A 144,179-nucleotide genomic window follows, 5' to 3' on the forward strand; every position below is an offset into this window, starting at 1 on the left:
TTGCAGGCCCATCACCTAAAGACCCAGAAAAAGCTTTTAATCCAAGGCATTTTTAGAAGGGTATGATTACATCACATATCTTCATAAGGTGCACAATTACCAGGGCGTCAATCACAAAGAAACACAAAGAACCAAACTTCCTGGGCTGTTAGAGACATCCCCCTCCACCGTCCTGGGGCTGCTGGGGTGTGGGGTGCTGGGGTGGGTGCCGGAGGTGGGGCACCTCTCTGGGACCTCGCCATGGTGGGGAGCACCAATCCCAGAAGCTGTCCCAGTGCCAGGCTGCATCCCCAGTGCTAACAAGGCTGGCAGTGATGGAAAGCCCCAAAGACCCCTTATGCCTCCCCATGCTGCAGCCAGCACGCTACCTGTCAAGAGGATGATGCGGAGCGAGCCTGAGCCTGGAGGAAGCATTAGTGGGCTGCAAGATGCCTTGGAAAAAGCAGCACTTCCAGTGTTGTAGGGGAGTGGCCATGCATCACTGCAGCAAGATGGTGAACAGGGAACACGCAAAAAAGTCAGAAAAAATGGCAGAAAGCTTGGGAAGAAAAATCTGAGGGTAAATGCTATTTTGTTCAAGGATGAGAAAGACTTTGTGAGGTGCAGAGTACTCAGCTGAATAGAAATTCACCCCAAAGGCACAGGAAAACCTATTGCAGCTGGATGGCTGACCCAGGATCCCTGAACGAGCTCCCCAGGATGGGATGAGGGCTGCAGTGGCATGGTGGCTTCTGTCCTGTCCTGGCTGCCCTCATGGACATCATCCCATGCCAAGCTGCTGGCTACACTCACACCACAGCCAGAAGGGACTGCGTGGTTTAAATCCAAGGTCTTTACTACGCTGATTCTATTAAAGAAAAAAAAATTACATAGCACCTCTGGCACGTCTGTGGGAAGAGGAAACGCCAGCTGGAGGGAAGAAGAAAGGAAAACCTTTGGGTTTGAATTATTGCTTGACTGTTTCGCTCAAGGAGGGACAGCCATGATCACCTGCCGCAACTGAAGCCTGCTGCAGCCTGGGGGCATATCGGTAGGACTTGCACCCACAGGCAGAGTTTCAGTGCAAGGCCACCATTTCCAAGCAGGATCCTTCGTCCTCACAAACTTGACTTACGGAGAAAACTCAGATTGGTGGAAACCCATAGATGCTGGAAGACCAACTCACTTTGGCGTCTGACATGCATTAACAGCACTTTCCCCTTGGCTCTTGGCTTCAGTCCTCTCCCGCTTTAAGCACTGATGGATGCTGAGCAGTAGCTGCAGCAGCAGAGGGGCGAGAGAGCTCAAACTGTTTCTTTCCAGGGCTGCTTCAACAGTATGGAGGACCCACCTCCCGCTGCATCCCACAAGGGACCATTCAATTGATTGCAAAAAGAGCTGAGTGTACTCAGCACCTTGGTGGATGAGGACTAAGGTGGGTGATAGGGATGGCAGAAGTAGCTGTTTGGGAAGCAATTTAATTAATAAAAAGGTAAGAAACAAAAAGGTCAAGTCTCGCCTCTGCTGTGCTGTATTTAATCTGCACGTGTACACAAGACTTCAGGCTCCCATTTTTGTGGTTTGTTTTTTTTTTTTTTTTTTATCTAGCTCATTTCCCCAAACATGGTAACATTTTTTAACTTTAGTGGATGACATTTTGTAATATGTTTAAGGATCTGTAATATTTTATGCTTGTAGCCTTTTTTGCAATTGTTGTTCCAATATGGCACTGATGCTTGTATTAAAGTTTAATATGATTAGAAAGCTCAATTGTATAACCAAGGGGTTATACTCTTTATCTGTTCAAATCTGATTAAAAAGCTTCTCTTCAGTAGCTTTCCACAATCGCTTTATAGCAAAACCTGGGAGCAAAGCCACCAGCACTTTGGTTTGTCCCAGATTAAAAGAAATACCAAATGGGTTCCTTAATTGCATACCTCGTTCATTACCATACAAATCTGGGTCCAAACTGCAACCCTGGCTTATTTGGCTTTAGTGGAGCTGCTGGCTGAGAAAGGGCTTGTGCAACTGGCTGGATACCCAGGCTTGCCCTGAGGCTGGTTGAGGTTCAATACTGATCTGCTTTAAGGGCAGGGAAAAAAGCTTTTTGGGCCTGCTGCCTGGAGGTTTCACCCCCATACACTATGCTCTGGGGGTAAAGCAGAGCTGCTAGATGAACCCCTTACTGAGCAGAGACTATTTTGTGTGCTATGGATCCACAGCATTAGGCAAGCCTAGCTCTGAGACTGGAGTTAGAGAGCGCTCCTGATGTGTTCACATGAACCTTTGCAGCTGCACCTTCAAAGGTGGGGATGGCTGTTCTGCTGACTACCTCCCTGCAAAACACCAAGGCTGAGACACCATGACCGCTGTCTCCTGTGTAGCCAAAACTGGTATGCGCCACCGCAGCACGCTTGATGTGAGATGTAAAGCAGCCTGGATGACGCTGCCTCTTGGCTCTAAATCGGAGTTTCCACAGCTGGTTGCTGCAGCCAAGGCAGGGCAGGAAAGGTCTGGCAGCGGAGTTGAGGTGTTTAAGCCAGCTACTACTACTTGAGAAGGAGGGTGAAATGGGGCAGCCCCTCCTAGATGAAATATTTGCCCCTAAGTGTCGAGGAGAGGCTCTTCCCTTCCATCTCTTGTCCAACTCCTGTAATGGGAGCAACTGGCTCTCACTCCCCCTTTGGCAAAGCAAACCTGGCTTTCCCCGCCGAGGAGTGTGCTCTTTCTGCTTGGCTGTGCTTGCAGCCCACAGATTCCTCCAGCATAGTTTAACAACAAAACCAAGCCTCGAACCCAAACACATTCCTTCTCAAACAGCTTCAGGCACAGTGAATGCCATGGCCTCTGATGGGACTCTCAGGCCCCCGGTTTCTGAGTTGTCTGAAGTTTCCTGCATCACTCTGCAGAAGGGAGTTCACCACCATCGTATCAATTGCAATGCATCACCGACACGGGCATTGCACCCGTCTTGCACTGCTAATATTCGGGGGACCCATCCATCCAATATGGCAACGAACAGAAGGACAACACCAACATTTAGCCAGGATTAAGCCTTCTTACCTATATAACATTATTTGACTTGTCCCAGAAGCATAAAGTCTAAAGCCTTCTCCATCCTCTGGGCGATAAGTAATCTATGAACTGTTCTTCAGTAGCTGGACAGATTTACATCAGGTGCGATGAGGTCGCTGCAAATCATTTTCCGTCTCTCCTTTTTGTATGTGTTGGATGAGATCCACTTTTTAGGTAAGTAAGCTTGCCTAGAAGTTGTCTGAGACAACTGGGATGTCTGTGTTCACTGACCTTCCTTGGTGTTGCACCATCTTCTTGGGCTGTGTGGCATCAGACACATGGCCTTAACTCTGTGTTTGCCATCACTGCTGCCCTGCCTGGCATAGTCATTCTTTTAACTCATCAGAATCTCCTACCTTGGCTCCTTAACAAATTTTTATGATCCATTGGAAGTAAATGGTCAAGTTTCTTAACTAAAAGGAACTTCCGATATTATCTGACTCATGCTACAGCTGAGAACCAGGCTTACATTTTCATTATACCCACCCCAGATCTATTAGGGCATCTGCAAATAAATTAATTCTTAAATCTTTTGTGATCTTGAATTTACCCCTCAGTTGTTCTTGACTCTAAATAGGAAGTGTAAAGTGACAAACGAAATATCTTCAGATTTAACTTCATTGGCATGCTGTGAAGCAGAAAAAACTGTTGCACATTTTTCACTGGAGACCCCCAGGGTTGGTTGGGAAAGGTGTTCCTCCCACAAAGCTCCAGCACACAGATGTGTGTGGACCACCACCTCACTCAACAGCTCTGTGCACCTTCAGCTGCAATAAAGAATTCATTAATTTGTAAATCAGAACTGATGGTCTGGCTCTTAACTTACAAGACATACAAGAGCTAATTACCTACTGGCAGACGTGGCTGGTTTCTTCTGTGTTTCTGTACATACGCATGGTTTTGTTTTAAAGGAACTCATCTAATTGTAACACGCTAACTGCTGCAAGGAGTAAGAGTCCAGGTTCTGGGCAACTTTACTGCAAATCATTAAGAAATTGCTTTTAGACTCATTCCAGCTTTACAGATGTCTAAAGATAGAGCCTACTTGCCTGCAGGAGATGGAGATGGGAACTGATTACCAGGAGGCTCAAGTTTCAGCTGTAAAAATGATGTTTCCAGCAAGACTGTCTCCTTGCATCAAATCTCTGCTGTGAAAACATCCTCCAGCTGACTGGTACCAGCTGGCGTCGAGGGGGAAAGAGGAAACACTGTTTGTGGCTAAGTACCGTAAGGCACAGATCTTACCTCCACTTTAGAAACACTTCTCAGTGCTGGAACTACCAGTTAAACAGCTGGTATGTTACTCTGGTGGGATGAGGATGCCCTCAGACTCTTTTGGTACATTCACTAACTGTAATTTATGATAAACCACAGCAGGAAAAAAAAATAAATATCTTTAAACTGAGCCTGCATTGAGCTACCCATAGCTTTTGCAAAGAGTGAGACAATACTTTGAATTATTACAATGAGTAGAATGAACTTTTATTTTCATTCATCCTTCATTAATACCATACAATTAGATAGCAATATCTGGAGAAAAAAAAATATCGTGAAATAATTTAAACCAGAAGGCACAGAAAACCAAACCCAACTATGCAGCTACAAGAGAAAGGGGGAAAATGATTCAGGAAGGGAATTAATTCAGAAGGGTTTTATCGCTAGACATTCTGATCAAAAGCTACAGCACACAGAAACAAAACCGCACAGTTTAAGCTAACCCATGCTTTTGTTACGTATACATATAAAAGAAAAAAAAAAAAGAAATCTAAGGTTTTGGATGAAAAGTATAATTTTAAAAATAAAAAACATTAAGTCTAGTACATGTGTCAAAGTCGTCCCTAACATCTACACTAAGATGTACTTTACAAAAAAATCTGCAGTGAGAGCAAAGCATACAGTTCAACAGCATCTGGCGACAGGAGGAAACTTGATCTCGAATCATTTAAAAGTATCAAATCAGTTTGGCGTTTGCTTCAGGAAGAAAGATTCTCAGTACAGTAATATACTGTAGAGGACATTCTTCTGTATTTTAGTATTATGAAATTAAACTGATTGGATACATTACAGAGAGGAATAAAACCACTTCATTCATATGAGATTTTTACAAATTTTTTGCAAAACAGTAACTTTATTTCTTTTGAAAACAAAGCTACTGGAATTAATGACATGCGATAATATGCCCAGATATTACACCAGCTAAGTTTGAAAATAAAGTTCATGCTTCACAATTGAAATACGCTGTGATTCTCAAATACATTCTCTGGTAATTAATAATACAATACAGAGGTCATTCATAAAATCAGTTCAGGTTGGGAACCTGGTTTATAAATTAAGTTCTTTTTCAAATATGCAGAACACTGACAACACACAGGGTTAGCGCCAGGTCAGCACATTTCTTTCTGCACTCCACCCCTCTTTTCTTAAACAAAACGGGTGCTTAGCCTGCAAATACCATGGAAAGGCAAAGTCTAGAAGTTACAGGTTGGTTTGTAAAAATACTAAATACAATCCAAGATAAACAGTATTACTCTTACTGACAACTTAATAGCAGGTGCTCTCTAAAGGAAAAAAATAATCCTGAAATGCAAGAGAGATCGTTTCAGCATTTGATATCAAGGCATTTGCGCATTTGTCAGGAGGTGACAGAGTAAAAGTGAACTTTGCAGCGTACTTTGCAGTTGGACTTGAATTCAAAGAGCCTTCCTTCTAGCCTGCCCACCTGTAAACCATAACATATGGGTTCTCAATAGCTTGCTTTTTTCCTGGAACTAATTCTCTCATTTAGAAAGTACAACTCAAAGTATTGTTTCCACACATGAACAAAGAGAGCTGACAACTACAATAGAAACAGTAAAAATGACCTTTGTAAAAATGTTCATCAAAATTCTCTGACATAGCAAAACATTTGTTTTTAAAGTAAAGTCTAATACTGCAAGCCATTCACTCAAAGGTGACCTCGGGCACGTGTACTCTTGCCAGCATTGCAACAGGAATTACTTCCACTTTCTTGTCATTATAGGATATAAACTCTGTAATATATTAAAGTTTCCTAACAAAGAGTCCAATTATTGCACTTTATAAAAATTCCAGTAATATCAGGCTTTTGTCCTACTTTTCTATGAACACTGATGCCCTGCAAGAAAACTCTGGGGGACCAAGAAATTTCTGATGAGTAAGATGGATTACTTGAATCAGTCTGGAATACTGAATCAAAAATGGAAAGGCTTACGAAATGAGGAGATGTACCTTTGGAAACGGATTTTGATTCATAGCAGCAAATAGATGTGTCACTCCAGTACTGACACACATTCTCTTTGCGAGGAAGAACGGGCACATGGCTATTACGTTTATATATATCACATATAATTTGAGGACTGTGCAGAGAAACCCAAAGAACCACTAAGTTCTTCTGCTGACTCTACAAGCCTGACGGGGGAAGCTCAACGACAGCCATATCAGAGTGGGAGTTTCTCTGTGAGCTCGCATATATTTGCATTTGCGTCAGCAACAGATATAGCAAACAGAAATGGCTATTTCAGGATGGAAAGATATATACAGTAAGTCTGAGAGGCCCGTAAAAACCAGAAAATACAGCAGTTTTGGCCCTGCTTATAACCAGCTGTATCAATAGGGGAAAAAAGATAGAGGAGATTTTTGTGCCAGCTATCTAGAAAAAGACACTGCTTGAACCGAAGTGATTCACAAATCTATATGAGGCTTCCAGGCCAGCAAATCACGGTTAAAGTTACTTTGTTTCTCTGCTCCTTCAGCATGGGAACCAGTGCAGAATGGCTCATTCCAACTGTGGACAGTCCATTTACAGCAACAATCATATCACCACACCTAAAAAACACAAGAAGAAAAAAAAAACCAAATGATGACTACTGCTCTGCAGTAACTACTATACACCAACAAACAGAACTTCATTGCTGAGGTGACAGGTTTGCATCAGGTTGAAAAGCGTAGCTAAAAAACGCAAAGGGGTTCAATTCTAAGTCTGTTTTACTGCTGAAACTCATCTGGGAAATTCCCAAATCACTAGATTTCAATTCTAACACCAAGATAGTTCTGCATTAAGAGCTGACCTGTAGGAAAACATGCAAAGAGAGATTTGGAAAGATCTAAGAGACAGGAGGAGATAATGAGATAGCACGTGCATGACAGAAGCATTTCTGTTTGTTTGTGTGGATTATAACACATTTACCCCAAACACGCCTTTACCGTAGGAGGTGTAAGTAAAGATACTTATGGTTACCAACTGCATTCCAACCGAGAACCTTGTTTTCAATGGCTTACAATTTTGTCAAATGTAACCACTTGGCTTGAAATCTCCCTCAGCAGATGGTTCAACTGAGAAGCTGTAGCATCTCTGTGCTTTGAAGCAGGGAACAGAAATTTGGGAGGGTGATGTTTGCCTGCCTTGAGAAAGTTGACCTTGAAGGGTTAGGTTTCAGTTTTTACAAGCTCAAGAGAAACTTCGAAAAGCATCTAAGTTCTTCCTCCGCTGAGCACGCTCCATCTCCAGGCATCTCTTCTCTGCAACTTGAGTGTGTGTTTGGCATCCTCCAGAGCAGTGGAACATGACTCTGGAGATTCAACAGGGCTTTTCCTGAAACTGATCCTCCCAACTATCGGAGGCAAAAAGATGCTCTCCTGAGCTCTTCTGGTGTCCTCCACCAGGGCAGAGCAGCAGCAGAAGAGGCAGCATGACCCAACACCAGTCAAATGTGCATTCAAGTCCCTCTCTGCCTGAACCAAGGTACCCCATCACCCAAACCACAATGCTACAATTCACTGAGTGGGGTCTCACTCACCCAGCCCTTCTGCTGAAGTCATTTCACCTTCTATAAAATCACACTAGACAGATCGTGTAGACAGAAAACTGTCTTAACTATTGAACTGTAAAGTTATTTATTCTTTTCCTCTCTAGCCTAACAAAACATCTAGATAATATAAACAAAACAACAGCTTCAAAAAGACCTGCCCCATGATAACTCATGGTGCAGGTTCTAAGGAGCGCACCCTGGTTTACGGCCCATTTTTAAGTCCGTGTTCTCAGTGAGACGGTAGATTCAGACAGAGGGTACTGTATCACAATATTACACAAGAACATCTTTTTCATTCCTTACAAGGGAGTAAGTGTGACCACAACTAGTCTTCCACTCCTCTTAGGAATGATGCTTGAATTTCCATTGGTGGGAAGATGTCCGGCATTGTTTAACATCTTTATTGGCAATGTCGACACTTGGATCGAAGAGGGACCTTGACAGGCTTGAGATGTGGGCTTCTGCAAACTTCAGCAAGGCCAGGTGTGAGGTCCTGCACATGGGTCAGGGCGATCCCAATCACCAGTACAGGCTGAGTGGGGAATGGACTGACGGCAGCCCTGAGGAGAAAGGCTTGGGAGTGTTGGTGGACAAGAAGGTCAACATGAGCCGGCAACGTGCACTCACAGCCCAGAAAGCCAACCGCACCCTGGGCTGCATCAAAAGCAGCATGGCCAGCAGGTCGAGCGAGGGGATTCTCCCCCACTGCTCCGCTCTCATGAGACCCAGCTGGAGCGCTGTGTTCAGCTCTGGGGCCCCCAACAGAAGACAGACATGGACCTGTTGGAGTGGCTCCAGAGCAGGGCCACAAAGATGCTCAGAGGGCTGGAGCACCTCTCCTGTGAAGACAGGCTGAGAGAGTTGGGGTGGTTCAGCCTGGAGAAGAGAAGGCTCTGGGGACACCTTAGAGCAGCCTTCCAGCACCTAAAGGAGCCTACAGGAAAGCTGGAGAGGGACTTTTTGCAAGTGCATGTAGTGACAGGACAAGGGGGAATGGCTTTAAACTGAAAGAGGGCAGATTTAGGTTAGACATTAGGAAGAAATTCTTCCCTGTGAGGGCGGTGAGGCCCCGGCACAGGTTGCCCAGAGCAGCTGTGGCTGCCCCATCCCTGGCAGTGCTCAAGGCCAGGCTGGATGGGGCTGTGAGCAGCCTGGTCTGGTGGGAGGTGTCCCTGCCCATGACAGGGGGGTGGGACTAGGTGATCTTTAAGGTCCCTTCCAACCCAGACCATTCTATGATTCTAGACATTAAGTCCCCAGTCTGAAATTATTTACTTTGTGTTGAACTGGGATCTTTCATTTAATCCAAACTGTTCCATAGTTAGTAAAAAAAGATGTTATTTTGTGTTTGGCCAAGCTATTTTTTAATTTATTTGTTTAGTCATTTGTCCTGGTTTCAGCTGAGATAGAGTTAATTTTCTTCTTGGTGGCTACTGCAGGGTTGTGTTTTGGATTTAATGTGGGAACAGTGTGGTCAGGGACCTTTTAGTTTCTCAGGCCTTGCTGTCGGGAGGGCTGGAGGGGCGCAGGAAACTGGAAGGGGACACAGACAGGACAGGTGACCCGAATTAGCCAAAGGGGTATTCCATGCTATGGGACGTCATGCTTGGTATATAAACTGGGGAGGTTGGCCAGGGCTTTTGATCATTGCTCAGGGACTGGCTGGGCATCGGTCAGTGGGTGGTGAGCAGTTGTACTGTGCATCACTGGTTTTCTTCCCTCCTTTACCTTTGGATTTCATTCCTCTCCACTTCTCCCTCCTTTTCCTTATAACCGTGATTATCATTATTATTAATGTTCTTTTGGTTTTATCTCAATTGTTAAACTGTTCTTATCTCAACCCTCGAGTTTTGCATTTCTTTCCAATTCTCCTCCCCAGCCCCCTGTGTGAGGGGGGAGTGAGCGAGCAGCTCAGTGGCACTTAATTGCCGGCTGGGGTTAAACCATGACATCATTGAACTGAAAAATAAATTACCGTCAAGGCTTTAGGCATAAGTACATTTTTTTCTTAAGTTACTTTGTAAGTAAATCTACATGTAAAAATCACGCCATAAAACTTCAAGTTGCATATTCTTTACTGCCACCTTCACAAAAAGTCAGTTTATGAACAAGAGAACCTTTAATACGAATTGTAAGTCCTAGTTCTGAACTAATCCTACACAAGGCTAAGATGCATATGGATGCTAGACCTGGGGGTTGCATCCAAACATAACGTGTAAGTAAAATCATATAATCTTTAAGGTCAGAAGGGACCTCAGGAGGTTTATAGTCCCACCATCCGTTCAAAGCAAGGTCAGCTGTGAGAACTGATCAGGTCTCTTAGGGCTTTATCCAGCTGGGTCTCAGCAACTTCCAAGGGCAGAGACCACGCAACTCATGCCACTGCCTGACCGTCGTCATGGGGAAATAATTTCTGTTTATAACCAGTCTCAACCTCTTTTGTTCAGCTTGTGCCTACTGTCTCTTGTCCTCTTGCCCTGCACCACTGTGAAAAGCCCAGGCTGTGTCTCCGTGATAATCTCCTTGTAGGTACTGGAAGGGGCTGTTAGCTGTCCCTGAAGCCCTCTCCTTGCGGTGCAAGCACTCCAGCTCCCACCATCTCAGGGGCCTCTGCTGAACTTGCCTCATTTTATCAGTGTCTTTCACACCAACTAATGACTCTCAGGGCACTGGGGTTCCTTAACAGTCTTCTCCGAGATCTTTTTCATCTGCTTTCTTGCCCTTCTGTTAAAGCAGCAGCACCCATCCTCCGTACCAGAGTTTCCAGCAGGGGCTTCAGAAGGCTATATGAAAGGATAAAGCATTTTTCCCCACTTTAAAGAATTAAGTTCTAATTTTTTAGCTGTTCTCTAGGAAGACAAAAATGTTACAAACCAGATAGCTCTGTACATACACATTTCACAATGTCTCTTGGCCTAATGGAGAGTTCAACAGAGAGATGGAGACAGCAGGTGACGTCGGCACTGCAGATGGGGAGAAGCACAGGAGATGGCAGAGGTGCCAGCACAAGCACCAGCTCTGACAGACACCCTTTCCCCAGCAGAAACACCTCGCACTTCCCTGCATCACACTCATCAGGCAGGCAAAGCACTGCTGGGTTACATGATCCCCCCAGCACAAAATGCTACAGTGTATTTCCTTCAGCAACTATTTGCACCACCACACAACTATATAAAATTGTTTATTATTATTACTAGTATTTTAGCTTACTTTAATCTTCCATCAAAGTACGCAGGAGTTCCAAGAACAATCGTTTTAATGAAGAAAGGCTGGTTTGTGTGGTTCTCCTCATAGCCACCAACGATGCTGAAACCCCAGCTCCCTAAATTGCTCCGCCGCAGTACAACGTCATGGCAGCTATGGAGGCAGCTGTGGAATGGAAGCACAGGATAGCAAGAGAAAAAGCCATGTATACCACAAACAGATATTTTTATAGTAGGCACAGCACCTGCTGTCTCATCATTACCACTGTGCTAAGCGTGGAAGAGACGGGGAGGGACGGCACTTAGACTTCTGTTCCCAGAGTAATTTTGCAATATTCAAACCGATTACCAAAAAACCCTGCAATCTTGAGACAGAAAAGGATTTTAAAAGATATAATGCAGTGCTAGAATAATTACTTGAACACAGTTAACTCTGTAAACTGACAGTAATAGAACGGCATTTCAGGGATTTCACAGGTGGCAAGAATGTGGGTGGAAAATGGATACCTGATGTGTTCAGTTTGCAAGTCAAAAATGAAGTGCGTTTTACTTCCACCCCCAGTCAGTTTAGGCTTTTTCTACTTTAAGTAAAGACCTAAAAATCCATGCATCATCTTCACTACCTCTGAACTGATGCATCACCAGTAATGAAAATATAAATGATTAACCATTTTATTACACAGAATGTAAGTAATTCAGATCACACTTCACTAACTGTACTGGTAGATGTTATGTCCCCCAGGGAAAATTAATTCTTGCCAATGAAGTTGGCAATGACTGTAATAAAAAAAACCCCACACAACATAGAAATCAACTTCTGGGTAAAAAAGATGCCAAGTTCTTTACTGATGTACAATACCCATTTAAGAAATAGCAGCACAATGCATAGCATAACTTTAGGAGCCATGCATGGGCATCTGTAGTATATATGCAATAAACCACTGCTGAAGCATGGAAAGGAAGTACATTTACCAAAACTGGAAGCTGTTTATTGAGATTAGGTAACTCTTTAATACTTGAATGGAAGAGAAAGTAATTGATAGTAAAATTCAGAAATTATGTGAAATCTTTGGAGGGCCAATGCATGGTTCTGTTATCTTCAGCTGCATTCTGCTACCAATATGCCCGGTTCTTGTTGTGGCTTTATGCTTAAACTACAGACCTGAGCCTGGTAACTCTACCAGAGGGAGAGGAATTAACCTGTACGCCCTGACTGAAGTTAACAACACCATTCGCTGTAGCAGGAGCTTGTCTTGACAGTAAGCAATGCCAAAATGGCCTCATAGCTGTAATCACAAGAGAGTGAAAAACAGAAGAGTAAAAATGAAACAACTGATGTTCAGCACACTGCAGATTAGTCAAGAGGAGGGAGCCTGCTGCAAATCTTCCAAGATTTTTTTTGTGCTTGGCAGAGATGGTAATGGGTTCTTGGGAAAAAACCCAAACCCAACCAAACAGAACAACATAAGGATTTGTAACTACAGGTTCATACATGTGCAGGAGACCCATGCCAAGAGTCCTGTCAGAACCTACCAATCCAATATAGCGGAGATAGGCAGGCAGAAATAAGGGCAGATGTGCTGCAACTAATAAGGTCTCTGCTTTTGTATCTCTCTTGGACTTAGCTTGAAACAGGCAACTAATTATTTTATCGATTAATTCCGTACCTTGGAAGTCCCAACCACATGACCCACGATGGTGACCAGCTGGCATCGTACTCATTTTCACTGATGGTACTCAATTGTTCTTCATTAGCCTGGGGCTGTTCTTCTACCTGGACTTCCAGGGCTTTCAGGGCAACTACAGAAGAGGCAGCACTAGCTTTCAGCATGGCCACCGCCTCGCTGTGACTTAGGTTAGTCAAATCAATGCCGTTGATGTTCAGCAGCACATCACCTGTTCAAAGGTACAAGTGAGAACACATCAGTCTGTCAATCGTTCCTACCGAAAGCACCTCCTGCACCAAGGTTTCATTTAATCCTGTATTTTTTGGAGCTGAGACAGTCTGAACTAACAGCCTGGGAATGTGAATAGCTCCAAAGACTTACACTGTCAGTTTGAAACATTAATGTATTGAACCATTAAGCTGGATCAGTATAATTTATTTCCACATAATGCATCAAATACTGTAGCTTCTACAGTATATCACCCTCAAAATTTGAGACAGAAATTACCTAAGCACCTCACCATCTCAGCTGCAACTGCTGCTGCAGAAGACACTACATAACTGCTTCCAGTGGTGGATTTTAGATCCGCACTAACTTTAAAAGGGAAGGAAGAATGATGTAAGGAACAATACAGGCACCACAAAGTAACCAACTCTTGTAGATAAGTGAGGCTCCACGGAGTGTTTTAGGTCTTCTGCTTTTTCTAACTTGTTGCTCAGGAGAACAAAATGGAATTAAAAAATTACTGGAAAGATTGGTAGAAAAACCAGTCCATTAAAAGAAAGACTGAGCATCTCTACAAAGGTATTCTGGAAAAAGTCAAAGCCACTAAAAGATTTGCCACAATTTTTATTATATTTCAGAGTATTTTTAAGAGATCTCAGAATGAAAACAAGAATGTTATTTACTGCCCAAGCAGTGACAGTTTCCTCTTCACACAGTGTCTCACTCACCAATGAAAGCCAGAAAAAACAAAGCAAAAGTGCAAACACTCAGGTCACATTTGGAACAAGACTAATATATTAAAAACTTTTTTCCTCCCAGAGAAAGCTGAAGTTGAGGTGCAGCCTCACTTGAAATCACTTTAGTTGCTGCTGTGGCTACGTTAATGTTACACAATGAAAAAGCAATTGCGATTCCTCTAGCGAGCGTGTTTTCGTAGTAGTACAGAAAAAGAAAGCATACGCGTTGGTATGTGGGTGTAAATCTCCCTCTCTTAGAAGCATATAAGGATGCTCCCACACTGTTCTTTTTAAATTTGCAATCTGTGAATTTTCCTAAATTTCGTGCCTAAAACAATCTGTAATTCTGCGTACTCTGAATCGCAGAGATCCCACAGGCAGTCTTTGTTTCACATACGACACAATATATTTAAACCATCAAATGCTTTGCTATTATCAGGCAGGACTGATCACCCACAACCACCTAAGCCTCCTGGCTCCCTTCTGCAAAGCTGAGGAACAAGGATGGGGGCTGTAGCACCCCTGAAGACTGGCAAACCCGAGCCGTCCTAGAGAATAAGAAAGCATTCAGAGGCCAGGATCAACACTGATGTAGCTTTGGGGGTAAACTTAGCACGAGTGAGCCGTGGACTGTCATCAGACCATCTCTGCTGTTCAGACACTATACTGAGGATTTATACTATTCCTCCAACAGAGATGGGGCTCAGCCCACCAAGTTAAACACAAAAACTGCACTACAGTACAAAGCACCACACCAGACCCTCAGCTCAGGGGATTACCGTCAGCTTTAAAGAATTTAACCAGACATTTCCTGGTCTTATCTGCTTCCCCTGCTATCGTTCTCTAAACATCCCTTCCTAGAAAAGGTAGAAGTGCAATACTAAACAGTGGATTTCCATTATTGAATCGTGAGGAAAACCATCCATCAGCACTTCCCTATGCCCGTGAAAAGACTTTTTGACACCACCTGACTCCAGAGAACACAGTCATCAAAAAGCAATCAGAGGCCACCCGTGCCACCAGGGAAGCCAAGCCCCACCTCGTTTAATCCTGCCGTCTCTTGCCAAACACCCATGAGGCTGTACACTTGTCACGAAGATGGGCAGTTCGCCACTTTTGCTGCCTCTGCCTCCTGCCACTGTCATTCCCAGAGATTCATGTGGCTCTTTTTTCACAGTAATGTGCTTTTCTTGGCATGTAACACACTGGGAGAGATCCTGTTTGACAAGGATAAATAACATTGTTAAAAAAACCCAACCAAACAAAAACCCAAAACCCAAGCGCACACAATTAAATACACCCCAAAGCTATACTTTGGCACTTTAACAGAATGGTATAAAAGGACTAAGTAGTGGAAATCGGCTTTGGCTGGATTTCTTCCAGGTCAGAAGAAAAAAACCAAAAAAAGCCACTCATGTAGATTCTTAAACAGAGACAGAAAGTTTATAAAGGCCCATCTTGAAAACCTCACTCCAGTTTTTCTTAGCATCCTACACTGGAATGGGCTAAATTTTAGGGCTACACTACAAAACCGTATGGTCAAAAGACTGGACACAAATGAAAAAAGTTATCTTTTGATGTTTTGGTGAACACCAGCATTATCTCATTTGTCAGTAGAGTATGGCCCAGAACTACAAAGAAGTTCCTAAGAAATGAAAAACGTGTTTTCATGATGACAAACGAAGACCATTTAAAGCCCATATACATCATGTTGTCTTTAGCAGCTGGTATGTAGAATCTCCCAGAGCACAAAGTAATTAAGGCCAATCAAAGTATTGGCTAGTAATGGGTGCCTTGTACAGACTCCCTAATGATGACAACAAAGACCCAAACTTGAAGCGAGAAGAGATCCTATATTTCATTTTCTAACACCTGAATTATAAAGTTTGGCCTGTACCAGTTTCACTCCATCAAAAGGATCTAAATGTGAATCAAAGTACATTTTATTTGCTGAAGCCTTTCCTCTTCAGGATATTTAATGATACATTCAAACCACTGCACACGCAACTGTAGTAGCACCTTAAATTTATCAGAATACTTGCAAGGAATCCAAAATAACAGAAGAAATAAGCTGGGAGATTCTTCCAACTACAAATACTTATTTACTCTCCTGCCTTCTCTTGGAAAATGGCAACACTGCTTTCTGCGACTTCCAGTGCCCCACACTCCTCTGACTGATTGCTGCTTGCGTATACATGTTAATCACGTACGTAGCTGTAAATAAACATATCACAGCTTATAAAGACAGCTCCTTCTTAAGTCTTCAGGCTTTAGGACTAACTGGCTGGTGCCATGCAATTATATAAACATCTTTTAAGCCACAAGACTTCTAAGCCAACTGTAGGTTAATGAGAGAGAGGCAAAGATAAATAGTATGACACATGGGAAATCTCCACTTGTGGTTATGTGGGACTTCCCACTTTGGAAGAGCCCATGGATAGTATTGATACGTGAGAGAAATCAGCTCAGCCAATGCATCAACTTTGGAACTGCAATATGGACACAACCCATGCTGGCAGATGGAAAAATCAGTTCAAGTTCTCTGATACAGATGAGCTCTAATCATTGTGTTGATAATGGCCTAATATTGTGGCAAGTACAAATGGCCAATAACTGTATTCAGAAGCCTCACCTCTGTCCCTCAGGAGGAAAACAAGCTTCCTAGAGCCTCACTTGTTCTTCTCTGAAATTACACGAACTTCTAAAAGGAAACACTATCAACACATAAATCCTCCCAACAGAAGTATGATGTTAAACAGTGATGCCAACAGAGTGGAGGAGGAAAGGTGGCTTGGTTGACATGGTCAACATGACAATTATTTCACAAAATTAAACTTCTCAACAGTGAGAACTCGTATTTTTCTAACTACAAGAACACCTCAGGCACAAGCTTTATTTCTGCAGGTCTTTCAAGTAATTTGCCACGAGCTTCATGAAAACCTCTTCACTGTGCCTTCCTCGCTCTGCTTGATCATGCAGAACTCAGCAGTCTTGCGGTCAGCACTGGTGGCTCACGGAGGAGATGACACATCCCTCCAACGTGCATTTTATATACTGGATGGTGCGCACCACACTTTATGGCCTTGCTGGTTGCAGCCAGCACAGAGGCAACAAAAAAATAATGATCTTGAATGACAGCTCTCCCATGCCACAGTAATACATGAGCCACCGTCTTAAGACAAGGTCTAACAACTTACAGCCATATGAGCTCACAGCACTTGCTTCTCTCACTACAGTCAGCAAATAAAAAACCCAAACCTGTTGCATATCTTTTGTTACCACTGTAGACATGATGCGGGACTTGAGCACTTGGAAGTTGTCATGGGGTTTTTTTCGGGGGTTTTTTTTTGTTTTGTTTTTTTTTGTTTTTTTTTTTTTTTGTTTTGTTTTTGTTTTTGTTTTTTGTTTTTTTTTTTTTAAGTAGGTAAAAACCAAGGTATAACCCTTTCTTCCAGTCTTGCCTTGCTACACACTTAGACCGTCACATGAGTAAAATGGTATTGATACCTCTTAGAAGGAGAAACACCAACCTTATGTGAGTTTGGTCTGCTGTGAAACAGCTGGTGGGACTGGTGTTGGTGTGGGTTGCTGTTGTGAGTCCCAGTGTCTCGGATAATATTGACTGTCTGTGACTTCAGGGGTCTAGAGATGATCAAATTCACTCTCTCCCCACTAGCCTGTTGAATATATAAAACAAAGTAATGAAGTTGGTAGAATATTGACTATTAGCAGAGAAGGAGGAGAACTGATGATGAAATATGAAATAACACAATAGCAGAACTTGTTTTCCAGTTCCCGAGTGTGCCACAAACTGCTTAGACTGCGCAGTCCCTTACTTGCTTTTGCTGCAATTCTCCTCAGAATGGAGGGGATATTAACACTCCTCCTTCGCCTCTGATGTTAGATTTACATCAGCTGGAAATCCTTTGCCAAAAGAACTATTTCTCACTTTGTGTTATCAAGCTTCAAACATTAAAAATCACCCAATTCCATCTGCAGTCTCTGCAAACTTCTGCAACATGTAGCAATAAAAGAAAGAAATGCCCACATGATGGCTCCAGGGTCTGCAGATCTTGGTCAAAAGCTCTGAGCACCTCTGGTACTTTCCAAGGAGACTTCCAAGAAAGATTGTTATATATGAGCAGACCATCAAATTATGGATTTTGGGGAGTATCGTAAGACTTAGTTACCAGATGTTAAATAGAACATCAACTTTCTACCACCACAAAACCACACCTCAGTAGATACAAGTTACCCAGTGTAAAATTCTGACCACTTCACTGTATCCAAAAACTGGGAAACTACAATTCCCGAGATTGTTGTTATTTTCTTTTAACTGCAAGGGAAGCTCTTGAAATGATTCCTGAAACAAATATTTACTACTCATTTGCATCAGAGTTCTCTCTGTGGTGCTGAGTTAAGCAAAGATGACTGCACTAGACTGCAAGAACCTACTACTGGCCTGTTCCAGCTTTCCTAAAACCAGCCATTTTCACCAACATCCCATCAGCAAGAAGCAGCAATGTGCTACAGCTGTTTCCTTACAGACTGGGAGAAAGACATGGAGTAAAGGTTTTCCTGTGGGAACAGGGAAGGGTCACGCATCACACTGCATCAAGCTCCGGGTAATATTTGTGTCCAGAGCACAGCCAGACATTGGGAGCAGCCCTTTCTTCAACACTCAGAAAACAAGTTTTACTGTGCAGGACTCATGGAATACCTATTTTTTTCCCTTCCCAGCTCCTACCTATTGCTTATACAAAGTCTGACAAAGCACTTTGCTGTTTTAACCCCACTCAAACACCGGCAGATCAATACAAAACAAAGCCCACTTTCATAGAGCTTACTGAAAGATTACAACTATTGTACATACATAAATATAATAATAATCCTTTCTTTTTTTTCCGAGCAATAGGCTACATGGTACTGTCCTTGCTCACATGAGCAGTCTTCTAACGTTCAGGCTGTATGCCAGGGAAGACTTAATGCACTTTTCACTTCTGAGGAGGTGAAGTTCACCTGCTAGGTGTCAAAGCACACCCTGTTTTGCACTCGTATTTCCAGAACATAAATCACAGCAATTGCATCGCTGCAGGCTTTTAAGCAGTACACAAGCTGTTCTGTCTGGGACAGACTCTACCCCAGGTTTTGCAAAAGAAATAAAGCTGAACTAAGAACTCAGGTAGGGAATGCAAATTACCTGTATAACCTGAGCAGCAAGCTCAGGTGTCCCATGCTTCAAGTCATGTCCATTAATTGCAAGTACACGGTCATTGCTGCAGAGCCTGCCATCTTGAGCAGCCAACCCCCCTTCTAAAAGGTCGAGAATAAAAACTCCCGGCTCATCTGTTCTGCGTACAAGTTTAATGCCAAGCTGCTCACTGGAGTCACGTTTATGCAGTGTCACTTGAAAGCTGTCTTCCCGCAAGGAGCTGGTGGTGTCCACGTGGTTGTGTGTGCGGCTGCCGAACCGCCTCTCCCTCAGCACGGTGAGGTGCAGCACCGAGCAAGGCTGGGAAAGCACAGCTCGAGCGTGGTTGTGAGACACGTTGCTTATGTCAAAGCTATTGACCTGCAAAACACCACCAACAACAAAAATGAGAACAATATTTTCAAGTATTTAATTGTTCTTGGTTACGGAAATAAAGTCCCTTCCAAACTAAATTCAGACCTCACTTTCAAACCAGACTTGGAGCAACATATATATCTGACCCTACCAGGCTTCCTCTCTCACCCTTCGATACTCTCCTGCCAAGCCACTTTGTCTGCTCAATATACAAACCTATTTTTAAGTTGGAAAAGACCCTTAAGATCATCGAGTGCAACCATTAACCTAACACTGCCAAGTCCACCACTAAACCATGTCCCCAGGCACCACATCTACATGTCTTTTCAATCACCTCCGGGATGGTGACTCAACCACTTCCCTGGGCAGCCTGGTCCACTGCTTGATAAGCCTTTTGGTGAAGAATTTTTTTCCCAATCTCCAATCTAAACCTTCCCTGGCACAACTTGAGGCCTTTTCCCACAAAGGTGAAAACATCTCTCTAACAGTGAGCATCCTCTGTCATCATAGCCCAGGGCTTTTGCTCTCCTGGTCTCGTACACTTGTCTTCCTTAGACCTTTACATTGTTCATTCTCCAGGACAAGAACTTTGCATGTGCTTTCGGTGTCAAGCCCAGCATCACTTAAAACTATAAAAAAAGTTATAAAAAGAATACATCCAAATCTCTGAAGAAAGCTTACGTGTAACAACAACACGCAGTACTTCCACGATGTGGAAAATTAAAAAAACCCTTGAAATCCAGAATAATGAAACTGTTCATTAAGACAGTAGAAAAAGGTTGTTGTACTAGTTCTCAGTTCTTAGCATGAACTTAGAAGATTTTCCACCAATTTCAACTAGGTCAGAGTTTCAGACTTATAATCTGTATTACTCAAAAGATCAGTTGTAAATGAAAACCAGATTAAACTTTCTCTCCATATAAACAAGAACTGTGTTTGTTGTGTGGCCCACTGATACAAAGATCAGTCCTCTTCAGTCACTTCTTACACTACAAAGTTAGGATAAAAGTTGACAGTGCAATGAGATTTAGCAGAAAACATGATCACCACAAAAACCAGCACAAAAGCTGTATTTGCCTTGTTTGTAAGAAGGGGTTCAAATTTAACACTAAAACGTCATCCTTTAGCACGTACTATTGTGCCCGGATGGAGGAACCCCTGCTCCATAATTTCAGCAGACAGAAACTAACACAAAATGGACTACACTGACCTGCCTTACCTAAGCGTTTTCAGGCTCCCCATGGCAAGTAAGTAAAAATACAGACTTGCAGCTTCCCACCATCTAATAGCAATATTAACACTTTAAAAAAAAATAGGAAGAGAAGGACCCAGAAATCTATGTACAGCAGCTGCCCCATTTACATCATATGCATCTGAGTTGAGGGGCTCTGAGAGGTCAGTGCCAAACCCTTTGGCCCTGGTGGTGTTAGCACGGTGAAGGGGTAGCCATACCCTCTTGAGCCACCACCACCTCCAGCCCGATGCCCAGCATAAAGCCACTGCTCCTGGCAGCACCGCAAGCTCAGACACCAAACCACAATCGTGTCCTGGTCTGCTGCTGCTCAGAGACAGGCTGTAACCTTGAGCAGAGGGAAAAACAGGCATAGCTAGGAGAAATAACATTTAGAGCTGCCACCCGCAAAACCCACTAGGGCTCATCCGTCAGAGCCCTTAAATTAAATCTAGTTTTATTTTTAGCTGTCGCTAGCTAAGTAAATACATAAAATATGGAAGCATCCAAAGGGCACAGAAGAATATATGCAATAAAAAGCAAATCTTCTTTCTGCAAGGCAGTTCACAATTTCAGAATAAACCAGCCTTAGCGTTTCTTAGGGAAAGGGATTCTCATTAGAACATGTTTTACATGAATTACAGTCACAGTCCAGCACATTAAAGGGACAGTTTGTACAGCACTTTGAAAATGTTAGGCACCTATCTATACCTTGCAGACAACATATGCTTTTATGTAGCTGTTACTAAATGCTGTTCCCTCAGATCTTAAAAAGATAATACTTCTTGTTTGACTGGGCAAGAAATGCTGAGTTTCACCTCACAGTCCTTCCTGGCTTTCTTTTAGTACTTTAATGCTCATAAAAGCCTTTGAAGACGTTTTCAGAAAGAGCCGACCGAAGCGTGCACGCTGAGCTGCATCTAACTCTGCACTTAGCTACAGCTGGCAGAGACTGAGCCATTTTAATATTACAGCTCAGCACCTGCAAAGGTAAATTCAAAGCAATAAAGCTACTGTATCTTCCAAAAAGTTTGGCTTTTACCTCCTGTACCTCTCCCTCAGCATGGCAGAAGGACTCTCATGGATGCTCCCCTAGCATATGACAGCCTCAGTGCCAGCACACTGATAGGGAAGGCTCACTACAGCTTATAAATGCTATTTATAATCAATTTACTGCCACTTATGGCTTTGGAAACTATAATTGACACCTGCCCAAACAGCAAGAGTTTACAAAGCTTCACTGGAGCTCAAGCTCCCTATTCTGGCAATGAAGGAGAGCCTCTGAGTATTGAAATAAATTAGGCAGCATCCAACCAGTGTCTGCAACTTCTTGTTAAAAAGGCAACATCTTGGAAACCTCTGGGTTGCTTTCTTGGCCAGGCACTAAGCTAACACTCCCAAGAGAAGAAAAAGGCATGTTTCTCAAAAAGGACTTTATTTTTTGAAGTGCAAACTAATTTCATTCCATGGTTAACTACAGTATTTAAGCTACTTCTATTGGCTTGATTTCAAAAAAAGTGAAATTAAAAGGCTGACACTACTTTTGGACTGATCTTAGGTTTAGATCAAAAGCAAACATTGTTACTGAAGTAATTTTGAAGTGATGGTAATATATTTATTTCAGGTGGAATGATTAAAACCAGAAAAAAGCTGGATGACAGTCCTGTGTATGTAGAACTCAGTGCCATTCTTAAGAGTCCTATAAACAGACCCTTCCCCTAATACAAAATTAAAAATCCAAAATTAGTAGAATTTGACCTTTTTACACTGCCTGTGCATGAACACTTAAAACCGTAACAAAATTATGCACTTAATCATAACCAACTTAAAAGTTTAATTTCTGGAAAAATATTTAGAGCACCTTGCTTTGAGTTATGACAGTGAAGAAGAATATCACCCACTCTTTTACACACACTGAAAGATGCAGGTCAACTGCCTAGGCTACTGGAAGGTAATAGTGACCAGATTAAAATAACAGTTTAGATGAAGTCAGCCTTACAATCCACAACTTGCTTTTTACACAGGACAAATTATGCCAACTTGTTAGCAAGAAGTAACCTTGGGTTCCGTCGGAAAGCATGCATTAAGTTGAAATAAAGCCCAAGTTCTACAGTATTTAAAACCAGAAAAATAAACCCATATTTTAAACGTTGATAAGAGATGCTAAGAAGGGAAAATAATTCCAGGGACTGGTCCAAGCAATAATGTAAAACATGACAGCCAAAAGTGCTAGAACAACAGGCTGTACTCTGAATATTAATTTGCCTTCCAACTGATAATTGCAAAGCTAACATTTATACAACACAGTCTGACAAGGAAAACCTCCTGTCTCATTTAACAGGTGGTTCTGCAAGAAGTGAATGGAAAACAGGCAGACAGAATATATAATTAGGTTCCATACTTGAAGTATTTGGTCTCCAGCAAGAAGTCTTCCATCTCTGGCAATGATCCCATCTCGATAAACCTCTTGAATGACAATGTTGATCAAAGGCGTTTCATTGCCACCCACTATGCTAATTCCTAATTCGATATAAGGATTGGACCGATGGATTTCAATAGTAGTGATCTCTCCTTCAGGCAAGGTAGGTGGCTGTTGATTTGCTGCCATTTATTTTTAAAAAGACAGATGATTAATATCCTTTATACCTCATTCACTTTCAATAAAGCAAATCACCAAAGGACAATGTAGACAGGCCACAGGACAACAGTTTAACAACAAACTAAATAAGCACAACTGGATTAGTTCCACTACTTGTTGGAACACCTAGCTCGTTAGAAACAACTCTCTAACAACTTAGTAGCATCCATGCTTCCTGAAATGGGATCACTTGGACTGGAAAAGAATATTCTTGAACCCTTTGGATCCTGTCCTTCATAATAAATTTCATATACTTAATTTCCAATTGGGTCACTTGTGATGTCACATTTGGTGATGATGATAAAAATGTGGTTTAGGGGTTACCCTACAGCACATGACTTGGTCATGTCTCTTCATCAGCTGGTCTCACAGCTGCATTAGGAGCTGCTGTTAAGTTACTGGGTCAAGAGAAGGAGCCCATTTCTGAAGCAAACATGGAGACAACTAAAGAGGAAAAAGGGGGATGCTAAAGGATGGCAAATACAGAGGAGAAGGAAGGGGACAGGACCACCTTCCTCTGTGGTAAGGCTCAGCACTTCCTCTCTAAAATCCCAGATGCTAGAGGTGTTACTGCTCATTCGGTGCAGATGGATGCAGGAGTTACTCAGCTGCCTTTTTGCTCGAGCAGGACAGCACTCCGTGTGTGGGAAGGCTGCTGATCCAGGCATGGGGAAAGGGGGAAGAGGGGAAAAGAAATCTCATCTTAGAAATCAACTTTTGTAATTTTACAGAAATTATACTCTTTCCATTTTGCTGCGAGGCCAGTGCTACTAATAGATTAATATGAACTATTGCACCATGGCATGTTTAATGATGATACAGCAGCATGATATCTGGCACGTGCTCTGAGATATTTCTTTCCTTCCTAATTGTGACCTTATCCCAGCTGCACACTTGCACATAACTGAAACCCACTAGTATTTCTCCAGGAACTGCAAAAGAAAAGAGCAGAAGATGATGATGCACACTCATGGCTGGTAAGAGACAAGCTCTGACACATCTGATAAAAGAGACTTAAGAAGATAGGTGATGACATACTGTCTGCTACTGTGTTCTCCTCAAACGGTGGATTGTCGATGCTGGGCTCGTCTGTCCATGTGGGAAGGGCAGGCGAGGTGAAGCTCTGTTCGGCTGGCACTACTCCCTGATCTGAATCCGGAGATAAACTGCTAGGTTGCTCCATCCCACCAGAACCACTCTCGCCCTCTGCTTCTGCTTGCAGCTTGCTTGTTTTCCTTCTCTCCAGAGCAACTCTTCGATTAGAAGCCCCAGGACACCTGTGAAGACAACGTTTATACCATGCTTCAAGCCTGCAGCAATGTTTGTAGCACAAAATGCCCAAGTACTCCATCAAATGAAATCAGTCTTCTTCAAAGGCACAGCTTTAAACTAACTATAAAAAATATTAAACACTTTGGATTTTAAGCCCAAAATATGGTTTTAGTGGACAGAACCCCAAAACAATACTGCCGCCTTCTCAAAACTACTACATAGCTCTTTGTCCATAAACTAAATGGACTGTAAAACCTTCTGAATGTGGACTCACTCTGTTATTTACATTCCAGTTTCTGGAAGATCATCTTGCTGAGAAGATTAAACAGGACTGGCATAAAATTCCACAGAAGAGAAGCCCCGTTCAAAGACACATTTGGAGACCCACTGAAGCAATATCCTTTTACCTTACCTTAGTAAGCCAATAGAAGGAAGCATCATGTTTTCCTGGAGTCATTTGGGGGAGGAGAGATATGAAAATTTACCTATATTGCAGTCTAATTGTTAAAATACTGAAAACAATCACGCTTGTCTAGGAGTTCATATGAAAAGTTAAGCAGAAGTAACAGCTCTGCTCATCACCTCCCCTTGAAACAGTAGAAGGTGTTTCATCCTCCTCCTGCCTCTCCTTTTCTCTTCCTGACTTCACACAGGAGATGTAATTTGTTACTTTCCCTCTTGCAACAATGCTCCATCAGCATTTGGTGCTTTTCACTCTAAACTCATTTCTGTGAGTTCCCGTTATTCTTAATGCAGTAATTTTTTATGCTTATGTTTAAAATCCTACAACAGTTATTGCAAAAAAAGGGCTGCAATGTTGCAAATTCACAGAACGCCTTCATTTATGGTCTTACATTTATATGTAGATAATTGGATGTGGACATCAATCTTACATCTGTCTGTGTGACAGTTTTGCCAGTGTCTGATATGTCACTTCTTACAGTATTTGATGTCCTCCTTCAAGTTCCTGCTTCTGGAGCTGCTGACCACCTAAAGATGCTTGTATTGTAGCAGTGTCAGAAAAAAGGAACCATGTTCTTGAAAGGACTCCCTGTTTTGGAACTTGACAGATTGTGCTAACAAAAGAAGAAATGATTTATTGTTGCAACAGGAGAAGAAATGTGTTAACAGAGTAAAAGACGGCAGAAGTCTAACGGTGTGCTAACTTGTTAAACCAGAATGTTTTGAGAATCACAGCTCTGTTCTGACATTCTGTGAACAGGATTTGGTAATTGTATGGTTAGACTGTTTCACAGCATGAGGGATTTTGAAGAAATGTTAACAAAGTTATTCAGCTCTGAAGAATGTTGGTAAAGACATCTGTATAGCTTTTGTGACCCTCACCAGTGTTATACATACATAAGGTGATATATATATATATGTGCATGTGTGTATATCTTAATCATTATATATATATATAAAAGTAATTATATACATGTTTAGAAGAATAGCATAGGGTAACCCAAATGTGCTGTGAAATATGCATAAATACATAAATTAGAGACAGTTCACATGATGAAATGACACACGTAAGAGATCTTTTCTTGGGGCTTTCCCCAAGGCTAGTCATCTTATTCGTCACAGTTAATAAAATGCAAGCACAAAACATGAAAATTACTTGAAAGATTTTGCTTTGTGAAAAAGTTTATCTGATTGTAATGATGGAACACAACCCTACTGCTTGGTTTTGCCAAGGTACTAGTCACTACACGAAATCACTGGCATAGTGGGACTCATCAGCTAAGAAATCTGGCCAGTCTCTGTCTGTTCTGGTGGCCAGAGACAACACAGTTACAGGTGAAACTCGGCAGGAAGTTTTTTATCATTGACCACTTCACAACGTAAAACCTCAAAACAAGAATCCCGAAAGGCCAAGAAACTGAGAAATGCAATCCCTTCCATCAGAATTTCTAAAATACTTTAACTTGATGGGTTAGGCTCACACTCCCCCAAATCTTAGCACTGACAGCTGGAGAAAAAAAGACCAATCTCCAATATCACTCACTCCTGCAGCAACATGGCAAAGGGTAAATGCTCTCGTAGAAGAAACCTCTTATCTATTGGGAGCTCTGACAGATGCGCTCTCCCACACTGATCTGCAAGAGTTTAGGACAAAGCCACTCCAAGCTGCATGTCCTTGCTGTCCCTGAACTGCTCTGCTATAGGAGTTGTGATTTTTCAGCAAAAAGGTGAATGAATAGCTCAAAACTGACACTGTCAGAGGACCATGCTCCCATCCCACTGAGTTTAGCCAGTACAGTCCAGAATGAGTGGACTAATTCTGCCAACCAGATACTTCCTTAGGTATCTTCTACCAAAACACTGTGCTGTTGACTCTTACTCAGCCAGCTCACAAGGCCTGTGGATCCCAAAGGACCTGGTGTAGATGACAAAGCAGAGCTTGGATTTATTATTTTTTTTAAACTGTATCAAACCAGGATGGAACAAAAATCATCCCTGGAAGTGCCCTATTTCTGTCAAAGCCTTCCAAACCACAGTGAGGTCCTCCTCCACCCTCCTTCAGAGAGCACATTCCCCCACCCTTACCTGGCAGCTGATGAAAGACGTTGCACAAAATAAAAATAGATTTGAGGTTTATTTTGGCCAATGATATTTAATTATCATTTCAAAGGCTAATATCAAGAAATGTAAACAGCCTTCTGAGCACACCTACTCAGCTCAGTGGAATCCCTTTTGTGTAGCTTTCTACACGGCAAAAAAGGAAAAAACCTAGATTCTTCCCCAAACTAATCAGTAATTGTAACAGACTATGATTTTCAGCCTGGTATAGCGCAGCTACGTTGCCAGGAAAGTAGTTGTCTGGTGGAGACATTAATGCATGGGGTACCAGTTCCTAGGTCTTTAAACACGATATACCACCTACCAAGCAGCAAAACCCAGGACTGGTATTCAAGCACATCTACAAGGAGATTTTTCATTTCCACTTGCAATATAAAAAGATTTTATTGGCAGTGGGAATGTATCATTCACAAACAGCAAAACCATACAGCAGTCGTAACACTTAACAAGTGCCGATAAATCTCTAAAGGTGCACACCTTCACTAATACTGTTTTTGTCAAATATCTGGGATAAAGAGCATTTTGGACCAAATCTTGTAACAAGTTATGTACACAGATGGGCATCTTGGGATCAAAACAAACATTGAAGCTTGTTTTTATAGGTACAGGAATCCATTCTTATACAATAAATTGCATAAATAAGGGCTGAAATGAGACCGAAATGTGTCTTACAGGAACAGCATTTCATATCTCCCTACAAAGCCAGAATATCTTGGTTAGGAATGAGAAGAAAGGCAGGAAGATTTTTCTAGAATTTCCAGAAATTATTTCATTTCTTTCATGAATCAAGATGCTCAAGAGTAGAGATACTGAAGCAACCAGCTACAGCAACTGAGTGATATTATTTATTGGGAAACTCGCAGGGCAATTGTTCTTGGGTTGTAAAATCAGCTTCTGCTTATGTTCATTGACTCCCTTGTCTCCTCCCTTCAGCACCAGATTTTGCTGAATTCTGCATGGTGATAAAGTGTAGCTTTTACCTTCAAGTCCTCTCAATCCACATCAGACAGAGCAGGTTTTTTTGTTTGGGGTTTTTTTGTTGTTGTTTTTGTTTGAGGGTTTTTTTACAGCCAAGTCCACTGTGATTCTCATTTAAAAGCTGAGTTCTTGGAACACTAGCAGCAATCCCTCTCTGAAGATAAAAAGAGCTTTCACACAAAATTAAGATGTAGTTTACAGTGTATTCTGTGGAATAACAGTAGGGGTTCAAAAACCACATTTGCTCACTGACTACTGAAAAGAAAGATTTCATTGTAACTTATGCTGTCAGCTTCTGCCCAGTCTAGAGGTCTGATAAAAGCAAACACACCAAATAGCCTCAAACCAGTCACACTAAATTGTTTTCCAAGCAGGAGCTGAATTTCAGCAAAGACTGCAGAGAAGCAACCTAAATGCCTTTGCTATTGCTCATAAAACTTTGCCAGCAAAGTGACCTTAAGCACTAATTCTGGCAAGATTTACAGCCGCAATTCAGAGTAAAACACAGTGCTGCTTTGGAAGGTTAAGTATTTGGGTCTTGGTTTTTCTTTTGCCAGAACAAAAAAAATAAAAGGGGGGGGGGGGGGGGGGAGGGAGGGGACCACAAAAAGGAGGCAAATAAGAGTCATCTTGGTTTGGGCATCAGAGAAGACTCAAGAAAAACAAAAAAAAGAGTGGTTTTGTTGCACATTTCTTTCTCACATCCAATGATCTCAGCAGCCTACAAGAAGCCAGGTGGCTTCAGAACAGAGTAAACCACATAAAGATCCTGTACCTTTCCAGGAATGGAAAGAGTCCACAGGGCATGCAGAAACTCCGAATCTGTTGCCTATCCACTTACTAGGTGTAAGAAAAGACCTGCCAGAAGAGGGTTAAATCCTACAGATCCTCTTCACTTCTCCTGGTGCTAACAAAGAGCAGGGCAGGGATAGCGCTTGCAGCTAACATGGGACCAGGTGGGAAGAACAGGACTTGGCAGCACTACCATAAACACCAAAATAACTGGGACTGCCAAGATTTTGAATGACAAAATTCTTTGTCTATACAACTGATTTTCCGATGGATCTTGTTAATCTAAATCCATATATTAAGCATGGTGACTGACACACTGTGAATAGCTCAATACTTTCTTCAATTCCAGAAAATACAATCCTATATAAAGTGTGAACTTAATTTGACATAAAATTTGCTATAAGGTTGGCCTCAACATTAAAGCATTTGGGAAAATGAATGGCTCCATCCAAAATGGTAACTTAAACTACCACAGGAGAATATAGGAGGGAACAACTGAAGCCCAACTCGAAAGCAATACATAAAACACAATACCTAACCATCTCACTAAAAAGTTGTACAAATTTCAGAGTATGTTTTTGTACAATGGAGTTTCTTCAGGTCTGAATAATCTGTAAGAATGAACTGAATTAAAATCATACACAAACTCAATAATCCTTCTGTCAGATTTCCTTCTGATAAATACACCTTTGATATTTAGAAGTGGAATTGGCACCTACTTTACCAAACATTAAACAAATTTTCTGTACCAAGTGACTGGGAAAATTTGTACAACTCAGCATTACTCATATATTTTTGTCCTTCAAATCTAATTATGTGCATTGTGTTTAACTTTGAAAACCACAGTTCCCAAGCAAATGTGATGAATATGTTCTTTATGCAATGAGGTATCATGGAGTGAAATTAGTGACCATGAAGTAATCAAGTTTGTGTCTCATGCCTCTCATCTCCTTGCTGGAGCAGCTTGCAGTAACTCTACACTCTGAGATGCCTGGTGCATGCGATGACATTTTCTTCCAGCTTTTATGTTCAAATGGAGATGATTAAAAGAACACTGGAAAACCTGAGTGTGAATGTTTTTAGACAGTGAGAACTAACCAACTGTATTGTATTTCTTAAAAATACAAACTAGTTCATGTAAGGGCTTGTTGAGACTGGTTTATATTAATCTACGCTGAAAATTATAATAAAACTGGATTTTATATTTCTTTCCCACGTTTAATGATCAGTAGTAGAATTTTACTGGATTCACTAATCCATATAAAAACAAATCCGAATTACACAGTTGCTGCCATTGTTTATGTCAGCAATGATAATTTACAGGTGTTCAGATGTTTGCAAATAAAATTAATTGAAAACGTAAATCATCATATACTTAAAATGCGTATCGACATCCCAAGGCAACAGAAGGAATAGAAAATGAGCAGCCCTCTGCAACTGAAAGCTTTTTTGCAGCTGACAAACAAAAGCTAGTGACTCAGCTCACTTGGACTTTGTAATAACTTTGTGCATCATGTAAATGAGTATTTCATATATACCCAAAGAGAGCATAGATAAGTGTTCCATGTAGAAATAAATTACGTAGCCCTGTTGTAAACAGCCCTAATATCATTCAAAGAGATGCCAACGAAGGCAAATGCACTGAAGAGGTGAGGGATATGACAGTGGGAAACCAGAAGATGAACCAAATATGTAGCAGGTGTCTTGCTAGCATTTTGCCTTTTATTAAAATCAAACTAGTTTAACAGTATGATTATAAATAGAACAGTTAGGCTTCCTCACCACCCTCATATCATCATACATATCAAAAATTACTTGCCTGGATGAAACAAGCAAGAGCCTAAGCTAACATAGAAAACATGTGGAGGAAAAAAAAAAAAAAAAAAAAGGCTCCTCCACTCCTCCTTAGTCCCCACACCTCTCTGATGTGGACACTGAACATGTGTACATTCATGCTGTGGGTACAACAACCAACAAAACCCCAGCAACCCCAGGCTCACCACATCCTGCACGCCCAAGGTCCTCCCAGGCTATGAATCCCTGGAAGCCTTCAGGATGTAAGGAAGAAGAGGGCACGCTGGAAGTACGCGTGTAAACAAACTGCTCCCAAGGCAGGTGGCAGCTGCTCTCTTCCCTTTCTCTGCAGAGCACCTGCCTGCATGCCTACCCATACCGCACCTGACTCCCAAACAAACTCCTCCGCAATGTCACCCTTCACCTGAGGACAGTCTCCAAGAGTCTCCAGATGGACAAAGACTGAGACTTGGAAAGAAGCTCAGCGCGTAGATCCGTGCAGCTCTCAAATGAGCTTTTCCACCTGGGTGGCCAGCAGCGTTGCTGGACTGGACTGAGGGCTGGCGGAGGGGGCACACAGCTATCACTGCCCTCCTTTGGGGGAGCGGGACAGGAAAGGAAACTGCTCCCCATTCCACCACAGCCACCACTGTCCCTTCCTCTGGGCCTGGGGTTTTGAGTCCCAACGTGGAGGGGTCTTTGCCTAAAGAGCTGGCACAGATAAGACTAGCAAACCATGAAACACCCCCATGGAATGGGCAACCACTGAAGTTTATGGAGGCTGGTTTAAAAAAAATGTAAAGAAAAGGGGTGGGGGGAACAGTATCAAATTGAATGAAAGCAAAGCAGGTAAGAACAAAGCCCATGATGAAGTCATGGAAATGAAAAGATCTCATCTCAGCCACTGACCAAGGAGACCAGAAGAATTAGGACTCCGATAGGAGTCCTCTTCATGAAGAGCTGCCACACAAAATGCTTGTTTTTACAAACGTAGCTGACAAAAACACTCGCGTGTTGAACTGCATTTCCCTAGTGCCTTTTGCCTATGTACAATGGATATGCTCAATGCTTATTCTTCTGGGCTGGATGCTTTTTTGCAAGGACAATTAGATATTTTTCTGAAACTTCCCTCTGCAAAACAAACATAGGCTTCCAAATAGCATCAAGTTGTACACAGGGAATATTTTCTGGTAGCCGACGCTATTTACGTGAACTGGATCCTTTGAAGTCAGACACATTGCCTTTGAATACATTATTTCCTTCTTTTTGCAATTCTTCACCATACTCCTCTTACAATTTCATAAATCTCTAAACAGTTTAAAATTAGTTGGTATAGATATGCATAATATTTTTTAAGCCCCGACTCATTAATTCCACCGTATTTTAGATTTAACATACATAGTATGTCCAAGTTTTTGTTAATGACTCATGTAACTGAACAGCTCATGATTAAAAAAGCTCTATCTGTTTATTTACTGAAAATATTCTCCAATTTATAGAGGCAACAAAAGATGAAAAATGCACTTCTCAAAACAAGTTTAACATTTTCCATTAGAAAAGTGGCATTGCCTTACAGAGAAGAATGAAACATCTTCATATAGCAGGGTACCACACACATGGTATGGAGGCAACTCCTTTGCTGGAAGAACCAAATGCACTAGTCTGCAAAATATGAAGTATCATTCTATCTGAATTTGATAATCATAGAACACCAGGTTGGAAGGGACCACAAGGATCATCTGCTCCAACCTTATAACCTTATCCCTCTCTATCATGACCTCCTTTCAATGTTTAAATATTTAGGGCAGGACAACATAAAGCAGAATTATAAAAATATTAACAATGCAAAATAAGGTCCTAAACATTTAGGTGCAGGTAATATTGAAATGTATCTCTCTGACACAAAATCACTCATAAAAGCTGCACCAAAACTTCCCACTGGTGTTAAGTGATGAGTTTCTACCTAATTAACAGGGTGTTGGAAGTGTACTATAAGCAATCAAAACAAACAACCAAAAAATCCTAGAAACTACATCATGTTTGCATGACATACCATCAACCTGTTCAGTAAACAGTTTTATTTTCTTTTTTAACAGGGAAAAATAGGTCTTGCAGGAGTCTCCAGGGATACCCTGTCCATCCGCCTATCTCAAAGCAGAATCAATTCTGCTGTAACTGTTCCTGAAAAAGGTTGGTTTAACATGTTCATAAACACTTCTGAAAGTGGGGAATTCACAATCACCACCCAAGCAATCTATGCCACTGCCAGACCATTATAAAGCATTTTTTCCTCTAATCTGAACTAATCTCCTTTGTTCCTATTGCACCACTTCCCTCCTCTCTACAGAGTTTGCGCATCTCTCATTTTTCCCCTCCTTCAGACTTTTTTCCCCTACCATAAACAACCTCCGTTTTAACTTTTTCTGCTAAATCATTTTTTGAGACCTCTAATGAATAATTTCGTTCTCACCACAGCTCTCTCCAAGAGTCATCATGCTATTACTGGTGCAACATCCAATATGGGATCCAGTGCTGTAGCTGTGCACAGTTACAGACAGACCATTTCCCACAGTCTTCTACTGTAAATTTAAAAACCACCACCAATCCTCTCTCCACTCCTGCCCCCAGTTTCTACTGCTACAGAAACTGGCCTATCAAGTGTGTAAGGAACATGCAATGCAAGCACCAGTACTGCTCACCTGTTTTTGAGATGTGCCGCCAGGTCACAGCGTTGCATGACTTCTTGACACACGGCAGAGAACGGGCACAAAACAAACAGCTTGTCTAACAGTTTATGAACAAGAATGCTGGATTTTTTGCAGAGTTTAAAATGGAGTCGTTTTCGATCCAGCGGACAGAAATCCTTCTCTTGCAGAAAGTTCCTTAGGCACTTGTAGCAGAAAGTGTGTCCACAGGGAGTGTCCAATGGCTGCAACAAGGGCTGAAGGCAAATGTGGCAGACCAAGTCATCGTCCACTTCATTCTGGTAGTTGTAGAGGTGGTTTTCCCTTGTCCAGTGCTGCTGGCCACACTCGAAGCACAGAGGGTTCAAGGAGGCATTCTGCTCCACCGAAGCCATGTCATCACCTGTAGTCCCCATTGTACAGCTAAGAAGGCTGACGGATCCTCCTCCTCCTCATATGATGGGGTTGCTCACATAATGCTCAGAGGGAAGCAACTTCTTTCAGGGTGACTTATGCTCTTCAGCCAAGTGTCATTTTCTGCAACAAATAAAGAAATAAAAATCATTCATTTTGCATGAATTATGACGGTTCTTGTCAGAACTTTAGACTTCTTCGGGGTTTACCAGAATGTAACAGCTAGATAGATTAAGAAAATACTCCTGTTTTCTGTAAATTTGTCATAGAAGACAGCAACAAAAAAATCTGGAAGTACAATTCCTTTTGCAACATAAACGTGTTATGGCTTCATAACAGCTGCTGCACTGCACAGTTTTCACCTGCAAGATGACCAGTTTGTGACAGCAAGGACGCCGCATTATGCAATGTCACAGCAGAAGCGTGCAATTAGCATCTAGCACAAAAATACCCTATTGTGGAATAATGGTTATATGACCAAGTAATTAAATGTGTTCTTTAATATGAGATTATGATTTTAATCTGGTCCTACTCTTTTTTTAGGATTTTGACTATTAATGTAGAATATAACACATTAAAGTTCTAAATACACTGCATTAAAAGTAACAGCAACAAACCGCTTACTCTGTTCTTTCCATTAGTAATATTGCATATGTGTCACCACTTACCTTCAGGTTTTCTCTGTGGGTTTCTACACAGTAGGGGGGACTGATTCTATCCAGTACACCACATTTGATGTAGTACAGAGGCCAGTAATAAAAATATGCAATAAACTAATCATATGAAGCTATTGGTTCCAAACAACTAATCTGTTTTGCTTTTTATCTAACAAAATCACAGCATACTCAATGTGGTGATAATAGTGTCAGTCAAAGGACTGTAGGTCTGTCACTGTAGGATTTACTTTCTGAACCTTATAAGCTATTCAACTTTGCCCCTCTTAAAATAGCTGCATGGTCAGGAAACTGTGCAGCCATCATTCTGCACTTTCAAACACTAAATCCTTACTCCTCCCAACCTTATTTACCCTTCTCTCCCTTAGAAAACCACACTGCTTGACACCCGTAACAGGATGATCTAGAAAACAAAACAAATGTTCTCACATTCTTAACTAGATCTCCTCATTCATTCATTAATTTTGGTAAATGTTCTCATTGGTGGTGGTGGGGGGAAATCAAATTTGGGCAATGCTTACTTTGTGACTAAATTCTTCATTGCAATTCAGCAAGCAACACTCATGACAGACACTTACTGTATTCTAGCAGAGTAGCAGCAAGCATACAGAGAAATGAAAACTGCTAGTCTAGGTACCAGCCCATCATCTTTATTTTTAGCTGCTGAAATGTAGTCATAAATATATTCTGAAATTCCTGTGAAACACATGCATTTCACCATGTCTCACTTTTAAGAGAATCCCTGCTTTGGTTTTTGCCCCTTAACCTCACACAGCCAAGCACAAGACTTAGAGCACATTTTACAAGGATTATTATATCCTTTGACGCAAAAAGGATTAAATAGTAATTTGTAATCCAGGCTTCTATTCTGCCGTGGAAATTGATGCTCATCATTGCCCTGACTCGTAGTAGATAATGTGCACCTTCTGGAAAGGATTTCACAACGGAACAGCATAGTGGTTCTTTGTTACTGCAGACTAAGAATGCAAAATAAATAAGAACCCAAAAGAGATTACTCAAAAAAACAGCCTTAAATGTATTATGTAAGAGCTCAAAGATTGGATAGCAGAGCACGGGGCCCTCGTGCTCAAACCGCAGCACTCTCACTCTGTGTTCATGCTACTGGATTAACGCAGTAGGGATGAGACCCATCTAATGGCTGTTCTTTATGTAATGCAAAATAAACCAGATAAATGTTCTAGAAAAACACTGCAGTGATTTGTGACTTTACCAAATTATTTCGCTGCTTAGGGCACCAGGAGTGGAACATGTGGCACATGCCATATTGTACTTGGGGGTACCTGCAACACCAACAGGTATGGCAGAGGGAAGGAACATGCAAAACAGGCAGAGAAAGACATTTGTGTGTTGCCCAAACACTAGACACACTCCTATACTAGTTCTCTTCCTCCTTCTCCAAGTAACCAAGGTCCCAAGAAGGGAGCAAGTCCTACATCAGCAAGGCTACAGGAAAACCCAGGGACCATTCTGTGCCCTGCCGGTATGAAGGAAGCTCTGGTTGTGGACCCCTGACAGTGAGCATTCACCTTCCCGAAGGCTTCTAGCATTTCTGTCCTTTGAAGTCTGTGTGACTCACATGGCAGTCAGCTACAGAGCACCAGGCAGCATCAGGCAGTAAATGTACCCATGAAATACTCTGAACACGTACTTGCTACAGTCAGATACCTGCACCCCCCTTTTAGAAGGTTGTAATTAAATCCTTTGTGTGTTAAAAACTTTTTAAAATAGCTTACTATAAATTTTGAACAAAAAGTACAATAAGAAAAGTTATTGAGCAATCAGGCTTTCACTGCCATGTTTTCAATTATCACGACAAGCATTCCTTCTTCGGAAAGGTACATCCAGGGGCAAGCTTTGTTTGCTTAAACCACAAGAGTTTGTCCTCAGTGAAGCACAGGCAGTTGCTCTCTGTTGCCCACCACTGAAGGAGGTGAGCAGGCAGACCTGTTTTCCCAGGACAGCCCCATCCCAGTGTCTTAACACTGCTGGTGCAGGGCCAAGTGCCCTGGGCTGTGCTTTGCTGCAGAGGTGGCACTTCAGGCCAGGGGCAGGCTGTTTTGCTGACCGTTGCCATTGCCTCTAGCTGCTTCTCAGCGCTGCCAGTGCCCCGTTAGCTTAGATCATCAATAAATACCATATAAACTAGCCCCACCACCTCTTCCACAGCTGCCAGCAGAGCTGCGAGAGAAACAGATAGTGGACTGCAAGATGAAGATTCAAAAAAAACCCAAACCCAACCCACTACCACCACCCACACCACCCACCCCCAAACAGCAACAACAACAAAAAAGAAAACGGTGAGGTTTCTTCACTTTCACACTGCTGTCTGCTTCCTTCACTTCTGTGCTGCATTTGGGGCAAGCCTGTTCCATGACTAAGGAATCAATCACCAGGATTTGTATTGATTATATACCACAGCTGCCTAATCATCAATTCCAAGACTTTTTACAGGCTGATCCCAGTGCAAAATATTAACTGATTTACAAAGTCCACAAACGCAGTATTTGTGGTCTGAGCAACAACTGAGACGGCAGGCAAGGTCTAAATTTCAAAAGCACTATATCCCTGAAATCCACAATGCTGGAGCACTGCCATTTCTAATACCCTACTTCAACCCTCGTTATGCATCCCTTATTTGCTGTATCTCTTATCACTGCAGATCACCAGGTCCACAGGATGGTATCAGCTCGGGAAAGCTGCAAACAGGAAAAATAATCAGAATTATACAAAACATGAAGAAGGTAAAAGAGCCAGCCAGGCCTGTTATTCAAGTCATATAATTCCCTAGGAAATAATTCTCCTGGGACTTCATTACAACAGCCAAACAGTGCAGGTGGTGCCCTGCTTTCAGTTTTCAATCAGATTCTGCTTGGGAACTGGGCAAGACTGGACATCCAACTGTGCAAATTTTTATTTTATTTTTTTACGTGGAGTGAGCATGCGAGTGACTTTATACTAAAAAAGACAGCCTTATCCTTAGGCCTTCTCTAGTTCTGACTTACTGATTCAACTAACATTCTCTGGAGAAGCTTGACACATTTTTACAAAATCGTAAGGTGTCAGGCTTTATACCTACATCAGGTTTCACGATGTTTATTCCTTTTGTCTGAATAGGCACTGTAAAAAAAACCAAACAAACCACAAGCAAACTGGAATTGCAGCAATAACTTAGCCTTTTTACTATGGTTGTCTTTTTTTACATGTCACAAATAATTAACACTAGTTTAAGTTTGAAGTTAATGGAAATATGTATTTTGCAATGAATGCCCTCACAGATTTAAGTAATCTATTTCTAAATTCTCTTATCAAAATCCTGGAGATTTAGAGCCCATTAACTGACTGTTCAAAATTTTACAAAACAATCTGACTATACCCCAGAAGCAAACAACTAAAGAAAATACTCGTTTTACCAACTGATCTCTTCCAAAATTACCTTTAAGATACTACAATTTCCAATTTTCTCTACTACCCTATGCAATTCCCTCAACCAAAAGCAAAGGTCAAAAAAGCACCCTTTGATGAATGACACCCCTGTTCCTTTGCTGGACTCGGATGTCCCTGTATTCTAAAACAGCTGGGATGCACATCTCTCAGTTCTGTGGCTAACAACTCTTTACACCAGAATGGACACCATCTCACTGAGATGTATTTAACCACTGAATCGATGCTTAATTTCTACTGTGTAGCTTAAACAAACTGCAGGGGAGAAACATCCACCTGTATTTCCACTTGATCCACGGCCACCGACTGCTGGCTGCTGCTTCTCATCCCAGAGGGCTCAAAATTGCTTCCTCCTGGCAGCACAAGAATGCCTCAGCATATCCCTTCCTTATCCCTCCACAGTGGGGAAAGGGAGGATATGGAAAGAAGTTGTAACAGCTACAGTGAAGGTTTCACATGACCCTAAACTCAGGCAGTCCTTTCCTGGTCAGTCAGATTTGTACTTGCAAGGCAATACGTAACATGTATCGATCAATAACTCCAAACAACAGTATGGTCATCACCCTGGATTTCAGGAATGGTTGGCTTAATTTTAAAATGCCACAGGATTTCTGAAGTCTGTTCTCCATGGCCATGGCACCTAAGTGCCAAAGCTAGCTAGGAAGGATCTCAGAATACCCAAATTCCGCTTCAAACATCAGGGCTATGAACAGGATCTCTTGGCAGCCAGGGGTGGATCAACACAAGCCCCAGGAGAGGGAAATGAGAGTGTTACATCCGTTGCTTAAAACCACATCATAACTGATCAAACATTAGTTCTTAGTTCCCAGTCCAGTATCCTTCACAGGAATTAGAGCATCAGGCTGATGATTCACAACTGTTTTCAAAGCAGACTTTAGCTCGAGTGGAAGAATAAAAGATAGCAAAAACTGTAATAAAAAACATTTTGAGAATAAATAGCTGGCGCACAGCACAAGAAGGGAAAAGTTATTCCACATCTTCCAGTAAGAGTGACCTAGCTCATTAGATACTATCTCTGTTTTAATATTAAAGCCATACAGCAAACAAGTGAAGCAGAACTAGAAACTTCTATTGACCATACAACATCCATATTAATTATACCGGTATCTGAGGGCTGCACTGTCTTCAAACACAAACCCCAATTCGACTCTAGTTCAAGTTTATGAGACAGTAATCTTGATAGACTCTTCCTCTTTTGAAAGCACAAACAACTGAAAGTGTTGTCAAAAAATGGAATCTGACAGCTCAAAGTCAGGAAAAAAAACCTATGAGAAATGGGCAGAGCACAGCAATTAGACTGGGACAGATTTCTGCTAATGCTGCAGCCACACTGTCACCGGATGCCAATTATCCAGTACACCTATTTTTGTGCCAAGGAACAACATTTTTTTCCATGTTTTTTTAAGTTGTTGAGCAGAATGATTGGAATTTTTACGTTCAAACAAAATAATACCGTGCCTGAACAGTGACTTTGTTCTGCTGAAACACAACCAGGCAACGCTGGGCTTGCAGTAACACCATCTCTCTGCAGATTAATTTTTTTGCCTCTGTGCTTGCCTTTTTGCTCCATCAAAGCAATGCCCGCAGAGCGAAGGTGGCAGCCCTACACCAGGTGCTGATGTGGCATCATTGCTGCAAATGCAATGGGGTTGCAGGTGATGGTTTTCCCCACCTCAGGAGTGTGGGTTTTTACATGCAGTATCGTAAAAAAGATATGCACACGTGCTTCCCTTGCTGGGTAGTTCTGGAGTATGGCATTTTTCCAGGCTGAAAAATCCCTCCCTAAATCTGGCGAACAAGGAGTGTTTGGGAAAATGAACAGGACCCTAAGCTGCGTTCGATATTTGTGGAGTGTCGTGTTTCCATGGCAACGGGGGGCTACAGGCTTTAATTACTGACATGACATTAAGGGCCCCCGCTGCACGGCATGTGCGAGACACGCTGCCAGGCGGGGGGAGCCGGCAGGAGCAATGCCTGCGCTGCCCCCTGCTCCGTGGCTGCCTGCAGAGGTCTGGGGGGTCTGAGCAACCATTGCACAAGGGAACAAAGAGATTTAAAGAAAGGGGAAACCAAGGAAGCAGAAGACCAACCAACCTTAGGAGTGGTGATGGATGGTGCCCGCCTCCCAAAACCAGTGCCTCAAACTTGGGATGCTCAACATCATAGGATGACAGAAGAAAAAATAAGGACACAGTGCCCAGAGATAAGTGGCCAGAAGGTTTTGCTGAAACATGCAAAGATCATCCTGCAGCCATTTTCTACGACACAAATGGAATGGCTTCTATTTTGGGACCAGGAGATTAAAATAGCTTTATACTTTAGTCAAATCAGTCTTGAATGAGACAGGGAAGATGAGGATTGCGACCCTACCGAGGTCTCTGCAACAAAATACCCATTCTTTATAGAAAATACAGAGCTACATCTGAAAGACCATCCCAGAATAAAAGAAAAGGAGACAAGAGTATGAATCCTTACTGAAGGTACATCTACACATCTACAGATTAAACTTGGCATATTCACACTGAACGAGGGGCACTGAGAAAGAAGGCAGCAAGACACACAAGCCAAGCTAGATGTGAGCCACCCAGGTTCAGATGTGGCCTGCACAAAGCCTGAACCCTACTGGAGGAGAAAGAACTTGAACTTGCACCCCCTCCGCTGCACGCACAGCAGCCACTGCTGCCCACCCTACCTGAAGCCTCGTTCACAGTTATTTGCCCTTCTCTGCCATCCTGTTTCACAAGAGAGGCAGGGGCCACCTTTCCAGTTTTCAATAAGATCCATTTTCTGTGGGTACATTCGATTTTCTGCTAAGTGGAAAGAGAAGGGCCTGTTTCTGTGGGCTAACCTTGCTTGGTGTCAAGAGGCCACCCCACCACAGGAACCGCAAACACAGGATGAGTGCCTGGGGGATCAACATGCTCACAAGTCTTTCAATAACCTAGCATGTTTGCAACTTTTAGTCTTAAGCATGCAAAAAAAACCTGCACAAAACCTCCATCAAGCTCCCAAATCCCTTCTGGGATTTCTGTAGCAGTAAAAAAAATAAATTATAAAAGCAGCAAAATGGAATGAAAGTGAAAATAACCCACACTCACCTGCCAGTAGACCCGAAGACAAACTTCCTTCTTAGTGCAGAGAATAATGAAAGCAGTATGTCATTAATGCTGTTGTAACAGGTAGAGTTTTATATCCAGTGGGAACAAACAAAAAAAAAGTACCCCAACAGTCAAAAACCCACGACAAAGAGACAATTAGCAAGGCTTTCTTATTACTGACGGAGCAGAGGAGAAAGGCAAGAAAGAGTAAAACATTTGTTTATCCACCATGGTTATTTTCTGCAGTGCAATCTGTCCACCAGCCCCTGCCATATGTGCCACCCTTTCCTGTTTGAAGAGATGAAGGCAGCAGAAAGCTGTCCATCAAGATGCTAAACCTTCTGGAAAGCCCTCCCCTGCGCACTTTGCCCTGAAACGTGTCTTTCATGGATGAACAGAAAACACTTAACTAGATTAAACGTAGCTCGTTCCTGGATATGCACAGAGAGAATTTGACTTGATTAATTCAAATTTTAAGGAGTTGAAGCGATTCAAAGAAATTAAAAGAAGGAAGTGGTGAGCTGTGTTCCCTTTTTCTGCTCTTCTGTATAACCAGCCCCCATCCCTACGGGTGTGCATGGAGAAAATTCAGGGAGACAACACTTGGATTAATCACAAAATGGCTTTGATGACAGACAGAAGCTGGGGGTGGAGGGGTAGAAAGAAGGATAAAAGAACTTTCTGGGTAGTCAAACTGCAGGACTAACTATTTTCAGGGAGAAACACCAGCCCCGTCTCTTCCTTCAGGCATGTGCCACCTTTCTTAACATGTTACAGCTGGTTTCATCCATCAACCACAAACCAAGTGATGGCGGAAAGCTATTTTGAAAGGTAAACTATGCTGTTACTAAGCAGTACTTTAGCTCAGCCACATCATGAAAAAAAACAAAGCTACCCCCTACCAAGCTAACAAAAAAGAACAATCTCTCTCTAAACAAGCATTTCTAAGATCTGTGTAAAATGGAGCCAAAAGGACACACTTCAGAGATGGCTCAGATAATCGATAAGCCACACACTGTCTGTGCTCTGCAGGAAAGCAGGCAGAGCCCTCTGTGGGAGCAAGTGCCCATCAGCTGTGAGGAACCCATGACAACCCATGGCCGGAGGAAGAAACCTGAAAGTATGGGAGAAAAGAGTGCAGAGGATGGTCTAGACAGAAGGTCTGTGGCGGCTTCAGCCTCCAGCCTCAGCCTGCCAAACAGCACCCTGGCAGCTCAGGTGCATCACTTGAAGAGCTAAGGCAATCCCCTAAACTGCCTTAGCTCTTCAAGCTGCTCGTTTTCTCCTTAATGAAAGAAAACAAATATCACCACATCAGGACTCTCAAAAAAAAGAAGAAACTAAAAGTCTTCTTAATGCCACAGTCAAAAGAGTGTTTAACTTGGGCTACCTACACGCAGGCCAAACCAGCCAGGAGACCTGACGTGGCCATGAGCAGGGATACTGCTCACAGAGGGACTGGTTCACCTGCAGAACTACCCCACTCGGCCTGCAGCCCAGTATGACCAGGCAGCAGGGAAAGCTGTGCTGGCTCCGGCCACCCCTTGGCAAACAGGTGACTCGTCCTGAATGCACTGCCATGCCTGAGCAGTCCCTACCTGTGCTAGGAATGATGTTAGGATGCAGTCCACGAGCTGTCACTTGAATTAACTCCACGACAGAAGCAAGTTCTTTGATTCTTAATGCTTCAGATTGATGCTTGTGCCTCTCCCTATTAACTCTGCTGAAGATATTTCACTTTGCTGCTGTACGTAACTTAGTTTCCACCTATTTTCTAGGGAGAGCTTTCCTTCTGATATGTGTAAAAAGGCTATTTTCAGAGCCAGCTGCCTGATCCAGCTTTGAGCACACAGGAATGCTAGAGCATGACCTGTCCTCATGCTCTTTTATATTTATTACCTTCATATTATTTTGTAGGACGCTTGTCAGAAAATAAGAATATTACGTTGAGATCTTCTGCTTATGCTCTCTATATGTACATATACCACACCTCAGACAGACATACCCTGCATACTACACAGATACTGAAAATAAATGGTTCCATGCATCATCAGAATTTACATAACAAGAACATGTTAGATCTAGAAGCTGTAGTCTTAAACATACAAATATCTTAAATAAAACCATTTGAATATTTTGTATGTAAACAGGTCTTTACATACACAGTAGACTAAGTACTTGATCTGGGGCCTTCCAGACAGGAATCAGAGAGGGAAGTGGACGTTGAGTTGACTATGTAAAGTCAAGTCTGGTTATACAAATTTGACAGAGAGAAAAAAATACAAAGAGAGCACTGCATTTGTTTTTAGTCCAACTATAGGAATCATATATTTTCCACTTCAGCCCTTGTAATTCTACAGCCATCAAGAAAGAGTGGAGAGAACATTTTTTGAATAAAAATAAACAATTAAAAAACCCAAACATTTTTCCTAAAACATTTATCTATCCCCTAACCATGTTTGCCAGCTGTTTATTTTAATTACCTTTCCTATTAGCCTGGCTGACTGCATGTTAAATATATATGCAAATACATACACACACACACACACACACACATATATATATATTAAAAAAATAGAATATGAGCACCTATTGGATAGGGAGGCTTTTACAGTGCAGTTATCTATCTGCCTGAGGTGCAAAATTTGGCTGCTACAGTAGTGTCCCCTGAACCCTGTTAGAGCTCTCAGAAACTCCTTCAGTAGGAGCACTGTTCAAAAACAGTCCTTTAAGATTCAAGTGAAAATGTTAGCAAAGACACATAGTAACACACGGTAAGCCAACAGGTCCTGGTATGTATTCTTAAATGAGCGACAGGAGCTAAATATTAAGCAGCAATCTTCTGCCTCCCCCTTGCAGAATGAATAATGTGGAGGAGTGAGCGCCAAACTGCTGTTACAGCACTTCTGGCCACTTTCCTCGGTAGTCTCATTCTCTTTGTTTAAAAAAATAGAGTTGTAAACAACAGCACACAAATGAAAATCATCACCTTTAAGTGAGCAGTACAAATTAAAATAAAATCAAAGAATAAAAAAAAAGACACTAAAGACACGTAAGTGGTAGCACCTATGTAAAACACCAAACTGGTAGCCATATGCAGAAATCATACGTAACAGATATATTAACTATAAAGAAATAAACTAGAATAAAATTATCCCATAAAAGTACAAGAGGGTTAAGTGCTCAGAGAAGGCTACTAGTCCTACAAGCAAACAGGAGGAAGGGTCAGGAGACGTTTGCTGCAGTGGGGAGGCATCAGGGCTCCAACTGCTACACTCGTCTAGTGAACAAAAGCTGAGTCGTTAAAAAACCAAAGGCCTAGAATTATGAAAGAAAAATGCAGTTCAGTTCTCAGATACTTAATAATGAATTTGCAAAACATATAGAAGACATTTACTCACATCAGTAGGGAATTCTGGTTCACCACATTTTGGGAAGAGAGTGGGAAAGGAGCGATGCGCTGAAGAGCCCCGCCAGGTAGGACATCCAGATTCCTAACTTCAGGCACCACTTTTCTGTATCCGTGGTCAAAATGGTTCCAGCAGTAGAGGCTGACAGAAGCATGCTACATTGGGAAGGAGCCAAACTTCTCCTCCTCCTCCTCCTCCCCCTCCCTGTCCAATCTCTTCTCAGCATGCTGAAATTTTGCATTTGAGATTCTGTGGGGGATGATACAATTTTCATTTCCTCATTTATTCTATGTATTCAACCCTTAAGAGCTACCTCTTAAAATATCAGTCTTGCTTTGAAGGCTACTACTTCATTTAGCAGTGCTTTTGGAAAAAGGTCTTTAAGAGGCAGACGATTCAGCCTCCAGAGTATCCGTCTTCTTTGCACTCCCTAACCACAATGCTCATTTTCCCAAACCAAGCACTTCTCAACAAGTTAGGTTAGGTTCACAGAGATAAAAAATTGAAACTCTCATTTATTTCCATACCTGTTTTTTTTTACTCCCAACCCATGCTAAATGCTTTCACATGTTTTATGCCAGATACTTATTTTTAAAGTTTATAAACTTTTTTATTATTGCTATATTGTCCAAGAGCCAGAAACCATCACAGACAATGCTCCTACTGCACTGGGAGCTGTGCAAATGAGCCCAAAAGATTATGCTGTCTCTGAGATAAAGACTCACATTCCTATGAGATAGGCCTCTTTTTCATAAATAGGGAGCAGTGCTGCACACCAAGACGATGAGACCCCAGAAGTGCTACGCAAGGTCCAGTGCTGCTGTAGACACCTGCCTACCTCTCGTACAGAATAACAGCAGCAGCAGCTGTGTTGTTAAGGCCAGGTGAGCTAAATGCAATGCACTAGCATGCAATGGATTATTTGGAAATAACGTACTTCCAAGTTTCTCTGCCCCTATCAGCAACAACTGGGATTCAAGGAATTAAGTCAGAAATTCACTTACAAACTGCCAGTTCATAAAAACCAGATCTTGTAAGAAATTACTCAAACTTACTATCACGTTCAGAGCAGCCCAGCAGCTGACAGGAACAGGGTCTAATGGGTCAAAGAAACTATGCAACAAGTCATCTTCACCTGGCAGCATCACTAAAAAGCTAAGGAATACCCAGAAAACGAATGCACAGTTTATCCTGAAAAGGGTCTCTTCTGCATCAAGCTTGTAATACAGAGAAGTCAGACGGAACAGCCCACCCCCTCCCCACCCCCATCCCCCCAAAAAAAAGTCAGCTCTACAGCTGTCAGCTTCTAGCTAGACACAGACATTTGAGTCAGAAAATCAATGTTTCAAAATTCTGTAAGGACCTGTTCAATATTGCAATAAAAAACAATCTTGATTTTCACTGGTTTTGAGAGTTAAAAAGCTAGTAATTCCAATTTAATGAACCAAGAGGTGGGCAAACAGGGTAATTAAAAGCCTTCATCCTGTCCTTTCTGTGTGCAATCTGAAAACCAGAGGTGCAGTCAAGAACATGATGAGATTTTCAAAGGAGACATCTTACTTTAACAGCAGCAGACTCAACTACAAGCAACACTGTCTCTTACTATCAGTCATATGGGATGAGAACACAGAAACAACAAATAAAATCTCAGGCAACTAGTCTGCCTCCATGGATTGAGTGAACGTAAACAAAACATACAGGGGAAAGGAAAGAGTCCTGAAAAGGCCATCCTAGCTGGACAATTTTAAGATGTAAAAGGTAAAATCTTTCACAGAGCCAAGAAGTTACACTAGAAAGCTGCTGCAGTATTATAGCATACTTTGGCTAAAAGGAGTAATTTGCATACATTTCCCTTTATAAACTTCAGAACTGGAAATATATGAACTCGAATTTACTGTTTGTCTATACAGACCAGTTTAACTGAACATGAAGTTTCAATAAGGTTAAATTCTGAACTGATACTTACTTTGTTAAAGCATGCTGTGTTGCTTTAGCTTCAGCCAATCCCTACTTCTAAGTGGAAATAAATATAAAGCCAGAGGAGTTTACAAAGTGTCTTGAGTTTTTTTCACTAACTAAATGAAAATAAATCACTGGACTTTTCCCATATGCCATAAAAGATGGATTTTTTTTTTTTTCTTTGTATGCTGGATTTGGAGAACACCACATCTGTGGGACTCCAGCTTGCTGGAGACCCATGTTCTCCACTGCCCTCCTGGCTCCCTTCAAACTCATCAATGTAACCAAGCGGATGCTTTGGCTCAGAGATTCCTATTTAGCTGCCAACTGGAGGTCAAAGCATGCAATGAACTATCCATAAAACCTTGTCCCAAATATTACACAGTAAACACTGATACACAGCATGCTTAGAATAAGAAAATACACAAATAAAACCACTGAACCTCACCAGCCATTTCAAATCTTCAAAGATCTTCCAACAGCCAGACCCGACATCTCACTTGCTCTCCTGTTTTTCTCTCTCCCTCCTTCCCCTCCCCAAATCCTGGAAAAACAGTGGAACAAATTATTCTTCTGGGACAAAAAATTCTACCTGAAAACCTTACATACAGTTATTTCAAAATACCTACACACTAGAGCTCTTAATTTTTATTTTTCTAACAAGAAGTCCTGAAAGCAAATAGATTTAGTAAAAAGAAGGAACAAACACATGAATGACCTGTTTCACGTTCTGCTTTTCAGAAGTCTATCATCCCTTTTTGGTTTTAAAAAAGTCTTAACCAGAGGACTTGTGTTACTTAAAGTCTGCATGCACGGCACAATGCCCAATGAAATGAGACACCTTTTTTGCAAGGTAGTTATAACGTCTACCTGGAAGTTTACCAGGGTTTCTAGGATGCCTGTTGGAAAACCTTATGCATAACTGTACAACTATTACTACATACGTATCCTAGGAGACCAAAGAGCTTTCACATTTAAGAGCTTATTTCCCAGCCACACTCTCGATACACATCTCATGCATTTATAAATAATACAAATAGCCAGGAGAAAGGAGGACATTGGTTTAACTTCAGCCAGAACGTACACTGACCTCTGCTTACATCAGCATAAATGTTTCATTTTATTTCACTTCTCCTTCTTTCTCACCTTCGGACTATAAAGATGTCAGAAATCTCACATGATTCATTAAATGTGTTTTTAAACTTGAATTTTACAATGGAGCAAAGCTAAAGTTTTTTAATCTTTAAAAATTCATATACATACATGCATGCATATCACCAGAAAGAGCCTTTGTATTCATGCAGGTGAAAATTTAGATTCCTGACCACATTTTGCAAAGCATCAACCTGTTAAATACAACGTATCAGAGAACAATATAATTTAGGAAGAAGCCTCAGAAAGAGAAATGCAAAAAACCAAATTAAACAAAAATCACAAACCAGCTAATTCAAGAGAGACTCACTTTATACTTCAGGTTAGAATAGCCTATACATTTGGAACAAGCCAAATCAAAAGCATTCCCCTCATTTCTTGTTTGTAATTCTTGTCACAGGGTCTAACCTGCAATTAAGCGCTCGGCACCCAGCTTCTGAAAAAGAGCATCTTTAAAATGCCGAGTGGAGCCCCAGAAACACCCAGGTACGATTCCTCAGCAGCTGGCACTGAGAATCTGTTACAAAACCTCCAACACAGAGCATGACAGTGCCTTCCCTTCATCACCTTTTTAGTCTACATTTCTTACCCTTCCATCCCAGTGGAGGCGAGGAGGGAGCACAGCATACCTGCCCAACATAAAGGAAAAGAAGAATATACTGTTGTTCTCCTGGAGGAGGGGGTATCACATGACAAGAGGGAACTTCAAGGGAAAAGGTTGTCGGCATGCTGGTAAACACAAATTAATTCACCGGTGGGTAATTAAAACAGGACCAGCCCCTCCTATAACCACTAAGCAGCTCTCGGGGTTTGATTTACTTAAAGCAGTAAATTCATCTAATCACCTAATCTCACACGAATACGAGTGAAGCCCTGATAGCTGTGACTCAGTAAATACTAACCAGAGCAGAAGCCAGCGTAAAAGATCTGCAGGCGCTCTCTTACACTGTGTCCTTTTCACATCCTAAACCTAACATTAAAATTAACCACAGGCTAAAATGTCGCCAGCTATTTCTCATGTATGCATAATGAAACGGTGCTACTACATCTAGTGAATCACAGTTTTGTAAGCACACCCGGCGAGCATGTGCAGGTATCACACGCACAGGAAAACTTAAAATAGCTCCATGTATACAGTGGCTTTACAACACATACAGGACATTTCAAGTCTCCGTCATGCTCTACACGTGCTATAAGTATTATGTAAAGCAACACCATGTTTGCAAGAAAAGCAACAAATTTGATTATACAACATTATTTTTCTTTCCTCCTCTCCTCTATTTAAGAAAATTCTGCTTTAAAAAAAAATTAAAATGAAATGTTGAAACTGTTCTCAAAACTGTACATACTTTCTAAGAGTCTCAATTTCTGTATAGTTTTATAATTCAGTACCTCACTACTAGAGGTATTCAGCGCAGAAAGTCAGTTTTACATCCTGAAATTACTCTGCTTTTGTAAACATAAAAAAAGAAGAAAAAAAAATATTCTGTTTTTCTTTCAAATTAATTGACTTCCTGGTTTTTTGAATACTAGATACAGACTGGACTTCAATAACTCCACTTTCATGTGGAATATTTAAGTATTACTTTTCCATTATACTGGACATAATACAAATGACACGCTGGAGAGTCTACAGCCAGCTAAATGTGACAGCCATCGTATCCCTCAAGCCACCATCCTCTCCCTTCACATCCATGAAGTGGATGAAAGGCTGGCCAGGCTGGATGGGGCTTTAAGCAACCTGGCCTAGTGGCAAATGTACCTGCCCATGGCAGGGGGGTTAGGACTAGATGATCTTTAAGGTCCCTTCCAACCCAAACCATTCTATAAAAAAACCCTAAACCTACAACCATCACCACAAATCAGCACTGACAAGTATTCTCCAGCATCGAAGGGCTCAGCTTGAAGTCCCAGGGAAAGCTTCAGAAGACTTCAGGGTGGTCTTTATACCACCCTCCACTTGCGAAAACACGACTGCAAAGTAAATTACCCATCTGAAAAAGTACCAAACCTGGTAGGTTTTTTTCACTCCTCTTGGCTTGCCATGGTCTTAAACAAATAGGCTTGGATAAACAGCGCAATGAAGAGGACTGATACCCTTCTGGTTCACAGGAGAGCTGCATGGCCTAGAGGAGACATCACCCCTGGTGGGGCCACCAGAGCAGTTAAATAAATTCTCTGATCAGGAGCAAGGCCTGTGCTGTTCCTTCCTGTGAGGAAAAAGCTGCAATGCTATTTCAAAGACCTAGATTGCGCTATGGATACTTTTGACGTCTGCTGTAGACATTTCCAATGGCACTACAATGACAATGCCAATTACATTTATGCTAGGTGAGAGCCATTTTCTTTGGGTTTGAGCATTTGCCTGTAATACACCATTTCATCAGGAGAATCAATATAAACCAATCCTGGCTACAGTGTTAACACACCAGTACAACACCTACACGGGCTTCCTTTAGCACCCAAGTGTCATTAATTAAAATAAAGTCATGGCTGGAAATGGCACTTGCTAAGGTAACAAGATTTTTAACATGGGGATCTTAGCTGTACTGTGAAACAGCATGGTGAAACACCACAGAGCAAAGGAAGGGGGAAAGGCTGAGCGAGCTGGGCAGCCTGTGTAGCCTGGAGAAGAGAAGACTGAGAGAGGACCTTATCAGTATTTACCAATATCTTGAAGGTGAGTGTCAGGAGGATGGGGCCAGGCTCTTTTCGGTAGTGCCCAGTGACAAGACAAGGGGCAACGGGCACAAACTGCAAAACGGAAAGTTCCATGTGAATACGAGGAAGAATTCTTTACTTTGAGGGTGACAGAGCACTGGAACAGGCTGTGGAGTCTCCTTCTCTGGAGACATTAAAACTCACCTAGATGTGACTCTGTGCAAACTGCTCTAGGAGAACCTGCTTTAGTAGGTGGTTGGACTGCATGATCTCCAGAGGTCCCTTCCAACCCTGACCATTCTGTAATTCTGTGAAAAACAGAGCCCCTCACCTTGCCCCACAAAAGCAGCCCCGCAGCCCACCCCTGCTGCTGCAAGGTTCCCTCTGAATTTGAATCCCAAAACACTAGCACTGCTGTCACTACCGATGAAGGCAGAGGACAGCCAGGAGCTGCCAACAACAGGCTGAACCAAAATTCTGAGTCTGAGCCCCAAAACTGTCTTCAGGAAGCATGTTCTCCTCCTGAGTGATGAACCTATTCCCTCCATGGAACTGAAGTTTAATGCACAGACTCCGCACTTTTAGCTGTACTTTGCAGCAGGAAAATCAAGATTTTAAGACGATTTCAACTAAGTGTGCCACAGAACTGCAATGAGCAGCTGAATAATAACATTTTATTGGAAAGAAAGAAAAACCCACCACAAAACCCCATAATATACTAACCTCAAGAAAAAAACCACACATATTTCTGAAGAAAGTGGTAAACAACTTTTACCCTCATTAAGAAGTTGAGAAATATGCACACCACCACTAAAATATAATTAATACAGAGTCTTCAGAAGAGTCCAAAGGAGCAATTTAATTAACCACCTGCTGATTTCATAAATGACAAGAACACACAAAGGTAATGGCACCTTATAATTGAAAATGTCCTGTTTATTTAGCTGAGCAATTGTACTGTTCTATGTCATGCATTAATATGAGGAAATGCATTTTGAACTCATGACATTTTTAACTTTGTAAGGTCTGACAGAACAACATACTGCCCGTGATACAGTCACCGTATACTCCATTAATTCAGTGCTTTTACCTAAGAACCTGAAAGTCACTGACAACCATAAAGGTCTTAACCTTTATGAACTCTTGATGGGCTTTTTCCATGCCCTTTTCAAAAATGCAGATGAGCTGGGAGGAAAGAACCCGATTTTATTGGTATCCCACTTCAAACTAACTACCACCTCATGTAGGGCCTTAGTTTATATCTGTGGTTTTCCCACTTTTCATACAAAGGGATCCTCTGTAAGCTCCATGAAATATATCTGTTGACAACTTTGTAAACTCATTTTGCAATTTCTCACACTTTTCCTTCAGCTGGGAAAAAGCTTCCTTTCAGCTACTACATCCTTTATTAAAACTGAAGAGAAGCAGCTTTTACTAAGGTAGGAAAACAAGGTAACAAAATATGTGAAAGGCTCTTCCTCATCATTTCCATTGGACTTTTCAGAGATAAAGCTCAACTGAATTAATATTCCTTCTTGCTTTCACAAAACTGAAAATGCCTTTGTGCTGCCACATTACAACCATCAAAGTCTATTTGACTGAACACGAAACAGAGCAACATCTGAATTTATGAGCTGTCCATCTCCTTATCCAATGGACACACGAGGAACATTCACTTATACCTGCTTTGGGACATACATAATTTAAAGTAACAGACTGAGGAGATTCTTCAGGCATAGCAGTCTCCACCGGAAACTTGATCGCCAGACTCCAAGACTTTCCCTACAGCATTCAACAACATATCGTAAAATCAGTAGTTCGACACTGCAGCAGCAGCAGCATGCAAGCATAGATGCAGCTGCCTCATACATCGGTCTCAGTATCTCTAGTCCCACTTGTCCCCCCTATCAGCAGCCCTGGGATGACATCCATGACTTTACGTAGCATTGCCTTCCCCCTACCTGCTACAAGAAAAACATTCAATAGAAATGGTGCCATTAAATGCTGATCCCAACAGCATCACTGTGTAATGTTATCTAGTTAAAGCAATTAGCTTGCGTGTACACATTAGATACACATTCCTGCAATTTTGCATCCAACAGTGAAATCTTTATTTATTGGTATTAGCTAGTCATGTTTACTGTTCCTGAGGGTTTCCCATCCATAAATGTTTATGATATTTACTCAGTCTGTAGCAAACCATTACTAGGCCTACCTAGCTGTATTAGCCGCCTGTCAGTGATGCCACCAGATGTGTAAACATCTCTCTAAACTGATGAAAACTCCAATTATTTTATGCACCATGGTTTATTTACCAACTAGATGAGGAAAGAAGGGTTCTTGAATAAATACCATAAAGCACCCTCTAATAATTTTTGTAACTTTTGTTTTAAATCTTTCCCCGTATCATGTGTTAACTCTTTAAGAGCACTCACATTGGACATCGGCAGGTCCCAGGTACCACCTGTGAACACCGCCTCCGGGCTCCTTGTTAGCACGCCCTCAGGTATCCTTCCTCAGAGGACTCTTATGCAGGCGACTCTCACTGCAGGACCGAACACTGAGCTGTTTTCCAATGGTTAATCATGATGACTGCCGCATGTTTCCGGGATCCACTCAGCTGTGAAAATGGTTTAGATTTTCTGCTTCTAAATGTTATAGAAAATATATTGCTTAAATTGTAATGTATCAGTCAACTGCCCGAAGCTTCCAAAACAATCTGGACTGCTCAATATTGCTGATTTGTTTCTAACAGTTACTATTGCAATAAACTATCAGAAACACTCCCAGAATCACAGAACCATCAGGGTTGGAAGGGACCTCTGGAGATCATCTAGTCCAACCCCCCTGCTAAAGCAGGTTCTCCTAAAGTAGGTTGCACGGAGTCACATCTAGGTGAGTTTTCAATGTCTCCAGAGAAGGAGAGTCCACAGCCTCTCTGGGCAGCCTCTTCCAGTGCTCTGTCACCCTTAAAGTAAAGAAGTTCTTCCTCGTATTCAAATGGAACCTCCTGCGTTGCAGTTTGTGCCCGTTGCTCCTTGTCCTGTCACTGGGCACCACTGAAAAGAGCCTGGCCCCATCCTCCTGACACTTGCACCCTCAAGATATTGGTAAATACTGATAAGGTCCCCTCTCAGTCTTCTCTTCTCCAGGCTACACAGACCCAGCTTTCCCAGTCTTTCCCCATCAGGCAGATGCTCCAGTCCCTTCATCATCTCTGTAGCCCTCCAATGGGCCCTCTCCAGGAGTTCCCTGTCTCTCTTGAATTAGGGGACCCAGAAATGGACACAGCATTCCAGATGCTCGCCCTCTTCCATGCCACTAAGGTATTTTGAAAGTAAATGATACTGCCTTTTTGAAAGAGCTCCGTTTACCCACCATACTCCTCCCTAACAACTGCACTCAAGGTTTCTCATGTGTTCTTACCTGCAGTAAGAGCACACCCATAGAACACAGATTTCATGTGCTAGGTTAACTAGGTACAAGGATTAGAAAAGAGGCTGACCACTGCTAGAGAAAGGCTTAATCATACAAATTATTTGTCACAAGTTTCACATCCCGCTGCTGAAAGCTCTCAAAGATAAACGGTGTTTGTGTAACCCACCAGAAATCATCTGGGATGCGGAACAGGGGAAAGGAACAGAGAGTCCTCAGCAGCACAGGAGAGCTCTGATTTTTTCACAAAATATCAGACCTTGCCATTGAAGAGAGTGGAAATACCAATCTTGAAGGTGCCTTCCTCAAAACCTGCCTGTAGGAACTCCTGTGCTCCTCAAGTTTGTTTCTTTTCGAGTGAGTTAAATGCTGCCTATTTTCCCCTACTGCTAGCCCGGTTATTTTTTTCCTTTATAACACCATTCTCCCAAGTTTTCTGCTACACAAGTCTGAAGAGCCAGAGATGTGGTGGTCTGCAGCTTGTTTATGAAACCGGCCCTTACTGTCCCCCCGTGCATCCTGGAGGGGCAGGCAGCAGCTGGACACCCTCCCTCCTTCTTCTACGGAGATGCAAGATGGATGCAAGCAGATAGGTTATTAAGTGATCAAAATACATACAGAGAAGTAATTCACTTTAAATATTTCACAGGGATGTAATTAGTTTATTAATTGCATCTTCTAGATTAATTTCTGCTTCCATTAGGTCGTGGCACAGTGAAGTGATTTAAATCAAAGGATTTAATAGCACTTTGAATTAGTTTAATAATGCTAAAGCTTACTGGATATATTCAAGTATTTACCTCACAAGAGCTACCTTTTTCACTGTTTTATAAAATTAGTTTAAAATCAGATGTATTTTGTTACCATTCCTGGTAGAGAACTGTATTTAAATTTTATGAGAATAATGGAAATAACTAATACCATTTCATGTTTAAATACAACTTAAAACTTTAAACTTAGAAGTATTTATTTAAGCAAATTATACTGCTTATCACTAGGAAAATTAGATTCTTTCAGTGCAGTAATACTGCTTTTTTGCCTTCCTGCCCTCACTGCCACCAAAGAAGGCTTATGTTTGATTTCCTTTCCATTCACTGGTATTTCACCGCAGAACATAATTTTGGAAGTGGCAGAGCCTTGCCTGGAGCTGGAGTTACTGCCACCAAAAATCTCCTCCTTACAAAATTTCCTTTGCATTCTAAAAATTAGGATCAATAGAAAATAAAGTACAGTCAAAAGTGATTTTCAGGTTTCTCTGCACATTAGCAGCTAACTACCTCAACACTGATGATGTTTCTGCACAGGACTTGCTTTCATACAGCCCACTCAGACTCTTAACTTAGCAGCTCAAAGGACATTTGTTATCTTTTAGCAAATACCTACTGCTATTTGCATTTCACAGGCTTTCCCATAGCTTCTGGTTGTAAGAGCAACCTTCAGGGTGGCTTCCACTAGCACTATCTCATTTCACATTTCAACAGACCAGGAGAAGACAGATGCTCAGTTTTCCAGGCTCAGCTGAGGTAACTTCTAGCTCACAAAACCAGAACTTCTTATGCCATCTCCCTATATGTCTACGAGCATCGCAGCTAGAGGGTTATTTTTAAATTGTCCTATGTATGTGTGTTACCTGTTTTAATGAAATAAAAAATATGAGAAAAGTATTCAAACAAAATATGCAGATTACCTGCTGTAAAACTAACCTGGCAAACAACCTTAGAATTCCCTAAGGGCACCAAATGTCCTTAAGCTAAATTCTCTGAATTGAGAGGAATCCACTCTACTGCTACATAATTTCTTGTAGAAGAATTACATATTAGGAGTTGAGAATAAATTTAGTTCTTTCCACGCCAGGGCCCACATTCGCTTTGTGGCTTTATAAACTCCAGAATTGCTAAATACACGCAAGCCTCATATAAATAAATAATAAAGCACCGAGAAAATTTTTCTTCCAGAATTGCTTTGCAGTCTAACTAGAATGATACTTCTCCTTCACTGCAATATTATGTTGTGGTACTAACTCAAAAGTTCAAACCATTTTCATTTCTTTATTACCAGTAGCAATCTAGGAAATCCTGCCATCAATAGTAAATCTACATGAAGTCGTACTCCTCTGGTACATTTTGTGCATAGCAATCAGTTCGTAACACGATCTTGTGTTGTTTAAAATTCAGTTTATTCTTCAATTACTCTGCTAGCCGGCTCTAATTTATTATATTTTCTGGTACATTTGATTTTGGATATTATGACATCCTGGCTCATGCCATTAGAGAGGAAACATAAAATGGTGAGGATGTCTAGGGACAGCTGAAAGTAAGATAGCAACAGCCTGGAAAATTAACAATATCACTGTCTCTGTGCTCAGCTAGACCTCTCCTGCATTAGTGCTAAAAAAATTTGGCAGTATTTCTCCAATGTAGAGCTGACATCCAGGAATAGCATCAGAAGCACCATAAAACCTCAGCTAGTGCAGCGGGCAGCTCAGGTGGTTGGGAGGGGGACGGCAGCCTCTGAGCCCACCGGGGAAGCTGAGCTGCAGAAGAAAAACACTGGCCCTGCTGCTGCTTGGAGCCCACCAAAGAAACCAACACAGTGCTAAATGCCACCGATACTATATACATTGTTTCTTACTTTTTAGCCTTGCAGTGTCTCAGTCCTAGCTACCATTTCTTTCTCCCAGCACCCAAGGTGACATGAGAGGCAGCAGCCAGAAGCCTTCTCAAAGCATCTTTCTTGAGAACCCCAGCAGAAGGGAGGGCTTCACACCCCCCCTCCAGCTTGGCAACCCGACTGCATTAACCTTCAGGGCACACTGCCAGCCCCACCTGCTTACTCAGGCTTTTGCCAGCAAGGGAAGCTCTCACCGCACTGATTTGTCCTTTGAAGACACATCCTCTATTACTTCTTACTTCCCGCTCTTACATTTGGTGTCCGAGCTCCTGCATCCAGAGGATGGATGGGCAGTCCTGACGGGGGAACATCAGGCTCCTGTATTCACATCTGACTTTTTTCCCTACAACTGATTCTGACAACTTCCAACATGAAACATCCTCATGTGCCTGCACAGCTTGCCCTGTCCCAAGAAATTCCACGTTGGGTTTTGAAAAAAAATTGTATTTCACTACTTTTGTCTGTTCTTCAGAAAGCTTGAAGACAGCTTGCCCAAACAACACCCAGGAGCGAACACTCTGCAAGGAAATCCAGGCAGCTGGACCCACGAGAGGCTGCCAGCATTGGAAAGAACTTGCGGTGGGGGAAACCTGGCTGGACCCAAATCCTCACTGATCATTTTTGACTCCAGAAAAAAAAAAAAAACCAAGCCACTACCTTTCCCCTATAAAGTCTTATCCTGTCTCTAAGCAGTCTTGCAGCTCAGGCAGTACTGCCAGCTCCTTCTAAACCTCATAAGCAGTAAGCATTTTACTAATGATGCAGTTGCTGCAACTGTTGCAGTCATTTAAAAAGACAATGTCAAAAATTACATGTAGCAACATTAAAACACCATGATTCAGGTTGCAAGATAATTTACAAAATTAAGAAATGCCACTTCTTAGCTTACCCACTACCTTTCAGGTTTCCCCACTCCTCCTGAACCTGTGCTGTAGCCCAGTTTGTTTCTCTGTTCAGAACTTTTTTCCCTAGCAGCCCAATCCCAAGCAAAGGATGGACACAAAGGGGAGTACAACATAAGGGATGCGTAAGTATTTCCAACATTAGGTTGCTTGATTTTACACTTTACAAACCCCACTGAAATAAAGTTATTGGTGCATGAGAAATACAGAGTACAATTTTAGCTTGTGAAGTCTGACAGAGTCAGAACAAATCAGATCAGACCACACTTAGATGGGATGGAGAATTGGGATGGAGGGGCTCTTTCGTCCTGTTAAGTGCTATCCCATACCCCAGTGTAATGAAACGTCAACACGGTGATGAGACAAAATTGCTCCTCTCATTTTGGCGTATGGGTACCAAGAAAACATATTGACCAAGTTCTTTAAAAGCACACGACAACTTCAGCTCCAACCATTTTCTCTTTCCAGTCCCATATACTCTTAAGTAACTTTTCCATGCTTATGCTGCAAATCAATGCCCGCGCTCCAGTGTCTCCCTGCACCTGCTCCCATTACCCTATGTTTGAAACAGCCAAGAATCGAGACCAGAGACTCGATTTCACTTCGCAGCATGCAGAGAATAATTATCAATAATTGATTTCGGTCAACTTCACCTGGGGCACTGCCTCAGGCATGCAATGGAGACTTACAGTACGTACCAAGAAAAGGAGGATTTGTAAATAAAATGATTTGATAATCTGAAAAAAACCCTCAGTAAACAAAGGAATTTTACAGATAATTGTATTAAAGATTAGAGCTGTTTTAAAACAATGCAGAATGTATTCAAGAATATCTGGGAAGAAAGGTGGTAGTTTTAAAAGCAAAACCTTGGGGGAAAATATTTTCCCCCCTCAAACAGAGAACAGTAATTCACTTTATTAAATCCTAATCCTCTTCAATTCATGTTAAAGCAGAGCATTTTTTCCAATAAAGAGTTTTATCAATCTATTTAAATGCAATTTTATACACAATTAAATATGTCAATAGATTTTAAACCAGTTTTAATATCTGATTAATGATTGGTTATTCCATCTTTTTTATTGCTTCCATTTTATTTCATATTTGAGAAGCAGGCTAATTTTACGTCAGAAAACTGAGTAAGTTTATTATTAAACAAGGTTAGAACTTACCCTCTGGATCACTCTGGATTGCAAAAGCAATCTCATGTCTGTCTTTTTGTATGTACCTACTCATCAGCTGGAAAATTAAGAATAACAACTCCTTCTATCTTAGTAAATGAGTGATGGAAAAATAATAACATGTTTTCCAAATTTTAGTTGTGACAATTTACATGAAAATCCTCCCAATACAACTCAAATTGTTCATGACATTTTCTATAATCAATAATATTTAGACAGATCTTGTATTTAAAAAATGCACTGTTGAAGCTCCTCACTGCTCTAACTGCTGACTGTACCAGAAAAATAAAGTTACTCCACAATTAAGAAGTAAAAGCAAAAACTACAGAACTGAACAATAATTAAGTTGGTAAAAACATACTGGGTCTGGTTTCTATAATGTCTTTACCTACTGTATTTCAGCTTTGTTCTTCCATAAAATATGCTTAACGTTAGAATTAAATCTAGAAGGAATTATAAGTTAAGATCTGGAAAGAAAGAAAGAAAAGAGAAAAAAAAATGTGTTGAGAGAAAAGAATAAGTACAGGGTTTGGTTTTTTCCTTTTTATACCACTTTATTTATATATAGAAATTAATTTTATATATATATACACATATATGTAAAATAAGTTCAACGACAAGTAGAATGCTAACCAGATTTGTATCAGCAGGAACTGAGCCCTTGCAAAGCAATCCCATAAGGGATGCCTTGCTGTAACCACATCATCATAGCTGTGGTGAATTCAGCAATTTCCTCAGGAGCAGAAGCAGGCAGGTCTCTCATGCCCACAAAGGACCCTGTGGGGTCACCATTGCAGACTCAATTGAACAGTCAAGCTGTAGGGATGGCTAAGTAGGCCTCAGCATGTGATACATCATCTGAAAAATAGTATATACAGGGTAGCAACTGCTCCTAATGCATACGGTATATTGCAGCGAAGCCCCTTCTCTCCTGCCTTTCAACTGAAAACCTGCTTAACAGGCTTTCAGGTATACATGGCTTCACCTACATCAACACTTTAGAACAAACCATCTTTATCCTCCAAGCCTGAAAAAAATTGCAGCAAATGCTGACATTACTATATGAAGTAAGTTGCCTTCACTAAACTTGAGACTTTAACTTAAAGACAAACGATACCTGTTCTGAAACCCGTATGGTTCTGATTATTTGTAGGAGGTAACACATCAAGCTGTACCCAAAAGTTCTTCATCAAATATCTTCTGCTTCATAATAGCATTACAACTTCCCAGCTCCACAGCTTTTCAAACTTTTCAAAGTATTTCTTAGGAAAGCATTACACTTCCACAGCATTTCTCAAGTCAATGGCACACATCCCTTACTGCAGAAGAAAGAACTGTAACAGTTTCATTTCACACTCCAGTAACCCAAAATTCTGCATTACCGCTCACTTTAGTGTTAATTTTCCCATAGATTCTCTTTTTCTGCTTACATGGCAAGACAGCTCAGGTCAAGTGCACAGACAAGCTGTGCTGCTGATTCTCCTTTTTACCACCACAAAATCACCTTCACTTTTGCTTCACCAGAAAGTTATTTTCCCTGCAGAAAGCAGGAGAACCACAGTCAATAGATAAGTCAGCAGCTATCAGTCAAAATGGATTTCCAAGCGGGAAAAAAACCTTCCAAAAACTAAAACTACAAGTATTATTTATGCAAGATCATGCCCACACTGTATAAATACACCACGACAGGTATATTTGCTGCTGTACATGCAGTGAAGCCTAATTCAGCTTGTGTCACTTCCAGCTATAGACACACACGTATCAGCAGCTATAGAGTATAAAACTATCAGCGCTGAACAGACATGCTGAGCTATCCCCCAGGTAACAGGAATGAAGAGCGGTTATTTCACTAGACAGGGTAGGCAGATACCCTTTTTTTACTGATGATTCAAAAAAGAAACACATTTGGTGGTTGTCGCTGAATTCTTACGAAGCTTTGCAATGTGTATGTCAAGATCTAACTTACATACCTTTTTAAGACATTTGGATGAAATGCATGACAGACCCACAAGTATACAAACTTACCTGTATTTTTAGCCTATTATAACCTGGATGAGATTAGCTTTACCATTTAAAAGGAATTAAAATAGTTAAGAAGCGAACCTAAATTCTGAAGGCATTCAATACTGAATGAATAGCATTTTATACTGGTTTAGTATAAGGCAGGAAACCCTGTGATTTTTAAAGCTTCAGTCTTCATTAAAGCAGCAACGACAGCTTAGTAACGGACTATTTGTAAAAACAGCCCAGGAATTGACTTGTACTAATTTTTAATTAACATAAATGCAAGATCTAACACAGACACAGAACTATTTTACTAATTCACTGAGTGAGCATTCATTAGCTTCTGTCAGTAACAACAAACGGCTGAGAAAACTCCTCTAGAGCAAACAAGACATAAAGCCAAGAAAAAGAGGCTGGGTAGAAGGAAATCCCCATCAACCTGCTCTGGAAGAAGCTTGACTGAAAAAGTTTTTTTCAAAAGTTTAAAACCCAAGTTACTTCAATTAACAGTTGGGGCAGCCCCACAGAGCAGTAGGGGTTTTGATGATAGCCACAGTGCATCCATACTGTTATCAAGGGTATAGTTACACCTGTATGAACGGAATGGGGTTTATAGCAAACTCTTTGAACATGACCAGAAAGTTTATACAACACATCGGGATCCATGGTGTGTGTGATGTATCGATCAACTTTCACTGACAGTTATTTGTCTGGTTACAAACAAATTTTGAACAACTTGAATAAAAAAATATATAGAAGAAAACAACGATATGGGACAGGGGAACAGATCTAATGAAAAGAGGCAAGAACACAAGGAAGGGTGGACTACTGGTAAATAAATGCATGAACGTGGCAGTAACAACAGGCATCCTTCTCTGCATGAAGTGGCAATACAGCTGTTACTAATCTTTTTTCTATAACTTTTAACCTCCAAACATGTAGAAGCAACTTAATATGGTCCACGTTTAAGTATTTAATCAACTGCAGATATTCAGAGCACTATCCATGAGACACATACAGATATTAACATCTCCAGTGTCCTCCTTGAAATGTGACTGGGTCTAGGTGTAGGCTACCCAGCCATAAGATGGACTTCAAAAGTACTGTTTTGCACCGACTGTTACTGAAGGCAGTGAAAGAACTGTGCTGAAGTCAAAAGAGCCTTGTGGGGTTGTGGGTTTTCTTGTTGCTGTTGTGTTTTTGCTGGTGTAGCAGGTAGCGATGTCAATTAGGGGAATGGACGACATCACCACACTCACAGAAAACCCCAGTATAGGCTCTATTCTACTGCCGTAAGAGTATGTTGCTGATACAGCTCGTTTCATCTGGGGACTAATACAAGGTACACAGACAAAAGCACACTCATGTTGTGACAAAGTAAAAGGTATCAACAAAGAAGGCTCTTGACACCAGCTAAGCCTTTTTTTTTAAATGAAGACTTTGTTCAGGAATGTCACCCAAAACCTGATGGCCAGAAAATTCACAACACGCCTAGATTCTGAAATGTTGCTTTGTGTCAGGAAAAAAAAAAAAACAACCACCAGCCATGGGTTGTTCCGTTCAAAGCAAACATAACATTCCTGTGGCAGAACAAGACAGTTTATCTGAGCACAATATAGCAACTACTGAAAACTGCTTTCCATGAATTGGGCTCAGTACACAAGTAAGCGACATTTTACCTCCATCAGCTTTGCTTGAATTTCCATTTGCTTCTCTTGTGCCAAAAAACTCTGCTGCACCAGCTGTCTTTTTCCTACGTATGAACTCAAAACGAGGATTAGCACCGATCTGAAGAACAAAGAAAGCCACAGGAAGGTAAGAGCTTAAAATCCTCCATTACTAGCATTCTTCGGCCTTTCAGGGCCAACATTTTGAAAATGACACTGCGTAAAGTGAGGGCTGTCTGTGGAGGAAAGCTTGGATTCAAGTAAAAGTTCTACCTACATGATGATTACAACCGCAGAAGTTGATAAAAGCGTCAACATACAGGAACACTGACTCGAACCCCAACTGTGCTTATTCCCAACTGTTTCCTAACCTGCCAGACCCCCAGAATGCACAACGCCAGCATCCTGACACCTTCCACTTACAGAATCATAGAACCATTTATGTTGGAAAAAACCTTTGAGATGATCGAGTCCAACCGTTAACACAGCACTGCCAAGTTCATCACTAAACCATGTCTCTAAGCACTGCATCTCCACGTTTTTTAAACACCTCCAGGGATGGTGATTCCACCACCTTCTCGGGCAGCCTGTTCCAGTGCTTGCGCAACCTCTTTGGAGAGGGTCATGGAAACACATGGTGGCAATGCAATCTCAGGGGTTGGGGTGGGGAGCACAGCGTACAGCACACTTCAAAGTCTCTCCCACTGCAAAGAACGTACCAATGCCGAAGTAGGTAGCTTGCTTCTCGTTCCTCCCTACTGTGCTGAATAAGACCTGACAGCACTACATCACTCCAGGCAACCTGATCCAAAAGTGCTGCTTTGCCTTTCTGCAACTACTGGGCTCCTCCCTCTGCCCAGACACATACGAGTTCTCCTGTAATGTGCGCCACTTTCCGTTGTGCTCTATTGCTAGAAAAAAGACAATTAAGTCATAATTCCTTTTTCTTCACTATCTACAACTACTTATTACTACCATATACAACATTTAAAAACCGGATCAGTTCATATATTGGATATGCTCCTTGATCAAATTGCATTTTGCTCTACAAACAAGTGTTCTTCATAAAAATTCCATACACCCTATCAAACAGCGGTTAAGTGTGACAAATCTCTTCAATGAAATACAAAACCACTTCCTTCTCCAAGTGATAGAGCAGCCAACAAGGAGAGGTGCTATGCTGGACTTTGTTCTAGCCCACAAGGAGGGGCTGGTGGGGAACGTGAAGCTCAAGGACAGCCTTGGCTGCAGTGACCATAACATGGTGGGGTTCAAGATCCTTAAGGCAGCAAGGAGGGCACACAGCGAGGTTACCACCCTGGATTTCAGGACAGCAGGCTTTGGGCTCTTTGGGGATCTGCTTCGTAGAGTAGCATGGGATAAAGCCCTGAAGGGAAGAGATGCCCAAGAAAGCTGGTTAATATTCAAGGATCACCTCCTCCAAGCCCAGAAGTGAGGCATCCTAGCAAAGAAGAAGTCAGGCAAAAATGCCAGGAGGCCTGCATGGATGAACAAGGAGCTCCTGGCCAAACTCAAACACAAAAACGAGGCCTACAGAGGGTGTAAGCAAGGACAGATAGCCTGGGAGGAATACTGAGAAATTGTCCGAGCAGCCAGGGATCAGACTAAAAAATCTAAAGCCCTGATAGAATTACTAGCAACAAGAAACGCTTCTATAGGTAGATCAGCAATAAAAGGAAGACCGGGGAAAATGTGGACCCTCTCCAGGAGGAAACAGGAGACCTGGATACCCAGGACATGGAGAAGGCTGAGGTAATCAACAACATTTTTGCCTCAGTCTTCAGCAGCAAGTACTCCAGCCACACTGCCCAAGTCACAGAAGGCAAAGGCAGGGACTGGGACTGAGACAATGAAGAACCACCCTGCAGATCAGGTTCAAGACCATTTAAGGAATCTGAAGGTACACAAGTCCAAGGGAACTGATAAGATGCATCCACAGGTCCCAAAGGAAGTGTCGGACAAAGCAGCTAAAACACTATCCCTCACATCTGAGAAGTCGTGGCAGTCTGCTGAAGTTCCCACAGACTGGAAAGGAGGAAACATCACTCCAATTTTTAAAAAGGGAAAAAAGACGACCCAGGGAACTACACGCCAGTCCCACCTTGGTGCCCAGCATGGAATAGGTCCTCCTGGAAAGGCACATGGAAAATAAGGAGGTGATTGGTGACAGCCAACATGGCTTCACCACGGACAAATCATGCCTGACAAATCTGGTGGCTTTTTAAGACAGGGTTACAGCATTGGTGGGTAAGGGAAAAGCAAGTGACATCATCTACTCAGACTTGTGCAAAGCATCTGACAGTGTCTTGCCTGACATCCTTCTCTCTAAATTGAAGAGATGTGGATTTTCTGGATGGACCACCCCATGGATAAGGAATTGGCTGGATGGTTGTGCTCAAAGAGTTGCAGCCGACAGCTCGATGTCCGAGTGGAGACCAGTGATGATGAGTGGCGCTCCTCAGGGGACGGCATTGGGACCCGCACTGTTTAACATCTTTGCTGACAACACGGACAGTGCGACTGAGCGCACCCTCAGCAACTTTGCCAGCGACACCAAGCTGTGTGGTGCAGCCAACACGCTGGAAGGAAGGGATGCCATCCAGAGCGACCTTGACAGGCCTGAGGGGTGGGCCAGTGTGAACCTCATGAAGTTCAACAAGGCCAGGTGCGAGGTCCTGCACATGGGTCAGGGCGATCCCAATCACCAGTACAGGCTGAGTGGGGAATGGACTGACGGCAGCCCTGAGGAGAAAGGCTTGGGAGTGTTGGTGGACAAGAAGGTCAACATGAGCCATCAATGTGCACTCACAGCCCAGAAAGCCAACCGCACCCTGGGCTGCGTCAAAAGCAGCGTGGCCAGCAGGTCGAGCGAGGGGATACTCCCCCACTGCTCCGCTCTCATGAGACCCACCTGGAGCGCTGTGTTCAGCTCTGGGGCCCCCAACAGAAGACAGACATGGACCTGTTGGAGTGGCTCCAGAGCAGGGCCATGAAGATGCTCAGAGGGCTGGAGCACCTCTCCTGTGAAGACAGGCTGAGAGAGTTGGGGTGGTTCAGCCTGGAGAAGAGAAGGCTCCAGGGACACCTTAGAGCAGCCTTCCAGCACCTAAAGGAGCCTACAGGAAAGCTGGAGAGGGACTTTTTACAAGAGCATGTAGTGACAGGACAAGGGGGAATGGCTTTAAACTGAAAGAGGGCAGATTTAGGTTAGACATTAGGAAGAAATTCTTCCCTGTGAGGGCGGTGAGGCCCTGGCACAGGTTGCCCAGAGCAGCTGTGGCTGCCCCATCCCTGGCAGTGCTCAAGGCCAGGCTGGATGGGGCTGTGAGCAGCCTGGTCTGGTGGGAGGTGTCCCTGCCCATGGCAGGGGGGTGGGACTAGGTGATCTTTAAGTTCCCTTCCAACCCAGACCATTCTATGAGGATTCTATGATTTTCCTCTGTGGAATGAAGGAAAAACAGCCAGGCAAAAACAACATCTATCACTCCATCTCAAAGTAAACCAGCTCTGTCTGGGCAAAAATTAACTTCTATACACAAAATTGATCTGACACAGTTACAACCTCACATTACTTTCTTACACAACTTGGTCTCTTTTGCTGTGATGACAGCAAGAAAATTCTAGACATTATTAACAAAATGCCACAACCTCAAAGTAACATCACAAGTTGCTTGCTTAAAACAAAAATGAGGTTGCAAATATTGAGCTACATTACCCCAAGCTTCCATTTTTTAAATAAAAATAGTTCCCACTAATTGGGTAGAAAAATTGTAGAAACATAAAGCAAATCAGAATCTTGCATGTTCACAAGTTACCTTGTGATTTTATATCAAACAACTGCATACTTGAGCTGTTTTCACCGTCTAATGCACAGCTCGGTGTGAGAGACAGCAAGAAATTTCCCTTCTCTTCCAGCCCCGAAATTACTTGTAATAACAAAAATTGAAATAAGCATCTAAGAAGATGTAAAGGATTGACGTATTTGCAAATTTATATCACCATAACCACTGTAGAAATAAAAGACACTCCTGTAGTATTGCAAAGCACGTTGCAATGATGAAGTCAGCTCAGGTACAGCACTGCTACCCCCTGTAACGCAGCAGCAGGGCCGGGAGCACCTCCGTACGTGTCTGTAGATAAACCAATCCCCAGTTCCCAAGCAGAAGTCAGCTACCTACGCTATCTCATGCCGAATACAGAACAGTCAGTATAAAAACACATCACAGGTTTATCCCATGAACTTTGCAAACATAAATCCTGACCCTGAGAACATTTACATGCAGGCTTAACATTAAGCCTGAGAACAGACCCACTAAATCCAAAAGAAATACTTGGGTGTTTAAAATCAAGCATATGTAAGCACGGACACCTACAGAATTGGGTTCAAAAAAACCCAGAGAAGCACACACCACTTTATTATTATTTTTTATTGCTCCATAGACATCATGACCCAGCAATTAATGCTGGTATTTTAAAGATTTTTCATCTTCGAAAGGCACTACACTTTCTAAACAAACTCCACTGACCTAATAAAGCAATTAAGCAGCATGCAATTCAATAGTGTCACATTAAAATTGCTTCTGCAAACCAAATTAACAAAGAGTTTTCAAATATCAGAGATGAGCCACTGCTGTATCAAACAGGCAACCAGTTTGGTGCCTTCTAAACCAGGGGCATTTTAATACTGAATGAATGCTGTTTTCTTCTTAGTTACAGCTCTTAATATCTAATAGCTCTTAAAACAAGCAGCATCTTGCTGATCTGAAACAGTAATTTATATTAATCCACTGTCTAGTACACATCATATCTTTACACATTTCACTTTGATACTGCCATCATTTCTTCACAGTTGCTTTCAACTATATCAAGACATTTCTTAAGAGTACAGAAAAACAGGATAAAAAAAAAAAAAGAGGGGGATATTTTGAAGTATTTTCAAGTAGACAGTTTTAACTAGTAGCTAACAAACTTCTGCTGGTTTTTAGTGATACAGGCCCATAAATACATACCAAGATTGAGACTGACAGGCTGTTCAGCACAGGTAAAGCCTTAGGAAAAAACAAAGGTTCACCGAGGTCATTAGCACTTGCATGAGAGCTGACACCAAAAAATGCCAAAGCTTGCAATGTCAAAGCCAACATTTTTGCAATTATGCATGACAGGTTTTAGTAAGCTTATTTTTTAACCTGTCATGAAGAACAGTACTTTTCCACCCAATTGCCTGCTTACATTCCTCTTGCATACTTTTATCCCTAAATTGTAGCTTAATTTTAACTTTTTTTTTTTAAATAAAAGATTAGAGTCCTGTATTAGGAAATCACGCTGTGTTTACAAATCTCAGACCGAGTCCAAGGCCCTGGCTTCTCTCTTGCTGAAGTCACCAGGCAGAGGAAAGGGCCAGTACGGTTAGAAATTCAATACTGAACTCTCATGGCAAAATTATGCCTTTCCCCCTTCCCAATATGCCCAGATTTTAGAATTGTAATAACACAAGCATTTTAAAACATAACATTACATACTACTATTTTTTTTATTATTAAAAAAAATCTACTGGGGCACAATGGTGTTCTTTGCAGCCTGCTGATTTTGGAGTTAATCATTTTATGTTGCATTGCGTTCAGGAAAGAGGATTCCTCCCTCAGTGAGCTGATCATTTAGAAAAAAAAAGTAAATTATAAAGGACCCTATTAAGTCTTATGGTTCTAGCAAGTACGCCAATACACCTTGTTTCCATTTTGAGGAAATTTGTTTTAATAAAGTCCAGGCAGCATATGGTACTAACATGCTTATTTTCCAAGTAGTAGAGAGTACTAACCGAAACCATCTGATGTTTCTTCCTAAGCCTCCTTGATCTGCTGCTGGACTGCAGCTTAGAATGAAACACTGTGAAGCCGAAAGGAATTGGGTAGGGGAATAAAAAAAACAAAAAACCAACAGTAATTCAAAGCGTTTATTTAATGAGAGCCTAGCTCAGAACAGTTTCTCTATTGAACAAAGGCTCAAAAGCATTTATTTGAAATTTATTTCCAGAGACTATCAAACATACCCCAAAGCTAATCCCTAACAGACATTTCTTACTTTGCACACAGAGACAAAAATAAACCCACAATATCATGTAATTAAAAAAGGAATTAAATGAAGCTCAGAAGTACTTAATAGTGGATTTCTACAGAAGTAAACAATCAGCACTATGCATTAGGAACACTGCAAGAAAAGTCACAAGGGACTGTCAGATTTTTCACCACCACAGCCCCAGCAATTCTTTTCTCAATTAGTTGACCGAGCACAAATATTCTGTCATGAGCAATGATAATTTTAAAAGCATGCCTTGTTAAAAGTTTAAAAGACACGAGGTATTAAGTTTTTAAACCACGTTTTCCGCCGCAAGAGCTAACAAATGGGGGGGGGGGGGGGGGGGGGCACGACACGGAAAGTCTGGGTCTGAGCACCGAGAACTAGAGCTAACGTGTTGAAATAGCTGCCGGGTACCCAGGCTTCAGGGACATTTTACGCACCGCCACGAGTTCCTCTGGCGCAGCTGTAAAACACACAACCTGAAACCAGCCCTGCAGCAGGGGTTCGCTCGCAGCTGTTCCCCGCCTCCCCCGCACGCAGTAATCCGACCCCTCGGCGGGCAGCAGCACCGGTGGGTTCGGGGACCCCAGAACCAGGCGCCTGGGGGGCAGCGCCCCAGCCCACCGCCCAGCTTCGCAGAGCCGCGCTGCGGGGCCCGGCGCAGCCCCCGCCCAGCCCCGGCGGGCACAGCCCCGGCGCCCGGCGGCAGCCGCCCTCCGGCGGAGGCCGGGGGGAAGCCCCGCTCCTCCCGGGCGGGGGCAGGGCCGGGGGCCGCGCTCGCAGGCGCGCACACCTCAGCCCCGGGCGTCACTTCGCGGGCACCGGCCCCTCTCCCGTACTTGTTGCCCACGCAGGACGGCCCAACCCGGTGCCCGCGGCAGGCCCGGCCCCGCCGCCCCGGCGGGCAGCCCCCCGGTGCCGCCGCGGCCGAGAGGAGGAGTGGGGGCGCGGCCGCCGCCCTGCCCAGCGGCCCTCCCGCCGGCGGAGGGGAGGCTGAGCCGCCCGGCGCCGCGGCGGGGCAGGGAAGTTACTCACCGCCGCCGGCTCCGCGCCGCACTCTCCTCAACCGCCGCCGCGCCCCTCGGCCGGCCCGGCTGCGCCCGCCCGCCCGCTCCGCCCGGCGGGAGGCAAACTCCGGGCGGCACTCGGCGGAGCGCGTCTCCGCCGGGCCGGTGCTCCCGCCTCCGCCCCCGGCAGCGGCGCGGCCCAAGTGACAGTCGCGCTCCGCCACTCCGGCGGCAGCGCGGGGCCGGGCGGCGGGGCGCGCCGCAGCCTATGGGAGCGGGGCCGGGGCGGGCCGCGGCGGAGCCCCGGGCCGGGGTGTCCCCGCCACTCGCCTGATCGCAGCTCGCCGCCGGCAGCGGGGGCGGCGCGGGGGGGTGCGGGCGGGGCCGAGACGGAGGAGGGGCCGGCCGGCGAGCGGAGCCCGGCCCGGCCCAGCCCTGCCCGGAGACCTGTCCCCGCCCGCCCGATCCCTGCGGCCCCGCTGAGGCGCAAACCCCGGAGGGCTCCGCCGCTGGCGGGAGGCGGAAGCGCCGCTCTCGCCTCTCCGGTGCCACCACCGAGCCCGCTCCCGCCCGCCGCCGCTCAGCCGCGGGCGAGCGAGCGAGCGGGCGGCGGCCGCCCTGCGCCTCCTTCCCCCGGCGCAGAGCCTGCAGCGCTCCTGCCGCCGGGGCGGAGGTTTGCGGTGGGTCCCGCCGGCATGCAGCAGGGTGGGCGGGGGCCCACCGGGCCGGCTGTCGCCCCCGTTCTGCCCTCGGGGGGGGGGGGGGGTCCGGCCGCGGCCGCCGCTGCCCGCCGGTGCCCCGGGGGGTGTGGCGGCAGCCCGCTTCGCACCGCCCCGGCTCCTCCCCGCCGGGGTCCTCGCCGTCCGTTGCGCCTGCCCCACTGCTCCGCCCCGCCTCGCCGCCGGGCCGCCAGCGGGGTATGGTGACGGCCTTCGCCTGAGGAGCCGGGCCCTAGCGGGAGGAGAGCGGGCGCCGGTCGCTCGTCTTCGTCGCGCCGCCATGGAGGAGGACCGGGAGCTGGAGAGGTGACGGGCGAGCGGTGGCGGGGGGTGTGTGGCTGAGTGACCCCGAGAGCTCACGGCCTCGGCGGGGCCTCTCCGCCGAACGGGGCCCCGGCATCGCCTCCTGCCCCGCGAGGCCCGGGCAGCGTCGGCCTGGGGCCGCCAGGAACGGGCCCCCTGGCTCTGCAGGGCCCTGCGCGGCGCCGGGGCCCAGCGCTAGCGCGGCCGTGCGCTCCGGAGCTGGCTGCGGCTGCGGGGCGTCCGCTCCCGGCGCCGGGCCTCAGCCCTCGGGCTCGCCGGGGCAGGAGGCGGCGGGGTCCTGGGTGGAGCGGAGGCCCCTGGGCCGGGCCCGGCCTCCGCCGCAGCAGCGCCGGGCGCGGTGAGCGTGCGGCCCCAGCGGTGTGCAGCCTGCAGCTGGCGTGCACGGTCGCTTCGGGACAGAACTTTGAAGCCCTTGCGGAGGCAGTTGCAACAGAAAATCTTCCCCCCGTGATGGGAATACTCCATTGTTACAAATAATAATAAAAAAAAAAAATCAACTACTCTTGTGGTGCATGTTGGTACCATTTAGAAACAAGGCTCAGAAGTCGTAGGCGGTTCATCTTTCATCAGTTACCATTTGGTGATTAGATGTACTTGGTAAAATTTTGTAAAAAATCAATTCCTACAAATTCCAGTTTTCAATGTTGGAGATGTGCCAGTTGTCTAATTGTTAAAAATGCCCTGTTCCTTGTATGGAATAATACAAAATGCTTGGCAGCTATTTTGTAAAAAAAGAAAACTGCTTTCTACATGGTATTTCATTGGTATGAGAGGATTCATCTCACTGTACGTACTGAGTGTTCCCAAGCAAACACTGAGGATTAAAATGCAGATGTCTATAATTGGATACTCAATCACAGTAGACCTCTCTTACTTTTGCATTAAGAATAGACTTGCGTGTTTATATTGCGTTTTTTCCTGGTAATAATCCTACTTGTAGTTACTGGGATTTTTAGTTTTTAAATTTTTTGAGCATATTTCTGAGTAACTGCACTTTTCTTAGGGCTGTTTAAAAACCTGTTGCAATGAAGTGATGGCCAGGAGCTTTCTGAACTGTTGTTCTCCTCATGGTTCTCTCCCTTAACTTTTAAGAAACCATTTGTGAGAGTGCTTGTAGAAAATAACTTGTTTCTGCTTGTATCCGGCAAGTGTTTTAAATGGGCTAAGAGCGTTAGCACTGGGGTGGTAGAAGGGCTAGAGAGCATAATGCTTTCTAAGAGGCCTTTAATTCTTGGTAAGCTACTTCTGCGCTCGGATCATCAGTTTAATAATTAAAGCTTCTTTCTGTATATGCATGAATGTTATTTTTGCTGGTGCCATTCCAAACTTAAACCTTTTTTGTTTGTAGCAAGTCAAAGCCATGTTACTGTTCTGCCATGCTGTCTTCTGGCTGCTCTTGCTGTGCTGGGGACTTGGGGTCCTCTGTGTGGTTCAGGGCATGGCCACTCACTCTTTGGCTATAGCTGCCTGCTCCACCGTCACCTTCTGATGTTCTCCTTAACAAGAACCAGATTCAAAGTTTTATCCTGCCTCATGGCTTCAATCTGAGTTAGGATTTGCTATTCCTTTTGTGTGGCAGCATGGTAGATAATGAGGATGAAGCTTAATTATTTATCGAGTGGTACACGGTAGTGTTTAGCTGTCCGATGTCTTCAGTCCATGCTACTGTTCATCTCATCTCCACACGTGTTTAATTGGCTCTGAACACATTTTAAGTACCATATAGTATACTTAATGATCATTGCTTTCTGCCCTGGATCCACCTATTATTAGTTACTTTTTCATACCTTTAGCTGTAATAACAGCTGGGTTCGCTAGAAGCACCCTGAATTCAGTTCATGCTGCATGCATTTAGATGTCATACTTGTGTGTTTCTTACTCTAAATACACTTCCCCATACAGTCTTCAAGAATATAATACAGACCTGTATTCTTTGTTTTACAGACATTACTTCTTAGTTTTGTATTCAATGACCTGTTGATCATACTTTTCTGTGAATAGTACAGCAGTGGTAGTGAAGGTTTCTAATTTTTAGGCTGTATAATATGGCTTTAGCATACAAAAAACAGCATTTATGTTTTGTAGCTACAATAACAGCTTGAGATTTTTGTATGCGTGTTTTTTATTTAACTTACCACGGAGGAAAAAGGAGTGTAAGGAGGGGTCTCTTAATCTGGCTTGTTCTATTTCATCCTTACTGCCACATTTTCCTGCTATTATTTTTCCTTGTTCTATTTCATCCTTACTGCCACATTTTCCTGCTATTATTTTTCAGTTTTACTGTGTCTGATTCTTGCTTGACATTGTATTTGTTTTCCTCACTTTTAATAGGAAGTGAATGCTTCCTAGAAAGCTGAATACCAACTCACAAGTTACCATGCTGTTTAGTAATCTGGATTTTAAAACTCTAAAAACTGTAAATACCACAGGTATGTAAAATAGTAGTATTTGCTACATTCTACTGAACTCTTTCCTCTTCTCCATCTCACCCAGTAACCTTTGCTGGAAATAAGAACTGACGTTTTTTCCTGTGAACTTGCTGGTACATCAGTGAAGACTCAGAGTCTTGAGATACAGTGTGATTCTAAGAAAATTCTAGGCTAAATTCTGTTAATATATATAATTAATGGTATTGCGAAGATGTGACCCAAGAATGAGAGGGAACAAAAATAATGTTACAGGTCATCTGCTAGGAACTGTTTAGTCTATTTCCCCACAAGCATGTGTATGTGCTTTTCCTAGTTTATTTCAACTAAATATCCACTGGGATATTACAGAGGTCACAATTTTCATCTACAGAGGTCACCATTTTCATCCCTATCTAAAAAAAAAATCTTTCTTCCCCCTCTCCTTCCTAAATCGTCATCATGGTTCTCTGTGTTTGAAGCACAGAAAAGATGTCATTTCTCTGCGAATATAAAGGATGTGGCTTTGTTATACTGTGTATTATATGTCAAAATCCTTCCATAATTTGTCTTTCAACAGCTATAAATATTTCATAATATATGACCTTGGATACCATACCTTATTAGAAGTGCCTACCAAGCTTGTTTGGAGCATCATTTACTTGGGATTAAGTGTTTCCTGAGGAGACGCTGCTCTGAATCACAAGGAATGCTGTAATTCTGTAATAAGAGGCCTGTAGTTGAGTTGAGAATCAATACTCTAATTTTGTTGCACAGGCATCCACATGACACTTTTTAACAAGTGAGCTTTGGGCCATGGAGAAATTAATTAATATTCTTACTGTTGTTTTTAATAGTTATAATTGAAGTGCCAGGATTCAGTATGCCATTCTTTCCCATATTCATGGAGGGGAAAAAAAAAAAAAAAGTGGTCTGCAAACTAAAATTGGTATTTGAAATGGAGTGGTATGTTCACTACTCAGGCTGGTGAGAATATCAGCACAGAAATGTGCTGCAAATAGCACTCATGGGACTGACAAATAGAATATTTAAATAACTACGAAACCTGATCAACAAAGAATGAGAGCGTTCACATACCCAGTGTGGAGCATCTTTGCCTTTGAACAAATGTTAAGAAATTTGTGGCATGTTTGTGCCTTTTTTTTTTTTCTTTGCTCTTAAATATTGTGGCTTAGGCTTTGTTCTCAATGTTCCTTTTCATCAGTTTTCTTAGCAAGTGTGAGCAGATCAGACAAACCAGCTTGCAGGAGCCAATTGTAAATAACAGTGGCCTTCATTATTATTCCTTTATTGTAGAAGGCAGTATCTTCAGTCCTTTACTTGACTGAAGGTCTTGATATTAATTATTCAGATGTAATCAGAATACCAACATCCATTCTATTTCCAGTCCCATGCGTAGTTAAAAATAAGTTGTATAGTCTGCATAAAACTACTTCAAGAAAATTGATTTAAAAACTTGCTAATTTTTTTCCTGGGCTTGCAGCTTGCTGTCAGGAACTAGAGTCCCTCAGGAGGTAGGTTTAAGCGTGATTTTGGGGATCACAGTAGCCAAGCAGCCTGACCTTTGAGCTTGAATGGTAGTGGTATAGACTGCAAGGAGTTACTGATGCTATGAAGGTCTTTCACAAAGATGTTTGGTAAAGGAACCCCTTTGCTGACTCTGGGAGGTGTTGAATATGAACGCTGACCTCCTACTCCAGGTCTGTACACTTCAGTAGCTGATTGCATGCTATGAAGCAATGAAGTAGATATATTTTCATTGGAGCTCCCACCAGGATCTTTAATGAGATGATGGGGTGGGTGTAGATGGCAGACTTTATTAGGTTATGTGCCGAAAGCTCCCAGGCATGCCCGCGGTGGATTAAAGAGAGACCAAGGTGGATGGGGGAGCACAAGTAGTGCCTAGCCCTGGCTTTTTCCAGGCCAGTCCCAGGAGACACCAACCCATCAGAGGTCCATCTCTGCAAACCCAGAGGTGCTGGTGGCAACCCACAGCAAGGACTCAGAGGAATGAACATGTTCTCTGGGCCCCTCCTAGGGGTGGTCCCAGGAGACAGGCTCAGCCTGCAGGTGTGACACCCATCAGGATGAGTCAATGCTGAGGAGTGCCTTTGAGACTTATTGTAGGTGTTGCTGCCTACTCAGGTGGGATGCAGGAGAAAAGCATTGTGAGATTGCATAAGGCTTACTATGGGATGTGTAAGGGAGGAACAAAAGGTAGGGAAAGGAATAGATTCAGGTGACTTGGGGAGAAGCAAGAGTGGGGAAAATGGAAGAATAAGGGGATAAAAAGGTCTGGTCGTGTGTGAGAAGGCTGCTGGTTAGTACACTTGTCTGACCATGCCCTGCACCTGTTCAGTGCAGTCTGTCCTGTCTTCCTGTTAAATTCCTTTCTAACTCTTTCTTGGGTGAGGGACTCGGTGTGAGGGGAGAGGGTGTACATCAGTGCTAGTGACTAGAGTCAAACCATGGGGTCGAGGGACCATGTGTCCATGGTGCCAGCAACTGGAACAAGTGTAGGTCTGGATCCCAGCCAGAGCTGGGACCCTGGGCTGGAGGGCTGGGTGCCAGCAGCCAGGGACACTTCATGGAGTGAGTAAAAACCAAGTGTCAGACACTGGAGTGGGAGTGGGGACCTATTTATTTGTGCTGCGGTAGTGGAGCAAGTGTGGGCATGTTGGGGAATGTGTGGCTGCTAGTGAATATCCAGCTGAATCAGCTGGTGAGTGGGTGAATGAGGTGGGAGCTGGGAGGTGAGCCTGTATCTCTGAGAGTGAGCCCACGAGAGGAGCTAGCCTTTGGAGGCACTGAGGAGTCCTGGCTGGAGAGACTGCAGGGTCAGGGGTCTCCAAGGGCGAGACATGTGTGACCATGTGCGCCTGTGGGTTTCTACAGGCAAGACTACAGTGGGGTTGGGTGCTGGGGGACCTGGGAGTCCCAGCCAGCTCTGTGTGACGATCTGTACCAGCAATGGAATTGGGCTGGAATCTCAGAGGCTTCTGCACCTGGCCAGAGAGAAGAGTGGGATGAAGCTGTTGGTATGAGTGCTCTGTGTGTCAGTGATCAGTGTGGCCAGTGGTGGGGGGGTGTGTGTGTGTCTGCTGGGAGTAGATTTTCAGCCTTGCTACTGGTTGGACCTGTGCATGGGGCTGTGGCTGCCTGGCTTCTCGGCTGTCAGATCCAGCATGATATGTTTTCTCCTAACAGAGTGGTCTATAATTACAAACATTGGGTGGTCTCTGTAATGACGTGGTGCTTTGGTTGTCTGTAACTGTATCAGACATACCTCTTTATTACCAATTAGTCATTTTTCAGTCTGTCTGTTTGACCTTTTGGAAAAAATGATGAAGCTCTTGCCCTGAGTGAGGAATAGAAAATATCTCTGAGTTTGCCTGACTTGGAAGCCTTTAACGTTCCCCCTCTTTGGGCCCATGCATTTGTGATGCAAGTTGTTAGGATTTATGCAACGGGAGCTTTGCCTGTAACCTTGGAATATAAAGTCTAACCCCCAGAAATGTAAATAGGTCTTGGACCATACTCTTGAAGATAAAAGTATCACTGCTTATACCTTCATGTTACTGTAATTCTGCAGCTAAGCTTGATTGTTCAAAAAAGACTGGCACAGCAAGTTCTAAGTGGTGTTTCCTGTAAAAGGTGCCAGAACGATGACAGTCGTCTTAAATGTGCCCATCCCTAATTCTCCCTCCTGTCAGTCCCCTGATGTTTGGGTGGTTCTCATGTGAAAGTTGCATACCGTGTTCCCTTTGCTCGTGCTGCTGTTCTTGGAGCTGAAGCTGGCAGCCACAGGGCTGTTTGTATTGTAACCAAGACATAAAAATGAAGAGAATGAGCAATGCGGAGTCCCAAGAGGCCTCTAAAAGCAAAAGTAAAAACCTTGTTTGCATAGCTTTTAAGCCTTTGGCTTACTTGTGTAGAGGATATAAGTTCAGTGAGTGGAAACGCATTATTTCAAAGGGGATCTGAGCATTTTTTTTAATTTGCCTGTGTGAATCGAAAGAGTTTTGCTAAGGTGCAGTTATTAAGAGTGATGTTGAAAGACCAGTATTAGGAAGTGGTGTTTGGTAAGAAAGGAAGGTGTGAACTTATAAGGCTACTAAGATGGGCACCATGTTAGTCTGATCTTTGATACAACTAAAGCAAAAAAAAAAAAAAAAAAAAAAAAAAGTCTTAACTACCTCGGGGTTTATAGTTCGTACCTAAGTTAATAGAATTTGTGTCACCATATTTATTCTGATGTTTCCCCTAAAACTGAGTTGTAGCTGTTTAAAATACGTGTGTGTGCTTTATTAGTGCATTGTAGCTCAGACACTTTTGTTTATGATTTTAATTATAAAATAATGGCAGATTTTTATAATATAATAATAATGACAGGCTTTTAGTCTGCCTCCTGGTCAGGTTTCTCAAAACAGAATCACTGAGTTTGGTAACTGTGGTAAGTAAAATCAGACTACTCTTCTTTATTCTTTCTTCCCTCTCATCTGACACTGCTGTTTGAAGGCTCAGGACAGGCTTTTATAAAGGCCACATGTTTCTGCTGTCCTCACTATAAACTAGCTCAGGCTGCTCAGATAGCAAATTCTGGGTCTGGAGAAAAAAAATATCTTCTTAATTAAAATAATAAAAAAACCCTCTAATGTCTGGAGACCTGTGTATGGAACATCTCCCATTCCATTTCCATGAATGTCTGTGGTATGACTGGATATGCAACATATCCTCACAGTCAGATGTGTGCTTAAAAAAGGATTTGAATTACCCTAAGCCCAGCTGCTACTGAGATCATACCTATAACCTTATATGAGAGAGAGATTTTGTGAGGAACTGTAAACCAATATTGCCATTAATAAACTACTGCACAGAGAAGCAGTGCTACAATTTTTTGATGCGTTTCTCGATTGTTGTTTCTGTGGAAGTCTTGGACGCTTTCCTTTGCAAAGCCCTTTGAATGCAAACTCTCAAATGAAAAAGTTATGACCTGTGGGTATTTGCATGTTTGTCTGGCACAGATCTCAGCTTTTGCTGCGTGGAATGGTTTCCCCTTGGAACAAAGGAATATATATATAAAAGTTGATCAAGGATTATTTGTAAGTTTGAGAACTCGTGACTAATTCTGGAGGCTCATTTAGCAATCTTTAGCTAATTGCTGGAAATTACTATAAAGTGGGGAAGTAGTTCCATGGGAGCTGATTAGTAAGTATAAAATATGAAAACTATATATAAGCAGAACTGCAGAGTAACTGTAGAAAGAGTAGCTGCACCTTGGTGTACATTACACTCGCATTCATTTAGCACCAATTCATTTTCTATTGCCAGGGTAAGCCAAAGCATTCCCAAAAGCAATACAGACAGAAGAAAAAACGTCTGTGTTTATAAAATGTGACCAGCCTATACTAATGAATGAACGAGTCCACAATCACAAACGTGAAGGGGAGCCAGTAAAGGCATATGTTAAGACCATAACAAACTGAAAGTTAGATCTGGACTGACAGATGTAGGTTGCTGTGTGACTGCATAACATTTTCTCATTAGCCACTGAAGGAAATTCTGAGCTGCTTATTTTTGTTCCCTGTTATGCACATGCAGTGTATGTGTTTAAACCTAAGGCTTCTGGTGTTTTCTATGTAGACTTTTAATAACCTAAATGGTAATAAACCACTCTGTTAGGTGTTTAGAGCCCAGCATTAACTTGTTAGATCTTCAGATGGACCCGCCATGTAAACCACTTTTCTTCTCAGACCTGCTTCTCTATTAGGTGATGACTCAGGACTTCTCTAGACTCAAATTTGACTTAACAAAACTAATACTCGGGCATTTTTTAATCTGTGGCAAAGCAGCAAAATCCTGCTGTGCTGATAATACCATAACAATGTGTTGGGACATGGCTTCCTTGAAGTTTGAGTTGAAGTCTGTTGACAGTTACCTTTTTTGCACAGTCTAACACACACTTGTACTGTCAAGGTGATGATCGTGTTTCTGATGTAGTCCAAACAACCAGCAGCCATTCTGGCACATTGTAGCTGGGAGAGCTAAACAATAAATACCCTTTGTATTACCTCTTACCTTCAGTCTTACCCGTGTCAGTGTTGTTAACACTTAGCTTCGTTTACTGGATATTATGGTCAGGTGTAGCTTTACTTTTCTGTCTTGCAGTTATTCATGGTTGACTTCTGTAGTTGCTTACAGTTAACTAACCAAATTGTTAGTTTATGCGTTCAATTTATATAATAAATGGCTTACATTATCCATTCATTTGTTTTCACATTAATTTCGACCAGGAACTGTAGAGAAATTACTTAAGTGTTATTTGAGATGAAAATTAAATTGTAAAGAGAACTGAAAGACCGACATTGCAGGAGTTACCTATAATTAGCATAATTAACACTCTCCAGTGGTGTCTTATGTGGGCACAGTTATTTAATTGCTTTAGTGTTAGTCTGGCCAGTTTGTTCTAGAAGATGCTGATAATGTAGAAGTTGGTCATTTTGGATGGCAGCAGATCATAGTCACAAAGATGAGCTCTTCCACCGTTCACACAAAGCTAGTACAGTTTGACAACTGGTAGTTGCAGTGATTTTACTGTCATCTGACTGCTTGCTATTTTACTGGTGGCAGTTAACTGTGCTCAAAATAGGTCTGCTGTGGTTGAGAGACTTTAGGAAGAACCTAAGTGAAGTGACAGCAGGGAAGAGCATTCCTAAGGTGAAATAACAGGGGCTGTGCTTTTTCAGTGTAGTACACCAGTTTCACACACTTTATTTCTAGTGTTCAATTAGTGTTGCAATTTTTGTATTTGTAGTTGTACAAATATTGCATTTGTAACAGCTTTGATTGTTTTTAATATGTCAAAATGTTTCTTTAAAGCTTGGTGCATAGGGATCTGAACTATCTTATTAAGAAAGTCAAGGTGATTTTGGTAGCCTCTTTATTGCTTAATTCATTACAGTGAGGAAGCTTTCCGCTTAATACACATAAGTGCATAAGGTGACCAGTTCTTGTGTTCTGCAAGCAGTAACTTTTTACTTTTCCTCATATTTAGGAAGGCTGTGGAAGAGTTACTTAAAGAGGCAAAACGTGGGAGAACCAGAGCTGAAACAATGGGAGCCATGGGTTGGTAAGTTGTGCCAAGAAGAAATGAATGCTATGACTGATGCCTACATAAATTTTACATTTAATGTGTGACGGAAGTCTCTACCTTTTAATTTGCTTCATGTTTAAATAATTTGTCTTCATCTAGGTATGAATTTGTCTGGGAAAAAAATTGAGTCCAGATAAGAAAGAAGTTCAAGTAAATTCTGCCTGCATGAAATTTCTTGACTGAATGCATTTGAAATCAAAGCAATTGGAACACTGGGAGTAGCTTCTGTAGTAGTATTGCCTTATAATAGATGGAATTGCTAAGTTTGAATTGGAACCTCATGAGTCTTTAAAATACAGGGTAGCTTCAGTGTGCATGTAGTTACATACAGGCCATGTGTTACTGGGTTAGAATCTGTTTAAGTAAAAAGAATTCATAGCCTGAAAAAGCAACCTAAACCCTTAAAACAATAAAAATAATCAATGATCTAGTAGAGAATCCATGTGTAAACTGCAGCCAAAAATGAACTCGGAGTATAATCCCATTTTGGAAGGAGGTATTTTTAAATACTAAAAAACCTGTTAAAACCCAGGGGCTAATTTGTATAGCAAGTGGGAAAAGAATCACTGTATTTAAATCTTAAGTGAAATACAATATTAATTCTTCAAAGCAGTATTTCAGTTTTTACAGCTGGATTATCATGGAATGTAATGCATGTAATTGTAATTAAAGAAGTAATAACGTGCTGAGAAGAGTCATTCATCTAAAACAGCATATATGACTTTGATAAGAAGCTATTGGATCTAGGGATATTCACCCTAATAGCGCACCAGTTGACTGCATTAAACTCATTTGTAGATAAGGTTTGGCTTCCTCCACCAACAGTAGTGAAAGATAAGCCTGCACTGTTAATGAAGTCCTCAGCTGATTTTTGGGCTGTGTTTTTGTATCTCTGAAGAGATTAACTGTTTTCAGCAAGATGGTGTTTTAATTATTTATGGTTTTGAAACAAATTTTGGGTTTTTTGAATATTTTACCCAGTATTTCTGCTAGGGATGCACTTTATACCCTTTATGTTAAAATAGTTAAATTGGTTTAATCCCCTAGAGTGGTTATAACTATACTAATAGAGCATGCTTTTGCCTTGTCAGTGTCCCAAATGGCCAGGTAAACCAGTGCAGATAATTAGTACCGTGAAGTGTTGCATGCATCCAGTTACTGTGAATTTGCAAGTTAATTCCAGGTATGGAGACTAAATATTTCAGTTGGGAGATAACCGAGGGTCCCTGTGCAACTTTGCTGCTGCTTGTGCAGTCTGGAATACCTGCCAGGAATGTGTATGCTTTTCTACTCCTGGCCCTGGCTACTTATTCCTTTCTGTAAAAGAGTAGTGGTCCTGCTCGGCTGGCTGTGATGATGGCTCAGGGTAACATGCAGTTTGCTAAAGCATGCCCAAGACCTGCCAAAGCAAGGGATACCCAAGGGTGACCTGTTCTTCAGAACAGCTACAGATTCCATTAAAGTGAAATAGTGTCTGGCTAGGCAGACACTTTAACCTCTGTGTTAAAGGTGTAGGAGGAGAGGATTGTCAAGAAGGCTTCAGGAAGAGGAAGACTTGTTGACATAGGGATTGGCATGGCGATATCCTGAATTGAGACTGTTGAAGTAAGGATGCTTTCAGCTGCAGAGGAACATGAGAATAGCAATACTGGGTCAGACAGAGGATCCGTCTCTGCAGTGCCCTGTCTCCATCAGCGGCCGGTACCCAGTGCTTAGGAAATGGAGCAAGAAAAGTACAAGAAAGTAGCAGTACTTCCTCAAGGTACTATCCCAGCTTCGGGCAGTCTGCAGCTCAGGATATCCTGCACTCAGAAGATTTTATTTTTTTTTTATATGATGCTTCTCCAGGGATTTTTCCCTCTCTGAATTTATCCTTAGAGAGACTGGTAGTAATCCCATTTGTCACAAATCTGCTGCCTTAGAGTTTGGCATAGGCTAGTGTATAGCTGATGTAAGTGGCTGTAAGGAAGGTGTAAAGCCCCCCATAGGCAGACTCCCAGTAAGGCCTCGGTGTTTAGTTCTGCAAGTGCAAGAAACAGAGCACCAGCTGGAAGCTGCCACTGCTCTTTTCCTTTTAATATTTTTCATGCCCCATTGTGCTGTTCTGGTCCTTTTGAACTGGCCCAGCAACTAGGTATTGCATATATGCATGGGAGATGAGATAACCAGTAAGATATTTGGAAGGAAACTTAACTGTGCTCAGCTGAGTATCACACTTCAGCAAAATGCCACCAGATGTAACTGATGTTTCAGTAAATCCTGAAGGGCTTTAGAGATTAGATCCAGGACTGACATGTAACCTTGCAACTCTAAACTACTTGAGAGGAAGGTTACTGCTGCTCTGAGCTCTGTGGACAGCAATTGAAATGAGCAGAAGAGTTAGTTCGTGAAAATGTATGTTAATAGACCAAATCCAGGAGAGCATAACTGGTAGAAGCAAAGAGACAAGGTCATCACCAACTTGTCTAAAAGCACAGTCTTAACAGGTAAAACGCAAAACCTTCCTTCCTTGCCAAACTCAAAATGCTTACAGGTTTGTTTCATGAGGACTCAGCCCTTTGTCAGAGGAGTCCTGGAGAAGAGATGCACAAACCCTGGAGACATCTAGTGTAAGGCCATCAATCCTGCATGGGCACTGCATAGTTGAAGCAACTCGGCCTATGAAGAAAAGATTTGTTCTGCCATCTGTCTTTGGGTAAGGAGAAGCAGAGGCTGCTGCTGCTTGTACTTCTCTGATTACAGTTTATGTTGCTCTCCAGCAGCTGTTAAATTCTGGGAAATACATTTCTGGAGTCAGTGGCATTTGACAGGAATTGGTTAAAGGGAGGTGTGTGGGGGAGGTGGCATTCCCAGAGGGGGGGAACTATTGTGCATACCTTTACAAAGGAGTAGTGTCTCCTGGTGGGTGTTGATGGCAGCAAAGCTTTAGCCAGCAAGCCTCTGAACACTTGTTTTCGACTGCTTTCAGGTTCAAGCCACTGCTGTGTTGCTCTCCGGAGTGATTAGTTCTCCATAGCTCAAGTACACTGTTTGAAGAAGTTCCCCAAGCACCCCTGCCTAAATTTTTGCTGTCTCCTTGTATGAGATGGATAATCAGCTGCTGTTTGAGCCTAAATTGCAAGCATCCAAGCTAGCATCGATGACAGCTACAGAAAAAATGTAGAAAGCAGTCATCCTTTAGCCTACCGTCTGATACAAAGACTTAGCCTTGAAATACGGGACAGTGTCACTAGTAGGTATTTCTTCCGGTTTTGGAATGTTTTGCCAGTGTTACATTGTCTTACAAGCTTGCTGTGGATGGCATGGGTGGGTGCTGCAACCTGTAGGGGTTAGATGCTAGTAGGAGAAAGGCCTGTCCCAGACAGGGAGGCTGGTGGTGGTATCAGGCAAGAGTTTATGCAGGAAGAGAAATTACCTGAGACTCTAGACATGGAGCAACTGTCAGTGTTGCCAGTGGGGCTGCATGAGCCATTAGTTGGTTAAGAGTCAGCTTGCTGGCCTCCACACTCAGGACTGCGCAGATTGACACTATCTAGGTCCAGGGCAAATTAATCCAAGAAATACTGGATATTCGTATTTGTAGATCTCTCATTATTGGCTTGAGTATTGACTTGTGCCTTGGATGTCCTCAAGATTCTTGTTCTCAGCACTGCAGTATTTCTAGTTCCTGCAGTGCTCCTTTTGTATGTACTCTATAGTGATTCTTGTTGGGAGTCTCCAACATCATTATGATACCACATGATGTAGATCCTGCTGACCATGTATCTGGTTTAAGCATTAGTAGAGCTAATCAGAAGTAAGAAAATGTGTGAGGGAAGGGGAAGAGAGGATCTTCTTCTGAAGGTGTCTTAATCCTGGAAATGTTGAGCAAAAGAGCAGAATCTCTGGCTGAATCACAGTCATGCTGCTGTGATGCTCAAACTTTTGAGATAGGATATCAGAACAGCTGTCTAGAAGTTAATATTTGAAGGGCCAGCTGGATTCAGGATGGTAAGTTGTGGACAAATAGTGTACAAACACTTGAAATGGTTAGATAAATTTATCCTAGATTCATCAGAGAGTATTGGATACAGATGGATTAATGTTGTAGAATATTTGGGGTTTTCCATCGTGTGTTTAGATAAAATCAACCTATAAGCTCGGCTTTCCTGAAGTGGTTTTTTTGGTCCTATGTACATAATTCATAAGCTTCCTTATAGCACTGGAGTTATGTCCTGTTTTAAGGGGTTGTTGTGCTTTAATTGAGAAAGGCAGTTACAATGCCATACAAGCTACTGTGTGGAAAAGTTCTAGAGACTGACTTTGTTTTCACTGGCATATAGGTCTGATCTTCAAAGACGATGGTAGCAAGTGCGCTAAGGCTGAACTGATTGTAATCTTCCCTGCTTACTTGAAAAGCTTACCTAAAATATGATATGGAAACTGGGATTTTTTGGGATAGTTTTTTCAGCACTGCCTCATAAGAGTAGATGAAATTGCAAAAAGAAGATACATTTTGAAAGCATGAAATTATTTTTAATCCTATTTCTTGTAAAGCAATCCTAAAATTGCTTTCATTCCTATAGATAGCTTTCTGTTCAATACCAAATCTGTTGAGAGTATTGCAGAATATAAAATAATGAAGATGAAACTGAAGCGTTTGAGGGCACTGAACTGCGAAATGCTGTATTGCATCTTGTCTCTGAATGAATGGGTGTTGCATGACTGTGCAGAAACACTGCAGTGTGATTCCCCTACACCTCTTCCATTTGAATGGGAAGAGGAGGAGAAACAGGGTACAAAGAGAGATTGCAAAGTAAATACGTTAAAATCTTGTAATAGGAGCACAGGTTCCCATCCGGCATCCCGGCATCCTGCCAGCTGTATCTAGCTGCCAAGACCATAGTCCTCCCAGGTGTCCCCTTTTGTGAGTTCCCTTGTGAAAGGATAACGGCTTAGATTAGTTGGTTTGGCAAAACAACCTCTAGCTGCCTTTTTCCTCCCCCCCTCCCCCTTCAGTCACTCTTCTGTTAAATACTGTATTTTCCATGGCATTTTGGAAGTGGTAGGAATGTACTTGTAAGTTCATCCGTAATGAATTTTATTTCCTGGAAAGATGTGATTTACTCTGTATACTGAGGCTTACTGTGCCAAGCTTGTTTGGTATGTCCAGTTACTCAGCAGAGGAGAAAAGACTGTGGTGCATGGCACTGTATTCTTGTGTCTTAAATGGTGTCAGCATGTTTAGCTGTTAAGAACTTGTATGGTACACTTCTGTGCTGAACCGCACTGCTACACATGATGACAGGTATTGACTGGAAATTCTGTTATTGCACAGATACTGGCTTAAAATGTCAAAAGTAGAGTTAAGATACTACCTGTGTTCACAATAATGGATTTCATCTTTTTTTACTTGCTCAACATGTGCTGTTGACTCTTCGTCATTGCATAGTGGAGAGATTTTGGGGGGTGGGGGACTTATCTGTGGTGGGAGACAAGGTTCTGTGGGTAAGAATAGCTTGGTTTAGCTTACTGGAGCACGCAAAGCAAAAAGCAAACTCTTACATTGAATGAATACATTGCTGCAGAAGTGGAGTCCATTTTGTAGACAAGACTGCTCTAGAATTGCAGGTTGCTTGCTTGCTTTGGTCATGACAGCAGCCGTGCTTCAGGCATGCTTCAGTTTGGAACTGTAATGTTCTTTTAACATTTTTGTCTGTTTGTTTTTAAAGAAGAACATTTAAAATCTGTTCTGTGGCACTGTTTACTAGTCAGCGGTATTGCATTCCACCTTGCCTAGGCTGAGCTTGCCTCCCAGCCCTTCCGAACTTAAATTGAGGGCAAAGCAGTCATTGAACTGAGCGTTGCAGGATCAGATGTACAGCGAGCCCAAGAGTTGTCTTTGGGGAGGTCGATTTTCTCACCACTAGAAATGCTTTCAAAGGTATCAGTGGATTAATACAGATCACTTGTAATCTTCACAGTTCCACATATACCATGGATATATTTAAACATTATGGGCTTGTGTGTATGCGTGTGTAACGTAGCACGTGCCATACATCTAATTTTCTTTAAGACTTAAAGGTAGAATTTGTTTTGTTGAAGTCTGAGGTCAATGAAACTAAGGAGTACTGTTTCTCTTCAGTGATGTAACTTACTGCTGCTCTGTGAGAGGCCAGTGGCTCGTTTTTATCAGTGTATAATGGTGAACTAAAGGTGTCTCTTAGCTGACTCTGAAGCCCTGCATTTCTCATAAGTTTTCATTCTTAGTATAGCTCAGGCAGCACTTATAGTGCCAAAAAGAAATAAAAACTTCATCAGGGTAAATTTATTTAGGGCAAATTGTCTCATTCTTGTGTCGTATATATTAGTGCTTAATCCAATGCATTACCTCGTAAGAAAAAGCAAGAGGAAAGAGACAAATGAGAAATAGTTTTTGCCTGGATTGCGGCCTAGAGAAAGCTGCCCTCCTTGGTATGAAATGTTGAGGTTTCACAGTTTCATGCTGGCATAAGATAAACAGAGGACTTGAATGTTGGCTGTTCTGTACTATGTCTTGACTGTAACCTGTGCTATGGCGTGTTCAGCACCATGTTCATAAGTGATGTAGCTTGAAGTAGAAACCCTATTCTAGTGACATATGTTAGTTTTGTATTTTTACTTGGTAATACAAGTAATGGATAAATACTGTCTCCCTAATAACTCTAAAACTAGCTATGGTGTAGAAATGTGTCAAGAAATACCTAGCAGAAATAAAACAGTGTGGCTGTTTAATGTATATGTCAAAAATTGCTATCATAAGTTCTTTGAGGATTTAGGTTAAGAACAATTTCCAGTGATGTTTAGCAGGCAGACCTAAAGTAAAACACAGAATCAGAGTATCACAGAATGGTCAAGCTTGGAAGGGACCTCTGGAGATCATCTAGTCCAACCCCCTGCTAAAGCAGGTTCTCCTAAAGCAGGTTGCACAGAGTCACATCTAGGTGAGTTTTAATGTCTCCAGAGAAGGAGAGTCCACAGCCTCTCTGGGCAGCCTCTTCCAGTGCTCTGTCACCCTTAAAGCAAAGTTCTTCCTCATATACAGGTAGAACTTCCCGTGTTCCAGTTTGTGCCCGTTGCCCCTTGCCCTGTCACTGGGCACCACTGAAAAGAGCCTGGCCCCATCCTCCTGACACTCGCCCTCAAGATATTGGCAGACATTGATAAGGTCCCCTCTCAGTCTTCACTTCTCCAGGGTAAACAGGCTGCCCAGCTCTCTCAGCCTGTCCTCATCAGAGAGATGCTCCAGTCCCTTCATCATCTTTGCAACTTTTTGTAAGACAATGGTAAATGCCATGTCCAGTTAAAAGTCCTGAAGTATGATAAATAATCAGACATAGGGTCTTCATTGCAATTTCCTTCTTGTTCTGATACATCTGATTATTCAGAGGTGTCAAAGGTTTTTAAATGCTCAGGGTATAGTTTCTACACTTACACAAAATATTCAAGTAAAATAGATACCTTAACGTTGTGTTGTTAGGATTCATTGACTCCATAGTTGATTCAGTTAAGTGGCACTGTGATCTCTTTAACAGCTCTGCTTTTTTTCAGAGTAATTCCATAACTTCTCCATTATCATGCAAACTGAAAAATGTTGTGAAGGCAAACACCAGGATGGCTCTCACTATAAACAAAGTCTTCAGAGTGATTTCTGCAGAAATATACTTAAATTTGTTTTTTCTCCTTCCATTCTTTGAGATGATAAATAGGGAATAAGTAGACTATAGCTGATATCAATGAGATCAATGAAATGTACAGTACTTGTTTACTAAAACTAGCTCATAAGTTATGTGCAGAAATGTTAAGCTGCAAGAGGAGAAAGTCGGAAACAATGCAAAAGAGTTGAATAAGTATGCTTTCTGTTCAAAAAAAAGAAATAAAATGTTTTGTTTGGTGGTTGCCAGATACAAGTTAAAATTGGTATGCTCGTGTATGTGTTTTATCACTACAGCTGTTTGGGTTCTTCATGCAAATCTATTTTCTACTTTCTGACTATCTCAGTTTGTTGGGTAATGCTGACTTTAGTAGATTATTATCTTATAAAACATTCTGATTTGACCTAGAATATGTTACTAAATATTTGATTCCTGAATACTGAAGTTAAGAACTGCCAGCCTTAAAATACAGTCATCCTCTGCTTCTGCCTGCACGCACTACCTTGTGAAAATCATGTGGATTTTCACTGTGTTGAAGTAGAATAATTTTCATCCTATCAAGAGTAATATAAAAGGAGAATAGAGACAACCTTGAGCATATCTTTCTGTACTGAGAGTTTACACTAGGTGGCATGCAAGGAAAGCCAAAAGCACAAACCTGTCTTAAAATTATTGAAGTTAAAACAGCAGACTTGTTTCAGGATGTTTTTATCTTGTCTTTTGATCACTTTTAAATGTCTTTACAGGTTGAAATGTCCTCTTGCTGGTACAAATAAAAGATTTCTTCTTAATACCATCAAAAACACGTTACCGTCTCAAAAAGAACAAGACCAAGAATGTGAGGAAAAGGAGGACAATAAGGAGCCTGAGCCAAACAAAAGCAGGAAAGAAGAAAAACCAAAGAAACACAGAATTCACCCATATACACCCAGCTTTCAGTCCAGACGTAGAGTCAGCTACTCTCCTCCAAGGCACCGAAACAGGAACCAGCACACAAAGGATAAGCATGAAAAGTGATCAAGCAAACGATGGGGAGAGGAGAGTGCCGAATACATGGTGTTACAAGCTGGGAATGTCATTACGAATCGGACTGCAGGGATTGTCTCGCTTTTTCAGGAAAAGGTGCTGTTCAAAACTGAATTTTGAACAGTTGCGTGTGTGAAAAGTAACCTTGAGGTAGCTTTAGAAAACTGTTCTTTGGGATCTTTAAGAGAAAAGCAAAGTGCAGCATAAGTCTTTCAGCTGTTTTAGAACAGACGTTCCTTTCCCTTTGCTTCATTCCTCTCTCCCCTTTTGACTAAGCTTAGGGTCTTAGTGATGGAGTGTGATACACGTGTCACTGTCCGATACAACTCATTTAGTCATGTCACTCCTTTGGAAATAAATTTAAATTGCAGAAATCTATTTATTGTGTAAAGTTGGAAGAACTTCTTTGCTGCTAACTGATAAAGAAGTTTTGCGTGTTTGAGTTAGTTTAGTTACAGAATCTAGAAGAAGGGAAAGCTGGTCAGTGCCTGACCAAGCACATGCATTTCGTATAGGGTATAAGAATTTGCTTTCTTTAGTATAAAAAGAACAAATTTAAAATGGGCAGTGCTGGTTTTGCTTTCCAGGAGGGACTACCAGGAAAGACTGATTTTGCTTGTTATTGTATATTCACAAACCTGTCATAGATAATAATAAACGTTACCCCTAAAAAGCCATAACTGCAATAATTGTCTCTGTTTAGACTTCCCTCTGGAAGGAAGTAGTTTGAACAGTCTGTTGTCATGGTGCTTTCAAAACAAACCTTGAAGACAAAATTACCTGTCCACTGCTAGAAAGTTACCAAGTAAGTGTGTAATACTAGAAATACAGAGGTGATGCTTCAGTACAGTAAATACAGCCAAATGCTCACTCTCCAAGCCTGTGTGACAGTTCTGTAGTGGTACAGTTCTTAAACATGTGACTTGGGGCACACGAGATGCACGTAGTCATGTTCAACATCTCACTTGTGTTTGCGTTACGGTAACAAACTTCTGTGTGAAATATTTTGTACGTCGGTATTCTCAAAAACTAGTTGTTTTGAACATAGGTTTCCGTTTTTAAGTGTGTTGACAATAAATCAAAAATGCTCATTCGAAGCGCTTTGTGGAATTAATGCTTTTAATGGGTTTTTTAACTGAAACGGGCCTCTAAGGGAAAGGAGCATCAGGGCCCCGTGGTCCTTCGGTGTTGTGTCAGGGCAAGAGTGCCACCTATAGGCTAATCTATACCTTGTCTTGCTGTACTTACCTGTCTGTCTTGGAAAGAGCGTGTTAGCTAGGGGATGGGGAGACCAAAGTGGAGATCTGCTGTGGCTGAATTGTGATGCGTGAGCTGGGAATTACTCTTCTGAGTAATGGGTAGTTAAACTGGTGTTGAGTCCAGCGGTGGCTGCCAGGGTCAGTGTATCAAACAAAGTAGGATACTTCCACGTTACCACTGAGGAGCTGTGGCCAGTTTCTCTATTTCCTATCAGGAACCGTAACACTAGAACTCCCAGCCTTTCAGAAAATTTCCAACAATTTAAGTGGCATCAGTTGAAAAGTAGTATCTTTTGGAGAACGTAGGGCTATCTTTGGTTTAAGTAAACATATGCTATTTGCAGTCTATTTTGCTGGACATTGGTTGTGTTCTAATAATCCTTTTCAGAAGGACAGCTCTTCTAATACCAGCTGGGCTCTACTGCAGCAACAGTGCTGAAAGGATGTGGCTTTGCAGCAGAGAATTCATCTCACTGTTGGTCAGGTTTGGGACCAGAGATGTTCCACAGAACAAATCTCCATGAATTATTGCTGGTCTGGCTTGTGGTGATAATACGGTGTCCTGAGAGTTTGCCACACGCAGGCCTTCAAACACCCCTTTAGGATGAGTGCTGTTGTTGGTTCTACGTTAATTTAAGCCAGGCTTTCAGGTGGGGAAAGTGATTAGAGTGTGCTTTCAAAATTGACTTGGATTGTTGATGGGGAGTGCTTCTGTACTAGAATTGCTCAGCTAGAGGATCTGATATGGCCTAAACCAGATAGCTGAAGAAAGCCTGTCTTCATCAGTGGTGATAGGTTCAGGTCTAATTCCACTTTTTACTTACTAAAGCACATACGGGAATTACTAATCTTTCATTGGTTCATTCCATGTTTTAGTGCTGTCTTTCATAAGTGTACATAATAAAAATCGCTGCTGCTTGTTAACTGTTCTTAAGGCAAATTTTCACCTGCTGATCACTTTTTTAGTAAGTAATGATTAAATAAATAATGGGGTGCATAAGGCCAGGTTTGTATTGTGTCTGCAGTTGCTTGTATTGTGCAGCACCAGCATCATGTCTGTAAGGTGTCCCTGAACCTTAAAGCTTGAACATGACTGTTCAAAATGTGGTATTAACTGCTGTAACTCCAAACACTTGCTACTCGTGAAAGTGCCTAGTCCTTAAAATAAATAAATACATAACGAAATAAGTAGTGTGTCCTTGGTCTCAGCTTCCTGTAGTCGTGCATTGCAGCCTAGTTGCTCAAAGGAGAGGGGAGTGCACCTTATGTTTAATGTTGCTACAGTGAGAACTTTGAAGGTGTTCATTGTGTATCTGAGCTACTAATGTTGTCTTTGTTTAGATTCAGTGCATGTTGTGCAGATAACAAAGTTTATTCAGGCTATTCTCTTGCCATAGCCAGAAGAACTTCTTAATTAAATTTTATTATTATGTTGAACAGAAGCCTCCAAAATGTTCATTTTCATCAACCTGAGACTGAATGTAGGTCATAAAACAATGTGAAAGAAGAGGAGAAAACATTTTATGAATCGGCTTTATGAAATACTTCTATTAATTTTGCCTGTCAGGGAGATAGTAATGTGCAGTTCTTACATTCATTGTATGGCCTCTTCTCTATTGTAAATCCAGTTTGAATTATTTACAATGAATCATGGACATCTAAGAAAAGCACAACAGATTTCACTTATAACGTGACTTAAAGGCAAAAATAAATCCTGTTTTTTAGACTGATCCAGTCTAAAACAGAAGTTTCTTGAGGTGCAGTTGTAAGAGCGTTCCTTAGTGATTATGAAATTTCTACAGAAAACTAGTTAACAAAGGAGATGTAAATGTTTGTAGATCAATGGAATAATGTAGCAGGAGGGGGTTGCTTTTCCTGCACAAACAGAACTGGTTTTTGTCTTGTGGCTGCAAGTTGATCACCAAGAAGCCTGTTTCCTCTCCTGCCCTATTGGAGCTCTCATTAATAATTATGTGTTTTCAGTTAATTAAACTGGAACAACACAAAAGTGGACTTGCTTGGATAAGTAGCAAGAAAACATATTTCAATTGTGTTTGGAGAAGGATTTTATTCATTCTTATCAGTGGAGTCACTGATCCACCAAATCTTTATTCATGTGAGTGATCTTTGCACTTGCAAATAATCCTGTTGTAGCTCACTATCTATGAATGAAACTCTTGTCTGCATTAATATAAACTCTTTGTTTCAGTGACTGTCAATAGGAAATAATCAAGAGTAAATGTTAAAAAGGGGCATAGCTCCAATTTAAAAATAAAATAAAATAAAAATTTTGCAAACTATATATACATTCACAAACTTATTTCCAGGTGCAATAGTCTTAAGACAGAAAAAACCTCAAATACTTTTATGCCAAAAATTTAGCAGCCTCTCAAAGTCTGAAATGAACACTCTGGATGTATCTTCCTTATTTATTTTACATTGGTTCAGTATTGCTTAGACTCTAAATTTACCAAATACCGTTTTAGGAACTCTCAGGCCATTAGCCCCCACCTTATAAAATGGTTGTAAAAGCCTGCATCTGCAGTGAATCTCAAAACGTTGAATCTCTATCTGTACACGACAAAAATAAACCTTTTTTTTAAAGGAAAGCAAGAAGCATATGGTATTTTTACACAAAACTGCTGTTCATACAATAGTCACTGCTACACAAAACAATGAGCCTTGCGTTATGGCTGGATTGTTGAGTGTCTTGGTTTCAGCTGGGAGAGTTAATTTTATTCTTAGTAGCTAGTACAGTGCTGTGTTTTGGCTCTGATGTGAGAACAAAGTTGATAGGACACTGATGTTTGTAGTTGTTGCTGGGTGATGTTTGTACTAAGTCAAGGACTTTTCAGTTCCTTGGGTCCTGCCAGCGAGAGGTCTGGAGGGGCACGGGAAACCAGAGGGGACACAGCCAGGACAGGTGACCTGAACTGGCCAAAGGGATATTCCATACCATGGGATGTCATGCTGAGTATATAAGCTGGGGGAAGAAGGAGGAAGGTGGGGACATCTGGCATTATGGTGTTTGTCTTCCCAAGTAACCATTATGCATCCTGGAGATGGCCGGACACCTGCCTGCCCGTGGGAAGTGGGGAATGGATTCCTTGCTTTGCTTTGCTTGCGTGCGCGGCTTCTGCTTTACCTATTAAATTGTTCTTATCTCAACCCCTGAGTTTTACATTCCTTTCCGATCCTTCTTCCCATCCCTCGGGGTGGGGGGGAGTGAGCAAGCGGCTGCGTGGTGCTTGGTTACTGGCTGGGGTTAAACCACGGCATTGAGCCGAATGGTTTAGGCTAAGGAACAGTGTGAGTTCTGCACAGTTCTCCTGAGAGCATCCCCTGTCTGTTATATTGCAGTCGCACAGGGCTAACTGCACAGATGTGTGGGAAGTGGCGTGGTGCCCTGGGGCGGGGTATAGTCCCCTGCCATCTTGGGGTAGGTCTCTGGAGTTCAGTTCCACATCTACAACTTCCCTGTAGGATCTTTGGCAGGTTTTCTCATTGCATTGGATACATCTGTACCATAAAGAGTAGGTTTTGTGTGGTCATAAGCACTGTAAGGCTGTTTCTCACCCACCTTTTGTCCTCTTGGCTACTCTGCAGGTGGCCGTCAGCTTCTCAGGGTGGCTGCATTTGACGAGGGCCTGTGGGCTTGTGCAGCCCTGTGGCCTCCAGACCCTGGGGGCACTGCTGTCGCGAGCCTTGACTGTGGATGTGGGCAAGCCATGGCCACCACGGCTTTGGCAGTGAACGGGGCAGAATCTGGGCTTACTTGCTTCTCTATAAATAGAGATTTGCGATGTAGGAATACACAGAAGATCGATACATAGGGATACTTTGAGAAAATCACATCACAGCCTCGCGTTGATAAAACCTCAGGCACCGTGTATCGCCTGTGAAGCACCGTTGTGCTCTGGAGAATGGCATGACAGACTCATGTTCTGCCCTCTCACTGTCATTGCAAGCTGGAACATGGTCACAGAAAGAGCATTACAAGGATATGACACTACAGTCACAAAGGCAAAAATCAAAACTGTCAGAAATTGAAGGCAATGGCATCTTTAACGCGGTGGGTGAGAAAAGGCTGTCTAGACCACAGTAGAAAACCAGTGTAACTGAGGAGTTAATTGGACTCTTTTAAGTCTGAAAGTAGAACCCAGAGAGCCAACAGAGACTCTTGCTAGCGAGCAGAAAGGACACCCTGCTGCTCTGGGCCACCCTTCCACCCACACTGGTTCAGCTTTTTGTGGGGGGAGCCGTGGCCACCCCATCACGCCCAGTGCATGTTCCCTTGGGTGGCAGATGCAGCACAGTGAGGGTCTTCCTTGGCCTCCCACCGATCCTGACCCATCTCAAGTCTGTGCTGAGATGGCAAAAATTCTTAATATTTGTCAGCTTTAAGGCTAAAGGCACAAGTCCTGGAACTTGGTGGAGTTGACTCTGACGTGTCACAAGCATACAGTAATTAACATAATAAAAAGTAACACATAGTACTGTAGCTACTTAATCATTGATCCTTTTACACTGTACGTTTAGCAGTTTCAGTAAAGCTCACCTAGTGGAGGTCCTTCCTTGCTTTGTGCCTGCGTGGTTGCAGCTCCAGCAGGTTGACTACCACGAGGCTCCAGCTTGGGGGCATTCAATTCCGTCATGGAAGATCTGGAAGAGGAACATGAACACAGGACCATGGTATGAAAGGGAGAATGCAGGGATGTGGCCTGGTGTTTCCTTGGGCAGTTGGCATGGTCTCGCTTCTCCCTCCGGCCGAGCAGGAGCACACACATTCACCTCCAGCCAGGCATGTCCCTGGTCCTCTGCTCGCCATGAAACCCATGGCCCAGCCAAGCTGCCTGTGCTTTCCTGGGGCACACAGACAGGAATGGAGAAAGTGCAGAAATTGCTACAGGAGCAATATTACACACAGCTTAATATCAGTTGTGTAAATACAGCCAAAGTCTGTGTTTGGGAAGCGTGGGTGGGCATTCTGCTTGAGGCTTTGTGTCCTCTGAATTCTCCAGCTTTTCCTGGAAGGGAGCTGCCTGTGTCTTTTAAAACATCCTATGAGGGATGAAAGTTTGCCCAGCACTAGTCATTCAAAACATCTGAGAGAAAATATGCTAGGAAGCAGTTAATCCATCAGCAACAGCAACGACAGACAGTTCCTGGTAATGAGCTGTTGTTTAAGTTCAATAATAAGAATATTAAGAAAGCAGTATAACACGCAAAGGAAAGTAAACCCTGCGTGAGCTATCGCTTTAGCTTAATCCTGTGTATTATATTCAAATACAGTTTTTCTCTCCCTATCGTATTAATAGACACCAGAGTAACAGTAAAAGCCAAAAGGAAGGAAAGCAAAATAGTTGACATCTGGATGTCTAAACTTGGACAACTCTGCCCAGAGCAGACCCTTAAATTAAAACATCACACTTCAGCATAATCCAGTGTGTTGCTAAAGCACCGGAGAGGTGGTGTGGCTGGATTTCATGGCGTTGCTGGTTCAGTTTCTAACACTCCTCCAGCCAGTGCTGGGTGGTTAGTGCCTCTCTGAACCCATCCATGCAAAGAAGGCACTTGCAAAGTCCTTGGAGGATGGAATGCATTTTGTCTAGAAAATAATCTAACTCTGAGTGTTACCTCCTTCTTTCTCTCCTGGTCTCAATTTATTAAGCTGAGGGATGCCTCAGGGAGAGGTTAGTGAAGTTTCCCGTGGTCTGGCCCTGTGCCTCCCTCCCTGAGGAGCCCAGCAAGATGCTGTGTTGGACATAGCTGCTGCAAAGACCTCCTTCATGTCAAACACCTGAGACCATTCTGGTTAAATAAATCTGTGGGAGAAAGTATAGGCTCCCAGGAAAGCAGATGGTACCGTGTCAATGAGTAAATCGTCATCTGGTGTGAATCAGTGAGGTTGTGCTGCCGTCAGCAGAGCCGAGCTGGTTTGCACCAGCTAAGCACCTTGCTCTGCCTCCATTGAGGCACTGGCATGTAGGATGAAGGCAGAGGGAAGCCAGAGGAGTAGTGTGGGATCACCAGCAGCTCCTACCAGTCTCATTTTCCCCCTGGGGCTCATTATTTGGGAACTGCTTTCCCCAGCCCTCACAAATGCTTGTCCAGCAGCGGGATTTTGCACCACCTTTTCCTGTGGATGAAGACCGTGAGGCTCAAGGCAGGTTTTCCCTGAACTGCAAGGGAAAGAGACCGCAAATCTTATTTTCCTTCCCTATCACCAGGCTTATATTTAGGGTGGTTGGTTACTTTATTGAAAATGTTGTATCCGGAGTGTGCTTTGCAAATACATATAAGGAATCGCTGTCCTCCATGCTAAGACCTGGCATTAGCAGGGTGTTAGGCCAGAGGAAGGTGAAGCTGCACTAGCGTGGCTTCTGGTCTGCCCCCCCACACATCCTGCCTGCCAGAAGCACTGTAGATGCACAGGTAGGCATACAGCTCCTTGCAACACCTGCCGGGGGAAAGAACCGAAGATCAGCCCCACGGCAGGGGAATCCCTTCCTGGGGGTGGCTCGGGGTCTGCCTCACCAACGGGTCCCATTTGGACTTGGATCCCTGTGGGAATCTTATTCCAACAAAGAAGGGAGCAGGAAGGTACAGCTCTACTTTTTCATAGCAGGACCTATTGCATCCTGTCCTGTAGGCTCCCTGCTGTCTAAGAAATCAGTTAAACTAGTAATAAAAACCCAAAGAAATGGATTTTACCTAAGCTTCATTTTTCTTTGCTCATTGTAAATAATTTCCCAGGCACCTCCACCCTCAGAAGGGAGCAGAGAGCCCCCACCACACTCTCATTGCTCAAGATTCACCTCCAGCCATCCCTGCCAAATTTTTCCTTTTTTCTCTCCTTTCTAGGTTGAGGTCTTTAATAATTTTGTGTCTCTTTCGGCCTAGGCTCCAGCCTGGGAAAAACAAACCTGCTAGCCTGGTGAAAGCCAAACACACACGGCCCAATTACCAGCTTCCCCACTGTTCCTTTGGGCTGGCTGGTATTCTCCCTGCCTTTGTTTCGCTGCCTGCTCCCTGCCTCTGAGCAGCTTCCTTTGACTCCGCTCCACGCAGCCGGGCAGAACGAGATCCAGCAGGTAAACTGAGGAAGGGCTATTGTCCAGCCACCCTTTGCCTGCGGACCACTGCGGTTTATCTGCTGGTGGAGCTTCATGCGGGCGTACTTTGGGCATAAAGGGCTGCTTTGCTTTTTAATGAGGGGAAAATGCGTTGTTCCTTTGCACTTAAAATACTTGTGCATGGGGAAGGCAGCGTTGGTGTGTCTGTAACAGCGGGTGATGTATCACAGTTTGGGTGCAGGGCGCGGGTCGCATTGTGTGGACTCTGACTGTGTGGTTGTGCCTTGGCTGGTGCTTGTCCTGGCAGCCTTTGGAAGAGTCAGGGAGGATGGATGGGGCAGCCTCTGCAGCCATGCGCTCCTGCTGCTCTCTGGGATGACGGAAGATGCATGGGAGCACTGCTGTGAGGACCTGGCCAGGCTGTCCTGTGGTGGTGGGAGGCTGGTGCTTGTTACCCGTCAGCACAATCTGGGAGGTGGGAACTGTCAGGGATGAGCCACTGCCAGCTCCCAGGGTAGGTGCTCACCACAGCAGGGTCTCAACTCCTGCCGCTGCCGAGCTCCCTCTCTGCAGCTGCAGGGGCATCCACCTCCCATTTTATAGGAGGGCAAACTGTTCTCTAAATGTGCACCAACTGGGATCCCCAGAAGAGCTCTGGAGGGTGAGGAGGAGGAGCAGCCAGTCCTATGTCCCTTTCTCAGGCAGCACCAGCTCATCCCCCTGTCCCAGATACCCTGTCTTGCTGTGACCTGAGTGCCCATGGAGCTGTTCAGGTGATGAGGGCTCCTGCTGAGGACCAGCTCGCCACAGTTACATCTGTGCAGTCCTCCAGCCCTGGGGCTGCCAGGTCACATCTGTCTGGCTGCAGTTGCTCAAGCCGGGCAGCCCCAGGCAAGCTGCCCACGCTGAGCCTGGGCATGCTCTGGGGTGATGCTAGCTGGTAGAGCTAAAGCCATGCCAGGGTGGCACTGACTGAAGGCAGGCAGTCGAAGAGAAAAGATTGGGGTTAGGTGGGTTTCTCCCACTGACTCAGTGGAGTAGTGTAAGTGTGCGAAGTGTGGGGCATGCAGCTGGCCACTGGTACCTGTCCTCAAGAGCAGGATGCTTTGGGAGATGCGATGGATGCCCCAAGACAGAGTCCCCGAGATGTGCGGCGGCTGCATGGCTGCTCTTGAGTTAACAACTAAAAATCAATTTTGAAGGGTGAGAACTGACCAGAAACAAAATATCTTCCCCGTTTTTCACTAGCATGGCTGTGGCTATGAACGCACTCGCCCTGCTCAAAGGATTTACAGTTCATGAAGGATTTGTGTGTGGGGAGGGAGCCAGCAAGGGGAGCACTGGGGAGAAGCTTAGAAGTGAATTGTTAGAACATATCTCCAACTCAGCGTTCAGTTTGTAAAACAAATTCTTCAGGCAGGTGCTTGAATTCACAGCCTCTTTAGAGGGAATTTATCAGCCCCAGGAATATATTGGTTAAGAAAAAAAAAAAAACAACCAACTATTGCCATCAGCTGCTAGGAGGGAAAAGCTAATCATCTAAACTTTACGGCGGGAGAGGTGCAGCTGTCAAAGCAATAAGGTAAATGAGTCTGAGGCTGAAATGGTTTTTGCAGCAGAACTCTGCTCCCTGCTAAATAGGGGAGATTGAACTATAGCACCATTCCACTATTCCCTGGTAATGCACCATTTTGGGGCTGACTGGGTGGTCTTAAGTCCATTGCTACAGTGGCTATATCGCTGATACCAATCAAGGCCCCGCAGCTGAGACCCTGAGTGACCTGCTTCAGCAGCTTTTTTCAAACCTCAATTCACTCATTTGTGTGGGATGCTTTTCTGCTACTTTATTTATGGGATTACATAAATGAGCCATTAAAAATGTAAATCTTCAGAACAGTTGAATAATAAAGATTTAAACAATAAGCTCAGGGCGGTACAGTACAGAAACTTCCCCGAACCAGCAGTACTGCACCATCGTGGCTATGGCAACAATAGCGGGTTAAGGGAAAGGGAGAGCAAGGAGGAAAATAAAACATCCCGGCATTGTTACAGTCACTGGCACCACAGAAAGATTAGGGATTTTTTTTTTTTTTTTTGCAGAGTATTAGAACAATAATGAAGATGTGCCATTATGCGCCACAAAGGAGACCATGCCATCCCTCACATAGTGCAGGTGTCAAAACAATCGGGCTGGCCACAGAATTGAGTTTAAGTGAAGTTTGTCCCACCTCACTATGAAGCGTTTAACCCTTCCCGGGCCAGAGCCAGCTGCAGACATGCCATGGCTAGTGCAGGCTTTTTTTTCCTCTCTTCTGTACCGTTAGGCATCTGGTCTGAGCATCTTTCTTCATCAGCAGTGGCAACGAAGATGTACGCTACGTACCTTACTGAGGAGGAGCTGGCTGCAGGTTTTATTTGGCTTTCCTCGTGCTTATATCACGTTATAAGTACCTGGTGAATCAATAACACAGTGAAGAATTTTACTGAGGTTTATGTAAGTCCCACTGTAGCCTTCTCTCTGCAATAAAATGATTGAAGTAGCTTTTAAGCTCTGCTAAGCTCAAAATCTATGAAATGAAGTAGCAATCTACTGATTTTCCCTGTACAGCTGTGTGTTTTACCTGTCACATAATAACCTTCACATGACAACTGTAGTGAAGAAGATGACGATTCCACCAGCATTTCAGACATGCCCACCCCAAAGACAAGCTCTAAGCCAAGTGCTCTCCCTAGAAGCATATTACAGCATGTGGTGCACTACTTTAGTAAGTTTTTCCTATTGATTGGTTCTGGCAACTAAGTAGCTATTCAGTATAAGTGAATTTTGGAGTTTATTTGGGAGAGTAAATTTAGGAATTTTTATAAAATTCCACAGTGGATTTTGGAATTTATATAAAAGACATATTACCTCCCTGTTTCAAAGGTCACCACTCTCTGGATTTGAGTATTTCTAACCTAAAGGCAATCGTATACCCCTACCACCCTAATTCCTATGCTGTAAGAGGGGTGAGGCCAGGGCTCAGCATCCATTGCTTCCTGGGGAATCACGACTCACAGAAAAGGCGATGATCCTACCAAACCTGGGCTGTGTTTATAGCTGTGACCATGATGAAAACAGCTGCATTCAGATAGAACATTTTGAATTGCTTGGGCTTGTAAAACTTACAAATTAAGTGCCATATGGAAAAAGGAAAACTTAAATTCTTCTGTAAATAATACAAGTAGGCAAGATATGCTATGGTTTGCAAGTGAAGTCCTCTGCAACAATGGGTTTTCATGCATCGCTGTATTAGACTGATCTTTAAAACATCATCTTATTTCAGAAACATGGGACCTGAGCAGGATTCCCATCTCACAGCTGTGCAAATCCATAAACATCAGAAGAGTTATTGTGAATTCATGCTGGTGAAAATTAGAAATGAAGCTGTTTTGTAGTCTCTCTTACCCTTAAAGTTCAGCATTCTTTGTCGATTCTTGCTATCTGTACTTTCTGAAGACTGCTTACAGTAGTGTACCAATGTCATAATGAGTTTTTAGCAATATAACATCCAGCTTTCAACTTAGCATCACAGAGGGGTTGATGTTGGAAGGCACCTCCACAGGTCACCTGGTCCAACCTTCCTGCTCAAGCAGGGCCATGTAGAGCTGGTTGCCCAGGGCCGTGTCCACACAGCTTCTGAATATCTCCAAGGAGTTACGAGTATCTCCAAGTATCCTGGTGTTACATTACCATATTGTGATGAGTTATTATAGGTGCAACTTCTATTGATAACAATAGGACCTATTTCACTGTACGTAGACAATGGACCCCACAAAAGCATGCCAACCCTCTAAAGTTTTTTACCTGCTGCAAGGGGAGAGGAAAGATTCCTGGTAGTAGAAACAGGGAAATATTTAAGTAATGGCAACGATGAAGTTTATTTTCTAAATGGTGGCTCTCCCAGTGGGGTTGTATGTTTGGGGCAAGGGAAGGGAGAGATGAAAAGGGAAAATGGATTTCTTGGCAAAGTAGAGAGGTCACAAGAACGCAAAACGTAGACAGCTTTGTGTTAATGAGGAAAGTCTTCTTCTGGGTTGCATATCAGACTTTTTGAGATCACTGGATTTATCTCAGGGCAGAATTGGGATTTTAGGATAGACAGGTCCTGCCCTCAGTCAGAGTGGTGAACTTAGTGGTATTTCCAGATGGTCCTGCCTTACTGTGCATGATACTCTTAGGTACAAGTGGTTTGCGCAGCTCTGAACACTAAGGTGGCAGGTCATGGACTGCAGCCTCATCCAGTCCCAGAGCAGAGTGACCAGGCATACCTGCTCCAAGCCAGCTCCCATGCACGGCAGAGTTGCTCTTGCATGGAGCAGGAGGATGTCATTCATATCCAAAGCATATTCTGTATTGTGTTTAGTTTCTACATCCATTTGCATGATGTGAGTCTCCAGCAAGCAGGCCCGTGTGACAGGCAAGGGATACAGGGCTTCTGCAATCCAGCCCAAAGGCAGCTTTGTGCAGCACCACCCACCACGTGGCTAGCACGTACAAAAGAGGTGCCCGTGTTGGGCAACCACTTCAGAAGTCCCCACATTAGCTTTTCCACCTCTGTGCACAAAGTGAGGGGGCAGTACAGAGGAAAACTGGCCTTGAGGAAGATCTCCCAGGGATTAATGTCACGTATGTATTCACACTTCTGCTAAGATATTGTGGCCTGAGACATCTGGATCCAGGTCCTTAAGCATATTTAAAGAAGAAGTCACGGACTACAATCCTGTTTACTTCAGGAGATAGCTGAATATTAATTTTAGCCTTTTCAATCTGAAAGCAGGTGCTTTGTGGAAAATAGAGACTTAAGAAGATCAGCCGCTCCAGCATCCTAATGTACATGATTTTCTTTTCTCTTCATTCTACATCAGCTTAATTCATTTATTTCTGAAAGGGAAAAAGGTCTATCCTACAATGCAACCAAGGAGACTTTCCCAGTGTCTTATCTATGAACTCTACATGGCCAGTGATCCCATTCCCCATTCCAGTTCTTAGTGGTGTGACTTGTAAGTGCCTGCAAGGAGAAGGGCAGGGCATGGTGTGAGCTGGTGAGCTCCCCTGGCACGGGGTGCTGCCTTCCTGCGTCTTGGCTGGGTAAGTAACTGCAGAAGCTGAGCTGACAGCCCAGTCCAGGCATTTCTACGCTCAAACAGCTCAAATGGGTCCTGGCTGTGGCTGCGCTCTATCCTGGTTAAGGCTGAATCCATGTGGCAATATGGGACGTGCCCACCAGTCTCCCAGCTGTGATTCTGCTCTGAAACGGAAAAGCAAAACAAATCAGATTCCAAATCAATTAACAACATACGCTTGCAGGAAAAATCCCTCTTTGAACCACCAGATTTGGTTAGTGATGGTTTTGAGTATTACATCATTGCTTCAGTCTCTATATGAAAGTAAATAATTGTATTTCGTTTCCAAAGTTGGTAGAAAGATAGCGGCAGTCTTCATCGGCTTTTCCTACATCTCACTGGCAAGCCCGGAATTGGACCCTGAGAATATTAGGACACCAGGGTTGAGGGAGGTTTGGTTTACACAAACGGCAGGTTTACACGGTGGGTGCACGATGAATTAGACACTTCCCGGTAGTTCACGTGTCAGACTGGAGCCCTCCTGGTGTCATCAAAGCGGTTCTCCTCTCTGTTCCCTCAGTCACCAGCACTGAGGGAAGCCTTCAGGTCCTCTCTGACTTGAAACCTCTCTTATGATGTAGGAATGAAAAGTTTGGACCTCATGAGGAGGAAGGAGGGAACTTTTTCAATGATCTGGAATTGTGTGAAGCAGCTTCTCTTCTTTGAGCAGGATTCAGTCCTGAGCTCCGGGTCTTTGCTGTGCCATTGTTGCCAGGAGCACTCTCCTTCTTCCCGCCCCATCTTCCCACAGGCAGCTTCAAGGCTGAAGGTCACCTGCACCAAACTGCTTCATGCTGTTGTCCTGGGTCAGGAAAGCTCATAAATATGAGCTTCAGTGGGGGAGAAAGACCAGGGTGGCTACCTCCTCTTCTCGCAAATATTTCAGGGATAAGAAAAGCCAAATTTCACCTCTGGCTTTATACAAGGGAGGCTTCCCTTACAGCTTTCCCAACATGCCAGTTTTTAAGTACTTTGGCTGGTATTTAAATGGGGCTGGAAGTCTTCAGCAAATACGGAGTCCTAGGTTGGACAGCTGCATCAAGATAGGTCTGGGAGTCTCAGAGCCCTGCTGCAGGACCAGGAAAGCCAGGAGAGAAGCTGGTGGGAATATGGGAGTTGTGCCTGTGTCCTGAGTTCCTCAGAGACTACAGGGCAGCCCTGGCCTTGGGGCTGGTAGTGAGGGTGGAGATGGGGAAGGACGGCTAACACTCTCCTTTATCCAAAGCTATGGTAGCAAACTGCAGGCCTGGGCATGATTCACACTGGCCTTGCTCCATTGCCTTACCTCAGACAGAAGTGCAATTGCTGCCTGGCTCAGATGGGAATGTCCTGTGCTTACCTGACACAAGTGTGAAGGCTCACCAGGACCAAAGACCATAAGACTCACAGCTGCTGAGCTCCCCTGCATCCTCCAGGTGGAAAACTTGCTGCCAGGGTCAACAAGGTCCTCACTTTTTTACTGACTTCAGGTTAAAAATGCAAATCGATACAACCAGCTCTTTTCCGGGGGGGATGGAAGAATGAGGAATGAAGGGTGTTTTGCAGCCTCATCACCATTGCTCAGGTGGGATCAGCCCTTTCACTGCTCCCCTGAGTTAGCAGAAAGCATCACCATGAAGCAACAGAAAATTGACCTTCCTTTGAAATGGACAGATTGAAAGAGCCTCCCCATAAGCTGCTATTTTCCTCCTCATGCCTGCATCAGTGCATCTGTCTCCAGCCCTCTGCTGGGACCCATCACAGAAGGTGGCCAGGAGCTGAGGTCTGCAGGGGCTACTGCCACCCAGTTAAGCCACAGTCAGGTGAAAGCTAGGGTGCTTTGGAGTAGCAGCAGCTGTGGTGAAAGAATGGCCTGGGGTGGGTGCCTGCAAAGAACAGTTTTCAAGGAGCAGGGGTGCCTACCACAGCCTGGAAATACAAGAAGCTCTTGGAGAAATAATTCCTTCTTCTGACCCAGAAAGGAGACAGAAACCTTCTTAATCTGAAGTCTGTGGCTCCTGTTTGAAGTCTGAAGAAAAGCTCCTATGCCTGAAAGTTTTATTCTCCATCTCTGTTAGTCTAATAAAAAGTTTCCATTGCACCAATGTAAGATGCTTTCTTTGCTTCCTTCTCCTTTCTTTTTTAACCTGTTTGCCCCCAAATGAAAGTGATAATTTGACACCGAAAATAAAGCTAGATTTTCCCCCGTCATAAACGGTGAATACAATTGCAGGAACAACATTGACTATCACCATGTGTTTAAATAAAAATAAAACAACCAAAAATAACCAGTGTGAATTCAAAGTGAAAATGAATGGAGTCTGCCTCATTCATAAATGTCATACAAGACTTCGGTTAAAAAGGCAAGCCTGTCATCCCAAGGCCAGCAGCTGTTGTTATGTTGAACAAAATGGGTACAAATGGGTATTATTTTAAAGCGAAATGCCTAATCCCAGGCCTAACAAGCCCACTGTCCTCTCTGTAACCCTGTGTCATACAAGCCATGATCTCCAGTAGAGGGCTTGATTGCACAGGAAATAAAATTCCCTGGCTGTGCCCTACCAAACCGACAAACACCCTGGCAATGTTTGAGTTACTATGGCAATCACAAAATAGGAAGGCCTTTTCTTCTTTTCCCCATCTCTGCATGCAGCCGCAGGCTGCTCCTGAATAGCTCACATCTGCAAAAAGTTTTAACACGGTACTCAGATAAAGAAAAGGATCCCAAAAATGGGCATTGACCCGTCTCAAAAAATGTTGCAAATTTTATATACAAGAATTGGGGAGCTGTGCCACTTTGCGCAGGTTATGTCATAATGTGAACAAAAAGGGATAAAAGCTGATGAAGGCTTTTGCTGTCAAATATGGAGAGAGGGGAAAAAGCAGAAGTAAATGACAGCTTTAATGCAGATGTAAGAAGGAAAGTCAAAGATGGGTGACAGAAAGTTGCTGGTCAATGAATAAGGGAAAAATTTCAAACACAAAAACCAAACAAAAGAGTAAAATACAATAAAAATCTCACTATAGAGAATACTGAGAAAAGTCCCAAAAGCACAGTGAGCAAAATCTTGGAGCTATCAAACCATGTGAAACAGACATGTGGTTCTTTAGAGCGGCCCATTTCAGGCATTAATAGCTCCTATTATAAAGAGGGAACCTGATCTCTGGCCTGGAAAGCTTTCAAGAAGCAGACTTTTTACAACAAAATTGAAAAGCAAAACAAAACTGAACGTTTCTGCCTTGCACAAATTAACTAGGATTTTGGTCTTTCTAGACAAATTTGGTCCTGCATAATGAACTGTTACAGATTTTACCAGTTTTCCTTGTACAAATGCTTTCTGGTAATGGAGAATAATTATGTATTTAAATGGAGACTCGCTTTCTGGCAGATCTTACGATCGTGCACTTTCTGACAGTATGCTTTCCACCATTAAAATATATTTATTGTTAATAGAAACTCATCTTTACCAACAAGCTGATTTCAACCACCTGATTTAGATGCCTGCGTAGAGTATGTGAATGCATGTTAAGAGCCTGATGGTCTCACTGAGCTATTTAATCCCAGTCGGGGGAAAGGTATGAATCCAGGATTTAATGCGTAGGTCTGCTGCTCTGAGCTAATTTTTGTCTCAGATGTCTGGATCTGTGGTGTGGGAGCTGGAAAGTGCCACCACCGTCTCCATGTATGGTAGCTCCGTCTCGCAAGAAGGTTCAGTAAGAGTAAATTTACTCTTAATTTGTTCTTAATCCTAGGTTCGATTGACACATTATAGCTTCTGAAAGTATTATTGCACTTTAAAAGCTCTTACTGACAAGTCACATTAATCACTAGCGTCTGAGAAAGCCTTAATGTGGGGAAATGAATGAAAATGGCATAAACAGTTCACAAAAAAAGTCCAAAGGGCCAAAAGAAGCCCCAAATCCAGTAAAAGTGGGACTGCATTATACATTCATTGACTCTTGTTCTTTTGGGGGTGTTTTGGTATGAAAAGAAAGAGACAATAGAAGACAATAGCGGTACCTTATCAAAGTTCATTCAAGCAGCTATTTCAAATACTTTTAACGGCTTGTCACTGGGTCTTGCAAGTCTCCAAGAGTCTAAACACTCTGTCACATTTGTGTACTAACCACTTAAAGTGCTGCTAAAGCCTTTTGACCTGGACTGACTCTCCTTTATCTGGGTCAAAATGCAAGGCAAAGCCTTTGTGTTCCACGGCCTTCATTAAATTCATTGATTTGACCTGTATTTTAAAGACCAAAAGTCAAATGGAATGGGAAGTTAAAGTTCCCATACAAAATCTTCCACTGAGCACTTCACTGCCTCCTTGAACTATGTAACATTCAGAAAAGGCCATCTCACGGCCATTTGAAGTGTGGGCTATAGCTGGAGTGGCAGTTTTGTCCATTTTTTTCAAGACCATTGAAGGGATTCATCAGAGCTTTCCCTCTCTTAAATGAGGACAAAAAAGTTGAAGCTTGCAGACAGTCCCACTGACCATTTTTTCTTGCTCTGAGTCATCTGTTCAACAGGGCATAGCAAAGTTCAGTGGTAGATAAATATTATTTAAACCTCTTTAGCACACAACAGACAGGGATGAGGTTTGTTGCTTTACATTAGACTCTTGATGTGCTCCTGGTCAACTGCACTATTGGGGAAAAAGAAGCAATCAGCTTTTAAAGGTCAAGAAATAAACCCTCTTCTGCTTTTGGAGACCAAATTTCAGAACTAATGTTCTGGAATAGAGCATAAAACCCAAACCCAAAGCCTTTAGAGAAAAAGCATAAGTTTAAGCCTTAATTTAGTTTTCAACTAGGACTCAGACATCAAAAAGCTTGAAACCTGGGGGTTTCATTTATCCCTAGTAAAGGGTACGGTCTTGGACCGAGAGATGTTTCTGCATGTGGCTGACCCAGCTGATGGTGTGGGTCTGAGAAGGAAGAGGCTGCTTGTAAACTGGCAAACCAGTCCAGGTTGACCAGGGAGGCAGGTCCTGCCCTGTGGGGATGTGAGCAAGAGCAGATGCCAAGGACCCTGGCTTGCCTCTGCGATGCCCTTGTGCAAGGCAGGAACAGGCTGGTCACCTTGTCTTGCCTGGTTGGAGTTCATGGCTTATTTACACATGAAGAGTGAAGTGAAAGAAAAAATAAATTACCCATATGAAAGTACACTTTAGCCAAATGACAGGCCACACAGATCTTCAAAAACAACAGCTTGCCTTGAGAAGATCTGCAAGTTTATAATTTCACTATAAAAAAGATCATGCATGGTCCAAGTATTTGGCACAGATTTCCAGAAATTCTTATTTTTATGACTGGCATTAGGAGCGCCAGCTGCCTAGAGGTGTTAGGTCATGCCACCGAAGGCTCATCCCTGTCAACATGAAGAAGCACGGAAGAACAGTGATGACAGGGCAGGAACCCCCATAACCTGATTGGAGAAAACCAAGAAACCTGGGAAAACCTGCCGTTCCCAGGGCTGTCATGGAGAAGGCATCAGCCTCATGGTCTGGGGGTAACAGCCCCCAACCGAGAGGCTCCCTGCTCACCTTACAGACTGAAGGGGTTATTGCCTACAGGGGTGTGGGACTCAGTATGGGGAGAGGGGGAAAAACATTTGAGGATTGTACAAAACTTGCTGTAAGAAAGGACTAAAGGTGGGGACAGAGAGGAGTGGAGGTGCTTCAGGGAAATACGCGTGGGGAAACAGGGAAAGAGAATGAAAAGGGCTGGCTGCGTATAACGAAGGCACCGGTCTGACCGTGTGCCTGATCGCTGCACCCTGTCCCATCTTCTCATGAAACTCCTTATCTAGCTGCTTCCCTGGACACGGGGTCTCTGTGCCTGGGTGTGCATGGAGGTGTGAGCACCAGAAACCAGAGCAGACTGTGAGCCACACATGTCCATATGGCAGCAACCATCGTGGCCTCTCAGATAGCCCTAGATACCCGAGTCAGGCACCTGGTTAAAGGCTTTTAGCTGTCCGAGCGTTGAGCCAAATGCTGGATGCAAATCTCCTCCTTGCAGCCAGTCAAGTGGCTCACTGACATTTCTGCTCCCGGGAGCTGGGGTGGCTCACACCTCCAGCTTGCACATCAGCCTGCACATGGAGTGACTTACAGGCAGGACGGGTATGGGCTGAAAGCGTTTCAGAAATAGGGGGGATCCTTACTGCTGAAGAAATGTGCTGGAGCCTGAGGAGGGATGGCTCTTGGAGTGTATCTCCACAGGATCTGCAGAAACTGATTTTCAGTTGCAGAGACCTGACCATTCGTTTTCCACATCTCACCCACTCGAATCCTGAGAGCTGTTTACAGGCGTGAGCAACTAGGAGGCTAAGAGATGTGAAGGCAGCGCAGAGTCCAGAGACACCGTGGTGGGAAGACAGCAGAGGGAATGAGCGGAGGAGAGAAATGTGGGTCAGTGCTCTGCTTGGATTCCGTCTCAGCAAAAGTTTGGCCATCCCACACTTCCTCCTCTTCCTCCCCAAACACAGCTATCTGCTCTTGGCCCCCTCAGAGCAGCAACGCTCTCAGGAGCTTTGAAGTGGTTAAAATGCTTTTTCAGGTGCTGCCAGCAGACTGCATCCAGCTCTGAGCTGATGCACAACCAGGGTGAACCAAGTGCTTTAATCCATAAAACAAATGAACTCAGTAACCCTGGCAGCTCACACGGGGATCACTGATGAGTTTAAATGTTCAAAAGAAAGTCCAGGAACAGGTAAAATCCTCTTCATCTAGCAGTAAAATCTTCTTCATCTAGCAGTAGGTCTCTAAAAGAATAGTTTCTTCTATTTCTAGTAAAAGAATAGTTTCTTCTATTTCTAGGTTCACATAATTATGATTTTACAAATCTCACCACCTAAAAGATGTCGAGGAAAGGAAGCAGCAGAAACAACACATGGTGCCTTTGGTGTTGGGTAGCGGCAGGATGTCCAGCCAGCCTTTCTGTAAAGGCTGGCTGGAAAAATGGAGGAATAAAGGTTTCTTTAGCTTTTGGATGAATTCTGTGGTTCCCAGAAAGGTCAGTCTGACATCTTCCAAGGGTGTAGTGTTCATTCAAAAGAAGCAATTGCAAACTTAAGGAAAAAAAAAAAAAAAACAAAACACCAAAACCAACCCAGAAGTAAAACAGCCCTTTGAGCCGTTATTTTCTATGATTCTGATTTTGTACAAAATCAAGATTCTAAAAGCCAGAACAGGACTCCTAACCAAGGCTATTTTACTTGACATTTTCTTGTTTGCAAAATTATTTGTAAAAGGATTTTGTTTGTCTTATTTATTACTCACCTGTAGCGATTTGCTCAGCAGTTGGGCAGTCTCGGAATTGTCTGCAGACTCCTTGTCTATTGCTTTGTGCATTCCTAAAATGTTTTCTTCTTTTTATGTTTTGTGACTGGGACATAATTGGTAACTTTGAGACACTTTTTTTCTGATGTCCAGTTGGGCAATTCCTGGAGCTTTGAAGATTTACCAGATGATCCTTTCCTACTGTGACTCTTCATGGAGGAGCATGTTTGCCAGAGGCTCTATATCCATGAGCATCCTAGCAAACCATATTCCTCTTACATCTCTGGAAAGGAATGAGATGAAGGAGGAGTTGAATGCCACCAAAGCAGACTGATTATTTTGTATTTTGGAAAACATTCGCAAAAATCTCTTTGGAGTTAGCTGTAAACAGTCATTCTAAAACAGTGTCTCTGTTAAAGGGGTATTGTTCCCGGCCACCAAAGCAGAATAAAAGTAACTCCAGGACCACATTCAGAGATGTGGTAAACATCTACTCCACGGCATGCTCCCCCTTCCTGCCAGCCCATGGTGGTCCCTTTGCAGCAAGAGCTTTCTTTGGGCTCTGGGGAGAGCAGGAAGCTGTTAGGGGAGAAACTGCAGAAGGTGAGCTTGAGAAACACCCTGGTGGGTCAGAGCAGTAGACCTCTATCGCTCTACTCTGTCTCCGTCGGTGGCGGTAGGAGGTGCTATGAGGTAGAGCACAGGAGTTTTACTGCTTGTGGTCCATTCACACTGCTGGGGTCCCCCAGCCCCAGAGGTCATGGGATGTTAGTAGGAAGTACCTCCGTAGGCTCCTGAGTACCACCTCATGAGCCTGATGGCCACAGATGTGTCTAATCCCCTTGTGAACCTGCTGATACCATTCACCTTTGCAGCCTCCCATGGATGTGATTTCCAGATGCTTGCTACCAGCCACGCTGTCTCCCTGAATTTCCCTGAGTGGGTGCTTTCTGGTGCTTGCATTAAGGGATGTAGTGAGCAGCAGTTCCACGTTTGCCTTATCCATCACCTTCATGGTTTTATGAACTCTGTATACATTCCCTCAGCCTTCTCTCCTCTAAACTGAGGAGTTGTCTTAATCTTTCCACATAAAGTGGCTTCTTCACCCCACAGTCATTTTCACTGCTTTTTTCTATAACTTCTGACTTCACTATATCCTTCTTGCGATGCACAGACCCAAACTGCACCCAGTAGTCAATGTATGGGAGAAATAAGGATTTCGGCCTCTCTTAATTCTAAAAACAAGATGAAAAAGAATACAAAATCAGTTAAATGTAAGCCACATTATGCACTAAATAAAGAGGGTTATGTTATACCATGAACACCATAGAGGGTTATGTTATACCACGAACACCTTAGTAATCCTATGAGTAGCCCCGGTTCAAACAAGGCTCCCAGTGGGAGAGAATTTGTCCGTGTGAAGCCTGCCAGGTGCTCTGGAGGTTACAGCACACACAGGCTGCCTCCTGAGGCAAAAGCTGCTTAAAAATATGAGGCTGAGTAACAACGTCTGAGCTCAGGTCACCCATCTCTGAAGTACAGACACACAGTAAGTCTCAAGCACTCCCCTGGTAGGATGTACAGCTGATAGGCTAAGCTTTTTTATCCATTTAGGATAACAGTTTTGATGTGTCTATTTATTTTAGTGCTTGCTGGCTTTACTCGGAAGTTTCAAGTCTACAAGCTGTGAAGATTACAGCTAATTCAAACTATGGCTGTTCGAGGGGCAGAAAGGAAAAAATAAAGCATTTAAGGCTCATTTTACTCCGACAAACCACAGTTAGCACTAGGTGCACGTTATGTTAATTGAAATATGTGGCCGGAAACTTTCCCTGCTTGAAGAACTTGCAACCAAAATGGGCAAGGGAGGAAGAAGGGGAACAGGACCATCGAGGTGAAGGGTGATGCTTACATGGGGGACCAGAGAGATGTAAAACCTGGCTCTTTTCTTTCCAGGTTTGTAGTCCCAAGAACAAAGATTTTTCACATAAGAAAAGTATCTTCAAACATTCCTACCTTTTTCCTCCCTGACCCCCCCAATCTCCTTGTCAAAGAATCTCACAGCTCTTTAGAAATGCTCATTTGCTCTCAGGAGTCACCCGGTGAGTATCCCACAGTTATTCTTGCTTTGCAGAAACACCAAGTGAAACGACTCACTCCGAGTGGAACCGTAGCTCAGACTGCTAACCCCCTTCATCGCAGAACACAGCACTGTCCTGCCTGGTTCCCAGCTCCCCAGGGTCAGTCGCTTTCCCAGCGCAGGCCAGCGTGATGGTGCAGCTGGGAAGCAGCTCTTGGCCTCAGCAGCTGCCCCTCTGCTCTGCCGATGTGAAGGCAAGCATCACCTTTGAAACCAGCCAGCACTTCCCAGGGGACCCGGCATGGCAAACAGTGCATGGGACCATAGTGGCCATGGTCACAGGGGTAACCGCACCACCAGTGTCCCTAGGTTTGCCGTGGGCTTGTACCGGTGTTAGCAGAACAAACTTTTAGCTCTTTACAGGCTCTTACATCTTTCTCTTTCATTTTGCTTCTTTTTTGGTCCCTCTCCAAAAGTGTATGCTTGTACTTTTACAAACACCAGTCAGCTGTGTACAGAAGAGGACCATCCTCTGCAGCGTACACACTCATGAGGGAGTAGCTCACATTTTCAGTGCAACAGCAAAGCAACAGTGCTTGAATCCCAACATAAACCCCTGAAATGGTTGTTTCAGGCTCTGCTGCCATCACGGGAGTTCCTGTAGCTCTCTCTGCCCCATGCGCATCCTCCCGGGCTGCCTGCAGCAGCTGGGATGAAGCCCAACAGATACTGCAGGAGCTCAAAGCCCTTATTTTACCTTGTCACCTTAGCATTCACAAGGGGAAGGCGCTCCCTACAAAGTGCCCTGCTCAAGCCCCAACAGGTGGGAGCCCACAGCTTTTTGTATTAAGGAGTTCAGGAGAGTTGTATTAATCTGCTGAATGGTCACGTTGCCTGACTGCCTTGTTTGCCAAGCTGCGAGCAAGCGAGCAGCACGGAGCGTACCAAAACCTAATGATGTACTACCAACATCCACACCAAAGACAAGGCCATTTAGAGCAGAGAGACAAGCTGAGTTAGCATAAAAGAAGAGGCATCAATCACCATTCCCCCAAGACAATGGCGATAATTTAATGGCTGTTTTTTAAGAAGAACTGACACTATACAAAGATTGAGGAGAAAGGTCTGGTAGGCTTCACCTGCAGCTGAGAGCTATTTGTTCCCATTGTGCCAACCAGAGTGAGGTTTGAAATGGCAGTTTCTGCAGCTGGCATCATATGCATCAAGTTATGCTTGCAACTAAGGGTTTACTTTAAATTGCTAGATTTTCTGGCTCAGGCTGTTATTAGTCAAGCTTGAGTGACTTTACTAATGAATTAACTTTCTGTTGAATTTTAATCTAACTACAGAGTTCTGCAGCAGGATTTTTCTTCTGTTAAAATCATTGAGCATTTTTGGAATTATTTCCCTTTAATCTGCTAATTCTATGACACTTTTTCTATCAGGTTCACAGAGATTTAATTTAGACTTAGGACAATAATTTGCAAATCTATTTTATTTAGCTGAGTTGTATCCATGTACTATAGCCCTATATTTGACACTATTTTGTTTTTTAGAAGGATGAAACAGTGCAGATATCCCTAGAAGTAGTGTAAGGTGACTACGTCATCAAACCAAAAGTACTCAGGGAGCTAAAGTCATCAAAGCAGATCCACTCTGAAAGGTTACAAAACAGCAAAGCGTCAGAATAAGGCTGGAGGGGTTTTCAAGAGGTGTTTTAGTCGAGACCATTGCCACAAGACACGATCACCCCTACCTGTCAGACAGAGAGTTCTCCAAGCTGTTCTTAAAGATTTCCCATGATGGACAGCACACACCTCTTTAGAACAGCTCCACTCCTTCACTGTCTACACCATTGCTAATTGTTTCAAGTGTCTTACTGGAACATACACGCTGCACCTAAGTATGTTATTTCTTGTCCTATATGGGCACGAAGAGCATTTTGCTCCTTTGCACCAGCTCTTTGAGTATTTGAAAAATACAATCAGGAAATCTCTGGCATACACTAGAGCAACCCCATTTCTTTCATTTCACTTTCTGGACTTACTGTCATTCTCCTTGTCTGCCTCTGCGCTCTCTATTTTCCCTGCAGCTACCCAGATGTGCAGGTCCCAGGCTGAGCCCCAGAGCAGCGTGGACCAGTGCTAAGCAGAGAGGGAGAGTTAGCAGGGTCCAGTTCAGCCTGTAGTTCTCCTTGCCAAATGCTTGAATAAACATTTCCTGTTTCGCCTGAGACCTTCTTGGGATTTCAGCAAGAACAACAAATTTTGGCTTTTGCAGTCTTCAGGAAAAATGTGGTAAGGACACTAAAATGCTTTGAAACAAACAAATCTGAGAAACCAGCAGTGCTCAGGGTCCTGCAGCAAGAGCTGACTGGACTCATCAGTCCCAGAACCGCATTTAGTTTATCTGACAGCTTTTAGTTTTAGTCCTAACTGTTCTTCTGAGGGCTACACTTCATACTTTGAACTGAGTCTTCCCATTTCTTCCAGCAGCTATGGCTTGTGCTGTAGTAACCGTTGTTAGTAATAGCTGCTGAAATGCGTGCAGAGGGGATAGCAAGCCTCTTTAAACATACTGAGTGATTTCTAAAGAAATTGCTGGTTTTCACAGGTGTTTTCATTTTTTTCAGATTTTAACTTCCATTTCTATTCTGCTCTTCCAAACTCCTCCAGCATGAACTTCATGAGCGTGATGGGCCAGAAAGAAGCTCTTTCTGTCATCTGCTCTGATGTGGCTGTGGACATCCTGCAGAACTTATGAACGGGACTCACGAGGCCCAGCCTGCTGCTGCCCTCCTATATGGTACATTGAATTCAGTCCATCTACACACCACAGCTACCCCAGACAGAGAGTGACAACAAGGTGATTCCATGCAGCATTGAAATGTGAAGCGGGCAACTTGATGGTAAGCATCTTGCCCACGCTGCAGATGGAACAGCAATGGATCAGCAATGGTACAGATACAATTAAAAAGCTCCAAGTTTACCTCAGACTATTTTTTTTTCTGCCTTGACATTATGAAGAGGAGGCAATTTTGGTTTTACATCTGGACTTCAGGCACCAGTCAAAATGTAGCTTAAACGCTGCCTTGGTGCCAGGACCTGCCACATTCAGTTCTAGCATGGAGCCCCTGTTCTGCTGCCAAGCTGGATTGTATCCACACTTGGAAGACCCCACAGGAGACAGAAACACCTATATCTGCATTTATCCAAGTGATATTGAATGTCCACCCAGATTTTTTAAGTCCTTCACTCTGCTCCATTGCTGAGCCCACTGCTATTTCCAGGGGAGCATCCTGCAGTGAAGCCATCGCTGCCCTCACTGGGCAAAACTCTTCTAAACTTCCTTACAGGCTTCTCATGTGCTTTAGGGTTTAATGTAATCAGTGCATCACCTGAATGCTTCAGCCCTCCATTTTTTCTATCAAGCCCTCACACCTCGAGGCTCCGAAGTGGATAGGAGGATGAATGCAAATAAAAGCATTTCTTAACCAGCTTGTTCATTCAAGCAAGCCAAGCCCGCTCCTACACAGTGTGCTCAGCTCCTGTGAGACAAACATAACCCTATGTCAGATTCCTTCCCTTCTACAGTGGAGGGCAAGCAGGGGTACTGGAAGCACATTGAAAGTATTGATCTCTTCCTGCCTTTCCGAGTCAATAACTCAAGGACTTGCAGCGCCAAAAGCTCCTTCAGCCACCTCCAGTGCACACAGTGGCTACGCACGCTGCCTTATGGTTCTCATGTATGATTGTTAGGTATTATATCTTGAGTATTTGGTCTTCAGAACCACATAAATCTTGCCTCTCTCATAAATATTTGTCCTCTAAATTGCCCTAGAGGCCACTGCCAGATCAAGAAATGGAGTTAATGACCTCCTATCGTTCTTCTTTCTTAGCTGCTGAAATGCTAACAGGGACATTAGGAGCGGTTTGGGACATCTGACTGTGCTGGAAATGAGAATTATCCCAATCTGGCTTGCATAGAGGACTGTGGGCAAATGCTTTATGTAAGCTTTATAAAAACAAAGCTCAAGTGTGACTGTCGTATCCATCAGAAGAAACAGTCCTGGAGATAACTCATGGCTGAGTCACTGATGCCTTGGAAGACAAAGACCAGGTCTCTGTCTGGCTTGTAGCAGGAACCGAGGGGTGTATTTTGATACCTTAGTGGTGTACTCACACAGCTGCTTAGCAGTTGAGCTGCCACAAGTTGAGCCAACTGCAAGTTCTCAGAGAATCAGAAGGAGCTGAAAAATCCCAGATCTTTCTGTTCCTACACGAGCTGCCAGGGTGCCCACACCGTTATGTGGTTTTGTGGCTACCTCAGGCTCTTTCTATCACTTTTCCTCAAAGACAGAATTCCTGTGATGAAAGCAAAAGCCTGTGTGAGCCCAGTAATCCAAGGGGGTTAGTCCAGATTTACACACACTTCCACACAACTGGAAATGGGAAGCAATTCAGTTGAAGTTGCTGGGTTCAGTTCCCCAGGACTTGCACTGGGAAGACCTGTTTGCACATGTTCAACAGCTATGCAGACCAGAGGGGTTAACACACTGCTGTCTGAGGCAACACAGCTGTCTAGAAAGACAGCTTGTACAAGGAGATGAAACTTCACCCTGGCTAGAGTAATGCTGGTAGAAACGAAAGACCAGTTGGTTCCATGCTTTCAGGGCAGGGTGGAGGTAAAGGGCAGCACCTTCACTGGTGCAGCTGGAAGATAAGGGATCCCCACCCATTTACTGCAGCTCCATGCACTTCTGGGGTGTCATGACAATTTATGGCTGAAAATTTGCCTCACAAAATACTTTTTATAATGTGATTACAGTTATGGTTTATATCTTCCAATTAAGTAGATATGCCATCAGCTGGCCCTCCATGAGGTTGCTGCACTTGCTCTGAAATGTTATCATCTCTAAGATTGTGATGCAAAAGTAGGTGGAATCTGAAGTGCCCTTATTTTTATTAGAGTTTTAACTAAGCTTTCAAAGCAAAATAGGTGAAACCATGAGCAGATGGTGTGGAATCATACTTCACTTGTGCAAATACCTAACCTTTGGCCAAACAAGTAACAGTGACACCAATATTGTTCAACTGAGCAAACACATGGAAATATTTGGCTTGCACAAATGCATAGCAAATCATTTTAGCTTTTTCTAAGGAAGTTTATCAGATTTGGCAATCAATCATCTAAGTTGACCAAGGATACAGTGTCTTTGCAATAAATGTTCATGCTTGTCATCATTAACATCATTTAGATTTTAGACTTTTTCTAATTAAGAAAGGTTCCCACCAGCAACAGCAAAAATCCCCACCACCTCTTTCATTATCTCAGCTTTTCTTCCCTTTAATTACTATTGAGCTCCTGGCTGATTAAATTAGGGTTTTTAGGTCTTTTCTGAAATCTTAGGGAAATTATCTAAAAATCATGAAATCAATTCCCTTACGCTGTTTTAATCTTTTATGTTTTGGGCTCCAAGAGGGACGGGCGGACAAGTGCAGCCCCTCGGAAAAGTGTGCAGCACTAGACTGCTTGCCAGCCTTCTATTGCCTTTGTGGACCATCTGGGTCAATTTCCTTCCAACTAAATGAAATGCAAATAAAAATTCCAGCAGTTTTTCAGCTGCAGGCTGCCCAGCTGATTAGCATGACAGAGGCCGGGAGATGAGGCCTGACCCTGTGCACTTCCCCTCATCTCATTAAGTTGTAACTCTACCGTGGCTGCATTCATGGTGTTTATTGACGCTGAAAGGCGTCTTTATCCAAAACTAGCTAAATTCACATTCAGAGTTTTTCCATGAAGGCTTGCCTGCTACAGCATCCACATGAAAGTGAACCTATTGTAGCTCGGTGATGTGTCCTGCTGATTCCTTAACAATCTGAGCTTTCTCCAAAAATGTTAGATTCACAAGTTTAAGGGCCATTTAAAAAAAACTTAAAACTCAAACATTTTAACTTTGTTGTTTATAATGTTAGGAGTATAAAGAAGTTTCATTCTGATGATGGCAGTGTGTATATTAAACTCACACAGGAGGAGACAATCCAGCCAAAGTACAGTAGTGAGTGAGTGCCTGTATCATGTACGACGGCAGACAACGGGGCATTATATTTATCCTCGCATCCATCAGCAAGGAGAAGGATATAAGATTTAAGAAGGCAACATCTTCAGCAATTTATAGTGCTCTGAGAGTCACAGCTGGACAATGGAGAGAAATACACCTTCCAGCTGCTCAGTATTTCATGTCTTGACACAACTTAACATTAAAGAAAGGGGAATACTGTGGAACCAAAGTCTGGTGGAAATGGGCATAATAATGACTATGATCCTTTCACCTTTCTCTTGAGCACCATAACTAGCATCCTAGCTGGATGACAGCAGTTGTGTAGCTAAGACACTGCTGCTAAAGCTCTAGGGTGGACAGGTCTCGTGTATTTTCTCTGTTGTAATGTCTGAGGGCCAAGTGGGAACAGACGGGCATGGAAAGGAATAGCAGCTACCACAGTTTTTGGAAAGGAATAGCCAAATGCTCATGCTCTCCCTACTATTTGGGTCTACACAGTAAAGACCAACCACGCTCTTATGGGGATCCCAGACTGCAAAGAAGAGTCGGGGAGGGTTCAAGCCCAATGCCAATGCACCCCTGGAGTCAAAGCCTCAGTTTTAATTATTTCTGCTCATGGTAGCTAGACTGGAAAAAGAAGACAGGAGAATTTTCACTGGACCACTGCCAAGGCTCTCACAAGATATTTTATTATGTCATTGGGAAGGAAAGGATGTGGGGCTTTTGTTATGGAAAACAGCTTTTTCCATTTCCACTGTGCCAAGGCAGATAGGTGAGCAAATGTAGGGGAGTCAGTCAGAGAATGACTCTTTCGGTGAGGTCACAAGTGGCTACAGGGCTGCAAGCATCTCATCAAAGTGATTTGTACCTGTGCAGGACTAAAAGGTGAAGTCAGTGCATAACACAGACTGGCATCACAGGCTGTGAGAAGAGAAAAGGAAAAATATTGCATCACCTCTACTCCATTCAAAGGTCACATGGAGCAGAGAATATTGAAGGTGATCTCTGGTTATCCCATGAAGAAGAAATTCAACAGTAATTTGCCCATGGCTCCTCCCTAGACTTTCCATCTCATCAACTAATGAGTCCACTTCGCTTGATACAGACAGGCTTGGACAAATGCTATCTTGATCTGAGAAGCAACACACAGTGCTTGGGCAGGAAAATGCAGTTTTTAAAGTTCATGGTACACTAATGTCTTCCCACTGAGCCACAAGCTATTAAGAACTTTAAAACAACACTTGGATCATTTCTCATAATCCTACCAAAGTCAGAGATGTTCTGTTCATTTCCACAGGGGTTTGATTCTATTCTTTGCTAGTCTGGCTTAGTTAATTGTTGCCACAACTCCACATGACATGGTAGACACCAACTGATCAAACATCTCAACGCCTGGCTTTCCTGTTTCTCCAGGTTAGTGTTTGCAGAATAGATGAAAACCACTCAAATATATCGTCACTCTCACTGTGTTGTTCAAGCAGCTTCTTTGTTTAGGGGCATGTAAACAAGGGTTTGACTATAAAGGCTTCTACTTGAAAGTCAAGAAGGTGGACATGTGGCAGAGCAGTGGGAGCATGACGTGTTTTGACCACTCATCCTTCAGATTTGCAGGCTCTCAGAGACATCTCCCTGCTATATACTGGTGCAGCCCCACTGCTGACAGAACGTGGCTAAGGTTTGCCTGAAATCAGGAGTTTAAGCTCGTTTAGTCAAAAAAGTGGAAAGGCCTTGTGAACATCCTTGTTTGATTTAAATGTATATCCCATTTTAACTAAAATTAATGAGGAATTAATGTCATTAAATCGAAACCAAAAAAGCTTCCACTGTAGTGAGAGTCTTGAGTGCACCCTGCCTTGGTGCAAGTAGATGGATCCAAACACTTTGGTGTTCTATTAGGCAAGTTTAATGAAGTTCTGCTTTTCAGAAGTAGAAAGAATTTGGAAAAGAGGCAGAGAACTACCTTTTTATCCACTCTGCACTGATGTGAACTTTATTTGCTTCTGCATTTTCATTTGAACTGATATGCTTTCTCAGCAGTTAAAATCTCCTGAGAACAAATGGGTGACTTTTCAGTCACTAGCTGTAATGTGGTTTGTGCTTGATGCATTTTGTCGTCAGCCATGTCAGCTTTAAAGCCAGCCTATAACATCACCGGCAGCTTATGAAGTGTGCTTTTAAATAGCAAGTTATGATAACTGCTACCTGTATAAGGAGTCCCATGACAAGTGGGAGCACGCTCGGAGCAGCAAGGAGCTGACTGCTGTGTTCCAAGGAGGCTGGAGGAAGGGGGAGAAATGCTGTGGATATACCTCACTGGTTGACATTTCATATTGAACTATAAACAGATGCAAAGCCAGCACTTTAAATTCCCTGCCAAATGCACATTTGAATTTTTAAAAGTGTGATTTAGGAACCTTGAAGGATTTTGCTTTGTTAATTCAGCAAATTTTCATCTTACAATTCATTCAACTTTGATAAAGTGAAAGCATTATAATAAAATGTTAGGTAATGATAAAATATATGTCCTACAATAACACCAGTACTGGAATAAAAGTGTCAAACAATTGAATTTTGACTTTATGAAAATGGAATATCTTACAATATTATTAGTATGGAATAATAAATCACAGCCACTCCTTCTAACTGAAAATTTTTAAATCTTGGTATCTTCCTTGGGCACATTTTGATGTTGACAAAGCTGTCTTTATGATAGAAAATTGTCATTAGGAGGTTTCATCCAGGTTCAGTTATCACTGTTATCCGTTTGACAGAATATGGGAGTTGGGGCTTGTTTCACTTTGGAAAGTGAAAGCAGTGATATTTTTTCTGTTATGTGTCAGTTTATTTCTTTATGGAACAAAAGCAAATTATTATTTTATAGAGCACTGCAGGGAAAAAAAAAAAAGTAGAGTGAAGAAAGAAAAGTGGAGAAAAAAGTAAACTTCACTCAGGGGCTGAATGATGGTTGGAGCTGGACTTGTCCTGCACAGGAGGAGCACAGCTGCTACACCCACAAGCCTTGAGGCCAAGGTAACAGAAAGGAGGGGGCATGTGAAAAGAAGCAGAGAGGAAAAAGACCTGGGGACATAGGGACAGGGGAAGAGCCCTGTGTGAAGAGTCTGCAAAGGGAGAGAATGTCCTCATCTGGGTTGCTTTCTGCCAGATCAGCATAGCAAATGGGACAGGCTGATCTGATGGCAACAGCAAAAAAACAGCGAACTTCACCATTTGCCAGGTTTGGCAAACCTGATGAATGTCTCGTGATTTCTATTTTTCCCAGTCCCAGTTCCTCTAGTTCTGAGTTCTATGTTGTTCTCAGCTTGGGCTAAGAAACAACCGTAACATGTTGCATGGTATCCAAATCGTAGAGAAGAGTTTGAAAAGGTGACCACTATTGGCTAAAACACAGCAGAAACAAAAAAAAAAAAATAACCAAACTCAGATTTATTATTACAGATGTAATTTCTGGGAGCTTGATATTATTATTAACTAATGTCTGGAGCTCTCTATATTGCTTATCTTGGAGATGAGATGCAGCAGTGATGTCTACCCTGATTCTGAACCTAAAGAGTGTCTTGAACCAGCAAAGACACTGTCTTGTCAGGAAACTTGAACTAACTCCCCAGAATACGAGAAAGGAAGTTTGCGGAAGTACACCTCATTGCAGTGGCACTGATCAACAGGAAATACACCACAGAAGACCTTAATGCTTCTCAAAATACAAGGGAAAAAGAAAGGAAATCTACAAAGACAGTCGTTGAGTATTCTGGGGAAATATACCCAACTTGGTGGAAATCTGCAGCAGGACAGGTGCAGAACAGCGTGCAGGCAACAGCCAACAGCAGTAGCTCTGAGGTCCTGGGCCCTTGCAAAGCTGCTGCTACAAACACCCTGTTGGCATTTCTTAAATCTTGGTCTTGAATCAGGAGAGCTAATGCCCTCATGCTTGGGGACTGGTTTTATTTCTTGCTGTGTTTTTGAGATTCAGATCAATGCAAACATGTTTGAAATCAGACCAAACATACCCTGCCTGGGACTGGATCCAGGTTTTTTACTCCTCTGCATTCAACTTTGGCAGCCATAGGGCAATGTTTGCAATGAACTGCCATTTAGCAATTCATGGCTCTGAAGCATGCTTCTTTTTCCCTTGCTTTGCACAGAGTGCTCTGCAGTACCACACATGAGAGCCCAGGGTACCAAGCCATGCTCAAGAGTTCATGGCAGTTTCACCCTTCAACGTGCGCCTTAGGCACAATGAAGGAGCAGAAATTCCCTTCTATGGTAGGATGTTAAGGCTCTTCTGCCCTTGTCTGACCCCTTCTGATGATCCTCCTCATCTCATTCCTCCTTACAACCCCAATGCATATTTCATCCATTTTCCCCCATTTTGTCTCTTTTCAAGCCTCTTGTCAGTCATTGGGCCAGTAACAATGTTTCTGTCACAGGCTCCTCTCCAGCCTTGCTGGCTAGGTCCTGGACTCTCTGATCCAGACTCTGTAGCTGCCCAGGCTATCCCTTGTACCAGCTTACAATCCTCACGTCTCCACTGTGCATCCAGTCCTGCCTCCGCAGCACCGATGGCTGTGTACTCCTCCCAGCCGTGCCCTCCTGCCCAGCTCTTACCCAACCCATTCCTGGTCCTCCCTGGATGCAGCAGAGTGAGCCCATGGACATGACTAAGTACCTTTGAGCTTGCACACCAGGATGGCCCTGTCTGGCCCTGACATGGAGTTTTAAGTTCAGTAAGTAAGAGTTGTTCAACCCTGCAAAGTCTACTGAGTATGTCCAAAATGTGTTCCTTAAGACCCTGGGGCAAAATGAGGTGACAGCTAATAGAAAGAGCAAAGGCATAACACCCCTTCTTTGCCTTCCTCTGGTGAAAATTCCCAGTCCTTTCTCCAGATCACATGGTACAGCTTTACAGTGCATAAAAATGTCACATCAGACATGGGCAGAAGAACGTATTTTTCTCAGGAATGTCCAACTTGCTATTATTTGACGATGTGTAGTCACACGTCGCATAAGTTTGGGTAGTCCAAACTTCAGGGTTACAGTACAGCAGGTTGACAAGAGGCGGGACCAAGGGTTCTTCAAAGGAGAGGTGCCAAGCAACCTGCGATGCAGACATGCCTGTCGGTGAACTTCCCTGTTAGCAGGCACAGCAGGCTGCATACAGGACAGCACCTTCTTTTAATTTGTTGGTTCTGTTATACATTCCACCACTCTGTTTTTTCCCCTTTGAGATCTAACTTTTGAATCTTTGCATATATTTCATAGGACTACACTGCTGTAGGTGGCTGGGTAGGACTGGGCAGGAGGGTCAGATACTTCTGTGCAGGGGTCTCACACTGAGCTCAGTGTGAGTGGAGATGTACTCAGTACAGCCTGTGGAGCTTGGAGGACAACCCAGTTCCTAAATTCAGCACTCATATTTGATCCTCTTGGATCACTGTTCACTGCTGCATTGCTCCTCATCTCCATTTTTCTTCTGGTGAAGATTTCCTTTTTTTTTTTTTTTTTGTGCTATATACCGTTTTCAGTCTGGGCCTGGACCCCAATGATACATACATTTACAGAATCAAGGAAGTTAGGGATTTAAAAAAAGGCCAATATTCTAGAGATACTCTAGGTCATCTATCTAGCCCATTACACAGGATAAATTTAATCAAATAAGAATTGAATCATTCAATTGAATAAAGGATGAGTCCTTTTTAAAGGACTTTGTGGAGGGCAAAAGGAACTGAAAGCTGTCTTAAAGGTTTTCTGTCTTCAGTAGTCCCTTTGAGAACTGCTGCTGAATTGAAAATTCTGGATCAAATAAAACAAAAAAAAAAACATTTCTAAACAAATAAAAATTTTTCTTTCCTCCCCCAAACTTGGCTCATTTTGTTGGTTTCACTGATCCACACATTCAACCACAATCTGAAGACAGTATATGGCATACCTGTTGGATTGTGCAATGTATGCAAATAGTCACGTGTATTAGAATTAACAAAAAATTTAAGTTAATATGAAAAGTAATCAGTTCAAGATCATTACGGTGCTCAGCATATGACCTCAGTATTGTATGAACCTATTTATTTTCGTAGTTTTTCTATAGGACCCATATTAATGATTCAGGATCACTAATTTAGTCATCGATAATGCAATGACTGATGCATGTTCTTAACTTCACGTGGCAGTTACCGCATACTTACATGTGGAAAGCTGGGCATACACAGGAGGGTTACAGCCTTGGGCAACGTAACTGCAGTGCGGTTACAGCCAGTGCAACTGACAGATGATACATGTGGTTGAGCTTTGCAGTGGAGTCCAAGGGAAATGAGGTTGCTCTGCTGGAGGATTAGTTGCCAGCTGGAGATGCTCACCTCCCGCCATGAGCTACAGCAGGAGCCCAGCTGACTCGCTTCCTCTTGACTTCAACATTCTGGGAAGCCAAGGGTGGATGTGATGACTCGCACCCTTACATAGTCAATGAGTGTTCCAGGTGTTTCTGGAGGTCTGTGAAGGGGGGTTAGTACCTTTAGTTTAGTATGTTCAGGTAACTGCCAGGCAGAGGGGGACACTACTGTACTTCCAGGGAATGGCTGGGGCCACTTCAGGGGATATCTACTGCTGGTTCCCACTTGGCAGTGAGGGTCAGCTAGCCTTCCCCTTCCTCCCGCTTCTCCTTTTCAACCTCTGTCTGTTGGAGATTGTACATTTGCTGTTATATTCCACCACAAACCTAGTCAGTGTTTGTTCTGCTAAGCCCATGCTTCAGTGCCTTGAACATCCACTCACCGAAGTGCTTTCACCTCATCAGGGCTCCTTACTTACCACGCCACTCTGTGCCATCCACAGCCAACAGCCCAGACAACGGAATGGGCATTAGCAAAGGGATGTTACTTTGATTTCATCTCAGTCCTCTCCAACACCTCTTTCCTTCCCACCTCCCACTGCCCGCACCACCTCCCTGTCCCAGCCAGACCCAGCTCTGGCCATGGTTGCAGAGATGGGTCCCCTGTGACTGGACATGTACCTGTTTGCCACTGCCCTCTCACCCAGGCTTGAGGGCCCATATCTTCAGCATGGAAAATCCATTCAAAGGACCAATGCAAACACGAATCCACACTCACTTAAACTCTCTGAATTTTTTACCACCCAGTTTTGGCACCTGTCTCTTTCCAAAGACCAAGGCTCAAAATACCTCAGAGGCTTTCTCTCCTGTGTTGCTCAGCATTCTTCATCCACAGTCCCTCAATGGCCATCCACAGAGCAAAGACATGAGCCATCCTCACCTACCGAATGGCTCTTCTTTCTTTCTCAGCAGAGGCACCAGCAAAGGCGCTCTTGTTTGCGCTCAGTTGCCAGCCAGACCTTCCCAACGCCTTAGCACAGACGGCTGATATTTCCTCTCCAGTCTCCATGAGTTTTGTCTACCAAGGCAGCAGCCAGTGTTGTTTTATGATGTGTTGTAAAACTACCATGCTGCCCTGAGTGTGCTCAGTGTGGCTGCCTCATTTATCACTGTTCAGCCTTCACACTGGGACATCATCCATCACTGCCTCCTTAGAGCTAAGAGTCAGAACCTGGTCCGTATTGCTGCCATAGCCCAGAGTCGTGTGAACACCCATCAGCAGGTCCCTTTGTCCTCAGGCACTTTTTTTTTTCCAGGAAATGTGACTTCTTCTTACATTTAGTTCCCAACCAAGACTCCAGTATACAAAACCAAACTTAAAAATTCAATTGACTGTGCCTAATGGAGGGGATTTTAATGTGTGGCCTTTCACCCTTATGTATTATTGATGGAAATAAAGACTTTTTTTGTTCCATATTTGAAGTTAATGGTAAAAGAAAAATTTGGAGGTTTTAATTTTTTGATTCTAATAGTGACCTCCCATGTGCATTGTGAAACCATGAATAATCACCACTTGTGAAAGGCATTTCTATGAGCAATCTAGAAAGTGGACAAAGGAACCTTTGCAATAGTTTCATATGCAGGAAAAATCTCAAGAATATGCTTGTGTCTGTCTGTTTTACTTCTTGTGCTGTAGAAAGACAAGTGCCCTTCCTTTTATTAATTGCATTAATTGCATTGCACTTCTGTCGTCATCTCTCACAAAGCTGTTCATTCTATTCTAATGATAGAACTAATAAGCAAAACCTGTAAAATGTCAACCAATGTAAAATCTGTAAATTCAGAGCCTTCTCCTACTCCTACTGTCATCAAAGGTAAAGGTAAAAATACCATGATTTTACCAAGTCTGTGTAGTAAAGGTGGATGCATTGCACTGGACTGAACATGGAAATGGGACTTCAGTTGTTTCTGTGCTTTAACACCCTTGTTCTTCAGTGCTTTCCTACTTCTGGGTGCACTGCTCTCTCATGGATGAGGAGGTTGCAAACATGACTCAGGCACCTCATAATTCTTTCTTCAGGATTTAGCCTCCTATGTTGGAAGGCACTCTGCATTGTGCACAGCTTGTGGGGCAATTATCCTCTGGGAGAGGCCATGGCACATAGCAGTGAGCGTAGTCAGCTTTATGCTCTTCTATTGGATGTGAACCTTCAGAAGAGTGACCTTCCAGGAATTGTGCAGGTAGAGGGGGTCAGGCTATGCGCTGATGGTGGCTTCCTCTGCTCCAGGACCGATGTGTGTGTTGTGCAGGTCACACTCATGATTGTCAGTGATTTCCTAACAGAGAAATCTGTTTAGAGGTTGAATGAAGGTTGCTGAATGTTGCTTATTCAGCAAAATGATCAAAATCTGGACACTGATTAGGAGTAGGAAAAACAGTATTTAGGTTTTAGATGTATTGGTTTTCCATTGCAGCTCAGTTTCCATCCATTCGATAACTTGGAAACAGTCACAGACTCAGCAGGGTGAATTTGCATGGCCTGGTTATGGAGACAATGAGCTTTTTTTTCCCCATAGATGGGTGCCCTTCACCTTCCGGGGCTGCACCCACCCCAGAAGTAATGCAGCATAGTAGGGACAGGAGGCCTGAAGCCTCTGGTGCTGTGAACCCCTTCTTCTACATTCATTTTCAAATGAGGGTCTATCTTCTGAATGAGTTTGGGGGTGGTCCCCTGGATCAAATGTTTCCACTGCACCTTTGCTTTGTTGCTTCGTGAGGGGCCAGTAACTGGTTCAGATCCTTGCGTCCACATGTATGGGTTGTAGCCCACTTGATGTGTCTCTTGGGCACAGCTTCCCATTTTGCTGTTCTCCAGAAGGCACCTGGCTTGCACACACTCAAACTGTTCTGTCAACCAAGACCAAGGGTGATATGAGGAGATAGTTGGGGGGTTGCTTCAACATAATGCTATTGCTCCTACAAAAATGCTGATGTAAACACATCCTAAGCAAGATGTATCACCTGACATGAGCTCCTTGCGTTTAGTCACACAAGACTTCCCCTTGTCTGGAGTCTCCCTAAAGGGCTCAGCAGCTGCTGCTGTTGCTCTTGGCACTTTCAAGACATGGGAAGGATGCCTGGGCTGTGCTCCAGGGAACCACCTGATGTCAGAATGGGAAATGAAGCTTTATGAAGATAAACCGTGAAGGGGAAGTAGGATCAGAGACTTCTGAACCTTATTCCTTGTGCTGGTGTAGAGAACAATGCAAAACAAAACAATTGAAGACTGAACAACTAAACACTGGAAAGCATTGCAAGGTGGTAGGTATTCAAAAGCTGTTGAAAGCAATGGCAGCTCTTCCACTGGGTTCAAAGCACATTTGACCTGGAATCTGAAGATGTGATAATATTTAAGAAATGAAGTTTAATTTGAGGCAAGGAAGCACAGATGTAGTAGTTTTTCCCCTTGTAAGGACCCACAGTCTCTCAGCACTGGTCCTGTTTGGAGGCTGAGAGCGGGACACATGCCAGGAGCCATCCACCACACCTAACTTCCCAGAGACTGATGTGAAGCAACAGAAAGGAGCAGTGACACAGCAGGTATGATATGCTGGTCTGAGAAAATAAATGGAAATGAGATATTCATTGTGAACAGCAACACTTCTACTATATTTTTTTCCCAGGTTCACCATTTTTTAAAAAAGTCAAATGAACGGGTTATTTTTTGGTTTGATGTTTCTCATGTTTGGGTGTTCACTGTGGTCTTTGTTAGTTTTTATTCTAATGAAAGATTCTCTCTGCTGAACTATTCTGTGAGGCTCTACTGGGGACATTTTTCCATGACTAAGAGAGAATTTCTCTTGATTATACCCCACTGTTACTATAAAATTTTAAATAGTAAAAATAGTATTTGTTGAAACTTTGTTGGGGAGCATTATAATTTAAATATCTAGTGTTTTCAGATGCCACTAAACTCTTCAGAAGGTCGGGTTTATTCTGCAAGAAAGCATAATCCATAAATTCCAATTGAAGAAAACTGACCGCTGCTCTTCTCTCACTTTGTCCCATTTACAGAAGTGCCAGTTGTCAATTGTCAGTAATGATGGGCACATGGAGAACAGTGGTGAGCAATGGCCAGCCTTGAGAAGGGAGGTTTGCGTTAGTTCAGATTTTTTTGTGGTGGGTATAGCTTTTTTGTGGTGGGTATTTGCAAAGGTATAGCTATACTGAAAAAAACCCAAAACTTTAACAAGACATGAAAACACTAGAAAATAACCTTTGACACTTTTCCCATCTAGTTGTGAAGCTGTCGAACATTGCCAGCCTGAGGCACTGAGAAATCATGAGGGAAGCCTCAGAAATACATGGTATTTGGCTTCCATGCTACATTTTCATTAATAGTACTCATCCCTTGATTTTGCTAGACCTAAATCTTTATGAGTTAAGACCTTAACCTTTACAGGTTCACCTACTGACTCCACAGAATGTTGCCGTGAAGTGACTTGGTGGAGCCTCAAGCTCTTTGTTACTGAAGAGTGCAAAGAAAGCCACTGCCTGGGACCTCAGCTCACCATGCAGGCAGCTCCGCAGGGAGACACGCGTAGGCAGGCCACACACCCGTTAGTGTGGCATTGCTGTACGGGTCTGCATGGCAGGTTTTGGTAGGGGGGGGCACAGGGGCGGCTTCAGCGAGTTGCTGCCAGAAGCTTCCCCCACAGTGCCAGCCGGCTCCCAGAGGGACCCGCCGCTGGCCAAGGCCGAGCCCACCAGCGACAGCGGCAGCGCCTCAGGGGCTGCGTATTGAGCAGGGGGTAAAACCCCCCTGCGGCAGCGAGAGAGCGAGCGCAGCAGCCCCGCAGCCCCGGGCGGTGCGGAGGGGCCGGGGGGCTCCGGGCGCCGCAGCAGCGGCTCCCCCAGCCCGCGGGGCAGCCCCCGGCGGGGCAGGCTGTGCCCCCAGCCCACGGAGCCCGCGGGGGAGCAGCTCCCCCCCGCAGCCCGGGCAGGGGGTGCCCGCAGGGGGCCGGGACCCGCGGGGGCCGCGCCGGGGCCGGCTCCGGGCAGGGCCCGTGGCCCCGCGGGGAGGAGCCCGGGCCGGGGCCGGGCTGCGGGCAGGGCCGGGGACCCCGCGGGGGCCGCGCCGGGGCCGGCCGGGCCTGAGGGGCTGGGGCCGGGGGTGAGGAACTGCAGCCCCTGGGCAGGGCTCCCGCTGGAGCAGCCCGTGGGGAGCCGCCTCCCGTGGGGGGGAGCCGCCTCCCGTGGGGGGGACCCCGCGCCGGGGCCGGGCAGGGGGCGAGGACCCTCCCCCGAGGGGCAGGAGCGGCCGGGACGGCGGGGGCGGCACCGACCGTAACCCCCAGGCCCTGCTCCCCTGCGCCGCTGGCAGGGGGGAGGGAGAGGCGTCAGGGGCGAAGTTCAGCCTGGGAAGGAGGGAGGGCTGGGGGAAGGTGGTTTAAGATTCGGGTTTATTTCTCGTTACTCAGATTTGATCGGCGAGAAATTAAACTAATTTCCCCGAGTCGAGCCTGTTCTGCCCATGACGGCACCTGCTGAGCCATCTCCCTGCCCCCATCTCAGCCCAGGAGCCTTTTGCTGTATTTTCCCTCCCCTGCCCGGCTGAGGAGGGGGGTGGCAGAGCGGCTGTGGTGGGCGCCTGGTGTCCGGCCAGGGTCAACCCACCACAACTGCTCACCCCTTCCCCTCGCCCTCCTTTGGACAGTGTCTGTGCCTGTCCCGCTCAGGGGGGCAGTGGAGCTGCTTTTTCCTTCTCTTTTCTGGCCAGGAGAGGAAGAACAGTGAGATACTTGTTGATACACAAATCATTTAGCCACCAACCATTTCTGTCCAGTCCCCATTAGCAAGGACACGTTCACTGATATGTTGGCAAACACTAAAAGTTGGTATCTTTTATTGCAGCTATCTTTCTAGTCTTCCAACAGGTTTACTATGATTTCAAGTATCTTTCCACCAGAAATATTACATGTACAGGGGACTGCCCCACCTAGGTCTCCTCCACTGCAGACTGGCTTCAGTGTTGGTCTGGAGGGACACTGAGGTGAAGATCCTCCTTGCTGAGGTGAAAACTCAGTAATTTAGACTAATTTCCTAATGCTTTGCTTGGACCGTGTTCTTCTAACTCTTACGCTGTTGTGCTTTTAGTGAGATGCTGTGATGAGCAAGCTGCATTGCCATCCTCCCAGGGGCAGATTACATGAGTATACTCGTCGATTTGGGACTAATGCAACCAAAGGGAGTCAGGTTTCTCTTCTAACCCACTGAGCTCCTGATTTTTCCCTTGTCTTTTAACACACATAAATACTCATGGTAAAAGAAATACCCTATCTGTTTTACAGTTCTTCATCCTCTTAATTATTCATTATTTTACCAATTTTTTTAATGCTGTGCTAACCAGAACACCTTTCTGTGGCTTTCACTTTTTCCTAATTTACTGATTTTATATCTCTACCATATTTCCAAGCAAGTGTGTATTAAAATATGTGAGAGATCACAACATACCAGATAAGCTGCCCCAAACAAGCTCCCCATGTGGCAGAAATCATCTGCTTCAGTATCTAAAACGCTGCCACGGGCATTCAGTGTTAAAAACTCCTCATGTCAACCTGCATGCTGAATTAAGAGAAAGAACACAAAATAATGCAAACATGTCACAAGGTTTTTGCCTTCTCCTCTTCTTGGACTCACCTCTCCAATCTGCACAGAAGAAGGATGCTTGCTTGCTGGTTTTGACCACCATTTCAGAAAGGATGTAATTCCTCCCCTCCTCTGGGCTGGAGAAGAGTAAAATTGTCTCTAGTTTGATTTACATTTGATGTCTGAGCTGCTCCAGGATCACCCAACCTGACAGAAGAGCTGCAAAATGCTGTAATGAAGTGTCACACTGCCAGCCTGTGCTCCCACACCCTTGGTTCAGGGTCAGCTTGTGGAAATAGAAGGCTTTCAGGGCTGACCTTGATGGAGCCTGGTGCTGTGCAAATACCCAGTCAGAAGGTTTCTGCCCCAAGGAGCCTGGGGCAAAGCCAGAGGAGAGATGTTGAAAGACAGACACAAGGGCAGTGTGCATGCAGGCAGGTTGCATTTAAAAATGTTGTGACATTACACTTTTCTCTGTTTTGGCCAAAACTGGACTGCTACTGGTAGTGAAATAACACATAAAGAACACAGTGGTATGAGAAAAGTCAAAACTTTATTAGCACCTTTTGTGTTCACATGGTTCAGGGACTTAAACAGTAGGAAATAATAGAGAAGATTTATACTGAGGGCTTCATTTACATCTCACACCCATTTTTCATAACTCCATGACTTCATGACAAAGTGTAAATTGACATTGTCACAGTACCAAAACACCTGCAACACACACAGATGGTACACACATGCACATTCAGCTGTCCCAAGCCCTTCTCACAAGCACTCATTTGCTGGTGTTTTTTTTGACCTTTTTCTGTGTGCAAGCTCTGTCCGTGTGAGCAGAGGTGAAGCTTCAAGTAAGGACTGGTAAACAGTTTTCACATGTAATTTGGGTGAAATTATATGTACATGTTTCTCACCAGCCAGTCAGCAATACCACAAAGGTGACTTTCACTTCCTTTTCGTTTACTGCTGCAGCAACGACAGCAAGTGAGCTCTGGTTGTGCAGGAGGGAAGTGCAGACATGCACGCAGACACGGCTTCCCAGAAGGCCAAGTCAACAGTGAAACATCAGAAACATCTGTTCAAACCCACGCACCCAACACCACCATTTCCTGAGGAGGGTTTATTCCATGGCCTTTAATTCCAAGCAGGACTGTATGTGACTTGGCCAAGTGAAACCAGCACAGAAACAGTCTGCCGTGTGCTATTGCTGCTGGTACGTGTCTGAACCCCACTGTGCTGTGCTGCCCTGGACCAGGTTCCTCCAGCACTGCAATGCTCGACACTTCAGCCTTCTGGTACATGTTAGTTAAGGAACAGACAGCTGAGATTTTTACACTTTTAAACTAGGGAGTTGCTCCACTTGAGTACCCCCCACTATTTCTCATGATACTCAACACAATTCTGAGACGCCTTTCAGCAGAGATGGGCATTGCCCTGCAAAAATTACTTGCTGAAAATGCAGAGCTGAGGAAATTGGTAGAAAGCAGCTGGCAGTGGGGGGAAATGTGTGTGTAGGGGAGACAGATGGGGCAACAGCTGTGCGCACCCACACAGTTTAGTGGGAGCTTATGCAGGCACAACTTTACTTGGGCACTGAGGGGATGAAGGTAATTATTCTTTGTCCTTCCTTATTTTGCCTCCCCCATCCAGTGCCACACATGCTTTGATATGGCAGTGGCAGAGGTGAGCTCTTCCCTTTACGCACATTTACATCTTAGCTGCCTTCCCCCCTGTTATGGGAGCTGCAGCAAAGGTAACACTCCCTTGTTTCTCCCTTGTGGGCATAGCTGGAAAGGCAGCAAAGGGACATGTGCAAGGGCTGTTGAAATAATGCTGCTTTGCCCACATTGCCTGTGTTGAACAAGCCCATATAACCAGGAGAAATAAGATCCAAATGTAGAAGAAACACAGAAAACAAGAAACTACTTTTAAAATCCTAAGCAAATTTTCCACACTAATTTTTCTGAAAAAATAGCTTTGCCAGCTGCTACAGGTATCAGCTACTATTTGAGCATCTTTCTAAAACACTGCACCTCTCCTGTTAAATATGCATCAGTGCTAATAAAAATCTGAAAAATTCAAATCACAGGACATAAGGATCAGTTCCCAGATGCAGACCACAGAAGATTCATTTCATCTGATCCCAGTAACATATAAGGAGCCAGGAGTGATAAATGACAAGCTGTGACAGAGATGGGACAGGACCTGTGATGCTTGCCAGGCAAAGAGCCCACTGACAGCAGCTTCTGGAGTGACCGGGGGGTCTGTGGAATGAGTTGGTCTCAGAAAAGCACTAGTGTTGTATTCATCCCTGACAAACACTCTGAGATAGTATAACAAACAGCTGAATTATATTCTGCATGCTGGTAGGCTTCATGGGGCTCAAAATGGTGATTTTCAGCTTCAAGTATTGCATCTTTGTATGTGTGTTTGTGCTTTGGATTTTTTTTTTTAATGTTTTACTGGCATCTTTGATATTTCTTTGTCTTTGTTTTTCAGGGAGAGGGAAACATTTGTCATGACTTTGACTCTGTTGTAGCAGCCTTCGCCAGACGTTCAGTCTACTTCTGAGCTTGCTTTACATTGAATTAGCTGTCTTGTCTGCAAAGTACTTTTGGCATCTAATTTAGATCCCAAACACCTGCCCCAAAGGAGTGTCCCATTTGCAGACAAGCTTGGGACAGTCCCGAATAGACAGGCACAACACACACGTTCTTGTGCTCTTTTTTCTGATCACATGCAACCAATACAATAATTCACTCAGAAGGTCTCATCCCTTCCAAGGGAGATTTTACTGTTGATCTAAATGATGTTACTTTAGGAAGAGGCAGAGAGGCACAGAAGTTGTGGAGCTGTTGCCACCATGGACACTGAGCCTGAGGGCTCCCAGCGATGGCCGGGGTGCTGCTGACACCCAGCCGGCTGGCACTGCAAAGGCACCGGGTGCCCCAGCGCCGAGCAATGCCCTCACCCTGCTGCAGCTCCTGGTGGTGTGTGCTGCACGGCCACCACGGCCACAGAACAGGAGACCTCCTTCCACAGCCACACATAAACATGCCCTGTGTGAGACAAAGTGGCAGCAGAGAAAAGGTCAGCAGGAGAGGCCAGGGGGCAATGAGAGGGCTGCACCCCCTGGCCAAGCGCGGGGCTGGGGGAGCCCTGGGCACTGCTCGTTCTTTGCAAACTTGCTGGGGAGAAACAAATTACTCTGACCCCAGCCTTGGCTCCGGGACTGCTGATCTCCCCAGGGATGGCTTGGGAAAGCACGGCAGGGACTCCAGGGAGCCTCTCCAGCCACCGTGGGCGCAGAGTCCTGGCTGGCCATGCGGGAGGGTGACCAATGGAGGCAGGGCTGGTTGTGAGGCTGCTCCACTCGGGGGACCCCAGGCTGGGATGGGGCCCTTCTGCTGCCTGCTGACCACAATCAGCCCCTGCCATGGGCCTGCTCCCCCCACAGCCACAGCCAGAGCCCCTTAAAGAAATCTCATGTTTCCAAAAATGGGACAGTCAGATCCCTCAGAAAAATGTGTTTCTGCTGAGCCAGACACCACACCAGGGGAACAAACAGCCAACACACAGACACACACCCCCACACACAACAGCATGGCATGAGACAACAGAAGTCCTGCACTTGTACCTCCTTATGATAATGTTTTCTTCTCCTTCCTAACTCGTGTCATTTCCTTCAAGAAACACATCTGTGTAAACGTGTCATATACTTCCTCATACTTTCAAAATCCAACTTTGATGAGCCTGCAAATAGGTAGTTAATGCAGCCACCCCAGGCGATGCAGGAGCATGTCTGGTGGCCCTGGGGCAGGGACAACACTGGGTTCAGGGCCCCAGGAGGCCATGTCTTCAGGCCAGGGCAGTAACAGCCTGCAGCTGCAGCTGGATTCACCTGCAGGTACCTCTCTAGTCCTGATGCACCCGGGGAACAGAGCCTACACCCTGAAGGCTGTGAGATATAAATCCTGCAGCTTTGCTGCCCTGGGAGAGATGAGTATTTGCACTTGCTGTCTGCCTCTGTACATATGTGTGTGTATAAAAAACAATAAATGCTGTGAACTGTATCTAATGGGATGATGAACAGTTGTGCTTCATGGAAGTTCTGCTAATCCTGTATATTAAAGTAATTTTGCACATGAAGTACCATAGTAAAGACAAAATGTACGTGCAAATGGATGATTAGTAATCAAGCCTACAAATAACTGCCCCAAAATGTGTAAAATAAGGGAGAGCTGTAGGATTACTTTCTTCCTGTGGAAGCACTCCGTGTTGCAAATTATTTGCTTATTAACTTTGCTGAGAGAAGGCGAGCTTCTCTAGGCCAAAAACAGCACTGCAAAGCATGGATGGACCAGCTGATGGAAGAAGTGGTACCTGAAAACAGATCAGCCTAGGCAAATACCCTAGGCAAAGGGAAGAGAGGGTGTTGCAGCTTCATGAAGACGGTGATGGTAAGGCCAAGACTTGTGAGCTACAGCTACCAAAATGATTGCAGGACTGGAGAGAGAAGCCCATCAATATCCAGGCCGGTCACAGCCTCCTACAAAGTGCTGCTGCTTTTACTTAAGAGCAGGATGCTTACTATACCAAGAGATGCTGCAGTGTCCTGCTTGGAACAGCAAAGCAAATTGGACTCAGGATCCTTCTTTCACGGTCTCAGCTCCCACAAGGAAGATGTAGTTTTGAGGCTATCAGTGGTAAAAATACTCCCATCCCTTCTGAAGGAAGGAGGATCTTTCCTGACGTGAGGTTGATTATGCTGCTGGAAAGGAAGGGATTTAGTGAAACAAAACACAGAGCATGTCCACAGGACAAATGAGGTGGACACTCGTTGCAGACATGCTCCAGTCTGTTTTTTCTTGCTGTAGAACAGCTCATCTGTAAAAGCGGGTAAAACTGCAAATGCAAGTAGGAGGTTTTGTGCCACTTTTCCTTGTTCTGCCTTTGCCAGTACTGAAGAGTCTTTGCGGGTAGCAGAAAGGCTACAGAAAGGACTCTGTGCTGCCCGCCTCCTGCCAGGCCCAGAGGTGGCCAGGGGAAAGATGTCTACGTGATGACAATACTGGTGAGCATTTCAGAAGATCATGGAATGGTTTGAGTTGGAAGGGTCCTTAAAGATCATCTAGTTCCACTCACCCTGCCATGGGCAGAGACACCTCCCACTAGACCAGGCTGCTCACAGCCCCATCCAGCCTGGCCTTGAGCACTGCCAGGGATGGGGCAGCCACAGCTGCTCTGGGCAACCTGTACCAGTGCCTCACCCTCACTGTGAGGAATTTCTTCCTAATATCTAATCTAAATCTACCAGGATTGCCAGAATATTTAAGCTCCTTTATGTGACCCTGACTTCTCTGTTTGGTCGAGCCAAATCTGTAGCTGTTTTAATGGCAAAAGAGCTGGAGGACATGCATTGGCCATAGTTTTACCCTTCGTACATTGACATAATAATGATTTCCACTTGCAGAGAGTCTCTTGTCCTTTCCTTAAGCAACGTGGCCAGGATACGACTTAGCAAAGAAGATCTCCTAGTTACTCTTGTGCAGGGGTCCTCAAACTACAGCCTGTGGGCCGGATACGGCCCCCCAGGGTCCTCAATCCAGCCCCTGGTATTTACAGAACCCCCTGCCCCACCCCACCCCGGGGGTTGGGGGGGAAACCAAGCAGCCGCAGATGACTGCCTGCCACTGCATCCGTGCGCCGGCCCCCTGGTTAAAAAGTTTGAGGACCCCTGGTCTTGTGTGTACATTAAGCATATCAATGAACATACCAAAAGCCAGCCTGGATCTGGAGGGTTCTGACATCCTCCCAACTTCCAGTCCTTTTCCACCTGTTTTTAACCATGAAGGAAATAATTTCAATATTTGATCTAAGCTTGGTCATGGGGAAAAAAAAAAAAAAAGGTGAAAGTTTACCTAACATTCCTTAGGAAGAAAAAGGTATGGTTTGTGCAATTGCTGAGTTTTTCCAATTAGTGCTGAAGATTGGGTCTAAGTATTTATTTGCTCTGGGCACAATTAGTCTTCTGACAGCTGTAGATAATTCTGAAATTTCTCTCCTCATCTTGCTTAATTGCAGCATTGCTTTTCCACCAGCCTGTTCTTTATGGTGAGATTAATATATCACTTAATTATATGTGCCCATCACCAGGACAGTAGTCTCCTAATCTGGGGCAGAAAAAATGCTGTCCCTTTATGGTGCATCCTTTTTGGTTTTTTTCCTAGCCCTATGCCTGGGAAATGTGAAAAATTTGCAGAAGATACTATCGATCCTGCTTGTCCTCCCTTGACAAGGATCCTTGATCTTCTTGTGAGGATAACTGGAAGACTTCATTCATCTGACTCAGACCTTTTCTCTCACACTTCTGAATTAAAAGCTTTTAGAAGAATTGTTCTATTTACTGAGATAGTGATCTGGCTGAAGAGAAGAACACAAAGACAGTGAGTGAAGGTGGTGATGGAGAAAATTACGGACACTCTGAAGAAGAGGAAGAAAAGTAAGGAGAGCATCCTCCAAAGAAGGAACAAAGTTGGAAAACTGGAGGGAAAAGTTAGAAAATACAGAGTAAAGAGGAATGGCTGACTGAAATCTAATGGATCACTTTGGTCTCCTGGGACACATTTTTAACACACAGGGTTCTACTTAGTTTCCATAATTGGGGACAGGAGTGGAGTTGAAGGGCTCTGACCTCACCTATACAAGTTGCCAAAGGCATCAGAAGAGCAGTGGTTCAAACATAGAAGTCAAAAGTGGGAGAAGCCATGGAGTAGAGGGGTTCTACACAGCCTGCTCCTGGCTACCACACAGTGCACCCCATGGCTTCTGGAAAGTTCATGCTCCAAAGAATTGCAGCATCCATCCATGAGAAAAAGCAACAGCTGAGGCAGAGCAGTACAGAGAGACAGCGTGAGTGAGCTTCGCCTGGACAAGTACACCTGGGTTAGACATTTAGGCATTCTTTGTAGCACCAGATAGGCATTTCTAGTGGGATTTTTTTAATTCTAAGGATTTTTTAAATAAGTGAATCCCTCCCTGCAGATATCTGTTTCTCCCCACTGACTACAAAGGCAGCCAAAGGTGACCAGCTCTTACATAGCCTCCCTCCTCTTAAAACAGCACTTTCCTTACGTCTGTAGTAGGTACAGTGCAAAGTAACACACTGAGAAGAGTTTATGTACCCACAGTAGCACTACATGGAGAATAAAGTTTGATTAAGATTATTTTGTTTCTTACAGAGGATAATGAATATTTTTAATGACTGCCAGTAAGCATTTATAGTACCGCACATTTAGCCTTTCATAAGTAAATGTTTAACACAAACTGCCAAAGTTGAAGTTCAAGGATCTCACAAGCTCTGTGGGATTCCAGAATTCCATGACATCCAACTTGTATTTTGGACTATGCCGTCTTCCCACTGAACTTCACTGACATAAGGCCCATATCTTGAGATAATCTCTTTCAAACAGCTACCAAAACGCACAGCTTTGGGCTATCTTCCCAAAGCATAAAACAGCTCTCCTTGGGATCGTGTGATGGACAGTATTGCTGAAGCACAATGGGTGCAACCACTCTAGCCTGTGACGGGAAAGACTGGGCCATTAGACTAAAGCCAAGCAGTGAACTCCTTCAAGATAAACTTTGAGCCTCCTTGCTCATGTACATCCCTGGCAATAGCTCCAAACTTTCTATGTGTTGGGTCATTATACTTACAAAAAACAAGGAAGTGGAAGAATGAGGTTGGCAGACTTTACCTGAATTTGAAATACACAAAAAATGCAGGGCCATCATATATGTTTGTCATGTACTGACTTGGATATCCATGTTGGTGTTTTTGTTAACTAATGCTTGTTTGCTCCTCTAAAAATGTTCTGCTTTGTACTGGAAGATTTCCATGCAAATGTAAGGAAGTCAACAAATGACTGTGCTCAGCTTCCAGGAAATTATTTCTATTACATTGCTACAATATGGTTGTGTATGGCTGTACAATCCCATCCTATACACTTGATATGTCAATTGATATATTTAATAATATAATACACAAGTTCATATCCAGATATGCAGACACAAACACGTGTAACCTAATTTGTTCTGGATACTCTACTGTATTCAAAAGGGAGTTTTAAGCCTTCAAAATGTAATGAAAAGAAGAAAATTATTTTGTCAGTTCAGAGTGTTCTTTTTCTCAGTATACTGCCAGAACTGGGAAGTTAAAGGAATTAACATACCTTGGTGAGGTCTGCTTTACACAAGCTGAATAAGCATCTAAGATAACAATTTCACATTCATGTGTGATAAACACTTGAGGAACATGCATTTGCCAACATCAAAGAAAGAACCGAGCTACACAGTTCTGATCTGCAACCTTCTGGCTCTGTCACTACACCAGTGGCAGTGGCCAGGAAACCCTGCTGCAGGCAAGCAAGACTCCCTCTTCACTCCCAACCCTTGCCTTTCCCCATGCACACCCTACCAGCCATGGATCCACAGTGAAACACCCTGCCCCATTTGCCCTAATCCAGGGGTCCTCAAACTTTTTAACCAGGGGGCCAGCATGTGGATGCAGTGGCAGGCAGCCATCTGCGGCTGCTTGGTTTCCGCCCCCAACCCCCGGGGGGGGGGGGGGGGCAGGGGGGTTCTGTAGATACCGGGGGGGGGGCGGATTGAGGACCCTGGGGGGCCGTATCCAGCCCACGGGCCATAGTTTGAGGACCCCTGCCCTAATCCTTTGACAACACGGTGTGTTTCTGCATGTAGCTGGATGCAGCATTGCAAAACTATCTAGGAAATGTCTTTGTGTTGGGCAACTAAGTCTGGGAAGTTTAAGTCCTGATAGTCTTCCTAGCAGAGTTTGATCTTGAGTGCCTCTATTGACTCCAATATCTTCAGCTCTTTGGTATTCTTTTTTAAATATGGGGAAATCCTGCTTTTTCCTTTCAGTTTCCTGTGCAACTTCACTTAGGAGAAGCTGAAGAAAGATCTTCAACAGTGACTCTAACAGACCTTTATTTGTCTCTCTTCCATCACAGAATGCACTAGCCAGATGTCTCATTCAGCAATAACCACAGTCACTGCAGAACCCTCCTTATCTGCCAGGCTGAGGATGATAAGCCACACTGAAACCAGTGTATACACAGTCCCAAGTACACAAGCTACAGATCAATATGGTTTGTTGAGTACTTGCCACATGAATGTAATTAAAACCTGCAAAGAAGTTCATCAGGCTGCAGAAGACTGTTCAAATGCTCATACAAGTAACAGATACGACATCGTCCCTTACCATATGACATAAAAATTTCCCTGTGGATGTTATCAAAGAGCAGGCTAACAATGTCAAAAACTTAGAGTTTTTAAAGGACTTGACATATGTACAGGTGAGAAATTTGGAGAAAATAGAAGATGACAATAAAAAATGGCTGGGAAACAGGGTGAATTCTGCAGCTGAAGGGCTGTATCTCTAATGATTTAATAATTTAACCAGATTTGCAGAACTCATACCCAGCTCCTTTTTGCAATTCCTTGTTTTCATTACCCTCAAGAGCTTCTCCATCCTGTGTGTCCTTTTGTCTTACAAGGTCACCAGCAATTTGCAATGTGTTTTCTCTGTAAAAGCAAAAGGCTGCTTTAAATTGTATATTTTACCTGTTCTTACTTTTCCTGTTACTTTTTCACCATTTCTTTCCAACTACATTTTTGACATCTCCTCCTGAGTGAAAGGTCAAATCAAAGAGGAGAAACAGAGCAGCAAACTGTCATCTTAGAAGAAGATTACAGGATTCTTTTGCAGACCCACCCTGTTAGCAGGCAGTGAGCTTGAAGAAAAGCTAAATGGCAAACCTTTACCCAAGATATCTGCTGTTGAAAGAGAATAAAGGAAAAAAATACAAAAAAACAAGCAGCTTTGGAAACAAGCAGCTTTGATTTGGTCCTCCTGTGGCACAGGTTTTACTGACATAGATTAATTATTGTCTTGATAGCTTGTGATGGAAACTAGATGAAACTGGATGAACCATGATGGAAATGTAGCAGGGCTGCACGGTGAAGGCTATTGCTGGCAGGCTACCAAATGTATACAATGATAAATTTGGAAGAAATTGATAGGTAAGACAAGAGCTGAAGGAAAACATAGGGAAACTTCATGACAAGGCAAGCTGTGGTTTTACTTTTTTAAAGAACTGGAATTAAACACAAACATGTAACTTATGTTTCTGGAATCCCTTGCATTGTGGATCACTGGAGGTCAGGAGTAAACCACAGAAAGATCACTCTTACACTTGCGCTTTTCCCATCAGCTTCCTTAGATTTCCACTACAGCCACTGCTGCAGAGAAGTTACAGCAGTAGATGGGCTGCTGGTCTGATGCAATGCAGCCTGTGTTCAGACTGCGGGTTATTTCTGCTTCTCTGATGGTATTCACAGACAGTGCAAAGTAGATCACTGAGCACATGGTGAAAAGTGGAGGGTTTTGCCCTGCAGATACTCAATACCTGTGTTCTTCTCACTGTCTTGTAGTCTGCTTCCCTTCCCCGAACGCTGGCTCTGAGGGTGCCAAACACTTCCAGCACCTGACTGAAGTCAGTGCACAAAATATATGCTGCATTTTTCAGACCCTGGGCTTCACATAAACATAGTGACACAAACACTCCATGAGCATCATCTTCTGCTGGTCCCGGATAGGTACTAGCCCTCATCATTTCACCTTGGTTGTCTATCAGCAGAACAGAGCTTGCTCCACCTCTCCTCTGAGATGCTGTGGAAATAAAGAGGCACTGTTGTGTCAACGTGAAGGAGAAGCCCATGAGGAAACATTCATTCCACACAGAGTACAATTCTAATCAGGAGCCAAAAATAATGTATTTTGGGTATCTGTTCATGCAGTTAGACCTGTTCAATGAAGCAAGAGACCAACAAGGAAAGTACAGCAGCCACAAAAATCAATTTTGCTGATAAAGCAGTGATTTTTTAGAAAAATATATTTCTGGTTACTCCAGTAAACCTAAGTTTATTCTGTGGTCAAGTTAATTAAAAGGGTGCACAGGTACTTTACAGGCTTGCTCCTGGGTGTGTTTGTCCAATGTATAAAGGCACATTCTTTGGACAATCCACCACACGCTGTGTGGCTTGTGGTGTGTGGCTTGTGATTTGGCTTTGGTTTACATTGGTTTATTTGTCATTAGAAAATCGTTTCTCAGGCTAGGCTGGGAAATATTACAGTCACTCACAAATTGTCAGCCCTCCTCAGCTACCAAGGACATGGTCTCCTTGGAAATAGTCGTTCCATTCCACCCCATTAGGATCTCATCCTCACCTCCCCTGCCCCCAGACCAACGCACCTCTCCATGCTTTCCTCAGGAACTGATGGCGTACGTCACCCCCCACCCCCAGATATTAACAGGAACCACCCGGAGAGTGAGGGCCTCGTCAGAAAAGGCAACGGCGTGCCCCTCAAAATGATGAGGGACCTCTTTGAAGCCAATGTCCATACAGCTGTCCCCAGGCAGTGGCAGTGTGACACCTTCTCCCCTCACAGGCAGGGTGGCAGAACACACACCCCCCCAACCCCCAAGGGGGAAGACACGCCTCAGTCAGTGCCAACGCTTTTACTCCCTCTCTCCTTCCTTCCCCGCAATGACACCGGACCCCACCTTCACTGAGGGTCCCCCCCAAGTGATGCTCGCCCTACCACCTCCCCATCCCCTTCTCCGGGGGGTGTGACAGCCAGTGCGGGGGGAGCGCGGGGGCCCGGCACTTCTCTCCTTCCGGAGCCCAAGCACCGGGCACCCCTGTCCCGGCACGACCCCCCGCGAGGCCGGGGTGGCCCGGCAGCGTGCGGCCGCTGGCGGAGGCAGGTCGCGGCGGGGCCGCCCCGCAGCCCAGGGAGGGGCGCCCCCCGCGCCGCCCGCAGCGCGCACCCCGCCGGCCGCTCGCTTCCCCCCGCTCCCGGAGCCGTTTTCGTTTAGCGGCGATCGTTGCGAGATAGCAAACATACGAGGCGAATTTCCCCTATTAAAAAAAAAAAAAAAAAAAAAAAAAAAGGAGGGGGCGAAAAAGGCTGGGGAGGCTAGTTTAAAGCGCTGGGATTAAAGGTCTGTGCTAGTTTCAAGCGCTCATAAAACGGCCTGAGGATGCTATTTTGCTGCAGTCTGGGTTATTTCAGCCCACAGTTGCACAACAAACCATTTAAACATTTCAGCACAAAACAGATTCCATTGTTGGACTGCACATTAAAAAGTGTTATTCGCTTTGAAGTTTTTGTCTAATGGCTCTAAACTGAAAGAAAATGTTTTCCTATTACTTAATTCAATCATAGCGAAGAGGCTTGGTAAAAAGCCCACGGATTTTGCCCAAAGTGTGACAGAGTTCTCTTTGTGTTTGCTTATCCTCTGCTGTCACACACTTTAATTCGCCTCTCTTTATCTGGCATTCAAAACTTTCTTCAATGACATTCAATAAGGTCCAGCGGCTGGAAAAAAAACTGGTTATTTTTTTGGATATTCTTTCCCAGTAGCTTTGGGCTTGGTGTGCATTCAGGAGCTGTTAACCCTTTGCCTCCCTGCGGCTCGGAGCCCTGGGGTTCAGCCCCTGGGCAGCGGGAATCCCTCGGGCTGAGGCTGAACCCCCCCCCCCCCCTCGGTGGCTGGCCACTTCTCAGCGGGGAGAGATGCCCCTTCCCGGGCGCCAGCTCCGGCGGAAAATGTTTTAAATTGCCAGTTCCTTAAAAGCAAAGCAAAACAAAAAAAGTCCAAACCCCGTTAACGCTTTCAGGGGAAGGACACTTGGCAATCCTTTCTAAATCATTGCGGGACGGAATTTTTACCAGCATTCGTTTTGTTCGCTCTGTATTTTTCGCCGTTTATTTGTGCACATACGTACATTTCTAGGTTCGGGTATCAACAGTATCACGGCAAAACTCCCATAGATTTCAGTGAGAAAAGCGACTGCAGGCAATAACAGCCTCTGCGCAAGCCGGAGACACGGGGTTACACTGCTTTCAAGGCTTTTCTTTCGCTTCCTCCCTTTTCCCCTTCCCTTTAAAAAAAATCCATTTGTTTTTGAGGCGGGCAGGTTACTGCAGGCAGAAATCGCCCCCCGTTTTGACGGGACTCGGCGGGTGCGTGTTTTGCCTTGTTTTCCCATATGTTAAACGGGAAGATCGGAGAACAAGACATATCCCAAGGAAATTTTTTTTCTCTATTTGTTAGCATTCCTTATTCACTTACAAACTCATCTCGCTCCGGGGAGCCCAGCTCCGGGAGCTCCTGCGCGGTCCGCGCACGGTTGCGCGGGGGAGCGCCCGGTGCGCATTAGCTCAGACCAACGCGCAGAAATTCGCGTTGGAAGTTTCAGCAGCCAGTGCTAAAAAATTCAGACGCCACCGCTGTGTTTAAGCTAAATCTCATCCTAGGAGAGAAATAAACGGGTCCCCTGCCGGTCCCCGCAGCCCCAGGGACTCCCCGGCGCGCTTTTGCGCAGCGCGCCGGGGCCGGGGCCGGGACCGGGGCCGGGACCGGGGCGGCCACGCGTGGAGCACGGCGGTGCGGTGGCCGGTGTTACCGGTAAAAGCGGGCAGGGGGACCAGGTATGAAGAGGTGCGGAGCTTGCCGAGAGTCTCTTGTCCCTCCGCTCAAGCGCTCGCCGCGGGTGCCTCCGGCACGGAGTGGTATCTGCGCGTCGGGGTCTCTGTGCCCGCACCGGCACATCGCGCTGCTCGGGGCGCTCCGTGGCCGTTATCCGTGCCCGGGCGCCCACGCCCACGCAGGGGCCGGGCGGACGTGGCTGCCCGTGGAGCCACCGGCGGGCACATCTCAAGTGGCCGGGGGTTTCGCCCGACGGCGGCGACGGCGAGAAGCGATGGGTCCCAGCACCGGGCTGGGAACAAAGGCGCGGGGCTGCGGACGGCGGCGG

At 43.7% G+C, this 144,179-nt stretch overlaps 2 protein-coding genes across 7 annotated transcripts; one reads left to right on the top strand and one right to left on the bottom strand.

Moving 5' to 3' along the window:
• Positions 1–4,520: 4,520 nt before the first annotated feature.
• Positions 4,521–69,628, bottom strand: LNX2 (ligand of numb-protein X 2). Of its 5 annotated transcripts, XM_055701370.1 has the most exons (11): positions 69,086–69,628; positions 61,967–62,075; positions 33,263–33,784; positions 24,186–24,424; positions 22,911–23,110; positions 18,913–19,284; positions 17,243–17,389; positions 14,752–14,929; positions 12,751–12,979; positions 11,091–11,249; positions 4,521–6,897 (listed from the first exon to the last, which is right to left on the bottom strand). In XM_055701370.1, exons 3-11 carry the CDS (start codon positions 33,661–33,663, stop codon positions 6,762–6,764), a joined length of 2,061 nt encoding a protein of 686 aa, XP_055557345.1. In that variant the 5' UTR covers positions 33,664–33,784; positions 61,967–62,075; positions 69,086–69,628; the 3' UTR covers positions 4,521–6,761. The 5 variants fall into 5 exon arrangements, with proteins under 5 accessions (XP_055557345.1, XP_055557344.1, XP_055557348.1 ...); XM_055701369.1 differs by lacking the exon at positions 61,967–62,075; XM_055701373.1 differs by lacking the exons at positions 61,967–62,075; positions 69,086–69,628 and adding an exon at positions 46,734–46,823.
• A 270-nt stretch (positions 69,629–69,898) lies between these two features.
• Positions 69,899–89,475, top strand: LOC102057713 (uncharacterized). 2 transcript variants are annotated; one of them, XM_055701375.1, is made up of 3 exons: positions 69,899–70,082; positions 79,581–79,655; positions 88,099–89,475. In XM_055701375.1, the coding sequence occupies exons 1-3, from the start codon at positions 70,057–70,059 to the stop codon at positions 88,367–88,369; spliced, it is 372 nt and encodes a 123-aa protein (XP_055557350.1). In that variant the 5' UTR covers positions 69,899–70,056; the 3' UTR covers positions 88,370–89,475. The 2 variants fall into 2 exon arrangements, with proteins under 2 accessions (XP_055557350.1, XP_055557349.1); XM_055701374.1 differs by having other exon boundaries at positions 69,949–70,082; positions 79,585–79,655.
• Positions 89,476–144,179: the final 54,704 nt, after the last annotated feature.

Source organism: Falco cherrug, chromosome 2, assembly GCF_023634085.1.
Source record: "Falco cherrug isolate bFalChe1 chromosome 2, bFalChe1.pri, whole genome shotgun sequence".
NCBI classification, from domain to species: Eukaryota; Metazoa; Chordata; class Aves; order Falconiformes; family Falconidae; genus Falco; species Falco cherrug.

Bases quoted from the DNA above. Each gene is read 5' to 3' on its own strand.
- LNX2 (XM_055701369.1), bottom strand. From the start codon at position 33,663: ATGGGGACTACAGGTGATGACATGGCTTCGGTGGAGCAGAATGCCTCC. The intron at 17,390-18,912 runs GTAATTTGCATT...TATATTCAACAG, and splicing joins TTGCTGCTCAGGTTATACAG to GCTAGTGGGGAGAGAGTGAA. The intron at 14,930-17,242 runs GTTGGTGTTTCT...CTTGTCAAACAG, and splicing joins GCAGACCAAACTCACATAAG to GATCTCTCCCAGTGTGTTAC.
- LOC102057713 (XM_055701375.1), top strand. From the start codon at position 70,057: ATGGAGGAGGACCGGGAGCTGGAGAG. The intron at 70,083-79,580 runs GTGACGGGCGAG...CCTCATATTTAG, and splicing joins GAGGACCGGGAGCTGGAGAG to GAAGGCTGTGGAAGAGTTAC. The intron at 79,656-88,098 runs GTAAGTTGTGCC...ATGTCTTTACAG, and splicing joins ACAATGGGAGCCATGGGTTG to GTTGAAATGTCCTCTTGCTG.